The sequence below is a fragment of the Schistocerca americana genome, chromosome 2 (assembly GCF_021461395.2).
Source record: "Schistocerca americana isolate TAMUIC-IGC-003095 chromosome 2, iqSchAmer2.1, whole genome shotgun sequence".
Taxonomy (NCBI): Eukaryota; Metazoa; Arthropoda; class Insecta; order Orthoptera; family Acrididae; genus Schistocerca; species Schistocerca americana.
Window position 1 is genome coordinate 181,981,541 of NC_060120.1, and position 144,179 is coordinate 182,125,719.

The following is a 144,179-nucleotide window of genomic DNA, read 5'->3' on the forward strand; positions in this document are numbered from 1 at the left end:
CAAGAACGGAACGAATCTGTGAGACGTGATAGGCAAACGCCGTAGAAAGAAAAACAATCTAGAAAAATCGTCACACAGTGAATATACGTATGCACTAAGATCTGCTTTGTAAACTACTGACTGCTTTGGAAAGAGACACGTGTTGTATACGCGCTAGGGGCAGAAGGCGATCACAGCAAAATAAAATAGTCATCTGTAAACGATGTTGGAGTATCTTCGCGCTCTTTCTGTCTTTGAGCTCGCTGTTGTAAGAGTTGAACGGCAGATTTTGGCAGATATTGCGTGATTATGAGGGTGATTGGTAGTGGTTGTTTGCTTCCTAATTGAATCACCTGTGACGAATCGATTTGAGCAAGCTACTTAATCGTTTGGTAGTCATATTTGTGCCGGTTTGGTTCATGTTGTGACATCAACCATGTCTGAGTTGGAAAATAAAGTTAACCTACTGCATAACGCCCTTCATCGGGCTTTGAGTATGCTTGTTAAGCCAGCGGATGAAAGTAAGTGGAATTTCACAGTTCTGAAGTTGTCACTTCTTTAGCTGCTGTAATCTGCAGCCAAGCGGTGAAAAAGAGACTCCATGAAGTAATGCCCGCATAGTTGATGTACGCGAAATAAAGATCAAGTAACGTGTTGCAAATTAGAGCGACGCGATTTCTGTACATTTCACTGGTGCTGCGCAGGCACTGTTTGCGTGATAGATAATTTCGTTCCCTTCACCCCTCTACTTCCTATTGCCTCTTTACCGCCGTTTGCTTAGGAAATGGAAAAGGGTATATACTACACATGCACACAATAAATTCATTCAGGGTAGCAGTTATTGATTAAAGAACTGAATATGTGTCAAATAGGATTTGCTGTTATGTAAATGAAGAAATAAAGAACCATAATGACAGTTTTCCCTTCCTCCTTAAAGTCATAGTCTTGCCACACAGCATTAGACCCCAGCGTTTTTAAATATTTGCTGTATTTTGCAACTGATTCATCACTTTATGTATGTCATTCTGGGTTGCTTCTGTATGGTTTCTCTCACCTTATGAACATATACTGAAATGGCAATAAATTTGTAGTAGTTAGTAATTCCAAAATTGTAACTACTATATTCTTTATTTAGGCGCTAACTTATAATTGGTAGCTCAATCCTTGCATTACCACTACCAGGTCTTGTCAGCAACTTGGGTCCAACATCTGTTTACTCATATGCTGCAAACATATTTGGCAGTGTTTTAGAAACCTTCAAAAGGGCAGTTGTATGACTAAAAATACTTACTAATCACTGTATCTGTGCTACAGCAGATAATTTATAGCCAAAGTCTGTGAGAGAATGACAATTCAGTGCTGCATATTAGTGTCCAGGAATAAACAGATCATTCTAAAGAGTGAGAATAGATACAATAGAAACATTATTGTAATGAGCTGCTGATATTTTAAAATTAAATTTTATGGTGTCAGTGCTTTTTTTGTGTGTGTGTGTGTGTGTGTGTGTGTGTGTGTGTGTGTGTGTGTGTGTGTGAGAGAGAGAGAGAGAGAGAGAGAGAGAGAGAGAGAGAGAGAGAGAGAGAGAGAGAGAGAGATATATGCAAGCAATTTGCTGTTTTGATCTTGTGTGTGTTGTACACGTTTTGGGTGAGAGCTGCAGTAGGTTGTCCTGTCTTTTGGAACATTTTTTGTAGAATAGGTCTGTTACTTAAAAAATTTGAGTGCGTGTAGAACCTGTATCTTCTTTAGAGCTTCTTGGAGTTCAGTGTATACTTACATACTGCAATGTAAGATTTACTAGCCAAAGAATGTTGCAGTACGAGGCATAATGGGAGTGAAACAACTGTCAAAAATGGTAGAAGTTGCTCCTTCTCAGGGAAGTTGTGTAGCTCCTTCAATTTTAGTTGACAAACCAGTGTATTATTATATGGAGGACCGGCTAAGGCTCTTACACAGTTGTTGAAATATACAGACAGTTGTCAAAGCTATTGGTAGACAAAATAAAAAGCCATCAGTACTGCAAAAAATTTTTCTGATATGCCGCAATACTAATCAGATTTTGATAGGCGGGAAAATCTAATGTTAGATGTCGAAACTAGTAGTGTATATGGAGCACAAAAATAATTTATATCCGGACTGAACTGTTTTTAGTAAAAGATCAAACTGATTGCTAATTCCTACACAAACTTTTGTGAAATAATTTAATACAGTTATAAAATATCCACATAATTACGAGCACATTAAAGATCACCAAAACAGTTTCATAGATGACAGGCTAAGAATGACCACCAAAAACTGTTTGCAGAGTACATGAGAAGACCATTATGAGAAGTTCACATGGCTAAATAAATCATATTGGAGTGACCATGCAGAAAGTTTACAAAATATTTGATTGTTCAACTTACACCTGTAAAATACAGCAAGTAAAACAAATGACTATGACATAAATGAGAATAATTATACTCCACCTGGAGCACTCCTGAGACGATTTTATGGGGCTGTATTTTGAGTTGACATTAAGATTAGGTTATGACAAGCTAGATTATCAATATACCCACATTAGAACAATAGATTCTGAGGAAGTAGAGTTTGAGCACAAAAAACTGAGTAACATAAGTGCAGAGCTATCACTTGACCTGCTAATATATGGTATTGCACCTTATAAGTCTCATTCAAAGAAAGAAATTCAATGTAAAATGTGAAGCAGAGTTGGGTGAAATATGATTACAAAAAAGGGGGGAGGGGGGGAAGCCTTCAAGGTAAACAAATTTGCAAAGCAGTTTGTACTGTTCTTTCTCACAGCATCCAACTAATTTAAAGAATTACTGAACAATTAATCTCATTTATTGAAAAAGAAATCAGCAACAGCATGGAATACAGAAATAACAAAATAACTAGAAAGAAATGTCATCAAATAATGAGAAATCATACATTTCTTTTTAAGAATATTAAATTTAGAAGGCTTTTGAGGCCAAGAAAGTAAGAAATGGGTAACAAAGTGGACAGAAAAAAGAAAAAAATGACCCTGGGAATGTGGTATACCGAAGAAAGAGAGAGAGAGAGAGAGAGAGAGAAACAACAACAACAAAGGTAGAAGAATTGGAATTCTTGTCTCATCATTGTTGGTCAACAGGGAGGAAAATACTTACAAAAATTCAATTTGTTTATGCTGGAACTAACATTACAACATACCATGTGAGACTGTAATTAGTGGTAATCATTGGATTCAGGTGAAAGTAACTTCTGCAAGGTGATGCAAATCATTAAAATCATTTGGTATCAGATCTAAAGACAGAAGCAAGCTGGTTATGAAATTAGATTGGAACTGTGTGTGTCAGATGACAGGAAACCATTTTCAGTCACACTCTATGAAGATGGAATAAGTGTTAATAGAAGTTAAGTCTGACTTGTGATATCAAACTTAATTAGGGACATAAAGAAAATAAGGTATTTGATTATTGACATATATGATAGAACTAATCTGTAACCTCTCCCTCCTAACATGTCCTTCCATTGGCTAAGTTTTATGTGACTGACATTCAAGATTGTTAGTGAATCAGATGATTTTCTGTTCTCTACTAGAGAAGTACCTGTATTGTGTACTGTCTTTGTTAAACAGGTAACAAGGGAGAACTTCATGAAATACTTGAGCTTAACATTCAAAATGCCATGAAGGAGTTAAAACTGGATGATTTCAGTGATATGCAACCTCTTCATGGGATAAAATGTACTGTCAATGCAAACAGCAGTGTGAGGTAAGTTTGTTATGATTGCATTTTATGTTTGCTTTTCCTATGTATGCAACAAGTACCATTTCCTTCTCCAACACCTTGCTTTCTGTATCCTTGTTTTCATTATCAAGGAACCCTTAACTGTGTCCTTGCATGGTAGGCCCTATTCTGATGTGGGTCAGTGAGAATTACACCAACTGAAGCAGAACAGTTAAAAGCACTTCAGAATGCCCATACATAAGAAGATGTATTTGGAGTAAAGAAGGCTGCTCACCAAATAGCAGTTAGTAAGCAGCTGCACACACAGAGAACTTGCTGGCTTTGGGAATCAATTCTTTCTTGGGCTACAGAACAAATACACACACAAGATGCACACTGTCATGTGCCTGTGTCCCTCCATAGTGCCAGCTGGACGCACAGTGGCCCTAGTGCAGTTTGGCAAGTGCATTGGGTGGAAGGCAGGAAGAGGGGTTAGGGGTGGGTAGGTAGCAACTTGCTGGTTTGCTGGCTAGGAATTGGGGAGAGAGAGGTGACAGATGTATGGGCTCGGCATATGATGCATGAATACTGGAGTCGCTGGGGGGAGGGGTAGTGCATGATGGTGATGTAGAGACATGAATTGGGAAGACAAAGAAGAAACTGAGGGGCAGAAGCTGTGAGACAATGGGTTAATAGAGACTGGGGCAAGAAGAGTTACGGGAGCGAAGAATGTTTTACAATGATATCTACCATCTGTGTAGTTAAGGAAAGCTGCTAATGGAGGGCAGGATCCAGATGGCCTGATTGTGAAGCAGTTATTGAAATCAAGCATGTAGTTCTAGCTGCATGTAACACTACAGGGTTGTCAACTTCATTTTTGGCCACAGTTTGGCAGTGGCCATTCAGTTTGGTGGACAGCTGGTTTGTTGTCATACCAACATAAAAAGCTGTTCAGTGATTGCAGTAGAGTTGATATGGCTGCTTTCATAGATGGCCCGGCTCTAATGGGTTAGGATAAGCCTGTGACAAGACTTGAGTAGGAAGTGCTGGGTGGGTGGATTGAGCAGGTCTGGCACCTGGGTCTTCTACAGGAATATAATCCCTGTGGCAAGGGGTTGGATTTGGGAGTGAAGGAGGGATGGACTAGGATGGCATATAGGTTGGATGGGCTATGGAATACCACTTTAGGAGGGGTGGGAAGATCTTTGGTTGGATGTCACTCTTTTCATGGCATGATGATAGATAATCAAAGCCCTGGTGAAGCATGTAGTTCAGTGGTTCCAGTTCACCTGTCCTAAAATGATATTCCGTTGCCCACCCAACCTACAAAGGTTTTGTAGTCCAGCTGTATGCTACTTGTAATCCCTTGCCACACGATTCATATTCATGTCGGAGACCCAGGTACAAGATCTGCCAAATGTACCCACCCAGCACTCCCAACTACAGTCTGCACACACAACTATGCTACTCCACAGAGGCTGAGACACCTGTGAAGGCAGCCATGCCACAAACCAATTCTGCTGCAATCACCGCACACTGTTTTATGTTGGTATATGACAACCAACCAGCTGTCCACCAGAATGAATGGCCACTACCAAACAGTATGGCCAAAAATAAAGTTGACCACCCCGTGGCACAAAATGCAGCTGGGCACAAGATGCTTGTTTTCAGTGTTGGCTTCCCAAACTGGGCCACTTGTATTCTTGCCTCCACCACCACCTTTTCTGAACTGTGCAGGTGGACATTTTCCTTGTAACATGTCATTTGTTCCCGTAACCCTCATGGCCTCAATCTCTGTTAATCCACTGTCCCCACACCTGCCGCTCAACAGTTTGCTCTTCCTGTGTTATCACCCCTTACCAGTTCACATGTCCATGTCACCTTCATCGTACACTGCTCCCCACCAGCTGTGAAAACTGCGCATCACATGCCTAGCCCATACATTTACCACCCCACACTCTTGCATTCCTTTTCTGAGCCACTGGCTACCTAACTCCTTTCTATATATGAGATTATTTTACATTTTATTTTGAAATAAAGTACAATATTTTCCTTAATGTGCTTAATTATGTTAAAGCTGCATCACCTAAAAATTATTGCTTTGTTAAATAATTTCAGTAATTTGCAGTGCAGGACAGCCCCTTGATTTCTGCAAGTAGTACTTTGCATCATTCTGCTAGAGTCACCTTAGACATACCCTGTTTCTCTGTTTAGCCATGCATTCTGTAATTAAAAATTTATGAGCTCAGTACTAAAGAAGTGTGGTTGGACATTTGTGTCACTAGTAGTGTTTGTCGATGAACTGCTTTCACTGTTAGCGTTGCCACTTTTTTGGAGGGACAGGTGATATGGAATTTTTACATCAAATTTGACTTTAAAGTACAGGGTTGGAGCAGTGGACATACGTAGAGGCTGCCACAGTCAAGTCCCAAGCCCTAAATTATAATGTTATTGTGTTGAACTGTGTTCTGAATGCTGTGGCAGATTAGTTGGTTTGGGAACATGCACATGAAGATTTGCATGCGCAAACCATCAAGATAAGCTTTATCAAGCAGTAGCAGTGGTGTTCATAAGATTTTTGTACAAACAGGGGAAACATTATACACAAAGACTTTAATACTGACTTTTTGGAGGAAAAAACTGATCATGTGTACATAGTTACTGATGTCCATCTTTGTATTACTTTCCACAGAAGTGTCTGCAAACTGACAAGGATAAGGCAGTGATTGAAATTTTCATTTTTATTGCATGCTGTAAGGTAAAAATTGCTCTGCCAAACTGGTTTTGAACTGAAACACCCGCCTTTCATGTACGCTGAGCTCCCAGTTATGCTGGATTGCTTATAGGTGGCAAATTAAAACTCTGCTCAGAGCAATGTAATTCAGTCTGAATGGAAACCTGTGGCTATTGATAAATGGAACTCTTCTTTATACCATTTCACTTAGAAGTGCTTGTCTTCGGCACTGTGGGAGTGTCCCTGTGGAATCTCGAAGGAAAGAGAGGTAGTTCATGACAAGCTGGACATTTGTAGGTTTAAAAACAGTGCTCATGTAGTATCATTATTTATTTACCATCTGTGAATATTGGGAACTAAAAACTAGTCCAGCACACAGTTTTAATTTATAACATGCAATCATTTCAGCGTGTACTTTATACAAAGGAAGTGATTTCAGTCTTTACTTTCAGTTCAACAGAGTTTAATGAATTGTTTATAAACATGTTATAAATACTTTGAGCTACTTATTGTGTTGTATATTTGCAGGATCTGGACCTAGTTTTGTTACAAAGACAGATTAGGATAAATTTAAACAAAAGTGGATGGAAATTGAAGTTCTAGATATTTAGTTCAAATGGTTTAATTTAACTGACAGCAGTTTCATTATGAACAGTACTATAAAGTTCTTCATTGCTCCACCAAAAGGCAAAAAGTTCACACCTGGCAAATTAAATAAACTGATGAAATTAAAGTGATTTAATTGGAAAGTGATGTAAAAATTGACACACACAGAATATAGGTCTCTGACCTCTGATTTTGGACAGATAATAGTGAAATCCTTGGGCTATGAATTCACTTAATTAAAGAAATAAATAGTTTAGCACCAAAAGTGTATACCCTGGTAAGTTTTATTGATACCATTTAGGCACCAATATCAATCTTATAATGAGGAAAAATTTTACAAAAGTCACTGTCATTGAAAAACAATCGTTCTTTTGATCATGACCATTTGTTCAGCATGGTAATGAAACACTTTGCAACCACTCAATGCCTTACCACTAGACCAAGCAATGGTGTCCCCCACTTATACACTTACATTACTACTCTGTAATTCACTCAAAAATGTGTGGCAGAGTGTTCGCAGAACTACTTTCAGGCTCTGTCTGCCATTCCGCTCTTGAGTATCACATGAGAAAAATGAACAACTAACTCCTTGTGTAGGAGATTTGATTTCTCTTATTTTATCATGATGGTCATTTCCCTGCATTCTGAAAATAAAGTTGGTGATTGTAATTTCATGAAAAGATCCTGCCGCTATGAAAAGTGCCTTTGTTTCAGTGTTTATTCTTAGTGGATTTAGATGTTATGGCATTCAGTCTTGCTTTAACAATTTTGCGGTGTTTATTTCTTATTTCTTTCGTGGCATTCTCTATTTGGTAAGGACTGTTTGTCACTTAGACGTACATTATGCTGTCATAACCGTTCACACTTAAGGGATCCTGAACTAATTGCTTGAAATAATTGTAGGAGAAAGCATTCAATAAAATTTTTGATGTTACTTTATGCCTTCTTTCAAATCTATTTTTGCCACCATCTTGAGATTAGACTATAGACTTGACTGACTACTGACATATACTGATGTTAACATGATAGCAATCTGTGCTAGGCTTCTGTAAATGACACCGACTGACATGATAAATTTTTCTCTGTTGAATGTGTTAAGTATGATAACCAATAAAAGTATCCTTTTGGCATTTTCTACTACCTTGCCAATGTCATAAAATTTTACTTAAAAAAAAGGTGGTATCATTTGTACAGCACTTGGTCAACTGTAGTCATAGCTTCATAACATGAGCTAGAGGGTCACCCTAGCAGACAACACAAAAGATACAAAACAAATCTGAGTTTGGGAAAGCCAAAAGTTGCATCTCACAAGATTTTGTACTTAGTCCAATCCTATTCATATGTTGTATATGAGTGATATTTCAAACCGTGAATTGTGTTAATGTAAGTGTACTATTTGCTATTGTCATAAGTTAAGGAGCATTTCACTTGGATGGATATTTGGAAGGAACATTAGTGTATCTGTCCATTTGTAAGTATGTGTTATATATTTTGGCTTTTATGGCCTGTCCTACAGCCTTGATCTTCTGCCCATGAATTTTGAAAACAAAATCTGTCCCATTATACAGTAATAACAATTGATATAGAACCAAGGCAACAAGTGAGTTTGATTTGACTGTGTTATAGAAAACATCTTAACCCTTTAACATCACAAAACCCAGCTTGGGCAATTCTCAGTGACAGGATTGACTTACTAGTCCCAAAAATAGATATTGTATGTCACCTAAGAGACAAAACCTATTGTACAGATTTGCTAGTGCCCAGATTGTTAACAAATTAAAATTGAATATCATGTCAATTGATCAAAAACCTTCATTCCATTTTGAGGTTAAAGTTAAGAATAGGGGCAATGCGACCTGATGTTTTTTCGACTTATTTTATAGAATTCTCGGATGTACGACCAGGTCATGTCATAATTCCTCCACGGTATTTCAGCAGACAGACACATTGACATTCATCAGGGATCACCTGAAGAAGGCAACAGGTCTGTTTGCTGAAATATTGTGGAGGAGTTACAGCTTGACCCAGCAGGACACTCAAGAATTCTATACAATAGGGAGAATGTTGGCCAGGCCTTGTTCCCTGTAATATATTTATGTTGGTGAGGCACCAATTTTGGATAGCCAATGGCAGGATGCTTTTCGGTAATTAGAACTCTTATCTTTCATACTGATTTGTATTTAAAAGTACATATATGTTATTGTAAGTACTTAAGAATTAAAGATCACTCACCAAAAAAGTATAAGTGTTGAGTTGTCAGTAGGAAAACTTGCTAGTTTTTTGAGTTATCCTTTGATGAGCTTGATTAAAGTTCAAAGTTAGCTAGTTTTCCTTCTTTTGTGTGTACCTATTGACAGCTCAATGCTTCTTCTTTTTGATGAGTGGTCTCCTTCAGTCCTAAAGTACTTACCACAACATTTATGTGTGGTAATGTGTTATTTTGAGACAAGGCTGTAGCGTACTATCAGAAGATATTTTTTTCCCAAATCAGTGGACCCAATGTCAAAAAAAGTAGCATTGCTAACAGCATTATGTAGAATTGATAGTGTAATATCTGGCAAAGATCTGAAAAATCTCGGGGTCTTGCCTTATTTGTCAATACATTACATTTACCATTTAATAATAGTCACTATAGATAAAAAGTCATCACTTAAGGTATCAGTTTGCAGTCATTAAGTACTGTAGTATTGGGAGCTCAGAAAGTGCCCCTGACATGCAATAATTCCTATCATTAATGATAGTTATTAATATACTCCTCAGAAACGGGTTATAGTTGCTGTATCTTTTTGGTAATGGATACATTAAGGATTCTTTATGTTTGTGGATGCAGGCAATGTTCAGCTTTTTATGTCAACATGATCATTATGAAATTCTTTAAACCAAATGGTGCAGGTATCATAAACTAGTAACACAGTATATATATCTAAAAACAAAGATGATGTGACTTACCAAACGAAAGTGCTGGCAGGTCGATAGACACACAACAAACACAAACATACACACAAAATTCAAGCTTTTGCAACCAACGGTTGCTTCATCAGGAAAGAGGGAAGGAGAGGGAAAGATGAAAGGATGTGGGTTTTAAGGGAAAGGGTAAGGAGTCATTCCAATACCGGGAGCGGAAAGACTTACCTTAGGGGGGAAAAAGGACAGGTATACACTCGCGTGCACACACACACACACACACACACACACACACACACACACACACACACACACACACACACACACACACATCCATCCCCACATACACAGGCACAAGCAGACATTTGTAAAGATCTCTGCCCAAACTCTTTGCCTTTATAAATGTCTACTTGTGTCTGTGTATTTGCGGATGGATATATATCTGCGTGCGTGCGTGCGAGTGTATACCTGTCCTTTTTTCCCCCCTAAGGTAAGACTTTCCGCTCCCGGGATTGGAATGACTCCTTACCCTCTCCCTTAAAACCCACATCCTTTCGTCTTTCCCTCTCCTTCCCTCTTTCCTGATGAAGCAACCGTTGGTTGCGAAAGCTTGAATTTTGTGTGTATGTTTGTTTTTGTTGTGTGTCTATCGAACTGCCAGCACTTTCGTTTGGTAAGTCACATCATCTTTGTTTTTAGATATATTTTTCCCACGTGGAATGTTTCCCTCTATTATATTAACACAGTGTATAGTTTGATGACTGATGAGGATCTTGCACACTCACCACCACGTCACCTCCCCGTCTCCCCCACACGTGGAAATAAGCATGTTCAATATAGTGTAATTTTGGATTGATTTTGGTGCCAATAGTATTAAGTGTTGAATCCCTAACACTTCAGAGTCTTATTGGTGGCATCATGTAAATATCCTTATCCATCACTCCTCTGCCAGTCTTCTGCTGTTGGGTTGTTTGGGGAAGGACACCAGACAGCGAGATCATCGGTCTCATCAGATTAGGGAAGGAAGTTGGCCGTGCCCTTTCAAAGGAACCATCCCAGCATTTGCCTGGAGCAATTTGGGGAAATTGTGGAAAACCTAAATCAGGATGGCGGGATGCGGGATTGAACTGTCGTCCTCCTGAATGCGTGTCCAGTGTGCTAGGCACTGCGCCACCTTGCTCGGTCCCTCTGCTGTTATATGCATTAGTGCCCCATTTTATGTGACTCGCCCACCCCCTACCCCCAACATCTCTCCCCATTATAAGTATAAACCCTTTCTTCAGATACCTGCCTTCCCATTCTTGCCCTTACAGTGCTATAGGAGTTCAAATTGTGATTTAATTTTCCCAGGGTTTTCAAAATCACTTAAAGGAAATATCAGGGTGTACCCATTTCCAAGACTTAAGTGTCTTTCTCCTGCTGAGCTTGTTTAATTTCTTTGTATTTTTTCACTCATATTATATTACCTACTAGTTTATACAAAATGGTAGGCAGTTATTAGTACCAGAATTACTTGTTTTGTTGTTTGTATTAACATGCTAACTCCTTACTGATACAACTAATCACTTCTTTGCAAAGCTTTATTTATACCTTGCAAATGTTCTTTCATGCTGTGGCATGTTTCTATTTCTATTTTCTGAACACTCTGTGTTTGTCTAAATATTTAGTATTTTGGAAAAATTTAAATGAAATGTAATTTAATAGTTCCATGTCCATCTTTGTAGAGTTAAGTGAACACTAAATACTAAAAGGAAATGTTTACATAGTGTGGGTAGCAGTCACAACACAAAATAGTGACCTGCCTCTCTAGGACACCATATCAGTTTTATATGAAATAAAATATTAGTTCAGTACACTTGATTAGCCAGTTATCAAAAGTAATCTCCAGATGTAAAAAACAGTCTCTTATGGGACAGTTTTTGCACTGATTAATTATGGGATAGATATATGGGGCTATGCTGCTCACATACATACAAACAGAATATTAACCTGGGAGAAAAGAGCAGTCAGGATTATCCATGGACTAGGGTATAAAGACTTCTGCAGGGAAATATTTGTACATCATTAATACTTCAGTCTACTCATTGTATCTTTACAAATTAATGAAATTCTGTGTGACACATCAGAACAAAGCAACAAAAGTGTTCCAGTGTGTGTGCAATACAAGAAAGAGAGAGTGCTGCTATCACCAATTTTGTAGCCTTATAAAGTACACTAATATTTTTAGCATGGATAAGTAATCACTTACCCATATGTAAAATGTATCTACTCTCTGTTTGAACAAAACTTGTAAAAAAAAAAGTGCTATGAAGGTTGCAAAAGTCATCATTTGGTGGGTCCATGTGAAACATGCAGTATAATAGATAAATAAACTATGCAAACAAGTTTTAGAATTTCCCCCGATACTGCAGTTATACAGTCATTGTAAGAAAAGAAAACAAAAACAAATACCTAAGTAAATATTGCACAAGGTATTATTTTTAGTATGTGGACTGAGACGTGCTCACAGCCCATGTGCCACCAAAAAGATAAATATGAGCCATGAAAGCCAACAATGTGTGATGAAAATACTGCCTTCTGGTATATTTTGTGGCCTCTTTTTGGCTTTTTTTTTTCATTTTAACTGTAGAAGAGATTTTAATTTCTTTCAATGCAGTTGTTATTACTATTAGATTATTTTAATAAAGAGGCAAAAAGTTATCCATGCTATTTACTGTACTAGCAGTGTCTTGGAAATTACGATTTATTTTTGGTAATTGAGGTTTTATTTTCTTGTGTTAAATTGACTTAAAATTGTAGATTTTTGCAATATGTGACTGCTTATTTCACAAAACATTTCATTAACAAATATCTGTATTAGATACTCCTTTCATTCTTGTGATTTTACTAACACTAACCCGTGTACTTTTCCATAGGTGGAAGTTTGTATGTGTAACTCTTCACATCCTGCTATCAATGAAGGTGACACTGAAGCTGCTAAGTGCAATGCCAGCAGAAGGCAGGAATAAGGGACCGAAAGACTTGCTGAGTGTTGCACAACAGAAGACCATTCGCACCTGCCTCCAGTTTGTTGTGTCCATGGGGCTGCTGCCCAGCCTTCTGCCTGGAGTTGGTGTTGCCTTGGCTGCACGCTGCTCCAGTGCTGCCAATCTTAAGGATGAGGAGCTTCTGTTGCTGGAAGTAAGTCACTATGCTGTATGTGTTGCCTTCTGCTGATAGTGAGGCCAGACGTAGCAGACCTTGTTGCTCTTGCTCTGGCACTGCCTCTCCTCTGTTGAGGTCCAGGTAGCTGTAGACAGGAGCTTTTAGTTGTAGGAGACTTGCAGAGTCACTTTGGATGGCTCAGGTGTGCGCTATATGCTGAAAATGGCCACTTGGGTGTCAGAGTGCACATGCAATCCAAATGTGACTGAAAGCTGAAGTAGAAAGTAAAATTTTCCACGATATATGGAACATACACTATCTGATCAAAAGTATCCAGACACTCTTTGTAGTGCAGAAGTAGTCACGAGAGGCAGATCCACCAGTATAAAAGGAGGTGGGCAGTATTCTATTGTCTGTATAGAAGCAGTAACAGCAGACTGGCTTGGTCAGGAGCACACAGTGACTTCAAATGTGAACTAGTTATTGGACATCAGTGAACTAAAAAATCCTTAAGGGACATTTAAACTCTTCGGAAGCTGTCCAAGTTCTGTCAGTGCTGTGATAGGGAAGTGGAAACATGAAGGAACAACCACAGCTAAACTGAGACCAGGCAGACCTCATGTACTGATGGGTGAGGACCAGTGAGCATTATGGAGGGTGGCTGTAAACAATTACATGAAATCAGCAGGAGGAACCACTCAGGAGTTCCAAAGTGCTACCAGCAGTCCTACTAGCACAATGACTTGCGTAGGGAGTTAGAAAGGATGGACTACAGTGTTCGAGCAGCTTCTTGTCACACAGTCCTGTAGTAAGTGCTAAGTGACCTTTGAGTTGGTGTAAAAAACAATGCCACCAGACAGTGGATGACTGGAAACGAGGATTAATCATGCTATACCCTGTGGCAAGCTGGTGGAAGGATTTGCATTTGTCAAATTCCTGGGAAATGTTGTGTGTGGTGTGGTCTCCTTGTTAGAAAATGCTAAAATGCAGAAGGATATGAAGACATTCTGCACCATTATGTACTGTGAACAGTTGAGGAACAATTTGAAGACTGTATTAGCAAGCCACTGCACCCTGTCATAAAGCAGCATCTTTGAAACCGAGGTTTGTGGACAAATATATTGCTGAAATAGACTGGCCTGCCCAGAATCCTAATCTGAACCCAATGGTACAATTTCAGGCTGAGTAAGAATGTCAACTTTGTTCTAGGCCCCAGCTTCCAACTTCACTACCCCCACTCTGGATTTTGCTCTTAAGGAAGAATTGCTGGCACTCCCCCCGTCATTGAAAATGTCCCAGACACTGTCAAGTGTCTCAAAATCGAAGAATGGACACACCTATATTAATTTCCACTAAGAGGTGTCTAGATACTTTTGATCAGATAATGTATATAGGAAAGACTGACATGCCCCCCTCCTCCTCCTCCTCCTCCTCCTCCTCCTCCAGGACATGTAGTGTTTAAAGTTACAGATAGAAACAGTAGATCTAGCAAAACACCAAAGTAATATGACAGTGAAGTCAAGTAAACATCTGTCATGTTGATCATAAAGTCATTCAAATGTAGCTTGAATATGATAACAAGAAAATATTGAAACAATATGGTGATACTGGGTTACTGTTATTTACCTAGTACTAACTGAAAAAACTGCACATACAATATTATACTGAGAACAGGCAGTCTTGTGAAGTAATACTGAATGCATTACCAGGCAGTAGCTTTGAACAACTAGCATTACAGCCCACTTGAGAAGAAGTATTTTAGGCCTGCAGCTGCTATAGTTGGAGTCACGAATGATGGGAGTTGAGCTTAAGCGTGTTCTGCGTCCCTATGTCACGTGTTCTCCGACAGCCAATGGGCATTCAGTAGTGTTCTGAGTGCTCTGTTGCGAATGCTGTAGCTAGTGTGAGCATTAAATGTGATCGTAGCGAGTTGTTTACATAATTTCTATTCCATTTGTTGCGGGTTGTCATTGATGGTGGTAACAAGCGACAAATTCTGCTTAAGGAAACAAGAGACATAATTTGCAGGCTTATACGCTTTCTTCAAGTGCAAAGCACATGCATGCACATACTGCAGCTGTTGCTTGGAATTGGCAACAACGCAATCCCTGTCCGTAGCTTGATATGCACAAATTGCCATCATTCGTGGATCGGGCTATACCATACCCACATTTTGTCACCAAATACACATGGATGTGACCATGGTGCTATTACTATGGCAATGATCAGAAAATGTGTAAAGGTATAGAGAGAGAGAGAGAGAGAGAGAGAGAGAGAGTGTGTGTGTGTGTGTGTGTGTGTGTGTTAGTTGCTAACTTCCTATGTGCAATAAAAGTGTTGTGGTTAGAAGTTCAAACACAGCCAATCATGCTCCAAATAAATGCATACCAAGTAAAATAATAAGAGGGCAAATACACGCCTTGGTATAATGATAACATCTACATGTATACACTGCAGACCACTATGAAGTGCATGGCAAGAGGGTATGTGCTGCTCTACCAATTAGTAGGGTTTCTTCACATTCCATTCATGTATAGAGAGTGGGAAGAATGATTACTTAAATGCCTGTGCAGTAATTAATCTAATTTTATCGTCATGATCCCTATGTGAGTGATACATGAGGGTTTGTAGTATATTCCTAGAGTCATCCCTTAAAGCCAGTTCTTGAAACTTTTAGTAGACTTTCTTGTGATAGTTTACATTTATCTTCAAGAGTGTGAGAGTTTACTTCCTTCAGCATCGCTCTGATTCTCTCCCATGGGTCAAACAAACCTGTGACGAATTGTGGTGCCCTTCTTTATGCATTTTGTATCCCCTGGTAGTTCTATTTGATATGGGTCCCACACATTTGAGCAATATTCTAGAACTGGTCGCATGAGTGATTTGTATGCAATTTCCTTTGTAGGCTGATTGCATTTCCCCCAGCAGTCTACCAATAAACTGAATTCTACCCCCTGCTTTACCCACAACTGAGCCTTTGCGATCATTCAGTTTCATATGCCTACAATATGTCACACCTAAGTATCTGTGCTAGTTGACCAATTCCAACTGTGAGTCATTGATATTATAGTCATAGGATACTACACTTCTTCGTTTTGTGAAGTGCACAGTTTTACATTTCTGAACATTTAAAACAAGTTGTCAGTCTTCGAACCACTTTGAAATCTTATCAAGATCTGACTGAATATTTATGCAGCTTCTTTCAGATAGTGCTGCATTATAGATAACTGCATCCTCTACAAAAAGTCTGAGGTTATTATCAATATTGTCTGTAAAGTTGTTACTATACAACATGTACAGCAAGGGTCCCAAGACACCTTCCCTGGGGCATACCCGAAGTTACTTCTACATCTGACAATGACTCTCCATCCAAGATAACGTGCTGCATCCTTCCCACCAAAAAATTCTCAGGCCAGTCACAAGGTTTACTTGATACTCCATATGATTGTACTTTTGACAATAAGCGTAGGTGTGGTACTGGGTCAAATACTTTTCGGAAATCAAGAAATACTGCATCGACCTTATTGCCTTGATCCAAAGCTTTAAGTGTGTTGTTTGAGAAAAGTGGGAGTTCAGTTTCGCTTCATCGATGTTCCTGGACTCTATGCTGGTTGGCATTGAGGAGGTCATTCTGTTAGAGATACCTCATATTCTTAAGATTCTACAACAAATGGATGTCAAAGATATTAGACAGTAGTTTTGTGGATCACTTCTACTAATCTTCTTATAGACAAGTGCGACTTGTGCTTTCTTCCAACTTTGGGCACTGCTTTTTTTGATCAAAGGATGTACAATAGATTATAATTGGAAGCGAGGCTAACTCATCTGTAAATTCAGTATAGAATCTGAAAGGGATTCCTGTACCTTTCAACTACTGAGCACGGTTTTGTGTTTAAGTGATTTACAACAGATTATAGTTGGAATAGGGGATAACTCAGCTGCAAATTCAGTATAGATTCTGATATGTTTCCATCAAGCCCTGGAGCTTTTTTCAGTTTCAACAATTTCAGCTGTTTCTCAACCGCCACTGACACTAACCTTTACTTCGCTCATCTCTTCACCTTTACTTCGCTCATCTCTTCAGTGGTACAAGGATTAAATTAGGGCAATCCTCCTGGGGTTTCCTTTGTAAAGGAAGATTTGAGTTAAGCATTTCAGCTTTTGTTTTGCTAATCACAGTTTCAGTTCCTATCTCATACGTGATTGGACACTAACTTCGGTGCCACTAACAGCCTTTAAGTATGATCAGAATTTCTTTGGCTTTTGTGAAAGATCATTTGAAAATATTCTGCTATTGTAGTCATTGAAGGCTTCGTGCATTGGTCTCTTGACAGCCAAACACATTCCATTCAGCAACCCTCTCTCTATAGTCCTGTGTTTTGTTTTACACCTATTATGCAGCAGTCCCTGTTTCTTTAGAAGTTTCTTTACAGTGCCTGTATGCCATGGACGGTCCCTGCCATTATGAACTGTTCTACTGTGCACACCTCTACAGATTGCATGGTCAATTATTCTTTTAACTTGAGCCATAGTTCCTCTACATGCTCCTGCCCTGTGCTGAAAGTTTCTAGCTCTGAATTGAGATATGACACTACTGAATTTTCATCTAGTTTGCTGAACATATATAAGATATAATCTTTTGGCTTGTTTTGGTTGCCCTTTGTACTTTGCTAATAACTGTTGCCACATCTGTATCATGGTCACTGATACCATTTTCGGTGTGGACACCCTCAAAGACATTATGCCTTCTTGTTGCCATTAGATCCAATATATTTCCATCATGAGTGGCGGCTCTAAATTATCTGTTCCTAGCAGTTTTTAGAGAAGGCATTTAGTAATGTTGCACGGGATGTCATACCCACAACTAACGAAACTGTAATTTTCCCAATTGATTATTGATGATTATAGTATGATGGGGGAACTTGTGTATGAGGTTTTTCTCTAAAGTTTTCAGTTACATCAGGAGATGAGTCTGGTGGCCAATAGAAGGATCCATGTACTGGTGGGCAATAGAAGGATCCATGTACCATTTTATGCCCACCCCTGATACTGAGTCGTGCACAATCAATCTCTCAAGCAGTTGCAATCTCTATCTTGGTGTATTCGAGTTTCATGTGTAATGTGACAGATAACCACCCTCATTACCCATTTGCCTATTCTGTCGATATACACTTAAATTTTCCCCAAAAGTCTCACTGCTATCAATTTGTTTTCAACTTTCGTAGCGTGTTGGAAAAATCAATATTGTAAGATGATTGTTTCAAATAAGTAAACTCATAGAAAATAATGTATATAAATATATGATTAGGACTGTGCAAGGAACATGCAACAATTAGCATAGCCAGATTTTGGCAAAAGATTTATCAGAAAGTGCTAGATAGGTTTGATCCAATCTCTTATTGATCTGTGACATATTGGAGGTGAATACAAGAGGCAGAAAACAGAAATGCTAAATCCTACATTTTAAATATGTTCATGCATGAGGATCCTATTATTGTACTATTGTTTGCCCATGGCTCACTTGTAGTAAATAAATGACACTGAAACAATCAATCTTGGTACTGAGAATGATTAAAACGTGTGGAAAGGCATTAGGTGATGGAATTTCTTTTAGATTTGATGCTAAATGCACTGTGAAAGCAGGCTGCTTCCTGGCACATATTTATCAAAAATGTCTTGTTTTTCATGTCATCTGCTGTGATTGGCAAATAAAGTGGATCACTTCAGTTTATAGAAAGAGTAAAAGAAAGAGTATATTGTAAGCTTCAAGTTCCGACAATGAGGATGAGGATGCTAGATCTCCAAAAAGCCTTCAGTATTTTACCAAAATGCTGACTGAAGATAAAGATACCCTCATATTGAGTATCTTAACATAAGAGGGCATGCTGAAAAATAAATTTCCGATTTTTTAATGTGAAAACTCTTAGAACTTTTTAAATAAAACAAACTTTGTTAACATTTTGTTAATCAACTATTGCATCTGGGAGCAAAGGCATGTCGGTCAGCTTACTGTGAGTTTTTATCATGATATTTCGTGAGGACAAGCTAAACCACTTGGTAATATCTGCACAACTGCCTTAAAGTCTTTCATAGTGTGATGTGTTTTCCTTATTCACCACTTTGTCTATTGCAGTGTCAGCATATGTTTCCAGTAACAACCACGAGAGGCCAAGTGCAGTAATATCATGAAGGGTAGCACATCTTTATTCTTCACATCTACATATTTATTTCTCAACATAGCCACCCTGGCAATGAACACATTTCTTCCAACGAGAGACCAGTTTGTGTTGATATTGTCACTGTGGAATGTCTGACTTTGTTGACGGAGCCACAATCTCACCTCTGCTTGCATCGCTTGATCACTATCAAAGTGAAGTTCTGAAAGGTATTCTTTAAGTTCTGGAAACAGATGAAAATCGGGCTCAGGACAGCTTGCTGGATGGTTGTTGGCAGTGAACCCAAGGCATCAGATTCTTGGGGGTGTTGCAGTGCTCATGTGGTGTCTGACGTTTTCATGCTGAAGGAGAGGGTGCTCCATGTGTGGATGAAATCCTCAAATTCCAAACTCATTTACAGCATGCTATTTCTCACACACAGACAGTGTTACCTAACATGTCCACGTATTGCATGCTAAAATTTGGAGCCCTCTGGTGGTAGAAGGCTGCAGATATGTAGACATAAATATGTAGGATGTTAATAATGTTTAAAAAATTTTAAAAGTTTTCATATTAAAATTCGGATGCATTACTTTTCAGCACACACTCGTTCTTGTGATTTGTTTAATAACTTTTAACTGATAATAGGTAGGGTAGATAGGACAATAAACGATAAATAGAAATGAGTTTAACTTTCGGTGGGCCAGAGTAGTGTAAGAGGATCTATTCTGTTCTAAGTACGTATAAACAATTCTTTTGTGGGGAGCAAATTCTGATATTTGCTTAGAAAGTGTTTGCATTTTTTAAATATAGGGCATTCTAGGAGGAATGGTCAATATTCAGGGATATGACAGGACACTCATTTGAAGCAAAAATGTCTAATAAACATGGACTCAAAAATACATACCTTAAAAGTTATGAGCACTTTTTAAGTAAGAGAGATGTTTCACAGTACCAAAAATGAGAAGGTGATTATAGCTCATAAGATATGCATTTTTAAAGCCCATGTTTAGTGGATGTTCTAGTTTCTAATGATCATTCCTGTCATATCCCTGAATATTGACCATTCCTACTGGGACACACTATAAACAAAAGCAAGGTATGTCCAGAAATAAGAAGTCTTTGATTATTTCCAATAACAGTTCCAAAGTGGTAAACTCATAGACTGTCACACCATTTAAATTTTTCAACAGTAATATTACAAAAGAAATAAAATAGTATGAACTCTCAAAATTAGTAGTAGGTAAGAGGGATGGAAGACTTAAATTTCTTTAGAGGGTTCTGGGTGTGGTGGATCTTGTAGCGGTTTGCCTTCTTTCTTTCATCATTTGTTGTCCTCGGTGTTGGTGTACTGCGTTGCTACACTGGCTGAAAAATGGGATTTGTAATTTGGACACTGACTATGGTAAATAATGTAGCACAGTGCACAGTTGCATTTCACAGATGTTTACTTTTACTTTTCAGAACCCCCCCCCCCCCCATACACGCATTTAGTATGGCCAGTGCACTATTGTTTAACTTTCCATAAGCCTCATTAATAGTTGGCAGGCGAACATCCACAAACTGCTACAATAATTTACTGTTGTAAATTTATGAGCAATAAAAAACTTAACCATAAAGTTCACAGTTCTTGGAGAATAGAAAGGTACTTATGGAGCAGACACTGTCATTGTTTTTACACATGGCCTAATTGTTTAACACTTATTCCACAGTTAAGTTGAAGCATTGTTGTTGTTCTAACCAACATAGGTTTCTCGTCTGAAACTCGACCGTGGACTGACTGTCTCATGACCAAAAATCGGGTCCTTATATATCATCACAATAATAGGTGCTGAAACTACACATTGTTTGAAGTTTAATGTACAGTTAAAACTTAACTCTTTAAATTAGCTGAATACATAAAAAATTGGTTCTTTTTAACAGTTTCTTCAGTTACAAGGGTTAAGCCGAATTATTTGTTTAAATGATGAAATTAACAGATATCATTACACAAACAATACTTTTGACAAAACTGTTAATTACTTTGGAATTAATTAAGGGCTAGTTTAGCTAACATGTTTCTGACTAGAGCCATATAGATAATTTAAGAATATTAGCATTTTGTCTTCCAAATGTTTACAATTATTACGGAATTTATATATGTTTATACGTCAACAACAGGATTTAAGTTACAAAACAGTTGCTGATTTCACCCTATAATGAAAGATGCGAACTAGGAATAGTCAGAATAAATTAATAGTCAGAATAAATTATAAATTCAATTACATACATAAAACTAGACATTAGATCTAGTGCTATATTCCTTAAAACTTAGGGCCAACCTTCCTCTTTTATGAAAATGCAGATTATAATAATGTATGTTAATCATAATTAGTTACAAGTGAAAAAACGTATTTTAAGGAGGCAGATGGCAAAACATGAGGGGAAGTAAAAATATCCCAGCTTGCCGTGTTACAACCTGAAACAGAAACTAAATACAATGTGCTACACTATTTGGAAGTGAAATTGCCATCTGGAGGAGAATGTATGGAAAGGACCCCCCCCCCCCCTCTTTCCTGTATGTTTCAACTGGTGTTCTCACCATAGACCACAGTGGCAGAAATTAGGAGCCTTCAGGTCTACATCCATGCATGTCATGCCAGACTCCACAAATAAAATCAACAAACCAGCCACCACACTCAGTGTATTCCCAGTCACTGTTCTGTCATGTTTTGAAAAATTGTTGGTAGGAGGAAAGAAAGGGTAAGAAGACAGAATGGAATGGAATGAGGTAACAGTGTTTATAAGTCCGAGGCAAGAGAAAGTACAAGAAACAGGTAATCTATTTTCTTATTGTCCTATTCTGAGGAGGTAAGTGTTTCCGAAAGTTCATTGTCCATGTTGTCATTTTAAGCAATGAAAGCATGGTTTTTTGCTGTGTTCCCTGCGATTGTCAGTAGTAGTAGAACAATCAGAATTTTTTTTTTTTTTTTAGTTGTCATGTGACTCTACAGTGGCATACTGTTTCCAGTGTAACACATTTGTACACTGTGGTTAAGTACATTGTGGGGGTCCGCTGTATGACTGTTCCCCTTTTCCACTAATAAGAGATATACTATGTACACTACTTTATAAAGAATGTATATTGTGATTTTGATCAAAGTTGCTACTTCTAAAGCTCTTGCCTTTCCTATATCTCATGTTTTCACATGCGTTATGAAAAAACTCATTTGTATGACACATTGTTCCAGGGCTGTCTTCTTCCAGTAATGAAATCAGACTTTTTCACTCTGATACTATTCTGTGTATGCTGTGCCACTCTAATGCTATAGTGTTGACACTTTCATAGATATCTGAAAATAGTATTTGGTGGTTCAGTGTCCTATTTCATCACCAGTAGAAGTTGTTGAATTTCTTCTAGTGTGTGACTAATGTAATATACTCCATCTTCCATGTGGTGTTTAACTGTAGCAATGACTGAGTGGAAGCAAGCATTCTATCACTACTTTCTCTCGTACATTTCTCGAGACTCATTTCCGAATAGACTCAAGTTGACTTAAGAAATTGTAGCGATATTCCTTTCTCAAAACAGTGAGGTGGCACATTCGTTAAAACAAAGGTTATTACCTTTCAGAGGCTGGCGGTTTCAAACCCTCCTCCAAATTTACATTTTTCAGTATTTCCCCAAATTACTGTAGACAAATGCTGGAATTCTTCCTTTCAGAATAACATGGCCAATTTACTTCCCCATTTTGAACTTGTGCTCCATGTCTAATGATATCATTATTGTGATCTAAAACTGTAAATTTGGTTTGTTTTCTTCCTTCCTTATTAGAGGATAAGTGGAGTCTTAGCTCCCTGATAAACCTGATCAGTCTATAAATGAAATTTTTTCAATTTTCTGTTGGCTGTATGTTGTATATCCAGTATGCATGCACCTCTGCTTTTTTGTTGTTGATACGTGATTATTTATGAGGTTAACAAACATTTTGACAGTGCACAATCATGATATCTTCTTGAGTTCATTTCATTACTTAAAAAAGATACGTAGAATGCATGTAGGCTGTTTGTGATAATCCTTCAGCGATGTTGAAATATGTTATCAGTTGTATGTTCTGTGTATATTTACAGTGTGTTTGCTGTATATTTACTGTGTGTTGTCTGTCTGTGTATGTTAACTAGAGCCCTCCTATGCCATTCTCTTTACAGACCATCTGGAGGATACCTTTGTACCCACCCAAAATCCCAAACCCCCTGTCTGGTTCAGGCTTATTGATATCATCAGAATCTGGATCCAGGACCAAGCACTCTATCGTCATTCCACCACAGCCTCAATACCTTTCCCATCTCCTTCACACTTACCCAGTATTCTGTCTTATTGAACATTGACTTCAACCCCTCTGTTAGCTCCATTCAAACCTCTGTCCGTGTGAAGCCCTTATGAAGGCCCCTTCGCAGTGCGTGTACGCACACGCGGTCATGCGCGCACACACACACACACACACACACACACACACACACGCACACACGCACGCACGCACGCACGCACCTCTAATCCTCCAAACATCGCCTGTAACCAGCTGCAGTGGAGCACCCCTACCATCACCTAGTATCATCCGAGAGTGCAACAACTATACCACATCATCCTCTCGGGCTTCAACTATTTATCACTGTGTCTGGAAACGAGGAACATCCTTCCCGAAGTAGGATTCAGCTGCCCACCCATGAACACAATGTCCTAGGCCACCCTTATGCCACACATATTTACAAGCCTGTTGAAAAACCAGGTGCAAGGCCACCCAGCACGTCCTACTCTAGTCACATCACAGGCTTATCTTAGATTGTATTGGAGACAAGGTCGCCTGTGAAACCAGTTGCAGTGTATACCAACTCCATTGTAATTTTTGCACAGCATTTTATTTGGGCTTGATCACCAACCAGCTACCCATCCTGTCCAACTCCCAAACTGCGGCCATGAGAAGAGTTGACTACCTGGTGGCAGAACACATTGCTGGACACAAAATGCTAAATTTCTGTGGCTGCTTCACAATCCATGCTATTTGGATTGTAGTAGTACAAGTAGTAGTATTCAGCCATAGATCACTTTTACAAGGATACTGCACAGGTCGTGGTATTACAATTTAAGAACAAAAAAAAAAGTTTTAATGCATATATACAGGCATTTACATTCATTTAGGTGTAGTTTGACAAGGATGGGACAGACAAGGTTTAGTTCAGTTGTTGAAACACTGTGTTTGCATGAAGTGATTTAGGGAAACTACAGAAAAACGAAGTCAAGATAGCTGTATGAAGATTGGAACTTCCACTGTGCCAAATACAAGGCTGAGCTGTTTAAAACAGTGCTGCCTCATTTGGTTTGTCTATAGTGTTCAGTACTGTTTTGCAAAGAAGTTACTTAATAATGTAAAAGGCTAGTGCTACACCGTTCCCTCATTTCTGACTCCAGCCACTGCACACACTAAACACACGTTGTTTCAGAAGGTCACTACATGCACTATCAACTGCGTCAGAGCCATAGTGATGACGTTTGTTTTCTATTTTGTGTGCTGCAGCTTCCCATTTGTTAGCCTGAAAAGATGAGTCAGCATCCCTTTATAAACACAGCGTTGAATTCAGAAAGAGGAAAAGGTCTTAGAATTACACATTCTGTAACTCTGGAAGTAAGTTTTCCCAAAAAAGAAAAAGAACAAAGAAGGAAAAAAACATAGTGTGAAAGTGTTATGTGTGATGATGTTTTGTCGTGGTGGTGGTCTTCAGACTGTTTTGATGCAGCTCTCCATGTTGCTCTATCCTGTGCATGCCTCATCATCTCCAAATAACTACGGCAACTTACACTTTCCTGAATGTGCTTACTGTATTCATTTTATGGTCTCCCTGTACAGTTTTTGCCTCCCATACTTCCCTCCAACATTAAATTGATGATCCCTTGATGTCTCAGAATGTGTCCTATCGACCAATCCCTTCTTCTAATCAGGTTCTACCACAAAGTTCTTTTCTCCTCAGTTCCATTCCGTACTTCATTAGTTATGTGGTCTGCCCATATAATCGTCGTCATTCTTCTGTAGCATCACATTTCAAAAACTTTGACTCTCTTCTTTTCTAAATTGTTTATTATCCATGTTTCACAATACTAAACTCCATACAAATACTTCCAGAAAAGACTTCCCAACACTTAAATCAATATTTGATGTTGACAAAATTCTCTTTTTCAGACACTTTTCTTGCTGTTGCCAGTCAACATTTAATAGTGTCACTTACTTTAGTCGTCAGTTATTGTGCTGCCAAAGTAACAAAACTCATCTACTTCTTTGGGTGTCTCGTGTTCTTTACCGGTTCCTTCATCATAATCTGATTTAATTTGACTACATTCCATTATCCTTATTTTGTGTTTGTTGTTGATTATCTTATATCTTCCTTTCAAGACAATGTGTATTCTGTTCAGCAGCTCTTCCAGTCCTTTACTGTCTCTGACATAATTACAATGTCATTGGCAAACCTCAAAGTTTTTTATTTCTTCTTCTTGAAATTTAATTCCTACTCAAAAATTTTCTTTGGTTTCCTTTACAGCTTGCTCAATGTACACATTGAATAACATTGGAAGTAGACTTCAACCCTCCTTTCTCAACCACTAGTGCCCTTTCATACTCCTCAACTCTGATTTCTGTAAAAGTTGTAAATAGACTTTTGCTCCCTGTATGTTACCCCTATTACCTTCAGAATTTCAAAGAAGGTATTCTAGTCAACATTGTCAAAAGCTTTCTGTAAGTCTACAAATGCTGCAAACGTTGGTTTGCCTTTCCTTAACCTGTCTTCTAAGATACGTTGTAGGGTCAATATGGCCCTGCGCATTCCTACATTTCTCCAGAATCCAAAATGATCTTCCCCGATGTCTGGTTCTACCAGTTTTTCCATTCTTCTTCTTCTTCTTCTTCTTCTGTAAATAAATCATGTTAGTAGTTTGCTGTCATGACTTCTCAGACTGATAGTTCAGTGATATTCACACATGTCAGCACCTGCTTTCTTTGGTAGTGAAATTATTACATTCTTCTTTAAATCTGAGGGTACTTAGCATGTCTCATACATCTAGCACGCCTGGTAGAACAGTTTTGTCATTGCTGGCTCTCCCAGGACAAGCAGTAGTTCTGATGGAATATCATCTACTCCCCGAGCCTTGTTTTGACTGAGGTCTTTCAGTGCTCTGTCAGATTCTTCTTGCAGTATCTTACCTCCCATCTAATCTTCTTGCTCTTCCTCTTCCATTTCTGTAACATTGCCTTAAAGTTCATCTCCCCCTCTGTGGGTCCGGGGAATAGAATAGGCCTGAGGTATCCCTGCCTGTCATAAGAGGTGACTACCAGGTGTACCGGTATGAAATGAGCATCAAGATACAAATGTGTCGATAGGGAACATTTGTTGTGAACGAGCCTCAATTTTTTGTTTGTTTGGTTGGTATGACGTCTGTCAAAGATATTTAGTATACGTCAAGTCATGGAACAAACATCAGCATATGTTTTCATTGTGTTAACAATGTTGAATTTTGTACCAGAAAGTGATGATTTGCAGAAAGCATTAATTTTTTGTTTTCATTTGAAAAGAAGTGCTGCAGAGTCACATTGAATGCTTGTTGAGGCATATGGTGATCATGCTCTATCAGAAGCAGCATGCAAAAGATGGTTCCAGTAGTTCAGAAATAATGATTTTGATGTAAGAAATGAAGAACGTGGAAGACCACCAAAAAAGTTCGAAGATGCCGAATTGCAAGCAATATTGTATGAAGATGATTCTTTGAGTCAGAAGCAAATGGCAGCAATGCTAATTGTTGCACAACAAACAATTTCTGACCGTTTAAAAGCTATGGGAAAGATCCAAAAGTTTGGAAAATGGGTGCCACATGAATTTTACTGGCAATGAAAAATGGATTTATTTTAAGAATCCTAAACGGGAAAAGTCATGGGTTAATCCGGGACAACCATCAACATCGACTGCAAAACCAGATCGATTCGGCAAGAAGACAATGCACTATGTTTGGTGGGATCAGAAAGGTGTGGTGTATCATGAGCTTCTAAAACCCGGTGAAACTGTGAGTACTAATCATTACAGACAACAAATGATCAATTTGAATTATGCATTGATCGAAAAAAGACCAGAATGGGCCAGAAGCGTTGGCAAAGTAATTTTTTTACACGACAATGCACCTGCACGCAAAGCAAAACTTGTTCAGGATACAATCAAAACACTTGGCTGGGAGCTGCTACCCCACCCGCCGTTTTCACCAGACTTGGCTCCTTCCAACTACCATTTGTTTTCATCAATGGGACACGCATTGGCTGAGGGACACTTCGATTCCTACAAAGAAGTCGAAAATTGGGTGTCTGATTGGTTTGCTTCAAAAGACGAACATTTTTATTGGCGTGGTGTCCACAAATTGCCAGAAAGGTGGTCAAAATGTATAGAAAGCAATGGTCAGTACTTTGAATAAAATGTTTTTACTTTTCAGTTCAAAATTAGTGTTACATCTTCACAAAAAAAAAAAACGCTCATTTCATACCGGTACACCTGGTAAAAGGAGTCTCTCACTTTTCGGCCCTATAAATTCAGGTCCCATTTTATGGTTTGTCCTGCTACTTTCCAAATTCTACAGAAGTGCAGACCATATGGGGACGGACGCCTAACATGGTGCATGAGTTATCCATAGTGCCTTAGATTCGATCTCCTGAACCTCTTGTCATGGCTTTACATCTCCCCCTGCAATTCAACTATATGGGTGAGGACACTTTCTGGTGTATGTCATCTTCTTCTGTTGTCTCCTGTCCTCTTTTGCCCCCATGACTATTGGATTTCTCTGCACCCAGTATCCAGCACAGTAGCTAGTCTGTTGTGGTGGGGCCGTCATGTACCCACTTGGTGGAAGCCTCCTGACAACACAGGGATCACACTGCTGATGCCTGAGCTGTAAACTCCCCACATATGCCAAGGAGTAAATGCCTGTCTTTGTGGGGCATGAGGACTCCCGGCAACAGCCATCATGCCAGGTGGCCTTCGCTGGGGCTAGGTGGCGTCCGTGGCGAGAGTCCCTGATCGGAGTGGGTGGCATCAGGGTGGATGACCTGCAATGAAGCGGACTAAGTCATCTCTTGCTGGTAACCGTGCGGCACCAGCAGTCTCTAAGCAGGGCAAGATCGAGTACAATGTTGACAGATATGATCCTAAATCATTTCCCTCCCTCGCTACACCATGGCAGGAACATAGGGTTACAGAAAGAAGAGAGCAATATTCGTCTCGCTATTTAGTCTGTAGCAAATGGATGGGGACTCCTTTCTACCTATGAAGCCTCAGTTTTTTGTTGAACATCTTGAGGATAAGTGTAGGGAAGTGACAGCGCTGTCCAAGATGAGAAGCGGTGCAGTCTTGATTCAGACAGCATCCCCAGCCCAATCCCAGGTGTTACTCGCTTGCGACCAGCTGGGTGATATTCCTGTTTCCGTCACTCCCCTTAAAAGCCTCAACATGGTCCAGGGATTTATTTTCCATCGTGACCTCTGCTTGCAGTCTGATAACAAGCTCCGCACCTACCTAGAATGGCGGGGTGTTCATTTCATCCAGTGCATTTACAAGGGACCCAAAGACAAGGCTACTGGTGCCTTCATCTTGGCCTTTGAGGGTGATTCATTGCCTGAAAAGATCAAGGTGATGGTTTACCGCTGTGATGTTAAATCATATGTCCCTCCCCCTACGCAGTGCTTTAAGTGCTGGAAATTAAGGCACATGTCTGCCCGCTGCACTTCCAATGCCACATGTCGAGACTGTGGACGTCCACTGTGTCCAGATACTCCCTGTGCGCCTCCTCTTACTTGTATCAACTGCGGAGAGCAGCACTACCCTGCTCGCCAGACTGCACAGTACTCCAAAAGGAGCGGAAAATCATGGGGTGCAAGACCCTGGACTGGTTGACTTACCAAGAGGCTAAACATAAATTTGAACGATTACACCTTGTTCGGTTGACATCCACATATGCTGCAGCTACATTACCATTACCATTACCATCACCATCACAATCACAAGTGCCAGTCGTACCACACTCTGTGCCATGAACAGTGGGCCCTGTGGGCCACCAGAATACATCTTCCCTCTTTGTGGTAGGGGGAAAATCTCCTTCCATTGCTCCCAAAGTACCTACATCGAGACCAAGTGCCCCCTCGCCCAAATGCAGGGGACAGTGGTCCCCTCCCCCCCAGCTGGAGAAGCAACAGCCTCCTCTGGCTCCTCTCGTGCAGAAGGTGTCCCTTGGGACCCTCTCTCCCAAGGTCTCCACTTACGCCACAGCGGACACTCGCCAGTGGCTAAAGGAGCCAAAAGCTGCTGGACAAAGAGCTTCACGGTCTTCCTCCATGCATGAAGCTACTTCGGATAAGTCCTCCCAGCAAGCCCCTAAAGAGAAGCGAGAGGGCAAGCAAACAAAGAAGTCTGCTAAGAGGAAGGACCCTCCGGTGGCCCGAACACCACCGCTCCCTACCTATTCTGCACCTGCGGATGAGGTGGAGACCGCAGCCTCCCCTGAGGACCTGGATCTCACTGATGCCTCATCCACAATAGGAATGGATACAAATACTCAATCGGTTGCAGCAGGTGATCCTGAGGCATAATCTGCCTCCTTGCATGCTTCATGTCTTCCCAGCCTCATGATAACGTCATCCTCCAGTGGAATTGCTGCGGATTTTTCCACCAACTGGGTGAGCTTTACACCTGCTTTCTGCATTACCCTTCAGGAAACCTGGTTCCCGAAAATGCGGACCCCTGCCCTTCGCAGCTATAGGGGGTATGGCAAGAACCGTAGCGACTGTAAGAGAGTGTCGGGTGGAGTTTGTGTCTATGACCTGAGTTCAGTATGTAGTGAACCTGTGCCCATTCAAACACCTCTTGAAGCTGTGGCTCTCAGGATAAGGATGACGCAGGAAATAACTGTCTGCAACATATAGAGTCAATCCATATGAAGTGGTCCAGTGATGGTTGCTTGACCATTTTTAAATATTTTCATTTTTTATATGTGATTGCCCTATATTTGAGAAGTTCAAAACAGTTTTTAAAATAATTTGTCTTGCACCTTTACTGGATGGTGGCCATTTTATTTGTAGGCATGCGAAGATTTTTCAGTCTGGAGACATAAGCGAAAATTTGAAAATCTATGCACTGGGTTAAGTTACAACATTGCAATTGACATGATTGTTTTTAGAAAAGTGTCCTCTACAGCATTGTCTATTATACAAAATACCCGAAATTAAAAAAAAAAAACCAGTCAAAATGACCTGCAAAGTTTGGTATCCAAATTTTCAAAAATCCACTTTTTAGGCCAAAAAATAACAAACAAGAAGTGATTTATGAGAGTTTATTTTTTTCCTGTAGTTAGATATCATGCATTACTAGCCTCATATAGAGGAAGAACACTTACAAAGGTTTCCTTAATTTTTTATGAATTTTTGAAATTTGAAAATTTCATCTTGTGTAAAGCTTAGGGCTAGTTATCTCAGGGGGACTGAATATAAAAATGATTTTTCACAGACGTACACCTATATGATAGCAACGTACTGTAAAAATTTCAAGATTGGTATCTGACTGTGAACAAAGATATGAATTTTTGGAAATGAGGAAATAATTCACATTACTCTACAGCGGATCTTATGGCTGTTGCCTATTTAAATGGTTTATTGTTTCATTGTAATAAAATTTGTGACGTATATTTATTTAACACTATCACCCAATGTTCATTTAGTTTATTTTTAATAATGCAATTTTAAACAATAGGAGCTTTCATTTTTGTTTTATGGTAATAAAAATTTACGTTTCGGTTTATTGTCAATAAAGAAGTACATTATTGCTGGGTGTGGCATTGTTGTAGTCAGTCTGTTGTGAAACCTCTGTTAGAGTGGATGTACATACTTCATTGAGAGTGTAGAATGTGTTATGTGCTTTGTTCTGTGTGTAATTTGTAATCAATTTTGAGAGATTAACTGGAATGCAATAAGATGGGTGAACAGTGCTATGTTGGACAGATAGCAACTGAAGTGAGTCACAAAACAGTTTACGGTTCAGTTTCAAAAAACTTGAAAAATGGCAATTACTTTGATGAAGTTAGACAAACTTTGTTTAAACTTTGAGTACGTTCTTCTGTAACAGTGTGTGAGTATCGTGAGAAGAAATATGTTCTGAAGTACAACCACATTTTAGGAAGAAAGTGCTGTGATCCACTTAAAGTTCATAAAAAGCCTATTGCTAAAGGTTTGAAGGAAATAAAACTTGAACGTTTGTCCTTGTTATGTGAGAGTGGAACAGCTTCCTGGAAATTCCCTCTGTCCAAATTGTTACTCAAAAATATTTGTTGTGAATCCAGAACCAGAATCATATAACTGTGTTAATGACATTTATATTCCTAATGAGGAAGCTGTTAGCATATTGGATTTTGCTTGTTCTAAGTTAGACGTATCTCCTGCTAAAAAAAATTATAAAATTAAGTAGCAGAAAAAGAAAAGCAGTTACTGAAAATAAGGAACAACAAATTTCAGACAGAATTAGAAAAAACTTGGAATCATGCTTTTTATAATACAGATAACATTATTTCTAATGAAGAAGAAAACCTACCACCAGCGTCATCTGACACTGAATATTTGAGCTTAATAGAGAAATTAAAAATTAAATGTTCAGTGACATCTAAAGAGGAAAAAGCTAAAATCTTAAGTTCGCTCCCTGACTCATGTTGTTAAAGAGAAAAAATAGTTCATGAATTCAGTGTTTCTCATCGTTTGGTTAAACTAACCAGAAAATTAGTGAAAGAGCCAAGGCATTTTTCCAGTTTTAGGAAAGAAGAAAGGAGTAGGTATAAGTGAATAAACAATTTAAAAGCAGTTTTTGAAGATGATGAAAACAGTAGAATGTGCCCAGGTTGCAAAGATAGCAAAAGAGTTGTTACAAATGTAGTTAAAGTAACAAAATAGAAATGACTAGTGCTGTCAAATTTAAATGAACTTTATGTAGCTTTCAAATATTCTCAACCTGAATGCAAAATTGGAAGGTCAACATTTGGTGACCTCCGCCCTAAATGGTGTATTTTGGCTGGATCCTCAGGGACACACTCTGTGTTGCTTTATATCATCAAAATGTCAAAATGATGATTGCGGGTGCAAAACTCAGTTATCTTAACTACAAAGAGTTACTAGATTTAATGGTCTGTGACACTAACAGTTGTCACTGCATGATGAGTTTGTGTAATAAATGCCCTGGTAAGGAAACTGCTATTGAATTGTTTCACGAATATGATGAGGAAATGCCAGACAGTATTACCTTCAAACAGCGGGGTCATAAATGACAGGGCAGAAATGATAACAGTTGTTAAATCTCAGGAAGAGTACTTGAAATCTTTGATAACTTACAAAAACTCATAAGTCACCACTATGTTTCTAAAATCCAAAGTTAGTTTTTGAAGGACAGAAAAGCACAACTTCATGAAACTGAATTCATAGTGCTAGTTGATTTTGCAGAAAATTTTTCATTTGTGATTCAGGATGCAATACAAGGGTATCACTGGGTCAGTGACCAGACAACAGTGCATCCATTTATTCTCTACTTTAAAAATAAGAGAGATGAAGTTTGCAGTTCTTCAATTTGCATTCTAAGCGATTACTTGGAGCACAACACTTCGGCTGTACATGTGTTTCAAAATTATGTAATAAATTACATAAAAGAAAATTTTCCCAAGCTTGAGAAGCTGATATATTTTTCCGATGGAAGTGGTAGTCAGTATAAGAACAAAAAGAATTTTTCAAATCTGTGCAACCACAAAGTAGACTTTTGGTTGGAGGCTGAATGGCACTTTTTTGCATCTTGCCATCGTAAAAATGCATGTGATGGAATAGGAGGTACAACAAAACATGAAGTAAGTAAAACCAGCCTACAAAGACCAACCACAGACCAAATTCTCACAGTACAGGACATGTATGTCTTTTGCAAGGATAATTTTAAAGGCATTACCTATTTTATTATCAAGAAAGAAGTGGTTCTGCATATGAAAACAACACTTCAAACCAGATTTGAAAACTGTATAGCAATAACAGGAACAAGGCATTTCCACAAATTCCTTGGCATTGAAGAAAATTTAGTTCGATGCTATGTAACATCAGAAACCAAAATTTATAATGATCATTGGGTCAATAAAATTACATCTCTGTCTTTAACGTTGAATGACATAGTGGCATGTGTGTATGATGGACAGTGGTGGTTTGCAGAGGTTGAAATAATAAGTTTGGAAAGCAGTTATGTTTTTGTGCATTTTTACCAACCTGCTGGCCCAAGAACATCATTCAAGAAATCTACTAGTGACAAAGTTTGAATACCAATGAAAAATGTTTTAAGAAAACTTTCAGTGCTTGAACTTACCACAGCAACTAGGAGTTCTTATTCTATATCACAGAAGCTGTCTGAAGAAATAAGTGTTCTTAACATTCACCATCAGGTTTAGGAACAGTCGCATCTCTAAGAATGTTAACTGAAAATATTTAAGTATGTCAGAATAATATACATGTTAATTTCGGAGATGTTTCCACTTTTTATATGTAATTCAGTACCCTACGTCGATAATAATTGATTATATCCCACCAATATCACACATGAATAGGCAACAGCCATAAGATCAGTTGTAGAGTAATGTGAATTATCTCCTCATTTTCAAAAATTCATATCTTTGTTCACACTAAGGTATCAGTGTTGAAATTTTTACAGAATGTTGCTATCATATAGCATTATATTGAGTCCCACCTTGAGATAACTAACCCAAACTTTACAAAAATTTAAAATTTTCAAATTTCAAAAATCCATAAAAAATTAAGGAAACATTTGTAAGTGTTCTTCCTCTGTATGAGACTACTAGTTTATGATATCTAAATATTGGAAAAAAATAGCCTCTCATAAATCACTCCTTGTTGGTTATTTTTTGGCCTAAAAAGTGGATTTTTGAAAATTTGGTTACCAAACTTTGGAGGTCATTTTGACTGGCTATTTTTGTATTTAGGGTATTTTGTGTAATAGGCAATGTTGTAGAGGACACTTTTCTAAAAACAATCATGTCAATTGCAATGTTGTAACTTAACCCAGTGCAGAGATATTCATATTTTTGCTAACATCTCTAAACTGAAACATTGTCGCGCGCTTACAAGCAGAAATGGCCGCCGTTCAGGAAAGGTGAAAGGTAAAAAACATTGAACTTCTCAATTAGAGGGTAATCACATATAAAACAATTAAAATATTTAAAAATGGTCAAGCAACCAACTTAATTTTTATTGGACCACTTCATTTGGATTTACCCTATATGTTCCTCTAGATGGTGCAGTACCCCTGAACGCATTGGCTGCACTGATTCATCAACTCCCTAAACCTTTCCTACTTTTGGGAGATTTTAACGACCCTAAACCCTTGTGGGTCACATTTCAGTGTGGTTCATGGCACTTATTCGGCCATTGATTTATCCCTCTGCAGCCCGGGGCTCTCCCATCTGTCCACTGGAGAGCCCAAGATGACTTGTGTGGTAGTGACCACTTTCCCATCTTCCTGCTACTCCCCCAGCACTGTTCCCCTGGACATATACTAAGATGGGCTTTAAACAAGGCAGAGTGGGACACTTTCACTTCTGCTGTCACCGTTGAATCTCCCCCACACGGTACCATCGATGTGGCAGTTGAGCAGGTCACTAGAACAATCTTTTCTGTGGCGGAAAACACGATCCCTTGTTCCTTAGGGTGCCCCCTGCGAAAGTTAGTACCTTGGTGGTCGCCGGAAATCGCTGAGGCCATTAAAGAGTGTTGGTGAGCTCTACAGCGACATAAATGACGCTCTTCCCTAGAGCACATAATATCTTTTAAATGGCTTCGTGCCTGTGTTCACCAACTTATAAAAAGAAGGAAACAGGAGTGTGGGGAGGGGTACCTCTCAACCATTGGGTGCCATACGTCACCTTCCCAAGTCTGAACAGAGATCAGACGTGTTTGTGGGTACCAGATCCCGACAGGTGTTACTGGCATTAACATCAGTGACGTGTTATCTACTGACACAAACACAGTTGCCGAGCACTTTGCTGAGCACTACGCTCGAGCCTCCGCATCAGAGAATCGTTCCCCAGCATTTCGCACCCTCAAACAGTGGATGGAAAGGAAAGCCCTCTCATTCACTGAACGTCACAGTGAACCCTATAATGCTCCGTTTACAGAGTGGGAGCTCCTCAGCGTCCTTGCACATTGCTCCTACGCAGCTCCTGGGCCAGATCGGATCCACAGTCAGATGATCAAACATCTTTCGTCCAACTACAAGCGACATCTCCTCATCATCTTCAACCGGATCTGATGTGATGGCATCTTTCCATCACAGTGGCAGGAAAGCACCATCATTCCAGTGCTCAAACCCAGTAAAAATCCAATTCATGTGGATAGCTACCGGCCCATCAGCCTCACCAACATTCTTTGTAAGCTGTTAGAACGTATGGTAAGTTGGCGGTCATGTTGGCTCTTGGAGTCACATGACCTACTGGCTCCATGCCAGGGTAGTTCCCGACAGGGTCGCTTTACCATTGATAATCTAGTTTCCCTTGAGCCTGCTATCCGAACAGCCTTTTCCAGATGGCAACCAGGTGTTGGTCACATATGACTGTCATCCACATCTTGCTGAACTGCCCACTTTTAGCCACTCTATGGCGGACTTTTAACCTTCCCAGCACCCTACCTTCGGTGTTGGATGACAATGCCTCAGCAGCAGATTTAGTTTTACATTTTATTGGTGTGTGTGTGTGTGGGGGGGGGGGGGGGGGGTAATGTACCATCTAAGGGTGGGCATTTAGCCTTCTCTATGAGGTCACCACCCTGTCTCCATTTTAACTCTGTCACACTTTCTTGGCATTTGTTTGTCTTGGTGGTCATCTTTTCCCTACGTGTGTTCATCTCGCTTTCTCTCTTTGGGGTGGACATTTTAATGTGTTGCAAAGTGGCTGGCTCATCCTCTTTTATTATTTTGATCAGCCAGTCCAGACCATCTGCTCTATGGTTTTAACACCTTTCTCTGCTTTTCCTTGTGGTGTGTGTTTTCCCCATTTTTTGTTCATTCCATTTGTTTTCTTTTTAGCTGTGGTGCTGGGCGTTTTTGTACCTTGAACCTTGCTTGGGTCAGGAAAAAGGGACTGATGACCCTGTAGTTTGGTCCCTTTATACCCCAAACCAACCAACCAACCAACCAACCAACCAAAGTTCATCTCCCTTGTTTAGGACTGATTTTTTCCATCTGAGCTGTTGATGTTCATACAGCTGCTTCTCTTTTTTCCAACAGCCTCTTTAATATTCCTGTAGAAGGTATCTATCTTCACCCTAGGAGTGCACTTTTAAATCCTTACATTTGTCCTCTGGGTATTTTGCACTACCTGTCAATATCATTTTTTAGACATTTGTATTTCCTTTAGCCTGCTTCGTTTGCTGTATTTTTATATTTTCTCCTTTCATCAGTTAAATTTAGCATCTCCTTTGTTATGCAAGGTTTTCTATTAGGCCTTGTATTTTTACCTATTTCATCAATGCCGTATTTCACCTCTCAGAGCTACCCATTTGTTTTCCACGGTATTCCTTTCCCCTAGTCTAGTCAGTGATTGCCTAATGGTCCCTCTGAAACTCTCAGCATGCTCTAGTATCTTCAGGTTATACATATCCCGTCTTCTTAATGGCCTACCTTTTTTTCACTCTCTTTAGTTTTAATCTCTAGTTCATAACCAACAAATTGTTATTGGAGTCCACATCTGCTCCTGGAAATGTCTCACAATTTAAAAGCTGGTTCTGAAATCTCTGTCTTGCCTTTTATATAAATCAGTCTGAAACCTTCCAGTGTCTCGAGGTCTCTTCCATGTGTACAACCTTCTTCCATGGATCTTAAACCAAGTGTTAAAGATGATTAAATTATGCTCTGTACAAAATGCTATCATTTGACTTCCTCTTTCATTCCTTTAACCCAGTCCATATTCACCTACAATTTTTCCTTCTATTCCTTTTTGTGCTGTCGAATTGTGGTCCCCTATCACAATCAAATTTTCATCTCCTGTTACTATCTGAATAATTTCTTTTATCTCATCATACATTTCTTTAATCTCCTCATCTGTGGAGCTAGTGGGCATATAAACTTGTACTATGTGGTGGGTATTGGCTTTGTCTATTTTTGCTATGATAATGCATTCATTGTGCTGTTCATAGTAACCTATTATTGTTAGTATTTATATATGTTAAAAATTTTTATCAAATCTGTACTGCTTTGTATAAGTAATCCTCCATTGCATAGAATATATTGCGTAACGGGTACTTTTTATCTGCCTGTTTAAATAAGTTTTAGCAATTTTTGTAATATCCTTGGGTGATTTGTTGTATAATACTTTGTAGGAAATGCTGTTTTGAGTTTTAAGTTTATTCTTTCTGCGTAAATAGAAGTTCAGTCTAGATATTGTTTCATGGAAATGTGCGAGCCGTTTGACCAGTCCCCCCCCATATCTGATTTACTTAAATAAGGAGTGTCCTTGCAATGTCTTCTTCAGCCCTGTAATTCTTGTGGCCTTAATCTCCACTACCCTTTGCCCCAACATCCCCCCCCCCCCCCCCCCAATCACTGCTCCAGCACCACACACACCGATCCCGCAGCACCATCCTCTTCTCTACATCGTCCCTCTTCCTCCCAACACCCTCTTATGTATGGCCTCCTTCCTTTGTTACATCTCCCCTCCCAATCCACTCTTCCACATTGTGCACAGCATGAAACTCTCCCTGCTTGAGACCAGACAGAGTTCATTGGTGCCACATCCCTATCCCGTGCACCTGCTGGCTCTCCGTCTCAATCATCTTCCCCCTTGAATAAAATCATCTCGATTTTTAAGCCACATCAATTCGAATTAAATTCTTGAGCTTTTGATGGCTATCTCTGAGGCCACCCAAAGACAGTGGTCTTGTGTGTGTGCGCATGTGCGAGTGAGTTGCTTTTGCATGAATGTGCATGTATATGTTGTGTATTTCAGAAGAAGGCCTTCTGGCCGAAAGCTTAGGTGTTCAGCAGTATTTCTGTTGTGCCTGTCTATGACTCAGCATCTCTGCTATATATTGAGTAGCAATCTATCCTTTTCATAATATTGTCTTGATTTATGAGTAATATGTTTCATATTAAATTTTTGTCTTTGGTTTTATTATTCACGGATTGGTACCAGGTATTGAAATATTACTGTGATTAGCCCTCGAGTGGGCGCACCTTTTTTTATAATACAAGCGAACGTGTGGCGTGCTTTGCTTACATGTAAAGAATGACTGTCTTTGTTACCATGGTAAACATGGATGAGCAAACTTGCAGTTTTAGTTTACTTTATATGAGCTAAATCACTGCTTAATTAAACAATAATAAAATATAATTTCATTATATCACTCTGCTGCTGCGTGCAACTGTTACAGTGATGAGCCACTTGAAGCATCAAACAGTTCAGTTGGCAGAAGATAACAGCCAGCCGGTTATTCAATTGCTAATTATCTCATAGACAGCTGCCTCATAGAGGGGGTGTACCACTAGCTTGAAACCTGGGTCGTTTTCTTGCAAGGGTCTTAATTTTTTTTTTTTTTCCTCATGTAGCTCGCTGTTACATATTACTGCTGCTCAATTGGGCATACGACAGCACAACTTACCATTGTGTTGGTTGAGGCAAGAATGAAGGAATAGTAAGTATGGGCTTGCAATTGTAAAACAACAGTGGAATGGTACAGCACAATGTTGTTTGTGGACTGTGCACTTATACACAGGTGCGCCTGCTTGAGGGTCAAGAAATACTTTTGAAGGCAACTTCAGATATACAACTGCTACCTGCTATATCATTTGGTATAATTCTTCACCAGATGTGTTTCTTAGTAAGTTACTTAAAATACTTGTAACTGGCACTCCTATACTTCTAAGAGCCGATATGTTAGATGACGATGATGATGATGATGATGATGATGATGCTGATGATGATGTAGATGTAACCTCTTGGTAAAAATATGGACAGTGTAGGAAAAGACAGATTGCTACTTAGTGTAAAGAAGACATGCAAAGTTGCAGAGAGGCACAATTAAAAGACAATTACATAAAGCTTTCACCCGTGGCCTTAATCAGCAAAAGAGAAACACAGACCATTCGCACTCAGAAGCAAGTATACCTCATGCACACGACTGCCAATTTCAGCATCTCGGTTGATAAGTAACGCTCTGTCTTTTCCTACAGTGTTGATATTCCTACCCTGAGTTTCCATTGTTTGATTTAACCTCTTGGTAAACTATTTTGCATAGTTTCATTAAAGTTTTACAGCATCTGTTTTTGCAGAAGTACGAGCGGCTGGCTGCAGTTACAAGAGGCCTGCTTGTGTGTGCTGAGAACCCATCCTTGCGCCAGATCATTGTTTCGCACCATTTGGGTGATCTAATGGCTGCTCTCTCCCAGCTGAGCTTTGTGCCACTGAAGAAACCTGCAGAGCCACCACCACAAGCATCGACAACTGTAGTGGCAACGACCACAGTGGCAGCAACAGCGGTAGTAGCGTCATCTGGATCGGAAGCAGCTCAACGTGAGACAAATTCAACAAATGGCCAGAGTGAAGAGTTTGTGATGACACCTGAACTATGGGTGCGCCTGCAAAGAGACCGTTCTCAGTTTCGTATATATTATTTGTCTTTCATCTGGGAAATGTACCAACCACTCGTCATCAGGGAACTTCTAATACTGCATGGTGCTGCTGGATTAAAGAGAGTGAGTATGAGACTATACTTCAATACTACACGTTTCTTTTTTATGTGTCATACATTGATTTTAAGAGCATTGTGAAGTGTTGCTTCACCAATATATGTTGTATTCTGCAAGGAAGGACTTGAACAATAAATGTGGTAGCAGGGGAAGATAATACGCAATCCATGACGGAGCTAATGCGGAAATAAACAGGTGGCAGTCTTTGCTGTTACTGCATAATACGTTAGGTGAAGGGAATGATCCAGTGAGCATAAATTAATGAAGTAGGTATGTTCCTCTGCTACTAATATTTTACAGTTGTTTCTAAAAGGTGCGTGTGTGGTGTGTTTCTTGGCAAACACTGCTTACCTGTTGGAAGTACTGAGTCAAATTAAAATAATTTTAATCAAATATAATTGTGTTAGAATACATAAACAACTTTTGCAATTAAGTAAACAATGCAGTTCTACATAATAAAATACAAACTGAGAGTCAGAATATTATAGTTGATTGACTCTTCTAACATTACACTTATCATCAAACTGAAACACAGGTATATAAATAACCTGGTCATTTGTAGCTTCAGGAGATATTACTCCTAGTACTGCCAATAGAAACACAGAAATAAATGACAGTATGCTTGGCATTTGGAACCACAGGTTCCTTTTAGGGAGAAACAAGGGAATCATTGTAGAGTTTGGCCAGAAGAATGGGTGTGGGAGACGGTCCACTTAGAACATAAGGTAAGAGTTAACCGGGAACCAGAAAGTCTGTCTAAAGTTAAATGGTTGCATCTAACACTATTTCAAATGCAGATTTGTATTTCCTAAGTACTAAGAACCTGCATCTGCATTGCTTGTACAACTGCTACATGTATACTTCAAAACCCATTATGCAGTGATTTGTGCATGGTGCTTCATACCAATATTACCAACTCTTTTGTCCTTTTCCCCTTTGCATATGAAGCTAGGTAAAAGTGACTACTCAGTACATGTCCTAATCTGTTATTTTCCTGAACCTACATTATATACACAGTGCAGGAAATAAAACTGCAATATCTACTTCCACTATCGGTTCTTAAAATCTGCTGAGCAGAGTTTCACAAGAACAACATAACTTTCCTCCAACGATTCCTATTAAAGTTTGATGGTTATCTCCATTAGACTTATTTCAGAAATACGAAGAACTATTTTGTTGCCACTGACATTTAATCTTTATTCAAAATGTATCTTCCAAAAAACTCTTGAAAATGTTGAATAATGTATGTTCTTGAATAGAGAGAAGATGGACAATATCCATCATGCTGATGATGCTGTAATATTTGCTGGCAACTTAGTCTTCAACGTCATCTGTCCTTAGTTAACGAAAGTAGTGAGTGTAAAGACCTAGAAACAACAACAATAAAACAAAATTAATGATCACCTGTAAGAAAGACTTATCAAACTGTCATCTAAACATTAACAACAAAAGGTATAACTCACAAATTAAAGTCCATATCAAGAAAGCCAGACCCAAGTTTTGTAAAATGACTACTGTGTAAAAGAGCCATCACCTTTCAATTGAAACAAAATTGATATTTGTATGTTTACCATCCTTTTCTATGCAGCTGATAGGGTCCCCACTGTGGAGATGGGGGAGACATGCTCCACTAGTTCACTGTCAATGTTGCTGTTGGATTCATTCAGGTTTTTTTCTTTTTATGTGTATCATTTATGTCTGTGGACATTGAAAGAGATGTCTAATACACAAAGCAGAAATGCTGTCGAAGTTTTTTTGCATTTCCCTGTAATCTACTAGGGGCTTTGCTTTACTACCTTATAACAATATTATGAAAAGGAAAGTTGCCACTCACCATGTAGTGGAGATGCTGAGTTGCAGAGGGGCACAACAAAAAGACTGTCAAAGGTAAAGCTTTCGGCCCATAAGGCCTTTGTCAAAAATACACACACACACACACACACACACACACACACACACAACTACTACTACTACAGTCTCAGGCAACTTTAGCCACACTGCTTAGGCAATAAGAGAAACACAGGAAAGAAGAGAAAGGAGGACAGACATTTAGCATAGTGATGCATAAGAAAATAGTGGCAGTGTGGCTACAATTCCCTGATACTGCAGTTGTGTGTGTGTGTGTGTGTGTGTGTGTGTGTCTCCGCTATGTGGTGAGTGACAACTTTTTTTTTCATGATATTGTTACATTCCATCCTGGATTTTCCATTGTTAGATTACTATCTGATAAATTATTTCTATACTTTGAGAATGTTAGTGACCTTACTGTGTATCGTTTGGGGGACATCCAGTTTTCTTTTTGATTCTACTGGACATTCACTATGTACTGGGTTGAGTCAGTCATATATTCTTAGAGCCAGTCTCTCAACTGTGAGGATACTCTGTCTGGCCAAATCTTGCATATGTCAACAGTGTGGTACAATGTCAGACCTTTTGAAAATCTGCAGTGATGTTATGTATCTGTTAACATTCATACATATATTGCCTCTGAGGTATTTGTGTCTTCATGAGTTATGCATTAACAAATTTCATTATGTTTTAAGCTTAACTTCTGTGTAAGCGTTGTGATAATTTTTGAATATTTTTAGTTGCAGAATTGTGCACGCACCAACCCTCCAACATGGCTTAAGAAGTCTTGCATCATACTGCTAATCCATTGCATAATGAGGCCAAAAGGCGTCAGTTCTCTTATACGTGCAATTTGTGACGCTGATCCAGATACTGGTACTGATTGGAGTAAACTGGAGACAGTTGTTAATCTTATAACGACTGTTCATACGTCTGATCCAGAAAAGTATAATAAGAATATATGTTCCCAGGTAAGTTTAGTAACTTTCTCAAAAATTCCATTAATAAAAGCATTAACTGCTGTCAGTTCCCCCTCCCTCCCTCTCCCTCTCCCCCACCTGCCCTCCCCCCTTTCTCCTTCTCCCCCTCTCCCCCCCTTATAGACATGAAAAAGTGTAGTCATGCAGCTACAGCTACATCTACATTCTGCTAAGCCCCATGAATTGCATGGCAAAGTGTATTTCTCATTGTACCATTTATTTGGGTTTCTTCCCATTCCATTCACCTATGTAGTGCAGGAGGAATGATCCTCTGAATGCCTCTGCATGTGCTGTAATTATTCTCATCTCGTCCTCACAATTCCTATGTGAGCGATAAGTGTGGGGTTGTACTATATTCCTGGGGTAGTAATTCAAAGCTGGTTTTTTGAAATTTTGTCTGTAGTCTTTCTTGTGATAGTTCACATCTACCTTCAAGTGTCTGCCATTTCACTTTCTCCAGTATCTCTGGGACACTCTCCCATAGGTCAAACAAATCTGTAACCACTTGTGCTGCACTTCTCTATGCGTTTAATATTCCCTCTTAGTTTTATTTGATGTGGGTCCCACACTCTTGATGAATTTTCTAGACTGGGTTGCATGAGTGGCCTGTAAGCAATTTCTTTTGTAGGCTGACTGCGCTTCCCCCAGAGTTCTACAAAGAAACTCAAGTCTGCCATCTGCTTTACCCACAACTGAGCCTATGTATTCATTCTATTGCTTATCACTATGAAGTGTTACACCCAGGTATTTCATAGAATTAACTGATTCCAACAGTGACTGATATAGTAATAGGATACTATGTGTTTTTCATTCTGTGATGTGAACAATTTTATGTTCTGAACACTTAAAACAAGTTTCCATTCTTTGTGCCACTTTCAAATCTTATCAAGATCTGACTGAATATTTGTGCAGCTTCTTTCAGACGGTAATTTATCATAGATAACTGCATCATTTGCAAAAAGTCTGAGGTTACTATTAATATTTTCTGCAAGGTCATTGATATACAGCACGAACAGTAAGGGTCCCAACACACTTCCCTGGGCACACCTGAAGTTACTTTTACATCTGACAGTGACTCTCCATCCAAGGTAATATGCTGCGTCTTTCCTACCAAAAAGTCTCCATTACAGTCACAAATTTCACTTTATTCCCAGTATGACCGTACTTTTGACAATAAGCAAAGGTGTGGTACTGAGTCAAATGCTTTTTGGAAAGAAAAAGACTCAACTCTGCAGAAAGGCTTCCTTCTTGACTGTTGTTTGCTGGTCTGTTCTTATACCAGTTACCTAATGAAGCAGCATTATAGAGTGACAGTTCACTTTGCAGCTTCCATATTTTGTTGCTATTCTGTTACTTACCTGATCATAGGAATAAGTACTGCAACCTTTGCATAATAAAGTAAGTATACATTTTTTCTGAAAGTGCAGTACTGTTGAATGAACTTCAGATAAGGACAGTGACATACTATTATTATTTCACTTCTTACAGTTGGTGGAAATCTTGAAAGGATCTGATAAGCTTCCAGGTTCTGTGGGACAACTCCAGTTAATGATTGCTGTTCGTTGTATTGAGGTAAGTGCTGCTTCGTTTTGTAGTTGCTTCTGAGGATGGGAAATGATAGGAAGTATAAAGTAAGAAACTGTTTATGGTTTTTCAATTGTATGCTGTTACTCACTTTTTATATGAGGAAGCATACTAAATATAATAGCTGATAGTTTGGCTCCAATATCAGTGGCCAATATATTGGCATCAAGTTTTACGAATGTTATGTTGTTTTGAACTAATACTAAAATTCTTCAGTTTTGGTTCTGCCTCAAATACACTAATGAAAATGTGTAAAGAAATTAATAAAATTTTGTAGCCATTGAGTTAGTAATTCGCACAATGTGGTTGTGGAGGAACTTTATACTTAAGAACTTGACTTATTTTGTTTTGTTTATTGGTGTTTTATAATTATTATTGTTAGTGTAGACATGAAACTAAGTTATTCAGTTTATCGTCTCTATCTCCCAAGGAAAAAGCCATGGTGTTAAATGTTTTTCTTATTGATGCAATCTACTCGATTAAAATTTGTGCTTCAATAGACATTAAAAATACAAATGGTGTAGAGCTAACTTGCAGAAGCATAAGCTCAGTTAAGAATAGTGGGGCTGCTGTAGTTGTTCGTTGCCAGAAGTAGGAAATACTGTTAGAATAAACTTCATGCTGCATAAAAGGTTGACATATTTCAGCCTCTGTTTTGTATCTTTTGTTCTTACTTCAGGCACTGTACAAGAAAGATGAAGAACTCATTCGCAGACATGTCCTTGATATCATTCTTAAGCCACTGCTGACGTGTTGCGTTCCACCAAGCAGCATTGCCTGGGAGGATAGTGAAGTAGAGGAAGATGATACCATAGATGAAATGCCAATTATGAATAGTATTGAAGGCATTGGCCTCTTGGATTCCACAGATGATGAGGCAGGGCCATTGTTAAAAATAGAGGAGAAGATGGAAATCTTGGAGGAATCTGAAACAGAACAAGCAGAAGAATCAGAACAATCTACAACAGCAGTGGAGGTAGTTCCCTCACCTGATGCCACTGATGAAACAGATAAAGGTTAGTTACTTGGTGGCCTGATATGTTGTTTCTTGCTTTTGCATGTTATTTATTTTCTGATGATGGGTGCTTAGCAGCCTCTCCTCAGTTATCTTTAAACACACTTCTCCTTTTTATTGCTTTCTCCAGTTTTGAATAACATGTTTTTAACAAGAGAAATGTTCATGTTTAATGTTTGCTTTCATGTTATTCATCTGTACAAACATGATTTGAATATTTAAATATTAATGACATTTATCGTCGGCTGCATTCATTTTTAAAATGGGATATTTTTGAAATGGATGTTTGAAACTTCAAAAAATTAACTGGATGATTCTAGAAGTGTCTTGAGGTTAAATGCAAATCAAAACAGAACTGAAGAACCTGAGAATTTTTAGGAGCAAAGCATATATGTGGATGGAGCAGGATATGTTGGTGGGGAGGTGGTGTGTGATATTGCACAAAGCTTTTTGACAAAATTCAGTTTACAATTTGATAAGTTCTTCCTGCTTCTTAGTAAATAAAATTTCAGCTTTTTCAGGTCTGTTTTTTCTAATCTATGATGTGATAACTTATTTAACATAATTATTCCTGTCTGTGAAAGATATTTTAAATTTTCTTCCTCAGACTTTTCTATACTTTTTCAGTTAATTGCTTCTGTGTGATTTATGGTGTTCCCAGATTCCCCCTACAATAGTAATTGAGTCAGTTCTGCCACTTGATCTTTCTAGCTTTTTGCAGTGCACCTAATCGAAAAACTCTTTATATTAAGAAACCATACAAATTCGTGTGCTGTCCATTACAGCCTTTAACCATGCATTTTGACAGCTATCACTTCTTCCACACAAAAAAAAATGATACTTTCCAACCCGGCCACCAGTGAATGGCGTATCTGCTGTGAGGAGAATTCTCTTTCCCTGTATGCTGAAGATCTCACAAAGACCTACACAGGCAGGCACGACCACCGCCAACCTTGTCCACAAATGGATTTCTGGTGCCATAACCTCATTCATCCCTAATGCCCCCACCACCCCCAAAAATAAACTGCAAAGGAATGCCCCCCTTGTTGCCAAGTATCACTCCTGACAGAAGCAACTGAACCCTGTCCTCCTCCAGAGTTTTGACTATCATCTTGCCCAGAAATAAGGCACATCCTGAGAACAAAGTCATTTGCGATGGCACTGTCGTGTAAAACATTCTCGGACTTCTTTCCATGGCAATTCGGAGTAAAATCTTGAGCTTTTAACAACTTCCAACATCATCTCCATCAGGAGTAACAGTTACTCCTGATGAAGATTGTGGTGAAAATCTTTGAAAGCTCAAGGTTTTACCCTGAATTGAAGTGGCAAGAAGCCCAAGAATGTTTTATACAAGGGACATCCTACTTAATTTCCTTCCTACATTTCATAAAGTGGCATTCTGTCACCCAGCCAACCAACGCAATCCTGGTCAATCCATATGCCCCTCCCACACTCAAGCCCTTGCCACAGGGGTCACATTGCTGTGGAAGACCCAGGTGCAGGATCTGTCTGATTCACCCACCTAGCACATTCTGCTCCATTCCTGTCACAGTTTTAATCCTATTCCATCAGAGACGAGACCACATATCAAAGCAACCATATAATACACCAGCTCCATTGCAGTAACCACACAGAATTTTATGTGGCATGACCACCAATCAGCCGTCCACCAGAACGAATGCCTACTGCCAAACTTTGGTGAGGATTAAAGTTGATCACCCAGTGGCTTAACAAGCTGATGAGCACAATGTGTTGGAGTTCAGTGGTTGCTTCACAACCCATGTCATCTGGGTCCTTCCCTCCAGCTTCAGCTTTTCTGAACTATGTAGATGGTAGTTACCCTTGCAGCAGGTATTTGGATCCCATAATCCTCCTGGCCTTAATCTCCACTAACCCACTGCCCCACACACTGTACCCAACAGTGCTGTCTCCCCCTCCCAATCCACACCTGTACATCATCTTTATGGTGCACCACACCTCACCAGTTCTGATGTCTGTGTGACACATGACAGCTTGTGCACATGCCATCCCCCCTTCAGCATTCCTAGCTAAAGATTAGCTTTAAGCATCAAAGTTTCTTACGTTGTACTGTATGGATTATCAATGGGAGAAAAGACACTAAACATGAACACAGTACGTAGTGTTTCTGTTAGTATTGAGCACTGGTTAATATTTTGATGACTCTTTTACAGTAGAATAAATATGAAAGGTTAGTATTCACTGACTGTTTCACGCAAGAATAAACACAAAACAAGAGCAGTGCATTATGAGACTTTTTTTCTGTTATGAAGTTAAAACAACAATTCTGCTTCTTGTCCATTGCTGTTGGATGTATACACTGGTTCATTCTTAACTTTCTGTACGGTATAACATTGGTAAATTGTTTGCTAATGGATTTGTTAGCTTTCTGTTATGTTTTATGAAACTCATAAGACACTGCTCCTGTTTATGTGTATGTGAAATTGTTAGTGAAAACCAATTGCTGTGGTAATAATGCCCAAAGCTAAAAGAAACAAAATGCCCATTACCCATGCTCAGTGACTTTGCCTCCCCCACTGGTCTACCATTGCAACCTAATCACAGGGAGACAAACAATGGATTTGTTATGAGAGTGAGTCCCTGGCTGGCTGATATTCCCTATAGTATCACAAAGCAAGCTGTAGAGGTTTTGTCACTTTGTGCTTTTCTTAGGGTATTTCTACAATCTTGTGAATGCCCACAAACTAAGTAGCTTCTATTTTTCTTTAATTTATTCCTTCTTTCTTTTTTTCATTTCTGAAATAGTTATTTGGAAAAATAACGAAAACCACGAAATCGCATTGAATGATTGAGTGCTCAAATGAATCTTTTGTAATTTGTGGTCTACAGAGAATCTATATCTAGCCTCAGGCAGCCACTTGGTGGTGCTGGCAGATAGTGCCCACATATAGAGCTGTTTCAGTGGGATGGTTGTATGTGGTGGTTGGTCAGAAGGTTTCTGTATTTCTGATTAATAGTTTTGATGCATTGCTGCCTACCGATAATGAGATGTAGTCAGTTTGTTTTGCCTTTCATGTTCAAGCAGTGGTTTCTTTACCTGTGAAGATAGAGACAACAAGAGGGGAAAGAAGGGGCTGGTAGTTGTAAGCAGTTTGAATGTTAGGCAATACGATTGGCTCCTGTACGGAAGTAGCATCACAAGAGGAGAAAAATTCAGATTTGTATTTGGACTGTATCCCATGAGGAATTGTCAGCCAACTAAAGGTGACCATTCTGTGAGCAATTGACAGCACATATTGCAGTCAGCTGTGGATTGTCAATCATGTCAGCTTCAGTAATATGTTGCATACAATCAGATACTGTTGCCAGCTCTTTCTAGAGACTCGTGCAGCTGGTGAAGGCAGTTAGCATTATTCCTGGGGTCTCTGCATGTTAAGCTGATTGGAATGTACTCTTGTGTGCAGTACGACTTCACTGGATTTTAGCTAACTTATCGTACAGTAGAAAATATTGAATAAACTTACACTGTCAAATATATGGCAAATGATCTGACTTTTCAGAATATAATAGTTAGGAAGTTATTGTAGTAAGATTGCTATAAGTAAACACCATCAATTCGTCAGACTATGTGCAGTGTGCCACAGCAGTATGATTTTCAATATCTACCACTTGATTTTTGAGGACTCAGTGGTTGATTGTCAACAGAAGCACTGCAATACCATGCCAGGCCAAGACTACAGTTAGTGAAAGTTCACATGTGAGCTCGAATAGAAGTGACACTGGCACACAGCAGCAGTTGATACCTGTATACTACTGCGTTGTTGACATAGCAAGCTACTTCCTACACTGTTGATACAAATGAATATCCTCTCTCGTGCTGTAATAAGATGATGAAGATTAAGCTACATATCTCACAGCAGAAAATTTAATTTTTTGAAATAGGTTTTTGATATTAAAAAGTAGAAAATAAAATATTCCACTAAAATAGCAAAAAAGTTAATTTTTTAAAATATTCATGAATATTCATTAGTTAAAACTTCCGGGCTGAATTGCCGTGGTCCTTATATAAAACTGCGTCTCCTTCCTGACGTTTCGTTGCCTACTGCGGGCAACATCTTCTGAGGTGAGTCGGCGACTGGCTGCCAGGCGCTGGAGGTCCCGCTTATATAGAGCGCTTAGATGGCGCCACCAATCACCACGTGCTTTCGACTTTAAAACTACCTCTGGCTAGTGCCATCTGTCTCGATTATAGGTAATCGATAGTCACTTTGTTGGTGCAGAGTCGACCGCCATATCTTGTCTAGTTTTAATCCTTCTTCTTCTTTTTTATTAAAATTATTTTCGTGCTTGTAGATCTGTATAGCTTCTCTATACATGTGGGTATAATAATGTGAGGTCCTAGCTATCGCGTTTGTCTCACTAAATTTTATTTCGTGATCACCGTCTTTGAAAACGTGTTCCTCTACAGCTGATTTATCAATTTGTCCCAATCTACAGTTCCTTTTGTGTTCCGTTAGGTGGGTATTAACACTCCTTTTAGTTGTTCCAATATAAACCATGCCACAGCTACACGAAATTTTATACACACCTAAGGGGTGTCGTGCGTCTTTCACCGATCTTAAACTTTCACTAATTTTCTTGGTGGGTCAAAAGATTGTCTCCACTTGAAACTTGGCCAAAACTTTCCCAATACGGTCCCTGATGTTATGAATAAATGGAAGAAAAACTTTTCCAGCCGACGGGGGTTGTTGTCCTGTATTTTCGGACACTTTTCTTGTAGGGTGGAGTGCTCAATCTATTTCGTTGTCAGTGTACCCATTTCTCTTGAAAGCCGTTTGCAAATGGCTTAATTCATCCTGCAAATAAATTGGCTCACAGATGTTATCAGCCCTGTCCACTAAAGTTTTTATGACTCCTCTCTTCTGCCTAGGATGATGATTCGAATCCTTATGTAGGTAACGATCGGTGTGTTTGTCTTTCCTATATACCTTGTGCCCCAAAGTCCCATCTGCCCGTTTAATAACCAATATATCCAAAAAAATTTAGTTGTCCATTACTCTCTTTCTCCATGGTGAATTGTATATTTGGATTGAAACTGCCTGTGCACCAAAAAATCTCTCAGTTCCTCTTCAGCATGATTCCATATCACAAAGGTGTCATCCACGTATTGATACCATTTCAAAGGGCTTTTTTTTGGCCGACTGCAGCACTTGTTGTTCGGAAAACTCCATAAATAGATTAGCAATTGCAGGGCTCGGAGGGCTACCCATGGCCACCCCATCAGTTTGTTCATAAAACTCGCCGTTATATTGAAAATAAGTCGAGGATAGACAATGTCGAAACAAAGCTGTTATATCAGTAGGAAACATATCAGCTACGTAAGAAAGAGCTTCGTCAACAGTGACCATGGTGAACAGGGATAGTACATCGAAACTGACAAGGATGTCACTTGAACTAACTGTGATCTCCCTCAGTTTTTCAATAAAATGCATGGAATTTTTAATATGAGTGTCAGTTTTACCTGTATACGGTTGCAACAAGAAGCAGGATATCTAGCCAGCTCTTGAGTAGGAGCCCCAATGGCGCTCACTATCAGTCTCAATGGGACATTGGGCTTGGGTATCTTAGGTGACCCATACAGTCTATAGGAGGGTAAGCTTCCGTTTTTCAAAGGTATTTTTTATCTTCTTATCTTGTTGACGCGAATGAATATACTCGAGCATGCTGTAATATGATTAATGAAGTCAAACTACAGATCTTAAATGTTGTTAAACAAAATACTGGTGTAGCTTTATGGTCTTTGTGCACACAAATTCATCCGAGACATATTTGTTGGCTGTGAGGCACGGTGTTCAGAAAAAGCTTGATTACTTTACGTGTATTTAAATATTTGTTGAAAGAATTTACTTTCGCTCTTTCTCTTAAGTTTGTGATCACAAAATGATAGCTGGGCTGTCTATTCCTTAGCTTTAGGAGCTACAGCTCCCAGCACAGCCAATAGACACATCCAGTAATCCCTGAATTTAACTTACGTAAGTCTACCTGCTCCTCCTCTTTCTTTTCCGCAGTTGGTATTTAAGATGGCTTACTTTGGAAGAAAATGTTTGTTGTAATGAGAATTAGTGTCATTTGTACATCACTGTGTCCCTAGCATAGATCTTCCTTTAGTTACTGTCCTTGTGTCTCATGTGCTTGTTAAGTCTGTCTTGAAAGGTTGTCAGTAGCTGTTGAGTGCCCTCTGTAGTGCATGTTTTTGTTACAGAGTCACGCAAGCTTATTGTACCGGAGGAAGAACTAACACTGTGCATAGTGAACATGCACCGGCTGTTTGCAGAACATGTCAGTGGCTCCTCAGAGCCTGCCCTGCCGCCAGTGTCCTATGCCAGCTTTACACCTGTGTTATTTGCCCTCTACAAGAGAGTATACTCCAGTGCATGCCATTACAAATCTAAAGTAAGTAGTGTCATAAACCTTAACAAATACTTTTCATGTGGTATGAAGTCATGATAGTCTGAATATAGTGAAAAAAAATTTAACTGAATTCTGGAGAACGTTTTCAGAAATATTTGATTCACAGATTGTAATTAAAGCTGTCCACATTCTACAATATTCTTGTACTGCCATAAGTTTGGTCTATAATTAATAAGACGAGCAAAACAGTATTGAACCTGCAAACGAGGTGAATGTGCTCTTAGTTCCAGATGTCTTCACATGGGTTTCAACTCACTAGCATAACATGATGATTCACACTGAATTTTCCATGGAACAATTGTTTTGAATGAATTATGAAAGGAGTAGGGACCTGAAAAATTTGCTATTTTGTAATAAATGCAAATGTAGATGCAGGTTCTGACTCAATTTGCAAAAATGTGAAATTGCAGAGTTGCCTAATAATATAGCAAATTATATCTGGAGGGACCATTTTATGAGACAGTTTTAAATACTTTTATATTCTCCAAATAAGTATTGAAAATGGTGTTTCACAATAAGTCATGCCTGTGCATGAATGTGACAACATATCAGTTTGCTCCTAAGTTCTGCTGTGGTCCCACATCAATTGTTGGCAGTGGAATGATCCCTCCAAGATACATACCATGTGTGGTAATGTAGGACTCGGCCGTGGCATCTAGTATCATAGACCCGATAAACATGTATGTTTTTTAGCTAGCTAAAATTTTTATTGTGGTTCACTGTAGCACTTTCAGATGAAAGGTGGGCAGGGATGTTGGTTTGACCTACATTTGCTTAATATACCACTACAGGTCAGGCTTGAACTACCTCCTTCATGACACTGGCCAGCTTGGCAAGCAATTGTGCAGCAGCCATTACCAAATGCTTTGTGTACTCAGCTTTGCTTTGGGTTGTGTGTGTTGCTTGTTGTTTACTTTTCTCATTTTGAAATGAGTGAAGACACATGCTAGCTCCTCGTGGAGCTGGAGTACGACTCCTGTAACACCAGAAGGGATTAGGGATTCGTTTGACTGTGTCAGTTCTGTTTCCACAGAAGCAGAGACCATGGATTTAGATTTGACAGCCCACTGAGAGGGAGATGGGGTCCCATTTCCCAAACTGCCCATCTCCCCTAGGTTGTCTAAGTTATCCTTGTTTATCTCATTGCTGACTGCCATGTTATAGTGTCTTCTTTTATAGCAACTGCAAAACAAAATCAGTCAACAATCAAATGCACGGTCTTCCTGTAAAGTGTGAATAGTTACTCTGCCTTTGGAAGTGTGCAGGTACATGGTGGGGAGAGGATGGGCTACTGGGTGCAGAGTCAGGAGGCTGTGCTGTTGGAGACAAGTAGATTTGTTGGTGGGGTGCAAGGCATGAAGTGTTGGAAGGGGAGCAGAGGAGGAGACAGGTAGGTGGAAGGCAGGCACTAGCATAGGTTCAGGCCAGAGGGGTTACAGGAATGAAGGATATATTGTAGAGAATGTTCCTGCCAGCATGATTCAGAAAAGCTGATGTTAGTAGGAAGAATCCAGATGGTGCAGCCTGTGAAACAGTCATTGGAGTGAAGCACATTGTGTTGGGAAGCATGTTCAGCAACTGGGTGGTCCATCTGTCTCTTGTCCGCTATTTGGCTGTGGCCATTAATGTGGACAGACACTTGAAAGTTGTTCTGTCCATGTAGAAAGCAGCAAACTGAGCAGCTTAGTTTTTAGATAACATGGGTGTTTTCACAGGTAGCCCTACTTTTGATGGAATAGGAGAGGTCTGTGACAGGGCTAAAGTAGGTGGTAGTGGGAGGATGTACGGGACAGATCTTGCATCTAGGTCTATTGCAGAGAAATTACCTTGTAGCACGGGGTTGGGAGCTGGGGTGGAGCAGGGATGGACAAGGATACTCCAATTTCCAGTGAGTTATGAAATGAGTAGGAACCTGAAAATTTTGCTATTCTGTAATAAATGCAAATATAGATGCAGGCCCTGTCTCAGATTGCAAAAATGTGAAATTGCCTAATAATATAGCAAATTATATCCTGATGGACCATTTTGTGAAACAGTTTTAAATACCTTTACATTCTGCAAATAAGTATTGAAAAAGTAATCAGTTTCCAGTTACTGACGTTGCACAACATCCAACGAAGTGTAGTTTGGAAAGAATGTGCATAATAATTTATTTTCAAAATAAAAACCATACCTATATGCTATTTATGGGCTGTAGAATACCACTGTGGTAGGGGAATGGAGGATAGTGGGTAGGTTATTTTACATTTCAGGCCATGATGAGAGGTAGTCGAAACTCTGGCGAAGAATGTGATTTACTTGCTCTGGTCCTAGGTGGTACTGAGTCATGGAGGAGTGCTTCTTCGTGACCACATGGTGAATTTGTGGGAGGTGTTAGGTGACTGGAGAGATAATGCTCGGGGGATCTGTATCTGGACTAGGTTGTGTGGGTAATTTCAGTAGGATCCTTGGTATATTTGGTTTAGGGATTGCTTTTCACTGCAGAAGAGACAACCTCTGGTGTTTTAGGTTGTATGGAAGGAACTTTTGGTATAGAATGGAATTGCTGGTTGTAGATTTGGTGTAGACTGAGGTACTTGTGTACCCATCCTTGAGGTGGAGGTCAACATTGAGGAAGGTGGCTTGCTTGGATGAGAAGCTCCAGATGAAATGAATGAGGGGGGAGGAGTTAAGGCTCTGGAGGAATGTGATATGGTATCCTCACTGTCAGTCCAGGCCATGCAGATGTCATCATTAAATCTGAACCAGGTGATGGGTTTGGGATTGTGGGTGGTTGTGAATGATTCCTGTAGATGGCACATGGTCAGGGAGACCAGGAAGGAGATTGTAGCTTTGGAGTCAGTTGAGCATTGTTAAAGGTGTTGTTCAGTAGCAGCAGTACCATGAGGATTGGGATGATGGTGTACTGGGAGGTAGCATGGACAGTGACAAGCAGGGCGTGAGGTGGTAAAGGAGCAGCAAGTGTGAAGAGTCATAGGAGGAAATGGCTGTTGCCTTCTATGCTGTAAGGTAGGTTACGGGTAGTAGGTTGAAGGTGTTAGTCCATGAGAACAGAGATTCTCTCTATAGGGGCACAGTAACTGGCTACAATAGGGCATCCTTGGTGATTGATTCATTTACAAACTTCAGGAAGCGTGTAGAAAGTAGAGGTGCAAGAAGTGTTTGGGAGTGAAAAGAGACGTAGCCTCAGGCCAGAGATTCTGGGACAGACCTAAGGGCTTGAGGAGGGACTGGAGATGCTGCTGGATTTCAGGAATGGGATCACTGTGCCAGGGTTTGTAGGTGGACATATCTGCCAGCTGGTTGAATCCCATGCTAGGTAATCCCTGTGGTTTATAACCAGTGGTGCAACCTATGTGGGCAGGTAGGATTATAGGTTAGAGACAGTTTTTAGGTGGTGGATTGTGGTTCTTTCTGTGAATGTAAGGGTGGTTTCCATGTTGAAGGATTTGGAGAACGATGGTGAGGCAAGGTTCGAGGTTAAGAAATTATTGAAAGTTAACAGCATTTATTTGAGGGCTGTGGGGTGGATCACAATTTGATGGGTGAGTTAGTGGAGTAAGACAGGGTTCAATATTGATTTTGGGTTAAGTTTGATGGGTGAGGTTGGTGGCAAAAAAACTGTTTCCACTGTAAGGAACAGGTGAAGAAAAGGTCTTTGAATAGTAATTACTCTTTTCTCCTATTAAACCTTTGTCACTTTAAATATCACCTGAGACACTTTTTAACAATAAACTGTTGTTAATAGCATTCAAACAGTAACTATTATTTATTGCTACTGGCTGAATCTAACTGCTTGCAATGGCAGACTGCTTCTGGCTAGCCAGGCTCAAATTGCCCCACCATCGATGTTTGTCACATTACTCTTTTTTCATCATACTATATTCTTAACATTTTATTTTTTAAATTATTTCATCAAAAATTATTAGAGAGATGGAATGCTAGTTTGACTATGGCTTCAATCAAGGTCAGCTTAAGATTTCAGTGTGTAAACATAATTATTAAGATTTAACTTTAAACAATTTGCTGCCAATTTTCATATGGGGTTTTTCAACATGTTTCAAGAGAAGTTTACCTATATCAGTTGATGTAACTCAGTGCCAAAACAAAATGATTATAGCAAAATGGAATGAACATTGAGGGGGTTCAGAGTGGCAAAAGTGCGAAAATTTTGGTACACGTTTAATATTGATATGTTGCTTACGATTACTCTTCAGCTTCTGCCCTTGAAATAACTTCAGCTGTTACAGGTGATGATCAATATTTATTGTATATCCAACTAAAGATACCACATTTGTGTAAGGTCTTAAAACACACTGCGTCTGACTACAACTTTTTTGACGTCAGTATGCTGTTTGTCACCTGGTGACATATGTTGATTTCTATTGTGAAATGACTGGTGGTGTAAAGGGTAAGAAAGTTGAAGCTTCACGTATGTAACACAATGGCTATTTAGAAGAAAAACAGTGCACTGCTGGTAAAGTTATTTTATGAGAATGGCAGCAATAGCAGTGCTGCATTGTGGGAATATTGCCGACAGAAACATCTGCAAAGAGGCCCGTTGTCAATAAATGGGTTAAAGAATGTTGTTGTTGTTGTTGTTGTTGTTGTTGTGGTCTTCAGTCCTGAGACTGGTTTGATGCAGCTCTCCATGCTACTCTATCCTGTGCAAGCTTCTTCATCTCCCAGTACCTACTGCAACCTACATCCTTCTGAATCTGTTTAGTGTATTCATCTCTTCATCTCCCTCTACAATTTTTACCCTCCACGCTGCCCTCCAATACTAAATTGAGATCCCTTGATGCCTAAGAATATGCCCTACCAACCGATCGCTTCCTCTAGTCAAGTTGTGCCACAAATTTCTCTTCTTTCCAATTCTATTCAATACCTCCTCATTAATTATGTGATCTACCCATCTAATTTTCAGCATTCTTCTGTAGCACCATATTTCAAAAGCTTCTATTCTCTTCATGTCCAAACTATTTATCATCCACGTTTCGCTTCCATACATGGCTACACTCCATACAAATACTTTCAGAAACGACTTCCTGACACTTAAATCTATACTCAATGTTAACAAATTTCTCGTCTTCAGAAACACTTTCCTTGCCATTGCCAGTCTACATTTTATATCCTCTCTACTTCGACCATCATCAGTTATTTTGCTCCCCAAATAGCAAAACTCATTTACTGCTTTAAGCCTCTCATTTCCTAATCTAATTCCAGCAGCATCACCCGATTTAATTCGACTACATTGCATTATCCTTGATTTGCTTCTGTTGATGTTCATCTTATACCCTCCTTCAAGACACTGTCCATTCCGTTCAGCTGCTCTTCCAGGTCCTTTGCTGTCTCTGACAGAATTACAATATCATCGGCGAACCTCAAAGTTTTTATTTTTTCTCCATGGATTTTAATTCCTACTCCAAATTTTTCTTTTGTTTCCTTTACTGGTAGCTCAATGTACAGATTGAATAACATTGGGGATAGGCTACAACCCTGTCTCACTCCCTTCCCAACCAATGCTTCCCTTTCATTCCCCTCGACTCTTATAACTGCCATCTGGTTTTTGTATAAATTGTAAATAGCCTTTCGCTCCCTGTATTTTACCCCTGCCACCTTCAGAATTTGAAAGAGAGTATTCCAGTCAACATTGTCAAAAGCTTTCTCTAAGTCTACAAATGCTAGAAATGTAGGTTTGCCTTTCCTTAATCTATTTTCTAAGATAAGTCATAGGGTCAGTATTGCCTCACGTGTTCCAACATTTGTACGGAATCCAAACTGCTCTTCTCAGAGGTCTGCTTCTACCAGTTTTTCCATTCGTCTGTAAAGAATTCGTGTTAGTATTTTTCAGCCGTGGCTTATTAAATTGATAGTTCGGTTATTTTCACATCTAACACCTGCTTTCTTTGGGATTGGAATCATTACATTCTTCTTTAAGTCTGAGAGTATTTTGCGTGTCTCATACATCTTGCTCACTAGATGGTAGAGTTTTGTTAGGCCTGGCCCTCCCAAGGCTGTCATTAGTTCTAATGGGATGTTGTCTACTCCCGGGGCCTTGTTTTGATTTAGGTCTTTCAGTGCTCTGTCAAACTCTTCACGCAGTATCATATCTCCCATTTCATTTTCATCTACATCCTCTTCCATTTCCATAATATTGTCCTCAATGACATTGCCCTTGTATAGACCCCTCTATATACTCCTTCCACCTATCTGCTTTCTCTTCTTTGCTTATTACTGGTTTTCCATCTGAGCTTTTGATATTAATGAAAGTTGTTCTCTTTTCTCTAAAGATCTCTTTAATTTTCCTGTAGGCAGTATCTATCTTACCCCTAGTGATATGCGCCTCTAGATTCTTACATTTGTCCTCTAGCCATCCCTGCTTAGCCATTTTGCACTTCCTGTCGATCTCATTTTTGAGACGTTTGTATTCTTTTTTGCCTGCTTTATTTACTGCATTTTTGTATTTTCTCCTGTCATCAATTAAATTCAATATTTCTTCTGTTACCCAAGGATTTCTATTAGCCCTCATCTTTTTACCTGCTTGATCCTCTGCTACCTTCACTATTTCATTTCTCAAAGCTACCCATTCTTCTTCTACTGTGTTTCTTTCCCCCATTCTTTTCAGTCGTTCCCTAATGCTCTCCCTGAAGCTCTGTACAACCTCTGGTTCTTTCAGTTTATCCAGGTCCCATCTCCTGAATTTACCACCTTTTTGCAGTTTCTTCAGTTTTAATCTACAGTTCATAACCTATAGATTGTGGTCAGAGTCCACGTCTGCCCCTGGAAATGTCTTAAAATTTAAAACCTGGTTCCTGAATCTCTTACCATTATATAATCTATCTGATACCTTCCAGTATATCCAGACTTCTTCCATGTATACAACCTTCTTACATGATTCTTGAACCAAGTGTTAACTATGATTAAGTTACACTCTGTGAAAAATTCTACCAGGCAGCTTCCTCTTTCATTCCTTACTCCCATTCCATATTTTCCTACTATGTTTCCTTCTCTTCCTTTCCCTACTGTCGAGTTCCAGTCACCCATGACTATTAAATTTTCGTCTCCCTTCACTATCTGAATAATTTCTTTTATGTCATTGTACATTTCATCAATCTTTTCGTCATCTGCGTAGCTAGTTGGCATATAAACTTGTACTACTGTGGTAGGCGTGGGCTTCATATCTATTTTGGCCACAATAATGCGTTCACTATGCTGTTTGTAGTAGCTAACCTGCATTCCTATTTTTTTATTCATTATTAAACCTACTCCTGCATTACCCCGATTTGATTTTGTATTTATAACCCTGTATTCAACTGACCAAAAGTCTTGTTCCTCCAGCCACCGAACTTCACTAATTCCCACTATATCTAACTTTAACCTGTCCATTTCCCTTTTTAAATTTTCTAACCTACCTGCCCGATTAAGGGATCTGACAGTCCACACTCCGATCCGTAGAATGTGTTTTCTTTCTCCTGATAACAACGCTATTATTAAAGAATATGATCAAAAAATTGGGAGATGCAGGTGAATTAGGTGGTGCAGCAAGGAGGAGGAGGCAGCCCATTCCCATGGCAGTTGTTGACAAAGTTGCTATAGCTATAGTTGACTGTGCAGCACATGCCTTGGATTCTGTAGTCAGTGCTTGAGATATGTCAAGGAAGTTCTCTCTCCCCCGATCAACACTTCAAAAGCTTTTGTTGCTCATTGTACACTAGTATACCAACACGGTTCAGAATGTGCACCAAATGAAGCCCCAAGATAGACTACAATGTCATGACTTTGCCCTTCATTTTGTGGTACACATGGAAATGAATTATATGTGCCCGGAAAAGTTCTTTGAATGGACGCTGCACCTTACTCTGTGCTGTGTTGTGAATGCGAAGAACTGTCACATACGTGGCTCTACTCTACAATATGTTGTGCAGGAACATCCACTACACTCTGCTTATGTGACTGTGGTGTGGTTCCACAAGATTCTTAACTTTAGTCTGTTTTTCATTGAAGTGATAACACCTTGTGGGCCTGTTACGTGTACAGTGAAATCTGCACATTATAAGGACCTCCTTGTACAACACGATTCCAACATTGCAAGAGTGCATTTGTGTCCACACCATGATTTTTGTGTCAAATAGGGCGACACCACATGTCACTTTCCAGGTGAAAGATTTGCTTCGAGAAACCTTCGGTGATGACTGTATCACCTCTAGGCAATTTTGAGATGTGTAGCTTTCTAGAGCCTCTGACCTAAATCCATGTGACTTCTGGTTGTGAGGCTATGTGAAAGATAGTGTCTGTCAGGGACATATCCAAACTCTTCCTGATCTGTCGAATAGCATACAATGACATACTGTTCTGATTACACCTGATATGCTGCAACTGTCAACCATGCCATGTTAGGGTTGCAGCCTGTTTGGAAAGTGTAGTTTTAAAGAATGTGCATAATAATTTATTTGCAAAATAAAAACCTTACCTGTGTGTTATTGGTGGGCAGTGGAATACCACTCTGGAAGGGGTGGGAAGGGTAGTGGATAGGATATTCTACATCTCAGGTCACGATGAGAGGTGGTCGAGACCCTGGCAGAGAACGCGATATAATGTGTGACCATATCCTAATAAACATGCCAGAACCACTGTTATCATGTATTTATCATTCCTTCCCTTTCCCTACACCCACCAACACATTCTGATTGCTTACAGCACCATGTTTTCCACTGGTGTTAGAAAGTGGAACTGTTATTTTTTCACTTTGCAAGTGCACCAGTTAATGAACATACCTACGAAGTTTTAGTGTCCTGTGAGGTACACAGCCTTCACTGTAGCACTTGGGAACACCGTCAGTTTAATTATAACCACCTGTAACTTTATGTATATAAAAGTGATCTATTCACTGGAGTGTGCTGCTGTTTCTTAAGAGAAACATTTATTGAAAGAGCTAACAGAGGAAAATAAAAAGTTTTTGTTGGTGCTCAGCCATAGTCAAACAGTATTTTTTGAAAGGATTTACCACCATTTGACTGTATATTTCTGTATTTTTCTTGTGTACAATCTAGATTGTGGTTTTCATGCCATTATCGAGTACAATGTTCTTAGACCATTAACATTATTTTTCTGTGTACTGTGCGGGATGACAAATACACAGTTCAACATATTTGCTTAGCATTGATATCAATGGTACAAAATTAACATCTTGTAGGAATGCAAGACATTATCGTGAAAGTGTATTGTATCTTGGAAAGATAGCCCAATGCCAGTAAACTCAAGACTTGTGAAATGTTTGAATCAGTTCTTTGTTTCTTGCTGTTACCAGTTGAAATCTGTCAGGAGACGGCTGCACAATGTTTGTGAGAGGCAAATCTAATAATCTGTTACATGTGCAATTACACACAATTGAATCTGAGAGAAAACTAGTTCTTTTTTTAATTCTGAATAATAATAATAATGTCAAAATATTTTAACAGTGTGATTGTTAGTCCAGCAGGACTAGTTCTGTACACACTGAGCAGCAGAGTATGTAAAAACATAGCAATCTTCCCCCCCCCCCCCTCCCCCCTCCCCTTAAAGGTCAACATATTTTGAATGGCAAACTCTTTGCACTGAACTAATGTGAATACTACAGTGTAAGTATGTGGTAGCATGTAGGTACTTCTCAATGAAAATGGAAACATGTTGCCTCACAGTTGCTTAAGTTCACAGAGCAGTGCTGTTGCTGTGCTTGAATATGACACAAACATTAACCACACATAACAGTGTAATCCGGCAGCAAAACTTACTGTTAAAAAAGTGACAATTAGTTAACTGTGCTTGCATTGTCAGTAATACACTAGGTGATCAAAAGTATCCGGACACCTGGCTGAAAATTAAAAGTTCATGGCGCCCTCCATCGGTAATGCTGGAATTCAGTATGATGTTGTAATGCTGGAATTCAGTATGATGTTGGCCCATTCTTAGCTTTGATGACAGCTTCCACTCTCGCATGCATATGTCAGGTGGTGGAAGGTTTCTTGAGGAATGGCAGCCCATTCTTCATGGGGTGCTGCACTGAGGAGAGGTATCAATGTCGGTCGGTGAGGCCTGTCACGAAGTCGGCATTCCAAATCATCCTAAAGATGTTCTGTAGGATTCAGGTCAGGACTCTGTGCAGGCCAGTCCATTACAGGGGTGTTATTGTCGTGTAACCATTGCGCCACAGGCTGTGCATTATGAACAGGTGCTTGATTGTGTTGGAAGATGCAGTCACCATCCTCGAATTGCTCTTCAACAGTGGGAAGCAAGAAGGTGCTTAAAACATCAATTTAGGCCTGTGCTTTGATAGTGCCATGCAAAACAGCTAGGGGTGCAAGCCCCCTCCATGAAAAGCAAGACCACACCATAACACCACTGCCTCCAAAATTGTACTGTTGACGCTACACACGCTGGCAGATGAAGTTCACCAGGCATTCGCCATACCCACACCCTGCCATCGTATCGCCACATTGTGTACCATGATTCGTCTCTCTACACATAGTTTTTACACTGTTCAATCGTTCAATGTTCATGCTTCTTACACCAAGCGAGGCATCATTTGGCATATACCGGTGTGATGTGTGGCTTATGAGCAGCCGCTTGACTATGAATCCAAGTTTTATCACGTCCTGCCTAACTTTCATAGTACTTGCAGAGGATCCTGATGCAATTTGGAATTCCTGTGTGATGATCTGGATAGATGTCTGCCTATTACACATTACAGCTCTCTTCAAATGTCGGCGGTCTCTGACAGTCAACAGACGAGATCGGCCTGTACGCTTTTGTACTGTATATGTCCCTTGATGTTTCCACTTGACTATCATGTTGGAAACAGTGGACCTGGGGATGTTTGGGGGAGTGGAAATCTCGCATACAGACAGATGACACAAGTAACATCCAGTCACCTGACCACATTCGAAGTCCGTGAGTTCCGCGGAGCACCCCATGCAGCTCTCACAATGATGTCTAATGACTACCGAGTTTGCTGATATGGAGCACCTGGCAGTAGTTGGTACCACAATGCACCTAATATGAAAAACATATGTTTTTGGGGATGTTTGGATACTTCTGATCACATAGTGTATATACTGAATCGATTACTAATCAAGCAAAGACCACTGTTCTTATGATAGAACAAAATGATTAATTTTTTTTTTTTCTCTAAGATCAACCAGAAGTGTTTCTAAGTTACATTAAATGATGATATAATTTTCTTCAAAAGTAAGAAAATTCGTCAACAACACTCAGATAGCATTAGAGGACTCTTGGCAAAATAACAATGATGTACTTTAGGGATAAGATCAAGAATTAAGTTTAGACAGTACTATTATTACTCCAAAGTTTAGTACTGAAATACTCAGCAGTTGTTCTACATTTTGTGTGCGTACAGTGTTCTGGCTGTGGAAGCACCAGACCAGAGATGTTGGGAGATGACAAAATATTATGAGACACAATGTTGGCCACTATTTACTTTAAATAGTGAAATTTTTGGTATGCCAGTACACACACATAATATTACCCAAAACTATTATAGCTTTTGGAACTATTGGTTTCCTTTCTGGGTGGAATGAGGGCTGTGTTGGGGAGGTGGAAATATTAAGGGCAGGTATTGCAAACCCCGTGAGGGAAGTGCCCACCATATGAGGACATAGCACAGATAGTAACATAGGCACTACCAGGTTGTAGACTGTATATGCAACATCTTTGAAAGCAGTCAGCAGTGGAAGTGTGAGAGAGCTGATGAGTCATTTCAGAAAAGCAACAACTATCTTGCTTCCACACCAGATTGGTTCTTTCCAAAGATATCCCCATATGCAGCCTACTCTTAGACAGTCTTCATTACTAACTGTGCTATGTTCTTGACATTGCTCACTATTTGCAGAAGAGCATATGCATTTTTTCATAATACACTAAATTATAATGCTTGTTTACAAATGCTTAAATAAAGTGTATTGAATGGTTGAGGTATATTTTGCTGTTGAAACTGAGAAAGATAAAAGGTGATTAGTTATAAATTATACATTGCTAAGTTAGAAGATATTTGCATCTTTCCAATCAGGATATACATTGGGGCACAAGATTCCAACATGCTATTGCCAGTGATTTGACTAGTTTTTTGTCTGGACATTTTCCTTCATATTTTGTAATATTTCATAACATGAAGTGAATAATAGATATTGTTGGAATTGTGCATAACTTAAATACATAAATTGTTGAATGTGAGAAATCAAACATTGGAAAATCCAGGATGGAATAATGACAGTATTATGAAAAGGATAGATTGCTGCTTACAATATAGTGGAGATGTTCAATTGCAGACAGGCACAACAGAAAGACTGCTAAACAAGTAAGTTTTCAGCCAAAAGATCTATGAAGCAGACAGCATGCGCGCGCGCGCGCACACACACACACACACACACACACACACACACACACACACACACACAGTCTCTGGCTGTCAAGACCAGACTGCGAGCAACTGTACGTGATGGGAGAAGCAATCTGGTTGGTTATGGAAAGGTGGAGGGTGGGGAGGGGGAGGGATAGGAAGACAGGGCTGGGGGACAGCAGAGTGCTGCTTGTGGGAGCATATAGTGACATGGTGGAGAGAGTGTAGGGCAACTAGGCTCAGTCATCAGATATAGACAGAGAGCAGAGAGGGGTGGGAGAACGGAGTGTAAGAGGAGAGAAGTAAAAATACTGTGGGTGTGTCAAAGGAATAGAAGGCCATGTAGTACTGGAGTGGGAACAGGGAAGGGACCCCATCCCTTCCAATCTTTCTCTTCTCTGATTCCAGTTTGCTCACACTGACCTCACATGCTCAGTCACACTCCATCCGTAAAATTCTCCTGCAGTGCAATCCCAAACTCTTGTATCCCATTTCTTGCAAGGAAGCTATAGCCCTCCAGGAACTAGAGCACCATGCACACCACCACCTCAAGAAACCCCCCCAACCTCTTCGCCTCCTGCTCCTGTCTTGGACTACAACCATCCACCAACTCTACATGTAGAACCTTGCCTCGTCGTCATTCCTCAAATCTCTCAATATACAAGCTAACCTTACATCCACAGAGAAAACCTCAATCCACCACCCAAAATCTGATCCTGGCATTATTATCCTACCAGTTGACAAAGGCTCCACCAATGTGATTTTCAGCTGCAAGGATTACTTAGTGGAAGGACTCCAACAGCTGTCAGTCATCCACCTACAATTCTGCCACAGTGATTCCATTCCAGAAATGCAACAGGATTTCCAGTCTCTCCTCAAATCCTTAAACCCATCCCAGCACATCTCCCCAGAGTCTCTCTCTCTCTCTCTCTCTCTCTCTCTCTCTCTCTCTCTCTCTCTGCTCTTGTAGACCTTCAGCCTATTACATGCATCCTATCCTCCTCCACTGGCTCTCTGCACATCCTATTCCTGTACCACACAGTGCCCTTCTCATCATAATTGCTGCCACCTCCCTTTATATTACTGAGTGAGGTGGCGCAGTGGTTAGCACACTGGACTCGCATTTGGGAGGACAACGGTTCAACCCCGCTTCCAGCCATCCTGATTTAGGTTTCCATGTTTTCCCCAAATCACTTCAGGCAAATGCATGGATGGTTCCTTTGAAAGGGCTTGGTGAACTTCCTTCCCCATCCTTCCCTAATCTGATTGGACCGATGACCTCATTGTTTAGTCCTCTCCCACAATTCAGCCAACCGACCATCCCTTAATACTAACATCCCAGATGCCCATGACCTTGGCACTATTGAACACTACCTTTCTCCAACACCTGATGGATTCCAAACCTAAAACCTGCTTCCTGGTCACCATTACCAACCTCACCCACAGTTACTTCACCTTTGAAGGGAGCACCTACAAACAAATTTGTGGTACAGCAATAAGCACACACTTGGTACCATCCTATGTCAAGCTACACCAGTACCTCCGTCTATGAGGGTAAGTCAATTATTATCCACAATTTAGTTAGATTTTTGTTTATTTTGGTAGTACTGTCGTTTCACGTTGATGATGCATGATGCATGCTTTGTTTATTTGCTGTTATATCTTTGCAATTTTCAAGCTGCTAGGTTAATTTCGTTCTCTCTGCCGTGCTGTTAATCATAACTGCTCCACTGTCTATTTGCACAAAAGAAAGGCAGCTTTCAGTGATCCGTTTTTTGTGGTCGGAAGGTATATTGGGCCTAAATTCATCAAAGACTTTCGCTACAGTACGGGAACAGTGTTATGCCACAATGGAGTGTCTACGAATGGACTGAAAAATTCCGAAATGGTCGCACAAGTGTTACGCACAATGAAGGAGCCAGATGACTGTTTACCGCCACAAATGAAGAAACCATTGAGCATTCAAGTGAAATGATTCTCTTAGACGATTAACTATTGACAAAGTGGCACATCGTCTGCAAATTAGTCACGGTATCCACAACAGACTTGGGTTTCATAAAGTTTGTGCAAGATGGATCCCAAAACAACTATAACAGTTGCATAAACAAATGCGCTAGGACATCTGCAAAAACCATTTGGATTGCTATGGTAACGAAGGGGGTAACTTCTTAGACAGGATCATTACTCGTGACGAAACATGGATCAATCATTACGAGCCGTAGAGTAAACGGCAGAGTATGGAATGGAAACATTCAAGTTTGCAGTGCAAGAAAAAGTTAAAGACCCAACAGTCCACAGGAAAACTGATGCTTACGGTTTTTTGGGATGCACAAGTCCAGTACTGGAACATTATGGGGAAAGGGGCACAACAATAAACAGTGTACGTTACAATGAGATGCTTACTGCCAGGCTAAAGCCTGCATTTCGAAGCTAATGCCGAGGATTGCTGTCAAACGGTGTTGTGGTGTTGCACAACAATGCCCGTCTGCATACTGCTGCCCACACTGCTGAAATTGTCCAGAAACTCAAATTTGAAGTACTGGATCATCCTCCATATAGTCCCAATCTTGCCCCCTTCTGACTATCACTTGTTTGGTCCACTCAAACAGGCATTAAGGGGCCATTGATTGGCCTCAGACAAAGCAGTGAAAGGAGCGGTGCATTCCTGGCTCGCAACTCAACCGAGAACCTTCTTTTATGAGGACATCAGGGAGCTTGTGCAATGATGGATCAAGTACATTGAAATGCAAGGAGACTATGTCAAAAAATTATGTTTTTGTAAGTTTCCTATTTGATTACAATAAAATTTTATAACTACTTTGACTTACCCTCATACATCAAACCTACAGCCAATAACAACGCATCCACTTTGACAATTGCCACCCATTCCATACAAAGAAGTCCCTTCCACACAGCCTAACCACTCGAGGTCATCTCATCTGTAGTGATGCATAGTCCCGCTCCAAATATACCAAGGATCTCACTGAGGCCTTCACAGACCAAAATTACCCTCCCAACCTTGTCCAGAGACAGATCTCCCAAGCCTTGTCTCTCCAGTAACCTACCACCTCCCACATACCCACTGTGCGATAACAAAGAAGCACTCCTCTCATGGTTCAGTACCACCCAGGACTGGAGAAAGTGAATCAGATTCTCCAACAGGGTTTTGGCTGCCTCTCATTGCGACCTGAAATGTACATTGTCCTACCCACTAACCTTCCTACCCCTCCCAGAGTGATGTTCTACTGCCCACTACACCTGCACAATATCCTCGTCCATCTCTCCTCGCAACCCTTCGCCACGTAATTAATTTCTCTGTAGTAGACCTAGATGCAAGACCAGTACCATACATCCTCCCACCGCCGCCACCACCACCACCACCACCACCTCCTACTCCAGTCCTGTCACAAGTATGACCTATACCTGTAAAAGAAGTCGTGTATATCACACCACTGCAACCACTTTGGTGCATTCTACATTGGCATGACGGCCAACAAGCTGTCTGTCCACATGAATGGCCATCGAAAAACTGTGACCAAGAAACATCACCACCCGGTTGCTGAGCACACTGCCCAAAAAAACGTTCTTCATGTCACTGACTGCTTCACAGCCTGTACCATCTGGATCCTTCCTACCAACACCAGCTTTTCTGAATCGCACAGGTGGGAACTCTCCCTGCAATATATCCTATGTTCCCATAACCTCGTGGTTCTCAACCATCATTAGTCACTGTCCTTCCCCCGCTCATCCTTCTCTGTACCCATTCCAGCACTAGCCTTCTATTCCACCAAAGCACCCACTGTCTTTTTACTCTTCTCTTTTTCCACTCTCTTCTCCCACCCCTCCCCTTCCTCCTCCTAATCTACTGACTACCCTACCCTCTCTCCATAATGTCTCTATACGCTCCCACAAGTAGCACTTTGCCATCCCCCACCCCCTTTCCTCCCATCCCTCCCCCTCCCCACCCCAGCCTCCTCCTTTCCATCACCAACCAGATTGCTTCGCAATCTGGCCTCAGAGGCGAGAGACAGTGGTCGTGTGTGCAAATTGTGTTTGTGTGAATATATATCTGTGTGTGTGTGTGTGTGTGTGTGTGTGTGTGTGTGTGTGTGTGTGTTTTACATACTCAAGAAGGCCTTTTGACTGAAAGCTTACTTGTTTAGCAGTCTTTTTAAAAGCTTACGTGTTTAGCAGTCTTTTTAAAAGCTTACGTGTTTAGCAGTCTTTTTAAAAGCTTACGTGTTTAGCAGTCTTTTTAAAAGCTTACGTGTTTAGCAGTCTTTTTAAAAGCTTACGTGTTTAGCAGTCTTTTTAAAAGCTTACGTGTTTAGCAGTCTTTTTAAAAGCTTACGTGTTTAGCAGTCTTTTTAAAAGCTTACGTGTTTAGCAGTCTTTTTAAAAGCTTACGTGTTTAGCAGTCTTTTTAAAAGCTTACGTGTTTAGCAGTCTTTTTAAAAGCTTACGTGTTTAGCAGTCTTTTTAAAAGCTTACGTGTTCAGCAGTCCTTTTGTTGGGCCTGTTTGTGACTCTACATCTACACTATACGGTGAGTAGCAATCTATCCTTTTTATAATATTGTCATTAAATATGAGAAATTATTTTAAATTTAAATTCAGCATCCACCAACACTTAAAGATTTTTAGGATAATAGTGTTCTGCACATAGGAAGTTTAAAAAACTGAAAAATTTTATGGAACAAAACAAGAAAACTGCTCCAAATCTCTAGAAAGACACAATTAAAAAGTCTTCAGTAATAGCTACTACAGTATGTCTAATAAGTGTATGCTGATCTGGTTATGTTTTTCTTGCTGTACCAGGTGGAAGACTTGCTGTCAAGAATCTTGTGCAACTTCAGATCTGAGGTGTTCGGGGATGTGTTCAGATCATTCATCTTTGGTGACGAAAGTGGGAGTGATGGACTGCTACAGATGAATCCACTGTATGAGTTCTGTTTTGCTTCTGGTGGTGGCGTGGAAGTGCGTGAAAGGGATGGTATTGTTAGTGCAAAAGGAGGCAAGATGCGTGTTCCCTCACCACCATCTGGCCGAGAGGCATTTGAGAACACGGCTGATTGTGTCTTTGAGCTCCTCAACAATGCTGACAAGACAGGAGAGATAACAACTAACTTGTTCCTTGCCTTGCTTCATGTCTTCTTTGAGCCTCTGGACAATGCACAAGATGATGGTTTGTTCTCTTTATGTTTGAATTTCACAGTAATACTCTTGTTATTTAGTGTGTTGTGTGAAAAGAAGTTTATGCTAGTATACAGGTAAGGTTACATTAGAGTAGTCTTCGTATTTGGAATATAAAGTTTACTGTATATTAGCCCTAAAGTAACACACTTTTGAATGTGATAATTCTGAGCCAAGTTGTTTTGGGCATGAGAGCTCTTACTTGAATTCTTGCTGTCATTGCCTTGACCATAATATGACACACTTGCAGGCTGATTTAGTGGAGTGAAATATAAGCTGATTTAGCTGTATTTTGTAGTAGTTGTAATCAATGAGTTGGCACAATTACAGAACTTCTCTTCAGTGAAAGTAAACATGGAAAAAGATAGATCAGGCAAATCATTTTGCACTGAATTTCTCTTTAAATGCACTTTGGATTTCTCAGGAAAGCTGGAGTGTTCTCCAAATTTAATTTGTAGTTAGAACATTGATGCAAAGAATTGTCAAAATTTCAAAACATTAATTTCATTTTCACGAGTAGTTTCTTGCAAACATCAAAGTTTGTTACATTACAGAGCATCCACATGCAATAACTTCATAAATGAAAACTTGTTCGTGTGTGTGGTCAAGTTGACATCATAGGCATGATAAAGAAACCAGTGAATGAAAATGTTGTAGTTGTTTATTCACATTTTTAAGATAAAACACATTTAAGTAATGTGAGTACAATGGAAATATTAATTCTCACTTTATATCACAGGAGGTGCAACATCTTTCCCGAACCCTGCCACATGCCGCATCAAGGTTCCAACAGAATGTGACAGTGAAAGAACTATTATAGCAGCACAGTTGCTCACTGCACTGTCAGAGAGTGACTATGTGAAGCAGAAAATTTTTAGCGATCCAAATTACTTGGTGCGGTATATTTTCTTTATATTGGAAAAAGATGCACGCCAGCTAGCAGAGCGGACAACGGTTGAGAATGGTGACGCTGCCAGTACCGTTTCTTCAGACTGTGATGACAGCCTGGATGAACACCTGTTCATTGTTCTCATGATCTTGAGTGTGGCTGTCAACAGTTCAGCCAACACTCCACTTGAAGGTGCTCTTTTTGAGAGCATTGTGGAACCACTGAAAATGATCTGTGACACGGTGGGTACAGCTATTGTAATGATTAGTGGTTTTTGTTTGAACACTAACTAAAATCATGAAAAATTGAAAAATAAAACTTCCAATTTAGAAGCATGTGAATATACAATGTGATCAAAAGTATCTAGCCACCTGGCTGAAAAAGACTTAAAAGTTCGTGGCGCCCTCCATCGGTAATGCTGAAATTCAGTATTGTGTTGGCCCACCCTTTGCCTTGATGACAGCTTCTGCTCTGACAGCTTCCGCTCTCATAGGCATACATTCCATCAGGTGCTGGAAGGTTTCTTGGGGAGTGGTAGACCGGTCTTTACGGAGTGCTGCACTGAGGAGAGGTATCGATGAGGCCTGCCATGAAGTTGGCATTCCAAAACATCCCAGAGATGTTCTGTAGGATTCAGGTCAGGGCTCTATGCAGGACAGTCCATTACAGGGGTGTTATTGTCATGTAACCAATCCGCCACAGGCCTTGCATTATGGACAGGTACTCGATTGTGTTGAAAGATGCAGTCAGCATCCCCCAAATGCTCTTCAACAGTGGGAAGCAAGAAGATACTTAAAACATCAGTGTAGGCCTGTGCTGTGATAGTGCCATACAAAACAACAAGGGGTGCAAGTACCCTCCATGAAAAACAAGACCACACCATAACATGACTGTCTCCGAATTTTACTGTTGACACTGCACACGCTGGCAGATGATGATCACCAGGCAATCGCCATACCCACACCCTGCCATCGGATTGCCACATTGTGTATCGTGATTTGTCACTCCACACAATGTTTTTCTGCTGTTCAGTTGTCCAATGTTTATGCTCCTTACACCAAGTGAGGTGTCATTTGCATATACCAGTGTGATGTGTGGCTTATGAGCAGCTGCTCGTCTATGAATCCAAGTTTTCTCACGTCCTGCCTAACTGTCATAGCACTTGCAGAGGATCCTGATGCAATTTGGAATTCCTGTGTGATGGTCTGGATAGATGTCTGCTTATTGCACATTACGACCCTCTTCAACTGTCGGCGGTCTGTCAGTCAACAGATGAGCTCGTCCTGTACGCTTTTGTGCTGTACATGTCCCTTCACATTTCCACTTGACTATCACATTGGAAACAGTGCACCTAGGGATGTTTAGAAGTGTGGAAATCTCGTGTTCGGACATACGGCACAAGTAACATCCAATCACCTGACCACATTTGAAGACCCTGAGTTCCGTGGAGCATTCATTCTGCTCCCTCACAATGTGTAATGACTACTCAGGTCACTGATATGGTGTACCTAATGCACCCAATATGAAAAACGTATGTTTTTGGGGGTGTCCGGATACTTTTGATCGCATAGTGTATGTGAGAAATATTGCCGAGAAGGGATTTGTCTTTCTGCCTCAGATTTATATTTCGTTTTGTCTGTGTAACAATAATAAAATCTTCCTTTTGAGTGATTCCAGAAATTAATAGTGTCTCATCAGCTTCCCTGCCCTGAGCTGTCAGTTTCTTTCACTCACTGTAATCAGGTTTGTTCATAATAGTTTTATCCCTCAGAATACCCTGCATCAGACAGTTAATTTCATATATGTCACCAATTAAAAATATTTGTAAACTTTGCCTCTATTTCTGGAAGGATTTGGGAGATTAGTCACTGTACTGACTGACACCTTCTTTTCTTATTCCACATCTTTGTTTCCAACAGTTTTCTTCATGGAAGTGCTCATGCTATTTATTCCTGTACTCCAGCATTATAACCACTTTTTGTGAGTTCTCATTCGGGGCAAATGGAAACAGGAAAGATAATGTGGTGGATGGGAGGGAGGGAATGCCCACATGGGTGGGGGGGGGGGGGGGGGGTTAGGTGAGAGAAGTCATTACACGATCTGGACTGGGAAGGAATAGTGTGGGCGATGAGAGTAGGGAAACGTTAAGTTGAAGCAGTAGGAAACAGGTTAGCAGGGGGGATTACTAGAGCGGAATGCACGCAGGATGTGTTACAGAGAGAATTCCATACTTGCATAGTTAATAAAACAATCGTGCCAGAGAGAGGTATCCAAATGGCCTGCATAGCGAAGCAACTGTATGGTCAAGTTTGCTGTTTGCCATAGTTTGGCTGTGGCCATTCATGGGAGTTGACAGTTGGTTACCTAACATGCCCACAAACAGTGCTACACAGTAATTGCAGCATAACTGATATACAACAGGGCAGCTTTCACATGTAGCCCTACCTTTTATTGGGCTGGAGATTTCTATGTCTGAACTGCGGTAGTGCAGGTGTGTGGATGTGTGGGACAGATCTTGCATTTGGGCAGAGTGCAAGGGAATGATCCTTGGGTGCAGAACAGGATTGGAATAGAAATGGACAAAGATATTCTGTAGGTTGAGTGGGTGGTGGAACTCCACTTTGGGGGTGTTGGTAATATGTTGCATAGGATATCCCATATCTCAAAGCACGACGATAGGTAGCCGAAGCCCAGATGAAGGATGTGGTTGAGGTTTTCAGGGCCAGGGTGATACTGGGTGATCAGAAGAGTGCTGCCTGGTGCCTGTGTAACAGGTTTATTGGCATCAGAGGATGGGGTTGCACAGGAGGTTTGTTTATGAATGGGCTGGATAGGATATTGTCTGTCAATACAGACTCCAATAATCATGTCACTATATTTAGACAACTCCTGTTTTCAACTGCAGATACAGTGTCCATGAGTGATGAGGTTGTAAGGAAGACATGTTTTGATGTGAAACATGTGACCACTGTCAGAGTGGAGACCCTGTGTTGGTGTTTGGTGTGCTTGATATGAACAGGTGTATTTATGAAGCCATTGAGAGGTGGGGATCAACATATGGGAAGGTGATGGGTTGAGATGAGAACCAGACGAAGTGGATTTGGGAGCACATGTTGAGGTTATTGACGAAAGAACAAAGGTTGCCCTTCTCATGAGACCAGATCATGAAAATGTCATCAGTGAATCTGAACCTGGTAAGGGGTTTTATAAGTTGACTGGATAGGAAGGATTTCTCCAGATGAACCATAAATAAGTTGGCATAGGAAGGTGACATGCGAGTACTTATGGCAGTACCATGGGTTTCGTGTATAGATTTTGGCTTTGTAAGTGAAATAATTGTGATTCAGGATATGGTTGATTAGGAGAGAGGTGGTTGGTTTGGTATCAGGACAATGTTGGAGAAGATAGGGGGTTGTTGGCGTATGAGGATGTCAGATCCACAGTGACCAACAAGGAGTATGGTGGTTAATGGGACAGTAACTGTGGTTAGGCAGTGAAAGATATGAGCAGTCTCTTGAATGTAGGATTTGAGGCTAGGGACAGTAGTTTGGAGGTGCTGCACAAAAACAACAGAGTCAGAGGTTTGTTCTGTAGGAGCATTATACCCAGACACATTAGGGATACCTGTAGGGTTGGGTCATTGGAGTTTGGGGAGTAAGTAAAGGTAGGAGAACTTGGGGGTTCCTGGTGTAAGAAAAGGAACTCAAGTTTTGGGGTGCACCTGATGCCTTATGGAATTACTGGAGTTCATGTTGGACTTCTGGGAATGGATCATGGTCATAAGGTTTGTATGCAGAGATATCAGAAAGTTGGTGGAGAACCTCATCCACATAGTCTCTACAATTCATGACCACTATGGTGGAGCCTTTGTAGCAGTAAGGGTAATAATGTCTGGACTGGTTTTCGAGTTACGGATAGTTGTGTGTTCTGCAGGAATGATGTTGGTCTCACTGGGGAGGAATTCAGGAAAGGGAGGTGAGAACATGTTAAAAGTGAGGAATTCCTGAAAGATTACTGGGAATGAGGGTGTAAGGAGGGGAGGATTACAGTTCAGGGAAGTTCAAACTGTTTTAATAGAGGTTATGTATATGGGGTGTGTGCCAAAGAAATATTTCCACTGCAACAAACAAGTAAAGGAAAGAAGGTTGTTTATGAATCCAGCATGGGTAAACACAGGTTTTGTGCAAAAAGTAAGACCTTTAGAAAATACTGGGACTTTACAGGGATCAGAGTTCTGGCAAGAATTTTGACAACTGTGTTATGGGATTGGTGTTACGAAGCAGTGTGTTTCAAAGAGGCTGGAGATGTACAAGGTAGAGTAAGTTAGCAAGGCATGGTCAGGGAGCCATGAAGGGTTTGTGGGGAGGTTTGGATCAGAATGGTACCCCCCCCCCCCCCACCCTCTCTCTCTCTCTCTCTCTCTCTCTCTCTCTCTCTCTCTCTCTCTCTCTCTCCCCCCCCCTCTCTCCGTCCCTCCCTCCCTCCCCCCCTCCCTCCCTCCCCCTCCCACTCACTACCCCACCCCTTCTGTCTCTCTTCTCTGCTTCCTCCACACCCACATCTGCCATCCCCCCTTGCATCACTTCCTCTACCTCCTTGTCTCACCCCCCCCCCCCCCCCATCTGCACTCCCCCCCCCCCCCAACTCATTAGCCCACTGCCTTCTATGACACCATCCCTCTTGTCCCTTGTCCTGCCACCATCCTACCCACTGGTGTTCATATTAACTCCAAGACACAACCACCTGTGCACTGAACAATGATAGTATGATTCTCAACACTGGCACAAAATGTTTCTCCAAATAACCTTGAAACATACATTGGTGTGCAAACATTAAGAATGAAAATAACTTTCAATGAAGTTCAATGTCAAGTACAAGTCACACAGCTGGATGAAAGTTGGACCGTACTTAGAAAGAACTGCTACAGCATAGTTAAGAACTTAACTGAAAGAAATACATGATGAGCTGAAGAAAAATGACACTTTAACTCACAAACATTAATTATCCTGAAGTTACCATGATTCATTATGGTCCTCTGGACATTACATAGGGCGAGACATGATTCTTAATAGGATGTGTGAGCAGTGGAGAAGGCAATGAATGCTCTGCAGTGTGCTCCCATGCTGGCCCCGAGGTTGGCAAGTAGTTTTTGTGGCAGTGTGCTACATTCCTCCATCAGTGCAGTTGACAAATGATGGATTGTTGTTGGTGCATGTGGACATGCTGCAATATGTCTCTCCAACACATGCCACATGCGCTAGATGATATTTAAGTTGGAGGAGGGGGCAGCCCATTCCATTTATTCCATGTCCTCTCATTACAAGAGTTGCTCCACCTGTGCAGTTTGATGCGTTCGCACATTGTCATCCATAAAAATGAAGCCAGGGCTGAATGCATTCCTGTAAAGACACCCATGAGGAAGGATTAGTTTCACAATAATTTTGACTGGTGAGTGTATCATGTTCAAAGATTTGGAGGTCAGTAAACCAATGCAACATTATGCCTCCCACATTGTAACATGTAGACCACCAAAGCAATAATGTTTAAGTTCTGGGCGCCTTTTGTACCCTCATATGGCTAGAGGTGGAAACATGTTTTCTAGAATAATACATAAAGAAAGATGAAAGCTTTAATAGTAAGCTTAAAAACCACACTAAATATCTTGAACTATTGAAGTGTCCATTTTATAAAAACTTTGACATTGTATAGTAGAAATCTGTCCATATGTAACATATGAAATATCTTTGTAGGTCTTTTTACATCATTTCTCACATCCTGCAAGTGCATTCACTAGTGTAATATGCAGCAGGTACCTAATGCTTTATCCTATCCTGATAAATGTTTTGTATGTACATCTTTTTTACCCTGGGGAAAGTTTTAATATGAAAAACAGATAGTAGTGATTTACTGTATGAAGAACTAATGTGATTCTGGTTTATATTTCTGCAGGTTGCAAATGAGGAACTACGCCACCTGGCCAGTCAGATCTACAACAAGGTTGTGACACATGGTGTTATTACTGAAAGCACAGTTGAACCGATTGAGGATGTCCCCACTAAAACAGAGAAGCAAGATGATGAGCAGCAGCAACCGCCACCTACCACCAACAAGAACAAGAAGAAAGCTGCTCTGGCAGAGGGTAAGAAGGCAGCTGATCGTATGCTAGCCTTCAGTAACAAGGATGGCCAGAAGAACGGAGAGAAAAAGACGAACAATGCTGGGGAGAAAGATAAAGGCGGAAAACCAAAAGATGGCAAAGCTGCATATCTCAAAGCTGTTGTGGAGACTTATGATCCCTTAATACCTGTGCGTGGTCATGGCCTACTGGAGCTTACGAGGCTCATACTTTCAGGGGACAAGGAGGCTCGCCGCAACAAAGAGGAAATCTTTGTAATATTTCAGGTATCTGGCTAATTTGTTTTACATATGCTTTAAGAAATAGTTTTCTCATCTGTAATAAAATTATACTAATTGCTCACATGGGTCATGAATAGTTTTTATGATACTTAATTCTCACATCTTAGCTTGTCTATACTAATAATAAATCTGTAAAACTGTCATGTCTGTCTGTCTGAAAACTTTTCTCTAAACTATTGGATGATATTTTATGGCATTTCACAGGTAAGTTGAGCATAGATTGGGGCGTTGTATAGGCTTTAGTTCATCAGAGTTGGATCTCAGAAAAAAAATCATAAGTGAAAATTATCCATACTAATATTATAAATGCGGGAGTAACTATCAGTTATGTTTTCAGAACTAACCTGCTGTGTCAATTTTGATGAAATTCGGTATGGGGACAGCTTGAACCCTGAGGAAGAACACAGACTACTTTATAAATTTTGTAGTTCAAAATACTTATCAACTTGAAGAATATCACAGGAGTGGGAAACAATATTTACTCTTTGACTTTTGCCCTTTATCATACTTGTGAAAGCAAGGGGAAACTACAGCCGTAACTTTTCCCAAGGGAATGCAGCTTTACTGTATGGTTAAATGGTGATGGCGTCCCCTTGGGTAAAATATTCCAGAGTTAAAATAGTCCCCCATTCGGATCTCCAGGTGGGGACTACTCAGGAGGATGTCGTTATCAGGAGAAAGAAAACTGGCGTTCTACGGATCGGAGCATGGAATGTCAGATCCCTTAATCGGGCAGGGGCAGATATAGTGGGAATTACTGAAGATCGGTGACAGGAGGAACAAAACTTGTGGTCAGGTGAATACAGGGTTATAAATACAAAATCGAATAGGGGTAATGCAGGAGTAGGTTTAATAATGAATAAAAAAATATGAGTGCGGGTAAGCTACTACGAACAGAATAGTGAACGCATTATTGTAGCCAAGATAGATATGACGCCCACGCCTACCATAGTAGTACAAGTTTATATACCAACTAGCTCTGCAGATGACGAAGAGATTGAAGAAATGTACAATGAAATAAAAGAAGTTATTCAGATAGTGAAGGGAGATGAAAATTTAATAGTCATGGGTGACTGGAATTCGATAGTAGGAAAAGGGAGAGAAGGAAATGTAGTAGGTGAATACGGATCGGGGCTAAGAAATGAAAGAGGAAGCCGCCTGGTATAATTTTGCACAGAGCATAACTTAATCATAGCTAAAACACTTGGTTCAAGAATCATGAAAGGAGGTTGTATATGTGGAAGAGGCCTGGCGACACTGGAAGGTTTCAAATAGATTATATAATAGTAAGACAGAGATTTAGGAACCAGGTTTTAAATTGTAAGACGTTTCCAGGGGCAGATGTGGATTCTGACCACAATCTATTGGTTATGAAATATAGATTAAAATTGAAGATACAGCAAAAAGGTTGGAATTTAAGGAGATGGGACCTGGATAAACAGAAAGAACCAGAGCATTGGGAAACGCTTGACAAGAACGGGGAAAGAAATAGAAAAGGAAAAGAATGGGTAGCTTTGAGTGATGAAATAGTGAAGGCAGCAGAGGATCAAGTAGGTAAAAATGTGAGGGCTAATAGGAATCCTTGGGTAACAGAAGAGATATTGAATTTAATTGATGAAAGGAGAAATGACAAAAATGCAGTAAATGAAGCAGGCAGAAAGGAATGCAAATGTCTCAAAAATAAGATCGACAGGAAGTGCAAATGGCTAAGCAGGGATGGCTAGAGGACAAATATAAGAATATAGAGGCGTATATCACTAGGGGTAAGATAGATACTGGCTACAGGAAAATTAGAGAGACCTTTGGAGAAAAGAGAACCACTGGTATGAATATCAAGAGCTCAGATGGAAACCCAGTTCTAAGCATAGAAGGGAAAGTAGAAAGGTGGAAGGAGTATATAGAGGGTCTATACAAGGACGATGTCCTTGAGGACAATATTATGGAAATGGAAGAAGATGTAGATGAAAATGAAATGGGAGACATGATACTGCGTGAAGAGTTTGACAGAGCACTGAACGACCTAAGTCGAAACAAGGCCATGGGATTAGACAACATTCCATTAGAACTGCTGGTAGCCTTGGGAGAGCCAGCCCTGACGAAGCTCTACCATCTGGTGAGCAAGATGTATGAGCCAAGCAAAATACCCTCAGTCTTCAAGAAGAATATAATAATTTCAATCCTAAAGAAAGCAGGTGTTGACAGGTGTGATAAATTGCCGAACTATGACTTTAATAAGTCACGGGTGCAAAATACTAACACGAATTCTTTACAGACGAATGGAAAAACTAGTAGAAGCTGACCTTGGGGAAGTTCCGTAGAAATGTTGGAACGTATGAGGCAGTATGGACCCTATGACTTACCTTAAGATAGATTAAGGAAAGGCAAACCTACTTTTATACCATTTGTAGACTTAGAGAAAGCTTTTGACAATGTTGACTGGAATACTCTATTTCAAATTCTGAAGGCGGCAGGTGTCAAATATAGGGACGATACCACAGTTCATCAAGAGTAGTGACTGGCGTATTGTTATGAGCCAGTTGCTCGGCCACCATTGACCAGACGTTCTTAATTGGTGAGAGATCTGGAGAATGTGCTGGCCAGGGCAGCAGTCTACATCTACATCTACATTGAACATCTTCTGTATCCAGAAAGACCCGTACAGGACCTGCAACATGCGGTCGTGCATTATCCTGCTGAAACGTAGGGTTTTGCAGGGATCGAATGAAGGGTTGAGCCACGGGTCGTAACACATCTGAAATGTAACGTCCACTGTTCAAAGTGCTGTCAATGCGAACGAGAGGTGACAGAGACATGTAACCAATGGCACCCCATACCGTCACGCCGGGTGATACACCAGTATGGCGATGACGAATACACGCTTCCAATGTGCATTCACCATGATGTCGCCAAACACGGATGTGACTATCATGATGCTGTAAACAGAACCTGGATTCATCAGAAAAAATGTTTTGCTATTTGTCCACCCAGGTTCGTCGTTGAGTACACCATCGCAGGCGCTCTTGTCTGTGATGCAGCGTCAAGGGTAACCACAGCCATGGTCTCCGAGCTGATAGTCCATGCTACTGCAAACGTCATCAAGCTGTTGGTGCAGATGGTTGTTGTCTTGCAAACGTCCCCATCTGTTGACTCAGGGATCGAGATGTGGCTGCATGATTCGTTACAGCCCTGTGGGCAAGATGCCTGTCATCTCGACTGCTAGTGATACGAGGCCGTTGGGATCCAGCACGGCGTTCCGTATTACCCTCCTGAACCCACCGATTCCATATTCTGCCAACAGTCATTGGATCTTGACCGACGCGAGCAGCAATGTCGCGATACGATAAACAGCAATCGCGATAGGTCACAATCCGACCTGTATCAAAGTCGGAAACGTAATGGTACACATTTCTCCTCCTTACATGAGGCATCACAACGTTTCGCCAGGCAACGCTGGTCAACTGCTGTTTGTGTATCAGAAATCGGTTGAAAACTTCCATCATGCCACCAGTGACAACCTTGTGTGAATGCTCTGAAAAGCTAATCATTTGCATAGCACAGCATCTTCCTCCTGTCGGTTAAATTTCACGTCTGTAGCACGTCATCTTTGTGGTGTAGCAATTTTAATGGCCAGTAGTGTAGTTTAGACAAGAAAAAATAGAATCTTTTGAAATTTGGTGCTACAGAAGAATGCTGAAGATTAGATGGGTAGATCACATATCTAATCAGGAGATACTGAATAGAGTTGAGGAGAAGAGAAATTTGTGGCACAACTTGCCTAGAAGAAGGAATCAGTTGGTAGGACATATTCTGAGGCATCAAGGGATCACCAATTTAGTAACAGAGTGCAGCGTGGAGGGTAAAAATCATAGAGGGAGACCAAAAGATGAATGCACTAAGCAGATTCAGAAGGATGTAGGTTGCAGTAGGTACTGGGAGATGAAGAAGCTTGCACAGGATAGAGTAGCATGGAGAACTGCATCAAACCAGTCTCTGGACTGAAGACAACACATTTGTGAAAATGGTTTTATTGGTTGATATGTGCTACATGATGTAATAGTCATAAATACAATGCTTACAGTCTTCAATGTGTTTAATCCACACTTCCACAGTATTTCTTACATAATGTAGGTTTATGCATAGAAGCACGCTCCTGCCCATGCCCTTCTGTATGCTCTGCTTGGCAGTGATGCTGTGCATGTTGAGACATTGTGCTTTGGGATAGCTCGGGAGAGAGGAGAGTCGTGAGGGCAGCTGATGTTATTGCATGTACAGTAGCTTACTTACTCACTGCCTCTCATTGTAACAAAGCTAGGGATATGAGAGAGCAGCTGCACGAAGTAGCTAGTGCTAAATAATTTCGTTGGTAACAGCTAGTGCTAAATAATTTTCCTCACATGGCTTTCCAGTAAGTTAATGATGGATATCCAACAATAAAGGAAGTCTCTAGATGGAACAATGCACACATATAGCACTGTGTGCAGCATAGCAACACGTAACAGGAAGCACTATTCACACATACTGCTGTGAGATGTTTTAGCTGTTTCGTAAGTTCTTCATTGGTGCATTTATTTTCACAATGATTGTAATTTAAATTGTAACAACCAGAAAAAAGTTTCCTTAGAAACAAAAAGCACATTCACAAAACTTTGTTTATTGGTACTTAGTTGCGTAAACCTCATAACCTAAGGTAAACACATTACAAATGCAGGAGTGACACTGACAAAAAAAGAAAAAATACATTGAATTCAGTATTTCAACATGTAAATAACCAGATTAGATGATTAGTGTAGTGACATAAGAACAGTATTTATGTAAACTTGTAAAATTTGTTGGTGATTACCCTCGTGGGAAATGAGCCAAGAAGAGCAGATGGAAAAAAGGTATTTAACAAGAGGAGCAGGGGAAGAGGTAAGTGAATAACGACAGAAATGAAAGGAAAAAGTGTGGTAAACAGAAAATAGTTGTGAAAGATGAAAGGGCGTACAAAAAATCAAGAGGACGATATAGAAATCACATGGTGCTAGAAGAGACATACCAAAATTTAGGCGTCTTCTGTTTAGTGGGCTACCAAAATTATCCAAGATGAACTTGCACGTGACTCATTTGAATTGATAGAAATTGGGAATGTTACACCTAACTGAGCTATATGCAAGGTTGAAAATCTCAGAATTGTCTTATGAAAGTTTATAATTAGTAAACGTTTTAGAAACAGTATTGCCAGGGATATATCTGTAATGGTCTAAATATTAAAAATCATGCTGAAGATGAAAGTATTGCTGGCATGTTACAACTTAAGAGCATCATTAATTTATAAATTTCTCGGATAATTTTCTGGCTCTTTGGATATATCAAACCAGTCAGTTCGATTGTGCTGTCTTAGAGGGCTCTTTTACCCAAGGCGAATCAATTTTCACAGTTCAGAACATTTAAAGTTGTATTCAGATAGTATATAAATTCTCCAGTTGTATGCTACTTTGAAAGTTTGAGTCACCATCTCGTCTATACGTATTATCAGTTTTTGACCTATGCAGTGACTCAATCATCTACATGTACATCTGCATCTACATATATACTCTGTAATAGATAAAGAATCTACTCACTAAGTAGCGGCAGGAGAACACACATACAAAAGATATTACAGCAGCAAACTTTGTGTGTGTTCTTGTGCCACCCCTTGATGAGTAGATTTTGTATAAATCCAATTACACTATATTTTCAGAAATTGATTATCTTTGCACATGAACATTTATACTCTGCAAGCCATCTTATCATCTATGCTGAAGGGTACTTCATGTGTCATAGTCACTACCCCCCCCCCCCCCCCCCCCCTGTTCTAGTCGCAAATGATTCACATAAGAAAGACTGCTGGTAAGCCTCTGTGTTAGCTCGAATCTCTCTAATTTTATTTTCATGGTATTTTCGCGATATATTTATGACATGTAATCAAAAAAGTAATGAGAACTTTATTTTAATTTTGTGGGCTTTTATACATCAGATTTTCAAAATTTTGTTACATTGTTGATATGTGTGTTCCTGATACATGTTTGCATTTTCAATATTTGTAGTTTATTGTTCACAGTCAAACAGATTGTGTGTGTTTTTAAGTGCTTGGAAAATTTTTACTTTTGAGAAAGAGGGATCAAAGAATTTGCATCAAGTTTTGCTTGAAAAATGAAATAAAGTGCAGCACCACATTTGAAAAGTTGACTTTGGCTTTTGGTGAACTTACTATGTGCAAGCCAAGAGTTTACGAATGGTATAAATGTTCCAAAGGAGGTCGAGAAGATTTTGAAATCAACGACCGCCCTGGACGCCCTAGCACATTGATGATTGATGACAATATGGATGAAGAAGATACTAAAAGGTATCAGATAGATTATATAATGGTAAGACAGAGATTTAGGAACCAGGTTTTAAATTGTAAGACATTTCCAGGGGCAGATGTGGACTCTGACCACAATCTATTGGTTATGACCTGTAGATTAAAACTGAAGAAACTGCAAAAAGGTGGGAATTTAAGGAGATGGGACCTGGATAAACTAAAAGAACCAGAGGTTGTACAGAGATTCAGGGAGAGCATAAGGGAGCAAGTGACAGGAATGGGGGAAATAAATACAGTAGAAGAAGAATGGGTAGCTTTGAGGGATGAAGTAGTGAAGGCAGCAGAGGATCAAGTAGGTAAAAAGACGAGGGCTAGTAGAAATCCTTGGGTAACAGAAGAAATATTGAATTTAATTGATGAAAGGAGAAAATATAAAAATGCAGTAAGTGAAACAGGCAAAAAGGAATACAAACGTCTCAAAAATGAGATCGACAGGAAGTGCAAAATGGCTAAGCAGGGATGGCTAGAGGACAAATGTAAGGATGTAGAGGCCTATCTCACTAGGGGTAAGATAGATACCGCCTACAGGAAAATTAAAGAGACCTTTGGAGATAAGAGAACGACTTGTATGAATATCAAGAGCTCAGATGGAAACCCAGTCCTAAGCAAAGAAGGGAAAGCAGAAAGGTGGAAGGAGTATATAGAGGGTCTATACAAGGGCGATGTACTTGAGGACAATATTATGGAAATGGAAGAGGATGTAGATGAAGGTGAAATGGGAGATATGATACTGCGTGAAGAGTTTGACAGAGCACTGAAAGACCTGAGTCGAAACAAGGCCCCCGGAGTAGACAATATTCCATTGGAACTACTGACGGCCGTGGGAGAGCCAGTCATGACAAAACTCTACCATCTGGTGAGCAAGATGTATGAAACAGGCGAAATACCCTCAGACTTCAAGAAGAATATAATAATTCCAATCCCAAAGAAAGCAGGTGTTGACAGATGTGAAAATTACCGAACTATCAGCTTAATAAGTCACAGCTGCAAAATACTAACACGAATTCTTTACAGACGAATGGAAAAACTAGTAGAAGCCAACCTCGGGGAAGATCAGTTTGGATTCCGTAGAAACACTGGAACACGTGAGGCAATACTGACCTTACGACTTATCTTAGAAGAAAGATTAAGGAAAGGCAAACCTACGTTTCTAGCATTTGTAGACTTAGAGAAAGCTTTTGACAATGTTGACTGGAATACTCTCTTTCAAATTCTAAAGGTGGCAGGGGTAAAATACAGGGAGCGAAAGGCTATTTACAATTTGTACAGAAACCAGATGGCAGTTATAAGAGTCGAGGGACATGAAAGGGAAGCAGTGGTTGGGAAGGGAGTAAGACAGGGTTGTAGCCTCTCCCCGATGTTGTTCAATCTGTATATTGAGCAAGCAGTAAAGGAAACAAAAGAAAAATTCGGAGTAGGTATTAAAATTCATGGAGAAGAAATAAAAACTTTGAGGTTCGCCGATGACATTGTAATTCTGTCAGAGACAGGAAAGGACTTGGAAGAGCAGTTGAATGGAATGGACAGTGTCTTGAAAGGAGGATATAAGATGAACATCAACAAAAGCAAAACAAGGATAATGAAATGTAGTCTAATTAAGTCGGGTGATGCTGAGGGAATTAGATTAGGAAATGAGGCACTTAAAGTAGTAAAGGAGTTTTGCTATTTGGGGAGCAAAATAACTGATGATGGTCGAAGTAGAGAGGATATAAAATGTAGGCTGGCAATGGCAAGGAAAGCGTTTCTGAAGAAGAGAAATTTGTTAACATCCAGTATAGATTTAAGTGTCAGGAAGTCATTTCTGAAAGTATTCGTATGGAGTGTAGCCATGTATGGAAGTGAAACATGGACGATAAATAGTTTGGACAAGAAGAGAATAGAAGCTTTCGAAATGTGGTGCTACAGAAGAATGCTGAAGATTAGATGGGTAGATCACATAACTAATGAGGAAGTATTGAATAGGATTGGGGAGAAGAGAAGTTTGTGGCACAACTTGACCAGAAGAAGGGATCGGTTGGTAGGACATGTTCTGAGGCATCAAGGGATCACCAATTTAGTATTGGAGGGCAGCGTGGAGGGTAAAAATCGTAGAGGGAGACCAAGAGATGAATACACTAAGCAGATTCAGAAGGATGTAGGTTGCAGTAGGTACTGGGAGATGAAAAAGCTTGCACAGGATAGAGTAGCATGGAGAGCTGCATCAAACCAGTCTCAGGACTGAAGACCACAACAACAACAACATGGATGAAGTGAAGAAAACAGTCCTGGAAAATAGCCAAATCACCATCAGACAATGTGCTTGTGATGTTGGCATATCCTTTGCCTCATGCCAAGCCATTTTTCTGATATTTTTTGCATGAAACGTGTAGCAGCATAGTTCGTTCTGAAATTGTTGAATTTCAACCAAAAACAACGTTGCTTAGATATTGCTCAGGAATTGCTCAGTGAAGTAAACAGTGATCCAAAACTTCTAAAGAAGGTTATATAGCAGGTGACACGGCATGGGTATATATGGGTATGATGTAAAAACCAGGGCCCAATTGTCCCAGTGGAAATTGTCTGAAGAGCCAAAAGAACCAAAACTGAAAAGAAAAAAAATTGATAAGTTCAGTCACAAATAAAGGTTCTTTTCACTGTTTTGTTCAATTACAACGGGATAGTGCATCACCAGTTCCTGCCTTGTGCTCGTAAGATCAATAAGGGACAAATAATACCTGGAAATTATGTGCCATTTGCCTGAAGCAACCTGAAGAAAATGACCAGAATTGTTGCAAAACCACTCATGGAAATTGCCCCATGGTAATGCTCTCACTCGCACCCCTATGCTTGTTCGTGATTTTTTGGCAAGAAACAAAACCATTAAGTTGACTTAGCCAACATATTTGCCGGACAAGGTCCCTTCTCTCTATTGCCGAGGCTGAAGAGAACCATGAAAGTTCATTGTTTTGCCACCATTGATGCAATAAAAACAGAATCCCTGAAGGAGCTAAACATCATAATGAAAAGTGTCATAAGTGCTCCCAAGATTTAAAAAAGTTCTGGCTCAAATGTATTATATTTAGGGGGATAACTTTGAAGGAGACAAAGTTTATGATGATCAATAAATAGATTTTCTTTGCTTACTAAATGAACCTGTAGCTAAACGCTTTGCTCTTCTTCGGATCTTTTCTGTTTCCTCAACCAGTCCTGTCTGATACAGATCTCAGTGTGATGAGCAGTATTCAAAAGATGTCAAAACAGAGTTTTGTAAGCTACCTTCTGGGTGAGTGGACTACATTTCCTGAGGATTTTACTAATGAATCTGTCTGGCATTTCCATGACCTGCTAGTAGATTTGTGTGGTTGTCCCACTTTAAATCATCCCATACGTTTACTCCTAGATAGAACTGCTGTTTAATAAGGCCAACTGGAGATTCAATTGTAAATACTAAGGCTAGAGCATTTTGAACTAACTTTTATCCTCTGACGCGTGGCCGAAATACATTTCACTTTTAAAAGAATTTACAAAACAACACAGTGAAATGAGGGCTTTTACTTACTTTGCAGCCCTCTCAAATAATGCACCAAATGATGTCAGATTTTTGTAACCTCACTAAAGCCAATATTTGCATTTCCGTACGTACTTTCTAAATACTGCCACTGCTGATCAGGAAATGATCTGTTGCATTTCTTAAGTTCCAGCATGAAAATTGTTTATGCTCTTTCCTTTATTTCTCTTGACTGACATATTTCCTCACCAAAAATATAATATTCTGCATTCTAATTGATCCCTGAATGTCCAGTACACACAAATTCCAGCAGCATAACTTTTGCTTGAAATTTTAACAGTACATCACCACAGCGGTTAGTTGGTGATATTACATGTGTTGGAAAATCAAAGAGTGATGGGGTAGGATTTGTCCTCAGACAGCCAGACCTCATAAAATAACCTCTTTTTCTTTTTCAAGTGATTTTTCTCCAGAGGCAAGTGTATGGTGTAGGATGAAAGCATTTGAATTTCATGGTAACAACTTGTTTCTGTACCATTGAGGCTGTTGTGCATAAAGAAAACAGTAAATTAATAGGTTGCAAGCAATTTCATATGTAGTATATCTGCAATATTTTAAAAACTGGATGAACTTGGGCTACTTGGGAAGGCGTTCCATGTAATATCCTCTATTAATGTTGCCAGATAGATTGTACCAGTATACTGGCCATTCATTGCATGTCCAAGTATTATCTCAAACCAGACACTGAAATGCAGCTCGCAGTATTCTCTAAATGGCAGTGACTTGGCTGAGAACATTGGGGTCACTTGTGGTGGAGTAATCTAATAATTTTTGTTGCAGCTGAAGGTGTGTCTGTAAGCTGTAAAATCACGAGTGTAGTCATTTAAAATCAAAGTTTTACTAGCTGTCAGAAGTGTTTTCATTCATCATGACAAATTAACAATTGCATGAAACAATTCACTACATATAAAAGTGTCTCCTCATTGTCTTATTATCTGTGGAAAGTTACTTTCCTTATTCCACTGACTTATGCAGATGAAAGAAAAACAGAAAATTACCATTTTCGATGTTCCTTGTCTCTAGAATAAAGGCTGAGCAAAGCTTTCTACCTAATTGCAATTTCCTGAACACCGTGAATAACAGAACTCTGTAGAAGTCTCATACTCAAAGATCAGTGTGCTGTGTCCAGGTTGTATGTAGGTATTTGGTCCACAGATTTAAGAACAAAAGACATTCAGTATTCAGTCAGCTTTCAGTGTCTCAACAAAGTCAATATACAGTCACAAAAATGTTTGCCATTTACTTACTGACACAACATAACTGACAGACAATTTTACATCCAAACTAAAATAGTTCCTATTAAGGAACTTTTAACTTGAAACTTCCTGGCAGATTAAAACTGTGTGCCCGACCGAGACTCGAACTCGGAAACTCATTCTGGAAACTTTTAACTTCAAAACAATATTAGTATATGTAGTACAGAAGAAAAATGTTTGTACTTTTATTTCATATTCGCTGTGTCTTGCAGGCTTTGTAAAGTTTATAAATGATTTTTATTTGAACATAAAGACAAGGCTGCTTGCTTTTTATTTATTTTTTAATTTACTGGATCAGTACTTTCTCATCATGAATGGTTGTATAAAAATAATAGGTAACACATGCTGTAGACTGTATGTTATGGGAGTTGGAAAGTGTTTATGATGTGTATTTTGTATTAGACTGTTTAGTACTCACTAAATTTTAGCTTTGAGCCTTCATAGAAGTTTTTGCAGATGGTCTATTTATTTTATATGTATTGTCCTACAGTTGCATAAATATGCTGTGTGAGAAATTAGACAAAAATATTATCACTCATAAATATTATGTAATAAGCCCATAGTGTCTGTTATCATCAACTATGCATGAATTACCAATATTGTATACATTAGTAAATGTCTCAAACAACTGTTCACTGTAGATAGTATAGTGAAAGGGAAGAAATCGAAATAGTAAGGAATATAACAGACAACTGGAGTCTTGTAGCCATCATCCTACAAAGTTCATGGATTGTGAACCCTCTTGAGGTCTTTTCTTTAAGTTATAAACTTTTTAATCACATCAGTGTTCTTATATTCCGTTTCCTTGAAGGATCTGGAACAGGTGCTGCTTTAGAATGTAGAATATTTGTTACCTTCTGTGGACCTTCATGTTTGCGAGAGAAATTGCTAGTTTCCCTCTGCGTATGTGATATAATAGGCCTTGACCAACTCCATATCGTCTATCTAAAAATTTGGTATTGAAGCATATGGTTATGATCCTTCATTTACTGTGAGATGTTTTCTGTAATTCATTTTCCGTACATCCTTGAGTGCTGCCCTTATATTTGATTGTATCTTCTGGCCATTCAAATGATTTTAATAGCTGTTCACTTCTATTTAATACCTTTACTAATGAAAGACCCATAGGCAAATGAGGCAACTCTTTTAAAATAACTTGAAGCTCCAGAATCATTTGAATCCAAAGTGTGTGTCTATTTGAACAATGCGTTGAATGAAGTCTGTTTGATTCCCTGCAGATGAGTTAGACTGAGAATGGTATTTTGACATGGTAATATTCCCTACCCTTCCAATGCTAAAAATTCTTACTTATAAATTGCATACCATTATCTCTAAGTAATTTTCTCAGTTTTCCCACATCTGCAAATTACGCTCATAGACAGTTAACTACAGTGCCTGTATTTGCTATTTTAATAAGATATAATTTTACATTTTTTCATCAGCTTTCAGTTGTTACAAAGATCTAAGTCACTCCACCTCTACCTTTTGGTAATGGTTGAAAGATATATTTATCAGGCAGAACATTATGACCACCGACCTACTATAAATATTAACTCATCCAGGCAAGTGCAGCATCACCTGGTGATGGATGGCTGCTAGTCACACATGCGCAGAGCATGTAGTGTCACTAGGTGTAGAATGGGGAAGGTGCAAGATCTGAGTTTGACTGAGGGCAGATTGTGATGACTCAGAAGACCAGCACAAGCATTTTGGAAACTGCAAGACTAGTTGAGTGTTAGAGGAGTGTTGCGGCAAGCGTCAACATGTGGCGAAACCTAGGTGAAACCATGTCCAGATGTCATGGGGTTGGGCGGCTACCCCTCATTACTGTTGTTGGACGTCATAGGCTGGCAGACTGATATAACAGGACAGGCGGCGAACTGTGGTGCAGCATCAGAGTACAAATGTGTCTGAAGACACAGTGCAGGGAAGACACCTAACGATGGGCCTCCGCAGTTGACTACCCATGCATGTGCCAATGTTAACACGACAACATGGACAACTATGACTGAGATGGGCACATGACCATCCGCACTGGATGTTGATGCAGTGGCAGTGTGTTGCATGGTCCGATGAATACCCATACCTTCATTATGCCAGTGGGAGGGTGCGAATCTTTCATCTTCCAGGGAACATTTCCTTGACAACTGTACTGTGGGGCAGAGAAAAACCGGTGATGGGTTCATTGTGCTCTGGGAAACATTCACATGAGCATCCATGGGTCCAGTGGAGCTCACGCAGGGCACTATGATTGCCGAGGAGTATCATACACTGGTTGCAGACTGCCTACATCCCTTCAGGGCGATCATATTTCCCAACAGCAGTGACATTTTTCAGCAAGATAGTGTGGCATCTCACAAAGCCAGGAGTGTGATGGAGTGGTTCGAGGAATATAGTGGCAAGTTCCAATTGATGTGTTGCCGCCGCCCCCACCCCAACTCGTCAAATCTGAACCTAATCAGACACATCTGGGATGTGATTGAAAGTGGCATCAGAATTCATCACGTCAACCCTCGAATTTATGGGAATTAGGTGACTTGCTGGAGCAGATGTGATGCCACCTTCCTCCAGCGACCTATCGAGCCACCATTGCTTACACGCCACAATGCCTCGCCACTGTTATCTGTGCCAGAGGTGCTACTAGGTAGGTGGTCATAATGTTCAGGTTGATAAGTTACGTGTAGGTGTTAAATCGTGTAATGCCTTTGGCACTATTGGATGCTTTTAGAAATTGAGGGCATTATTATTGTCTTTAACCCTCGATACAGGTCATGTGTACATAATTTTTTTTTTTACTTTTCTGCTTAAACTTCTAAAATGGGGGAACTTGTGTAAGTGCCTGATGTGCTTAGGTATTCCAGAGTGTCCATATACTTTGTGTACATACCATACTAGGCCATCAACAGTTATAGTCGGTGTGCTCATTTTCCAGTCTTTCATGATCCATAAATTCTCCAAAATAAAGTATTGTACAACAACCTCTTATGTTTATTGCTCTGTTATTGGCCCTTAGTTACAAGACATTACAATACTACCCAAGTACTCATCACATCATAAGCCATCTCTTATTTTTTGTTTTAATGATCTTAAATAGATAATACAATAACTTATTTTAATAAAACTTACTCAAAGTTTGATACCAGGTACACCAGTTCTGTTGTTGTTGTTGTTGTTGTTGTTGTTTTGTCTGCACATAATTGTGTCTAAAAAAGTGTGTTGGGCATTACATATAGTGAGTGACTTAAATTATTATTGTAAAAATAAAACCCATATTGTCAGTCTGCTATGTAACAGTCTGCGTTCCATTAGGGAAAACAAAGCTTGAAGATCTGTTGGTGGTGGTGGTGGTGGTGGTGGTGGTGGTGGTTGTTGTTGTTGTTGTTGTTGTTGTTGTGGTCTTCAGTCCTGAGACTGGTTTGATGCAGCTCTTCATGCTACTCTATCCTGTGCAAGCTTCATCATCTCCCAATATGTACTGCAGCTTACATCCTTCTGAATCTGCTTAGTGTATTCATCTCTTGGTCTCCCTCTATTATTTTTACCCTCCACACTCCCCTCCAATACTAAATTGGTGATCCCTTGATGCCTCAGAACATGTCCTACCAACCGATCCCTTCTTCTTGTCAAGTTGTGCCACAAACTCCTCTTCTTCCCAATCCTATTCAATACTTCCTCATTAGTTATGTGATCTACCCATCTAATCTTCAGCATTCTTCTGTAGCACCACATTTCGAAGGCTTCTATTCTCTTCTTGTCCAAACTATTTATCATCCATGTTTCACTTCCATACATGGCTACACTCCATACAAATACTTTCAGAAACGACTTCCTGACATTTAAATCTATACTCGATGTTAACAAATTTTTCTTCTTTAGAAATGCTTTCTTTGCTATTGCCAGTCTACATTTTATATCCTCTCTACTTCGACCATTATCAGTTACTTTGCTCCCCAAATAGCAAAACTCCTTTACTACTTTAAGATCTGTATACACTATTGTTTTGGAGTCCCATATAGCATCCAGAATTTTTGTAGACTCCAAATGATAGGTAACAATTCTTTCTCAGTAGCTGAATAATTCAGCTGGTGTTTATTAAGACTTTGACTAATGAATGCTATTGTACAATGGCAACCTTTTTCTGGAATCAGATTTCCTTGGAACAGCTCACAGCCCCAGCCTTATGCCAACACTTCTGTGGCCAATGTAAAAACTTGATTTGTTTTAGGGCGATGTAAAATCTTACCTTCCATAAGAGCTCGCTTAATATTATTAAATGTTTCATCTGTAGCATCATCTCAGATCCAAGGAGCTTTTTGTTCTGATAAATTTAATTAACTAGTACCAACAATATAAGGAAAATGTACCACTCAGCCAGCTAAATGTAAAACACTTGCAATTGTTTTAAATTTTTTGGTTGAGGACAGTTTTTTATAGCTTGTATCCTTTCCTTTATCAGGTTGTATGCCCGTTTTTCTTACAATATGATCCAAAAACTTTAATTCTCATGGCCCAAAGTCTAACTTTGAAATTTTTTTTTCTCTAATTGCCTTAGACAGAAGTCAGTAATTTGCTGTGGTCTTCCCAAGTCTTAGAGACTAACAGTGTATCACTTACAATCATTATTATTTCCTGCCTCGTGATTTATATAAAGCGTTGCCACTGCAGTGTTCAAACCAAATGCTGATTCTTTAAAATGGTAAGATTTTCATTTGAATAAGAAGGCCATGTATTATTTTGATTTTCATGTAATTGGACTTGCCATTAAATCAATTTAACTAAAAGATTTGGTTTCCTCAAACCTAGATAATAAATATTACATAATGACAGGTCTATCCTGTTTAGTTTCTGTGTGTTTATAAAGTGTTCGTGCATCCCAAACTTAATGAACACCCATTATCCCAGGTTTATCTGAAAACACGTCTTTATATTTTACTAGAATATCGTCTAATAGAAATTTTTGTTCTTGAAGCAATACAAGTTAGTGTCTCACTTTTGGTTTAAGGGGAAACATTCATGAAAAATGCACACGATTTAAAAGATGGACCAAATCCACAATTTTGAAGATACGGCAATCAAATTTTGTACAATGCTTTACTTGAAATTAACACATTTACTGTTAAGTTCCTTGGATTATATATATGTAACCTTTGGTGGAATTGTTCTTCCTTTTTTTCCAAAAAATAAATTATGTACCTTTCTCTCAGAAACTAATAAATAGGGATTTCTACAAAATTTTCTCTGTTTAACCTCTTTACATATAGCTAGCTTCTCTCATGGGGTTTTCTGAAGATATTGAATAGGAGAATTTTAATAATTTTTAATGATAATTATATAAGTATAATATAAAATTCATGCAAAATTCCCAGTATTTTACCCCCTATCTCAGCTTACACTCAGAACTTCAAAATTTACTCTTGAGGCAACAGTTATTGGGTTTATAGAAATAATTGCACAAAATTTTATAATCCTAACCCTCATAGATTCTGAGAAAAAAGTACATAAATTTTAAAAAACATATTTTTCAGGAAATGCAATTTAAAGTTCAACCTAATATTTTTTCCAATGTCACTTCTTCAAAAGGCCCCAAATTTGTACTCAGGATCCTCTTTCCCTTCAAGACTTCTCGTCTGGTTTCTTGTTTTCTGCCTTCTTGTCCTTTACTAGGTCTTCAACTGTGATTTTCCAGTTGCAGAGAGGCAATGTAAATCTATTTTTCTCAATGTCTTGAGTGAATTCCCATGTTAAAGCCCATTGTCCGCAATGCGTTCATTCTCTCTACACTCTCACCACTAAAGACAAGAACTGCAACATAAGCTGCAATTCTGACAACTGTATCAGATGAAAATTTGGTTTTAGGGCATCATTTTCACACGAGTGAATGTAGAGACTCATTTGGAGTCTGGGTTTGCCATGAACACACTTTTTAGAAGTTCAGAATCTGACAGAAACCTGTAAATGGCTTGACAACATTCAGGATACAATTTATATGCTCCTCTTTGTGAATGTAGAGGTTGTTATCCCTCTGAGCCTGTAGATATTTACACCAGCTAATGTGGCACATATGATGAATGGGATGTTCATCAGTTGACACCTTGTGGAAATATGTAGCCCATACTGCACTTTTCATGTCACTTACACGGGATAGGTTCTGTCTGATAGTCTGCCATAATACACTGCAAAGTATCTGTCAACATCTTTGTAAGTCTGGTGTGTCCAGCAGCAGCTGGTTTGTTATTTCCTGGCAGATTAAAACTGTGTGCCGGACAGAGACTTGAACTCGGGACCTTTGCCTTTCGCGGGCAAGTGCTCTACCAACTGAGCTACCCAAGCACGACTCACGCCCCGTCCTCAGCTTTACTTCTGCCAGTATCTCGTTTCCTACCTTCCAAACTTTACAGAAGCTCTCGAGCCTCGGTCCGGCACACATTTTTAATCTGCCAGGAAGTTTCATATCAGCGCACACTCTGCTGCAGAGTGAAAATCTCATTCTGGAAACATCCCCCAGCCTGTGGCTAAGCCATGTCTCCGCAATATCCTTTCTTTCAGGAGTGCTAGTTCTGCAAGGTTCGCAGGAGAGCTTCTGTAAAGTTTGGAAAGTAGGAGACGAGATACTGACAGAAGTAAAGCTGTGAGGACGGGGCGTGAGTCGTGCTTGGATAGCTCAGTTGGTAGAGCACTTGCCCGCGAAAGGCAAAGGTCCCGAGTTCGAGTCTCGGTCTGGCACACAGTTTTAATCTGTCAGGAAGTTTCATATCAGTGCACACCCCACTGCAGAGTGAAAATCTCATTCTGGTTTGTTATTGTTTCTAAGATACGGAACAGATTCGCAGGCTATCTATAAAACCAAAGAGTACATATCACACAACCTTCTAGATGAATCTTGTGCAAGTTTGCTTGAAAGTAATCCACAGAATCGTTGCTCACTGAGCTAGTATTGCAGTGTTGCTTCAAAAAGTGGGCATGACAGGATGGTTGCATCACACATGTAATTATTCTTCAGGCACTACAGATCCAATTTCATCATTAAAACTTTGGGAACTTACTGTTCATGAGTTCTGCTAATAAATAAAAAATAAATTAGAAAATTCGCATTGTCAGTCAATTTCATGAATGTCCCTCCTTCAAGTTATTTAATAATTCTTCTTTTGCCTTTTCAGTTTTTTCTACCACAAGAAAGTTAGTACAAGGCACTTAATACCTTATTCTCTCTTTTCCATACAGCCCTTCCATGCTTGACATCCAATAATACTGTATTATCAATTAACCTATCCATGCCTAACAAGTCCTCTAGATTTAACCTAGGTACCACAAGCAACATTTGATAAAAGGAAATGTGTTAATTGTATAAGGAGCATTCAAAAAGAAATGAGCCGGAGGCATAATTACAGAAACGAGTACCTATATGTTAGAAGTATTGACCCTGGCTGTTGAGCCACTTGTCCCACTGTGACACAAGATGGTGAATGGCTGTCTTATAAAATTCCTGGGGCTGCGATGTTAACCAGTTCCACACATACAGCTGGACGTCGTCGTCAGAGGTGACTCGTTTGCCTCTCGGAGCCTTTTTAAGGGGACCAAAAATGGAATAATCACAGGGAGAGAGGTCCGGACCGTATGGAGGGTGGCCGAGAACCTTCCATTTGACTTTCTGCAGGAGTGCTATGACTGCGTTGGCTGTATGAGGCTTTGCATTGTCGTGGAGCAGAATGACTCCAAGGGTGAAATTGCGTGGTCATTTTGATTTGATTGTATGGCAAAGGGTGGTCAAGGTTTTCAAGTAATGCTGGGCAGTCACTGTTGTCCTGTGCTGCAGGAAGTGAATCAGAAGAGGGCCATCTTGGTCAAAGAAGAACGTCAGCATAACCTCTTCTGCACTCGTGTGGACGACAACGTCCAGCTGTACGTGCGGAACTGGTTAACATTGGAGCCCCGGGAATTTTATGGAACAGCCATTCACCACCTTGTGTCACTGTGGGACAAGTGTCTCAACAGCCAAGGTCAATACTTCTAACATACAGGTATTGGTTTCTGTAATTATGCCTCCGGCTCGTTTCTTTTTGAACGCCCCTTATTATAGGCTGACCAGTTTCTTCCTTAAGATGCTTTCCCTTCTGATCGATAATTCTGACAACAAACACTCTTGCTACTGGCAGTATGGGGCAAGGATGCTTTTTTTCTGTTTACTGATAGTAATTCTCATGAGATTAATGACGTTTCACTCACAGAAACTAAGGTAGTAACGACTTTCTTTCCAAAAATATCATCCACTACAGTTTTTTTTTTTGCAGATTTTGTTTACTCTTCTTCTATTAACTTGAAGAGTTAGTTCTGTAAGGGCTACTACCACCTCTATATGACAGCCTACTGATCCGTGGTTACATCCTGAAGCCTGGCCACTGCCCCAGAACGTCTGTTGTTTTTTAACTGTTGACTGGTCTGAAAATGACCAGTCAGTTGGCACAGTAGGACAAGAATTATTTATACTATTAGTATGAAATGCCTGTCTGATTACTCACTTCATTAGCTATCCAGCTTTTATTTTGCTTCCTTGCTTTCCAGTATTTACTTTCACTTTCTCTTTGAAATCTTGGCAGATACTGATCCCTTATTGCTATCTGATTGATGATTTTGACTTTGTTTGTAGTCTCCTTGTTTGTTCATTGTATCAAGACCTTCGATAAATAGTAACAAATCATTCACACTCATCCACTCTCAATACCATATTTATTTTTTTCACATGATAACATAACCTATGAACCAATACTTTAATCTAATGACAGTCCTCTGTGTAGGATCGTTGGAAGTATTTGGATCTTGCTAGGTGTCACTGAGTATACATCTTATAACAAGCCTGACTATTATTATAGCATCTTGGGTCGAGTAGATTGAGCGTTAATTTCTACTACTACTACTACTACAAGAAATCTTCTGAAAATCCTTCCTTCTGTTTTTGCGGGTAGCATTTTGAAGTTTTATCTTATAAAGGATGATAAATTTAGTCATGGCACTATGTCTTTGTAACATATAAATAAGTTTTTGTACTTGAAAATGGCCAAAGGCTGAAATCTAGATTGTATAACAGTAAAATAAAAACCATTAAAGTCAAGTAGCAGCAGTATTAAAAAAAGCACTGGCTGCCAATGCAATCTTCCTTCAAAATCAGTTATTTTTTCTTGATATTCTTTTAATATATTCCTCTTTTTCAAATTTAATTGAATTTCCAACTCAGAAATATTCTGAATCATGCACTGCGTTGCCAGAATGAAGTCTAAAATAGTGTGCACATTCAGATTGGAAGTACTGGTTCTCTTAAGCTCTAAACTGCTGCTTCGTGAAAATACTGTTCAGACAAACCATGTCTTTGTTCTTGGTGTGCATTACCTCTCCATTGTAACCGCTTGTGTGCTGGAATATGGAAGCTCTAATTCTCTTCTCTTTCTGCCAAAGTAATAGAAACATCTTCTATTCAGTATATTTAAATTGCACCTTCCGTTGCAGTATCATAAATAAGGTAATAGTTACTGCCCGCCTCCGTAGTGCAGCGGCAGCATTACCACCTACCACGCAAGGGGGCCTGTGTTTGATTTCCGGCGTGGGACTGGGTGTTGTGTGTCCATCATCATTGACATGTAAGTCACTGAAGTGGCATCAGCTAAAAAGACTTTCAATACGGCGGTCGAATCCCGAAGGGGATATCCCGGCCAATAAATGCCATACGATCATTTCATTTCAGTTCATTTACAATTTGTGAGCATACACCAATCTCACATAACTTCTGTGGAATATTCGCCAATGACTGTCCTGTGCAATCTCAACAATAGAATTATTGCACCCCTCCCCTCCCCATGCGTGTGACTTAAGCATGATTGTCATGGCATGCCCATTTTCTCGATGGTGTGTACTACTTCTCTGAGCCAGAAGGCATAGCACAGAACAAATGCCCATCCAGCAAGTGCTGGAATGCATAACAAAACTTCTGTCATCATCTTGCCTTGGAGGTACATGGTGTATCAGGACCGGTGTAAATGCACGAACACTACAACTTCCTAACAGTTTAAAATTGCAAACAAATTAGCTAATAACAAAGACTTCCATTGTAGCAGTCATCATTTTTTCAGCAATGTAGACGACACTTTACCATAAGTTATGTGTTGCACCATAATAGCACTGTCGAAATTATAGTACATGAAAAAGGTCAGCAAGAAAATGATTTAGGTTAGATAAGCTTCCTTTGTACCTCATTGTGTCAGATAGCAGCAGCAGCAGGAGGGGAAATACTTTGGTCACATTGACCTTACATGAGCATTTAAGAGTTAGTGCTATGCTGAATGATCTTAAACATTTATTATGAGTTACCTCTTGTAAAATTTTCAGTTACTTTGCTCTCCAACTATGTGGGGCTCCTTGTGATGAAAGGATTCCTCATCTGTCTAGAGAATAGTTATTATTCCTAGATAAGTCTGTTCCTCCTGGTTTTAAGTCCTAGTCCTGCATAAATTTTCATTTCATCTTTGTTGATTTTATCAGTCTTACTCCATTTCATTTCAGTAAATCAGTTGACAGGAATTCTACCACTCCCGAATGCCAACTCATCTTGGTATATGAAATGTCACTTCAACTCTCACTAATCGGTGTCCATTGATCTTATTACCACCATAAATCTTTGCATCACACAGTTTATTAAGAATTCAGTTTAAAATTAATACACTAAATTTCCTGAACTTCAGTTTCTTTATTGTTTCTATTGGTATCATAGTCTGAATATGGCAGATAACAGAAAAGTTAGAGAAGCAAAACACACACAGTACACGTACACACAGTTAGAATTTTCAGTCCCTTCAGCATCAAATTCTTAAAGATTAAGCTTGTTTACATTCACACTTGTCATATTGAAAGAAATTCATTTTGTGTTCAAAGTCCCACAATAATATATGGCCTGCTTAGCAAGCCTTTGTAGTCGTTAAAACTTAGGTTTCTTGTCAAGCCCTCATATTCTAACCATATGTTCAAATGGCATTTCTTAATCATAATCCCGGTCATTAGAGTACATTTTCTGTCCTCTGAATAGGGTATATCTTCAATAATCTCTGTTAATTAAAATTATATTATTTACAAAATTTTACAATTGACTGGAAACTGAATTTCTCTTAATGGAAAAGCAATAGGCAATAAGATGGTTGCTAACAAAATTTATCGATCCCTTTCTTAAAGCTTGCTTGTAGCAAAATACCACAGAGCTTTTTCTCAGTAAGTTTCTATTACATGCTACCATGTAATTGTTAAACACTAAACATACTTTTTAAATTTGTGTTTAGCATGTAGATGGTCATATTTTTCTGATGTTGTTGAACCATTATTATTATTATTATTATTATTATTATTTTAGGAAAACCTTAACCATGAAGATTCATACATATATTTAGCAGCTGTCAATGGTCTAGCTGCATTAGTAGGAATGAATCCTGAGAATGTTATGACAATTTTGATTGAAGAGTATGTGGGAATGAGAACTAAGCGTTCCAAACAATTGGAGAAATCCCCAGAACTTCGGATGAAAGTTGGCGAGGTCCTCGTCAGAGTGACAAAGGCTCTAGGTAACCTTAAGTTATAATGAAAATCCTTTTACAGGTATTGAAATTCTAGGAATTTACCTATATGATTCATAGGCTTTAGACAGCTCAAAATGACTCTTAATTGATGTGCAGGTGACATGATACCAGTTCATAAAGACCTACTTCTCAATGCTTTCATGGGTGCGACAAAGGATCCAGATGAACTAATAAGAGCATCTAGCCTGTCCAATTTAGGAACTCTGTGTAAGGTTATGAAGTTCAGGGTTGGCCCAATTCTTAATGAGGTTAGTAAGAATAGGTTTCTTTTGCAATTTAATAATTGATTGTTCTGTTTGTAAATATCTTATTGGTTCCTGGGAAAAAATTGTGTAAATTGCTCTGTGTAATTTTTCTTTTCTTTGCGTCCAGATAATGGTCTGTGTCCAGAGTATTGTGAAAACAGATCCTGTGGTGGAAGTGCGGAGAGCAGCTATCCTTGTTCTCACACTTCTCTTGGAAGGTCTCGGTGATGACACAGTTTCAGTATGTATAATTTCTCATTTGTCACACATCTGTTGATAGCTACCTCATTTAATATTACATTGTGATGTAATTCATAACTGAATGTCTTGATATTGGTTTTAGGTTTTGAAAGATATTATATTAGAACTGTATAGAACGCTGAAACATGTCTACTTAACGGAAAATGATGAGGTTGTAAAACTGCAAGTTCAGCTGGCTTGTGAAGCTTTGGGGAAGTCAACTTTGGAGTTTATTACTAGACCGAGAAAATTAGAGAAGAAAATTTGCATACTGGATCGTCCTGAAATATAAATGGACAAAAGTGGAAGATTGCAAGTTTTTACAAACTTTGTATTGTGGAAGATTTAATGTACTATTGTTAATTTCTATTTCAGTTTCCTACAATTGATTACACAGTGATGAAATGCATTTATTCAGACAGACATATATTGTGGTACTTTGTGTAAACCAAAAATAAACAAACAAGTGAGCTACACATGAGATACTTAAATGTCTGTGGAAGATTGTGATATATACTTAACAACAGCCTCTCTTTTGCATGCAATTCTGATGTAAATTGTGTAGATTTAAGAGAGTCTTTAATTGTTGCAGAACAAAGCTTAACTTTTTGTTGCTGTTTGCCTGTAGGTTAGTTGTGTTATAGGGGTCAACATGCAGTCGAAAAAATGCACAAAAAATATCAGTGTTGTTTTTGTCACATTATGATTCTTTTTATATTTTTGGATATGTTGCTTTACAGTGAGACTGCCCCAGATAGTAACTGTTTATGTAATGACTGAAGGGGTGATCGTTAATTGACAAAAAATTTTCAACACTCCAGTTAGAACTTTTGCCAAACTCTGTGCTGTAGTATCATAATGTACAGCTGATTATTTATTTCATTGCACAGTTTGGTTACTTCAGCTGTTATATAGTGTTTCAAGAGGATGATTGTGATCATTACATCAGTTTTGATAGCTTAAAAAGCATTAACTGATTGATTTATTCATTTAAGCATGTAATTTTGAGATAGCTACATTTCTTTTAAATGGTATGATTGTTTTGAACTGTTTTTAGTGGAAACTAAGATGTTCCTTATTTATGGAAGTGTGTTTATTTTATCTTACCTGTGTAGGTAATAGCAATCGTCTGTGGAAGATTTGAAAATGTTGAAACCATGTGAATGACAGAGAAAATTCAGTTGTGGAAGTGAATGTTGCTTCCATTATTTAAAGACTGCCAAGTAGACACAGTTTTGCATTGTTTTGTTGTTGTTATTGTTGTTGTTGTTTGTGTATAGAAAGTGTTAGCTTTAGGTTTTTTCATTCTGTTTTTGGATGGTAGTAAATTTTTCTGTTTCTTATATGGCAGTGTGTTTCCTCTGTAATTAATGATGAATGTGTGGATATGTGAATGTAATTATTAAATAAATGTTTAAATGTGTAATGATACCTTTGGGATGTCACAATCCTTGTAGTAGTTTACATGGAAGAATATTTATTTTCGTATTATCACACATCAGAAGCATTGTGTTAAATGGTAGCCACAGTTAATATAATTGTGGGTTGAAGACAGTATAAATTATCACAGCTGCTTTGACTCTGTGCCCCAGTTGGAATTCTTTTCTATTAATGAACTGATAAAATGTTACAAATGTGTGGATCAGTTCCTTCTCACCATAAATTACAGTTCCCATAGTTCTGGTGTCACACACACAAGCAGAAAAGTTGCTTGGGTGCCTTCTATGTACAGGAATAAAGAAATACAGTGAGTGATCTGTTGCAAACTAGTCCATTGCTGCAGGGGAAAGCAGTTTCCAGTAGTAATGAACTATACGTCCTGTTTTGTATTTTATTCGTATTTCATCCAATTTTGTTTTGTTGGTTCAAGTAGTGCAGGTCTTTTAGAAACTTTAATATTGGGAATTTCCAGAAAAAATAATTTCTGTAATGGGGGAGTGGGGGAGGATCAACCTGTGAAATTTGGAAGGAACACTTTGACATCTTGAAGCAAACTTATATTGGACTTAAAAATTCATAAAAAATTTTAAAATATTCCCTGTCAAAACTCATTTTTTTCCCTTTCTCTGTCAGTTTTTCAGTCATAATGTATGTAAGGCTACATTGTGCACCCAGTAATTTATTATAAATAAGTGGAGCTAACATTCTTTGCTTCTAAAAGTAAAACATAACTGTTAAAACTTAATCATTATTGTTGTAAATGGTGCAGAAATAATGTCCATCACTGGGGATGAAGCTTGCCTTTTCCAATTCCTTTGCTTTTTGATGTTCTGCATTCAGGGACCATGCATGAGTGAATAGTTCTGTTATAAATAACTGCAACCAATTTTTAGTACATCTTGCAATGGCAGTGGTAATAATGGCAACAAATCATGTGACCTTCAATATATGGCATTCTTCAGGAGTTAATTGCAGCAAGTAGAATGTCACTTCTTTATTTTCAGAATTTATCGTAACTGTAAACTATATTTTAATCCAGTACTGAATGTACTGTGGCACCTTAGCTTTATGCAGAATCTCTCAAAAGGTTGTCTTGATGCCTTTGTGTGTAATGAGGAACAATTCTGTGAAACTGCAAATAATTCTGTTCCACACATTCCTGAAGTTTCCTAGTTCACTTAAGGGCTGTACAGCATTCGCACATAACTCATATCAAAAATTTGATCCTTTTCTAAGCTTAGTCTGAACTGTTTGACAGTTCTGAGAGATAATTACTTTTGTGGTACAAGTAGTCCATCAGAGTGGTGTAATGCACTGTCAAACTCAACACACATTTGTTTTCTCACTGTCAGTTCATCATACAACAACCATTATTACTCTAGCAGCTAACTCTTGTGAAGAAATTTTGGAAAATAAAACTACCACGATTGGGGAATGATATAAAGCTGCAACTACATCTGCAGGTGAAAACTAAAACAGCATTATAATTTAACTTCAGTTTAATTGGGAGAGAAGTTAAAAACAGTCCCTAAAGGAACTTCTTTAAATTAGCGAATGGAGAATTTTCAGCTAATTGACAGATAAAATGCTACTGTACATATTTCATATATCATCAGCTACCTCAGAAACTGCTGAATTTCCTGTGCTGCTGGATATTAACTGAAGTAGGTAACTAAATATGTTGACTTGTAAATTTAGACAGTGTTATTGATCAGGTGATTTAGTTACTGTTGTGTACTGTTGCTTTGATTAAATGACTATCTACTGTTTTCCTCCACTAGTTTAATTCATTATCGCTTTTCCATCATTAGGAAAGTATCATAAATTTGAAGAAAGAGTAATGGTTTACATTAACAGAGAGGAGTGCTATGGGAAACTAATTCAGTATGTGTCGTTCTCGCATGATATTTAAACAGCGTGCTGTGCCTCGCTGTTTTCTTCAGGTGTTACCTGAGACTGGTCCTTGGGTCGATCGAGTCGAGTATTTATGCCTGGAAGGAGCTGGGCGTTCCGTTCCGGCTTTGGTTCATGCCGAGTAGAGTGTTTCGTCTGTGGACCGCGCCCGCCAGACTTGGCTTCAATGGACCCCTCCAGTCGCAGATGTTCCGACTGCTGTCCACGCCCATTTTGGCTGACCCCGACGGTTGTGGACATCATCTGAGATGTGTCAGACCCGATCTGAGGTGTTGGGTACTCTGTCTCATGACTGTTACTATGATTTCCACTTCTGTTTCGTGCTGGACGCCTCATAATCGGTCCGCGCTGTGTCGTGTGTTCCGTCTGCGGTCCAAGACCGCCAGACGCAGCTACATTGGCCCTCTCTGGTCGCCGGTGCTCCGACCGCCGTCCGCGCCCGGCCTGGCCATCTTCTGAAGTGGAGTTGATGATCTGGGGTGTGTCAAATCTGGTCTCTAATGTCAGATACCTTGTCTCACGGCTGTTCTCTTGGTCTCCGCTTCTATTTCTTGTAGAATCCTGGAGTGTCCTGCATTGAGTTGTCACAAGCTCAAGTGCTGCATTCCAGGCAGTGCTGTTTTGGTATCCCAAGTCATGGTTGATTAGATTATCTGTGACCTTAATCTCAATGGCTTCTTTAATGACACTGTTCCAAAATCTTGAGGTCTGTGTCACAATCTTGGTGTCATTGTAATCCATTGAGTGACAAAGTTCCAGACAATGCTCTGCTGTGGCCGATTTAGTTGCCTGTCTAAGTCTGGTGTGTCTTTGGTGTTCTTTACACCTGATGTCCACAGTTCTGGTGGTCTGGCCAATGTATGTCATCCCACACTGGCATTTCTACAAGAAATAGAAATGGAGACCAAGAGAACAGCCATGAGACAAGGTGTCGGACATTAGAGACCAGATTTGACACACTGCAGATCATGAACTTGACTTCAGAAGGCGGCAAGGCCGGGTGCGGACTGCAGACGGAACACACGACACAGCGCAGACCGATTCTGGAGCGCCCAACACGAAACGGAAGTGGAAATCATGGAAGTGGAAATCATAGTAACAGTCATGAGACAGAGTACCCAACACCTCAGATCGAGTCTGACACACCTCAGATGACATCCACAACCGTTGCGGTCAGCCAAAATGGGCGTGGACAGCAGCCGGAACATCTACGATTGGAGGGGTCCATTGAAGCGGAGTCTGGCGGGCACGGACCACAGAGGAACACTCGACTCGGTGTGGACCGAAGACAGACGGAACGCCCAGCTCCTTCCAGGCATAAATACTGGACTTGATGACCCAAGGACCAGTCTCGGGTAGCACCTGAAGAAGACAGTGAGGCACACTGTTGAAATATCGTGCAAGAACAACGCGAATATCTGGCAGGGTTCTCGAATATCCTAGAAGTCAACAGATGGCTGGGAAAGCATGAAGAATTACAACAACACTGATGTTCATCAAACAATAACCATCATTTACTTGCTGTAATTACAGAGAACTGCTTTCATAGAACGTTGTTACTTGTCATGTTTCCAACTGGGATTTTCAGTACTTCGGTCTAGGTTTTATGATACTTTGTAGAAGTGGCGAATCGGATTTTTTAAAATTTTATTTGTAATTTGCAGGGATTCCATATTCCTTTTATGACACAATCAAAGGTGACATAAAGTTGGTGTATAAATGAACTAAAAGTGGACAATCAGACAAGTTCCTGTGCTGATCGGTTCCAGATGGAGAACAAAACCCAACTTCTTGTCAGAAATACCTATTTTGAATCATTTCAATGCCTTTTCTTTTTAAAGTATCTTTTTATTCCCAAGGCAAACATTTATGACCCTTGATACACTCCTAATGACATAGAGGTTTTCTTAGTATTTTGTTCTGACAATTTTTAGCTCAGTGAAAGAAGGAAAAAGGAAACACAAAGTGTACTAGAACTTCAGCGAGGTCTTAACTGATAGCTAGTGCAGCCTTCACTTCCAAATATGTGCTTATTTTACTAAATTAATGAGATGCTGCTGTGTAACTTATCCTGCATTTCTGTAATGGTGGCTAATGCTAGGTATTTACAGCGTGAAACTTGAAAGTAGTTATAGCTTATCCATGAAATTTTAGTATTCAGTCTCAAACATTGGAAACTTCGAGGAGGAATATCAACAATGTAGGAAAAGACATCAAAGCCCTGGCAAAGGCTGTGGTTCAGTTGTTGCCTGTGTGCAGTCTAATCCCTGCACACTCCACCAGACAGTGTTCACCTCCCTCCCCACCGGTACACAGCTATCCCTTCTGCTTCCTCTTCCCCACCCCTCCAGATTGCTGCTTACTCCCACCTGATGTTGCATTCTGGCCTGAGATTCTGGAGTTGTGTGTGTGTGTGTGTGTGTGTGTGCGTGTGTGCGCGCGCGCGTGTGTGCGTTAATTTTACTGACTAAGGCATTGGCCGAAAGCTTTGTGTGAGTGTCTTTTTAATTGTGCCTGTCTGCAACTTGATGTGTCCTGAAACTTCCTGGCAGATTAAAACAGTGTGCCGAACCGAGACTCAAACTCGGTCCCGAGTTCGAGTCTCGGTCTGGCACACAGTTTTAATCTGCCAGGAAGTTTCATATCGGCGCACACTCCATTGCAGAGTGAAAATCTCATTCTTGATGTGTCCTCTTTACTGTAAGTATTCAGTATCATGTATTCCTTGAGAATTATTACAAAAAGTTTGAGAATACAAGAAAATATCAGAAAATATCATGTGGATTTAGGTGGATAATTCATTTACACCATGAAATTGGTGAATGATCTCATTTTTTTGTGATGCTGCAAATTTTCAACTTCAGGTGCCAGTGATTAAGTTTTTTCATAGTTGATCTCCAGTTTGATTGGGTGTTGTGTTAAAGAAACTATATTAGCCATCCCTCATATATGCAGTAGGACCAGACACTGACAAGGGTGCCAAAGAGCCAAACAAATAATGTATTAAATGTTCCCTTTTCATGGATAGAACAGGTGGGAGTAATAGTCAACTGCGTGGATGGAACTTACTCCATAAGTTGGTTACAAATGGGGTTATTTATATGGCACTCCTCCACAGCAGCTGTTACAAGTATTTTGGTTTACTCTATCTTATGTATGTTATAAATAAAAATACACCATACACCATTTTTTTCCTTTGTGTGGGTGCACACACCAAATAGAATAAACTCCAAACTGCTGTTTGATGCCAAACTAGTAACAATCTCTTTTAAGGTCTGGGAGATCCATATCATGTTGAGTGGCTACTGAAAGAAATAGGTGAGGAATGGTGCATGGAAAATTTTAGTGCACAATAATGGCAATTTGTATGGTGGGAAAGCTCCAGATGAACTCTTGTACTTCTACAACTACATCTGTACTCTGCAAACCACTGTGAAGTGCATAGCAGTGTGTATGTCCCATTGTACCAGTTATTAAGGTTTCTTCCCATTCCATTCACATATGGAGTGTGTGAAGAATGAAATTTTTTTTTTAATGCCTCTGTGTGTGTGTGTGTGTGTGTGTGTGTGTGTGTGTGTGTGTGTGTGTGTGTGTGCAGTAGTTATTCTAATCTTATCCTCACGTTCCCTATGTGAGTGATACATAGGGGATTGTAGTATATTCCTAGAGTCATCATTGAAAGCCAGTTCTTGAAACTTTGTTAATAGACTTTCTCGGGATAGTTTACATCTATTTTCAAGAGTTTTCCAGTTCAGTTCCTTCAGTATCTCTGTGGGACTCTCCCAAGTATCAGACAAACCTGTAACCATTTGTTCCCCCCTTCTCTGTATATGTTAAATATATCCTTTTTGTCCTATTTGGTTTCGGGTCCCGCACACTAGAGCATTATTCTAGAACAGATCGCACGAATTATTTGTAAGCAATGTCCTTTGTAGACTGATTGCACTCTCCCAGTACTCTATCAGCAAACCTAAGTCTACCACCTGCTTTACCCACGACTGAGCCTGTGTGATCATTCCATTTCATATCCATACAAAGTGTTACACCCAGGTATTTGTACGAGTTGGCCAATTCCACAACTGACTGATATTATAATCATAGGATATTACTTTTTTTTAATTTTTTAGCAGCCAGAGACTGCTGTCGTGTGCATGTTGTATCTCTGATGAAAGCTTTGTTCACCGAAAGCTAGTTTTCTGACAGTTTTTTTTTGTTGTGCCCATTTGTGACTCAGCATCTCTGCTATATGGTGGGTAGCAACTGTCCTTGTCAATATTGTTACATTCCATCCTGAATTTTCCATTGTTGAATAAAGCAAATAAGGATGCCCTTCAGATGGAAAGTTTCAATGTGTACATTGTACAGTTCAAATTTGGTACCAAGTGTTTTTCCCTTCTTTCCAAAGTTGAAGGAATGTCCAAATAAAAGGCTTTTGTGGGTGACATTAATGGTTGAGAAAGAACACAAAAAAATTCTATGATGCTGGAACATCAGTCATATGCAGGCTCACAATGTATATGGACATGATATGCAACACTAAGAGTCTTTTTCTGAGGGGCAGTGAGTGCTTACATAACCTAAAAGTCAGCATGGGACTCTGCCAGAAGATATATCATCAGAAGAGAAGTTGTTTCATTTCCTAATATTTGTTTGGACTACCCATTGTGTGTACAGCAAATAAAACATAAAGCTGGCACATAAATACATACAGAGGCCCAAGTGCTAGGGGTTGACAGCGGACAACATTGGAAATGTGCCACATATTGCGCACTTATGAACGTGGTTTCTTTTCATTAAACACCAGGATCACTGAATCTGAACAGCCTTACAATCTATGATAAAAGTAAAATTGGCCATGACTGGGTGTATGCTGCCTTCCATCTCTCAATTAAGTTCAGCAACACATTTTACTTCCTGTGGAGAAAATTTACCATGCTTGTTTATTCAGAATGTAACAACTTCAACAAGAAAAACAGTGCCTGTCTTTCTCGTTGCAACCAATTTTTGTCAAGACTCTGTGGTACCTACAAACTCTGGCAGACTTAAGTGCAGTATGTCAGCATTAGTGACAAAGCGAACCATTCATACTAGTGAAATGCCAGAGCAAGAATTTCACAACCTCCAACTTACGAACCCAACAAGAACAGCCACAGGCCTAGCAGTTCCAAATAAATGTATGCGCTAAACATACATAAATTTTGGAAAAACACCAATTAACATTTATCTGTGCTTTGTATTCCTACTTTCTTTTGTACTTGTTTCCTGTTTATTGTAAGTTTGTCACTTTCATTGATCATCCAATGATGTTGTAAGCAACACAAATCAAACTGTAGACAGTCTCTGTAATTTGAAACTATTTTCTGAATTGTGAATGTTGTAGAGACATTATGTTAACTACCAGAAAATAGTGATAGTTAGATTTTTCAAACACCGCATTGTGTTTGTGCTTCTGACTTGATTGCAGTGCGTTGTTGGCCCATTTTGTTTATGGCCATCTCGTGTGTAGCAGGCATCATATAAGCAAGCAAACATACAACATTTGTTAATGCTGGAAGTAAGTTCAGTGGATGGGGAATGTAAATAAGAAGGCACAGTAAGCTTTCACCAACATAACAGAAAAATTAAGACAAAATAGATAAATTAGTAATGGACATACACTGAATGAGTATCTCTGAACATCAATTATGTGGCAAAGAAATGCAAAGGCTTCCTTTGGAGGAGTACATGTTATTTCTATGTGAGGAGATCACAGTTTGAGAGAGAGGTAACCATTCCTGTTGCATGCAGTTTCATTCAAGAGAGTTCATGTATCAAGATGATGTAAAGATATCTAAAGATTATGATGGAGAGTTTGAATTTTCAAGGAAAGAACTTGCATTATAGATAGGCCTTTGCTTGTACTCCAGCAGGATTTTCCTCTCGAGACATGACACTGCTAGATTCAATTCTTAAGGAATACATGATCACTTTGTGTGAGACTAAAAACCATCATCAGAAATGGTGTCCACGAACCATTCAAGCAGTTATCACATGGGGAAAGCCTCAAACAGTACATCAGTTTATTTTCCAATTAGAATGCAATACTAATAAGGAATATAGGAATCAATGGCATGGAGGAGGAAATAAGAGATGTCATAATAGGGGCAGTTACAGAATTTCATTATAGACAGTACTGCAAAGTTTGGATTACATTACGTGTATTTCTCATTCCAATACATAATGAGGTGCTCCAGGACATAGAACATGCCTGGAAATGAGAATACACAATACACATTTATGAGGAGAAGTACATATGCTGACGTACCCTCCGCAGCTCTGAAGTGGAATTGTCCCGATGGATATGAGGTAAGTCAAAAAATCTGAAACATATTTTCATTTAAAATGTGATAGTGCGATAGCAAACTTGCCACAAAACGTGTAAATGTTAGAGACGCTGAGGTGCATATGATGATTTTTAGGCTGTTGACATGCCTACTGAAATATAAAAATTATTTTACAACACTTACTTCCGTTGATCACATTACTGCACTCAGTTTGTACAGAAGTCACATTATATACAACATTTGCATTATTATTTAGTAACACACAAGTTAAATCAGTTGGTTCTCCTAAGAAATTCGTCAATCGACCAGTAGTTGGCCATCAATAAATCCTTTACAGCCCTCTGCAGGTTGTTCTTGAGTCCACACAATATAATTTTTATAGCATGTTTTTGGATTAAACTTTAGCTTCGCTTGATGAGTTACCCAAAAAAAATAATCCCATATGACGTTATGGAATGAAAGTATGCTAACTTTATTTTTATATCACCTATGTCTGGCAACATTTGCATTGCAAATAGATTTTTCAGGCACTTCAGTAGTTCTGTGGTATGCCCCTCCCAGTTGAATTTATCAAGAAGCTGTAATCTGAAGTACAAAAGAATGTCATCAGATTGCATGAGAGTAGGAAACTCTCAGGACAACATTAAAACTATTGTCCACTGTGAAAGAGGTTTTAGGGCAGAGTGTGGGATTGCAAAATATGATCCACTAGACTTGTGCAAAATATTTAATAACTTCTTTTCAGTAGTTAAGTTAAACCATAATTCTGTTTGGTGCAGGTAGATATGCGAAACTCTTGAAAGTTTGTGTTCTGAGACAATTATATCACATGCAGCTGCAGGAAAGAAGCAAAACTGAAATTTAATCAGTTATTAAATCATTAAAGAATAATGGCTCACATGGATATGTTGGGATTCCAAGCAGAATTATGAAGATCAGCGCATCATCAGTCAGTTTCTTGACAGACTGAAATGGTCATTAAAGAAACCAACAAAAATAATCAATTTTTGAAAATATAATTTAATTGGATGGATAAAAAATTTACTCACCAAGCAGTGGCAAGAGAACACACATATAAAAGGTATTGGTGTTTGCTGGCTTTCAGAGCCAGTGGCTTCTCCTCCTCCTCCTCCTCCTCCTCCTCCTCCTCCTCCTCCTGGCAAAAGGATTGAAGGGGAAGTAAGAGGGGTGATGAAATAGGTCTGGTGATGTTCAGGGACAGGGCAGTGTTCAGAAAAGTTGCCCAGAACCCTAAGTCAGAGGAGACTTACTGGACGGACTGATAAGGAAAGATTGATTGTTGGAGATTGCACCAGATGAGGTCTGAAAACCTGAAAACTTAATGGTGGAAGATAGGGTAATGTGCAAGACAAAGACTACTGCTAAAACATGGTGCATGGGTTAGAGTGAAAAATTAAGTGCATTGTATGACTGAGGTGGGAGGGGACAGTGAAAAACAGACAGGCCAGAAAATGAAAGATGGAGAAAACGAAAAGGGAATGAAGAAAGGAATAGTTACCTTGAAGAAATGATAAGAATGAGGAAATTAACGTACATGAAGGCCAGGTGCACGTTGGAGTGCTAGTTCCCACCTGCCAAGCTGTAAGAAAATGGTGTCTGAGAAGAATCCATATGGCATGTGTGATGAAACGGGCACTGAGGTCATGACTGTCATGTAAAGCACATTCTGCCGCAGGATATTGTGTGTTGCCAATATACCCTCTGCCTATGCCCATTCATCCTAACTGGTAACTTGATGGTAGTCGTGCTGGTGTAAAAGGCTGAACAGTGTTTACACAACAGCTAATATATGATATGTGTCATTTCATAGGTGGCTCTCTCTTTGACAGTATATGTTTTGCCATTTACGGGGCTGGTACAGTTAGTGGTAGGAGGGTGTATAGGGCAAGTCTTGCAGCGGCGACACTCACAGAGTTAGGAGCCATAGATAGAGAGATAGGTGCAGGGGGTGCATAGGGTTTGACAAGGATATTGCAGAGATTGGGAGGGCAACAAAAAGCTATTCTAGGTGTGGTAGGAAAAGTCTCGGACAGATGGATGTCATTTCAGGGCGTGATTCTAAAGTCAAAGTGTGTAGCTGACCTTTGGTGAGTATGAGATCAAAATCAAGGAAATGGCATGGGATTCAGAATAGGACTGAAATAAATTTAATTGGGAGAATATATGTAGAGGTGCCAGGAATCATAGGTCAATGTCACCATGAGTCAGTATGGAAAAGATGTCATCTATTGCAACTAAACCAAAACAGGGGATGAAGACATGGATCCCAGGAAAGCCTCTCCAAGTGACCCATGAAAATGTTGGCATAGGAAGGAGACATCCTGGTTACTGTGACTGTACCCCAGATTTGTTTGTATGTCTGCCCCTCAAAGGTGAAGTAGTTGTTGGTAAGAAGAAAAATGATTAAGGTGAGCAGGAAAGATGTCATCAGTTTGAAATCAGATGGGTGTTGACTGAGGAAATGCTCAACAGCAGACAGATGTGGGGGATGTTGGTACAGAGGGAGGTGCCACCAGTGGTGATAAGTCAGGTGTGTGGTGGGATATGGAGGGGCACAGATGTCAGATGATTTGGAAATGGTTGGTGTCTTTTATATATGAAGGACATCTTTGTACTGTGGGTTGCAGGTGTTGATCAACTAAGGCAGGTATACATTCAGTGGGTGCTTTGAAGCAACTATGGGATGGCCGGAGTGATTGGGTTTGTAGAGCTTAGGGAGAAGCTAAAAGGTGGTGGGCACGTGGTTTGGGTGGGGTAAGAAGTTCTGTGGACTGAGTTATTAGTCCTTGTGAGGGTCCTGAGGTTTTAAGGAGAGACAGAAGGTTAGTTTGAATCACATGGATGGGATTTTGATGGCATCTGCATACCTTATGACTCCTACCTGTGTGACCATCCCCTTTGCAAGACTTACCTGGTGCACCCTCCTATCCCACCTATGGCAGCCCTGTAACTGGCAAAACACATACTATCAAAGAGAGAGAGCCACCTGTGAAATGACACACATCTTATATCAGCTGTCGTATAAACACTGTTTGGCCTTTTCCATCGGCATGACTACCATCAAGTTATGAGTTAGGATGAAAGGGCATAGGCAGAGGGTGTTCTGGCAACACACAATATCCTGTTGCTGAGTGCCCTCTACAACATGACAGTCATGACCTCAGTACCTGTTTCACCTCACGTCCTGTCTGGACTATTCCTCGACAGCAGTTTCTTAGATCTCTGCAGGTGGAAACTGGCGCTACAACATGTCCTTGGTTCTCGCCATGCACCTGGCCTTAATTTTTGTTAATTTCCTCAGTCTTATCATTTCTTTGCCAGGGGGGGGGGGGGGGTGTAGGCAAGCACCCTTATGCACACACAATTGCCAACTAACTCCAGCAACTTGGGCCGGAATGCCATTCCGGCCAGCACACTTCAGTTTTTGCAAAGTGTCCACTGTGCATTAATTGTGACAATTGCTCCCCATGCAATTCCCTATTTTTGAAGTCCTATGTGTGCTGCGTAATCAAACTGCATATAAATTTGTATATCACAGAAAAGAGTTTTCAGGTTAGGTTCACTTTTAATCTCTGAGGGGGTTTTAACAAAGATCCCAGGAAATATCTGCAAAGATATTTATAATTGCACAAGTTCATTCCCAGTTAAAACATCATGCTATGGAGGAAAAGAAATAAAATATCTGCACCCTGAATTAAATGTGAAGACAATGTACAACCTCTTTTAAATGTCTCATCCCAGAACAACAGTTAAAAATAGTTTTTATATATCATACCTCAACAAAAGTTTTAAATTAAAGTTTATGAGACCACAAAGTGATTGCAGAATGTGTGAAGAGCTTCTAACTAAATTGAAATTGCATCAGCTGGCCGAGTCTGTTATACGGACGGCACAGGGTGGACTGGACATTCACAAATAAAGAAGCGAGAATTTCTTCAAGCAGCTACAGAAGTAGAAAGAACTGCCACAGACAAATCAGTGTGTGGACTTGTGTTCGACTTTATGCAGAACTTGTCCTTGCCATGAATGCCAGGGCAAATAGTGTTTTTCTTGAGACAGTAATCTGTGTTCATTTTTTGTGTAACAAAACTTAAGGACAACATTATTTACTTGTACATTGAAGGAAATGCAAAGAAATGTGCTAATGAAGTGTGTACATTCTTGTGTCATTATAATGAAAACTATGTTTCAGCAAGTGCCAAACTTTACATTTATTCTCTGATTCCTGCCCTGGATGAATCAGGAGTCATATGTTCCTGTTTAGGACTCACTGAATCTGGAAAGTGTGAAGATGTAAATTGTTTTCTTGTCACAGGGCAATCATTTCTTGATTGTGTTAGATAATTTGATATAACAAAACATGCTATAAACAAACATGACAGGGTTTATATCCATAAGGAGCGTGTGTGTCCATAATTTATTCTTCTAGATAAAGACAAGTTGTAATTTAATGTTGGTGCCAAAAATCATGAAGTTCTTGACTGATTTACTTCAAATTTTTACATGATACTCTGATATACTTTTGGATGGGCATGACTACATATTAATTTAATATATGTGGAACAAAAAAGTATATATAATATATAAAGGGAAAAAGTTGTTAGCGAAGAGATCCAAGTTCTTGACCATTTTCCTTCAAATTGTTACTTGATACCCTGCAGCAAAATAACTGATGATGGTCGAAGTAGAGAGGATATAAAATGTAGACCTGCAATGGCAAGGAAAGCGTTTCTGAAGAAGAGAAATTTGTTAACATCGAGTATAGATTTAAGTGTCAGGAAGTCATTTCTGAAAGTATTTGTATGGAGTGTAGCCACGTATGGAAGTGAAACATGGACGATAAATAGTTTGGACAAGAAGAGAATAGAAGCTTTCAAAATGTGGTGCTACAGAAGAATGCTGAAGATTAGATGGGTAGATCACATAACTAATGAGGAAGTATTGAATAGGATTGGGGAGAAGAGAAGTTTGTGGCACAACTTGACTAGAAGAAGGGATCGGTTGGTAGGACATGTTCTGAGGCATCAAGGGATCACCAATTTAGTATTGGAGGGCAGTGTGGAGGGTAAAATCGTAGAGGGAGAACAAAAGATGAATACACTAAGCAGATTCAGAAGGATGTGTGTTGCTGTAGGTACTGGGAGATGAAGTGGCTTGCACAGGATAGAGTAGCATGGAGAGCTGGATCAAACCAGTGTCAGGACTGAAGACCACAACAACCACCCTGCTAACATTCAGATGGGCATAGGTTACATATTTTTATATAACAATGAACAGATTTTCTGTTAAAACTGACTTCGGGAAAGAAAATGCTGTGCTGCGAAAATGTGCAGTTTCATTTCCTTTCTTGTAGTCAGTTTTAACTTAGATGTTAAGGCATTTTAACCATTAGACAAATTATTTCTTCCACATATATTCTTTCTCAACCAAAAGTGTATACACAACAGAATGCTCTTTTGTTTTCTCCATCGCAGTCAGTTTTAAGAGGTTGGTATAAAGAGGTGCAGAATGGAGCAAATTGCTAGGTCATCGGTCCCTTTTAAGAGGAATGTTGTATTTATCACTCACTGACTTGTGAATGGAATACTAAATCTGAATCATCCAAAACTTTGCAGGCCTGCTCTTTCACAGATTAAAACTATGAGAAATACTTTCATCGAAAGTACTATCTTGACAGATGCAGCAACTGGAGGGGTCTTTCCTGTCGCCCACATATTAATAATCCCAAACGATTTATCCATTCATTTTAAGTGACTTCATTTCCCAATTGAGGTCTTGTCTGCAACAAAATTAAACAAGGCTCAAGGTCAGAGAGAGGGGGAGGGGGGGGGGGGGAGGACGAGAAAATGGACAAGGGAGGCGTAAGAAGGAGATGGACAATGAGAGGGGGGAAAACGGAGGAGATGGGCAGAGAGAGAAAGAGAGAAGAAGTTTACGGTATGTATACAATTTCCATACATATTTAGCAGTTACAAAGCATTGCTGGGTTTTCTAGTAGCTAATATAAACAAACAGATGAAGGCAGTAGTTACAGTACAAGGAGATGAACTCCTTGATATCAATTAATGGTGGCTATCTTTATAAAGAAAACAATATCTTACCAATTAATCCTATTCCTCTGATGTAACAGGACACTGACAAACAGTCCTTTGCATTAACATCCTTTAAGGAGTTTTGATACTCAAGGAAACATGAGGAAAGGACTGTATGAGCTTACACATTCAAAAAATGGCTCTGAGCACTATGGGACTTAACATCTGAAGTCATCAGTCCCCTAGAACTACTTAAACCTAACTAACCTAAGGACATCACACACATCCATGCCCGAGGCAGGATTCGAACCTGCGACCATAGCAGTCGCATGGCTCCAGACTGTAGCGCCTAGAACCGCTCAGCCACTCCGGCCGGCCTTACACACTCATAAACAGCTCTTTGCACCACACTTTTTCACTTCCTGAGTCAGAAACTCTGTTTGTCACGCTTCAATAATACTATGAAAGTGGTAAAGTCCCAATTAGTCGTAAGAAGATTGTTGATATTAAAAAAAAAGAAAAAAATGCTCAATACATTCCACCCAAAGATGAAATATGGTACAGACATTTTGTAAAAGACTTTTGAAATGGCCTACCATAAATCCTTGTGATGATGATGATGATGATGATGTGTCATGTGTTTAACATTTTACCAAGGAAGTAGCCAAAAGTGTGGGGAGGAGGGGGGGGGGGTTGACGTGTGAAATTACACAACGCTGTTGGTTATCGCCCATCCCTATTTTAGACAAGACCACGTACTGTACATTACTGGTCTTGCTTGAGTTCAACCATTGTTTAGTTAAACAGTTCAGGTCTTACTAGCAGTTGAGTTTCATGTAAGAGGTGCCGTTTATTGTTTTTGTGCTGTTGTGATATTTCTAATTATCGATAAGTTTGTAACAAGAAAGAAGAGGAACACCGATTCATCCACTAGCGTGCACTTCTATAATATCCTATCTGTATCAGTTTAATGTTAGCACGGAAGTCTTATTTGAATGCCGGTAGAACCTTGGGGTTGAGTAATTCAGCACTTCCCAAGGCAGCGGAACCATTAAAAACTATTAAAACCGGTGCATAAAAATACACTTGGATTTATCTGTTCGGCCCGAAAAGCGCGTTGATAAATAAAACTATCGCCCAACCTGCGATGGTTGCATTTCTTTAAAAAAACTTTGTTCAATATTCTATCATTAGTAGCCCAAATGGCAAAATATCGACCAGCTTGGTAACCCAGGCGATACTCAGTTAAGAAAACCAGTTCCGATATGGAAAGATTGGGAGGGCTTCGCAGAGAGAGCGGAAGGGCTATGTGAAGACGGCATTTTCTGTAGTTCGTTTGTTTCTAAGAGATTTTTTTTTCAGCAGGCTGCTTGAATTCGTCCGAACCGATCCCTCTTTCGTCCAAAATCTATTTACGCTCTTGTAATACTATAAGAACTGAAGCTAGCAATTTCATGCATAGTTAAATCTTAAAATATGCACACATTGAGGAACCCATCATGCACAGTTAAAGGCAAAACATGCATATCACAATTCCATCTTTTGCTGTGATACATTGTATTTTATTTTAAAACACTGTATAACAGCCACTTTTTCCAAACGCTTAATCGACTAGGGTAGCTCTGCGCCTTGAGGCGCTGAGCTAGCAATCCCTGGATTCAGAAGGCGAAGTGGTTCGAATCCATCCGCCGGCAATCTTGCTTGTTTGTGGATTTCCATTTTCAATTTAGGTAAATGTCGCTGTTAGTCCCTTACTGTAGACAATAGCCAATTCCTTCCGAATTCTTTTATTTCCTGACAAATTGCAATTCCCTTAAAGATACAATCTTTTAAGTGTGTAACACGTTAAGTCCATCCTGACAAAGCAAAACTAGTTGAAACTATTAATTCGTTGCAAGAAATTGTGCGCAGATTCTTGGCAATGTGTTAGCTGATAGACGCAAATGTCTTGGAAATGATCATATAAAAATAAAAACCGCCGAGCAGGGTGTAAGTGAATCCGACAGAAACAAAGTGTACACAGCGACCGAAGATTCCGTCGCCATTCCAATTATTCCAACACGTTCTGGGCGTACCGGTAACGCTAAGCATAGCGTGAACATTTCGTCGTCTTTAGTAATAAATTCTCCTGCCGTGCTCCCAAAAACGGTAGGCCTATCTACAGAAGATCAAATCGTGCACCATCTGAAAGAAAAGCAAAATGTGGAACCTCGCCAGCCCAAACCGTCACTCGTAAACAGAAGCAAGCTAAATTCAACATCCAACACGATAGTTAATTTAACTAACACAACAAATGCAGCAAGAAGAATAAATGTATTTTTAATGGGTGATAGTCATCTTAGAGGCCCTGCACACCAAATAAAAAGCGTAATCAGTGAAGTAAATGCTTCAGGTTTTATTAAACCTGGCGCTCGTTTTGACCAAGTGCTTACAACTGTAAACAATATTTCTCGAAAGACAATGAAGGAATACTTCATTGTAATCTGTGGTGGTGCAAATGAGGTTGCACACGACGATGGTTTGCATGCTGTTAATGCCTTAAAATCTGCTCTAAGCCACCTAAATGACTCAAACGTCATTATTCTCGATATTCCACACAGGTATGACTTGCATCAATTCTGGTGTGTTAACAGGGCAGTAGCATATACAAACAGTCAATATCCAGAAATTTGCAAATGTACAAATGGTTAATGTGCAAAATTTTAGTAGAGAACTTTACACCACTCACGGCCTTCACCTTAATCGGCGCGGAAAAAGTCACTTAGCGTCCATTATTTGTGAAATCGTCGTAAATGCTAGGAACAACGTACACTCAAAACACACACATTCGAAGAATGAGTGCTCCACAACACAAGAAGACTGCATGAATGGGTATAGACAGATGACATTGGACAAATGACTGTTGAAAACACCAAGTAAAGCTGATTCTTCCCAGTACATGGAAACTGACCAACTTGAATAAATGGATAGCGAAAAATACCAAACCCACTCTGTCAACTAATATTTCTTTTTTAGGGATAAATGTGTAAGTGGTTCTGGAAATCAAAATCTATTTACCATCAAAACATATGTAGCCTGAGCAGCAAGATTAATGAACTCTTAATTAATAGCCAGGAGCCACAAGGTATAGATTTTGCCCATGTTCTGTGATTTAGTGAGCAACATGTTGTGTCAGATATTGAAAAATTTGCTATAGATAATTACTGCTTAGCAACATCTTACTGTAGAAAATTCATAGAAAAAGGTGGAGTACCGATGTATGTCGGAAACCGTATCACATTTAGTTTAATTAATGTGCAGAATTTTTGTATATATCAACAGTTTGAGGCGTGTGCCATAGAGCTGGCTTTAAATAATTCTTATATAGCAATAGTAGCTTTATACAGGACACCTCCAGGTAACTTTAGCATTTTTTTAAACAGTTAGATGCACTCTTAATATACATATTTAAACTCGGTATAGATGTCATAGTTGTTGGAAACTTTAGAGCAAATTTCCTAACGAACTCCAGAGACAGAATAGATCTTGAGAACTAGATGTCCTCATATAATCTTACTTCTGTTGTAAATTTTCCCACCAGAATAACTTCACGAACAAAATTATTAATTGATGATGTATTTATTGACATAACCAAGATTGATGATATAGCTGTCAGGCAAGTCCTGAATGGTTTCTCTGACCATGATGGACAAAGAATCACCATTAACAAATCAACTATTTGTGAGATTAATAGTGGTTCCAACTGGAAAATTACTAGGAAATCTACTGATGAAACTACTGAGATCTTTAAATTACGTCTCCAGAACGTAGACTGGTGTAACACCATTCATACACACACATAAACATGAAATAATACATCGATCTTTACAAACATATGAACATAAGGTTCATCACTTAAATAATTCATTTCATTGCACTGGACCATGTGGGCTGCGAGACATGGCCCAGTTCGAAGCCTGCTTCTTCTGCTCCAAACCTCTGGCGAAGCTGCTACTGCATCAGATCGTACAAAGCAGCGATTACGATCCAATTGTCGTCGGTTGAGGGTTATCTCCGTTGCGAGGTGGTGATGTCAGTGGTACACTGCACTATAGCTCAGTACAGCCTGCAGCTTGGCTGTCCGCGACACCACAGTCGGAAGTCTGGAACACTTACTTCATGCCTTCTCCTTGCGCACACACACAACACTAATGATTTACTGTTTTCTAACGGCACTTTGTTTTGCCTCTGTCTGACAATGTCATTCAGTAGTTTGAATAGTATCTTGGCATTCTATACTAGTTTCTTTAGTTTATTAATCATAGACTGTTCACACTATCGTCACTTTACCGTTTTGGTTCTGTCACTTAAAATAGTTCTCACTCTCTGGTACCCAAATTGGTTACTTGGTCGCTTTCTATACAGGCTTCGCTTGCTTTTCCCAAAATAAGTAATCTCGCTTTTAAAATTACTCTCCTATCCGAATTAATCCTGATTATAGTTTTCATTGTGCTTGTGTGTACATGTGTGTGGTGCTTCTTTCATCACAGAACATGTGAACAAATATTCTAAACAAACATTTATCATTAATCTATAATAAACACAAACTTAATTAATTAACTAAAATTCCAACACATAATCATCTTTAAGATGGTTCTAGCAATAACTCAATGGAACTTATATCTTGATGCGTAAAATAATTATTCTGAACTAGTTAAAATACCTTTTTAATTCAAGATGAGGATAAACTTTTATTTTTCTATGTTCTTCGTCTTTTAGAAGATAACTCCCAGCATGAGGTATCTGAATAATTCGGTACGGTCCATTGTACAGATTACACCATTTCTTATTCAGTCTCTTTTTTCTTGACGATTTAGGATGGTTTCTTAATAATACAGAATCACGTACTTTATAGCTAATTACAACACCTATTCTCTTGTCAAACTGGTTCTTGCGTATTTTAGCCTTATGTTTTCATCTCAAGTATTCTTTACATATCGTTTCCTGGTGATTTCTTTCCTTCTAATGTATAGATGGGAAAGTACCAAGCCAGTTGTCATTACTCTGCTTATTGAATAAGATTTCATTTGGCGAATAACCAGTCGATAGGTGTGGTAGTTCATTGTACATGGTTTCAAAACTATCTATCAGCTCTACCCATCGATGGTGTTGTTTGTCCAGATACGTCCTTATAAATCTATTTAGCTCTCGAAATATCCTTTCAGTTGGGTTCCCCGACGGGTTGAAGCAGGCTATGAACACATGAGGCACGCCCCATGTCTTCATTGCTTCACGCCACATCTTACTTCTAAAGTAAGAGGCATTATCTGCAATTAACCTCGTCGGTTTACCTAAGTTAATGAAATAGTCATCCTTGATTTTTCTCAACATCGGTTTGACATTAGTGGATCTTAACGGATACAATTTTACATGTTTCGAAAATAAATCATACATAGCAAACACATATTTGAAATTCCCCTCGACTGTTGGAAAAGGTCCACATGTGTCGCATGATACAATGCTCAATGAATGGTTGCTTAGGAACTATGGGATGTAAGACATCTCGAATACCATAATTAACTGGTTTTGCCTTTTGACATACCTTACACACTTTTTTTAGTACTTCTTGAGCTCGGTTTAGTAGGTTCGGATAAAAACACAGTTGCTGTAGTTTCATAACACATTTCTGAGCTCCGAAATGACCCCAACGGACATGAGTAAACCATAAAATAGGATCAACATACTTATAAGGAATACAGATCTTCCACTTATCCCTTTCATTTTTCCGGTAGAATAATACACTTTCTTTTATTCTATAATGATTCTTAATTTTATTACTTTTGCCATTACGTAAATCACTTATAACTTCCTTCCACTTACAATCTATCTTTTGCATCTGCTCTATATACAAACACATCTCACTTACCTCTTTCGTATAAGGAACTGTTTCAGATATCATGATCTTAAAATCTACTATACGATCTTCTTCCATTTCGTCAGACTTAGCTGTTGGCAATCTCGACAATGCGTCTGCTACGACACTGTCGCGACCCTTGACGTGCTGAACTGCCACGTTGTACTCTTGTAACACTAGGACCCAACGTGTAAGTCGGCCATGCAGCATTCGACTTCACATAAGAAATGTTACAGCTTTGTGATCACAATATTTAACTATTTTCTTACCATATACGAAATACCTGAATTTTTTCAACGCCCATATTATCGCTAACACCTCTAATTCAGTCATACAATGTGAACGTTCACAATTAGTGTTCGACTGGCAAAAGCAATCATCTTTATGGTATCCACATTTGTTCCGTCATTCATTTGAAATAACGTAGTCCCCAATCCCGTCTCAGCTGCATCAGTCGCGATGAAAAAATCCTTTTCCATGCGCAGATGGTGCAGCAGTTGACCATTAATTAGAACACTACGTATTTCATCGAAAGCTTTACCACAAGCATTAGTCCAGTGCCATGGTACATTTTTTCGTAACAATTGTAGTAGACGTTCCTTATTCAATAACTGATGGAATAGAAATTTCCTGAAAAGGGACGCTAACCCCAAAAATGATTTTAACTGCTTTCTTTTTATAGGACATGGGCAGTTTATAATGGCATCTAACTTCTTAGGATTTGGCACTATTCCCTCAGGTGTGAGTACGTGACCCAGAAATTTAATTTGATTCCTCCCGAATTTTGATTTTTCCCAAATTAATTGTTACTCCATATTCCAAAAATTTTTCAAACACACGATTTAGTAATACCAGATGTTCTGCCCACCTTTCCGTGGCAATTAACAAATCGTCTACATAAACTGTAACTCGTTCCAAGAGATCCGGACCAACCACTGTGTCCAGTGCGGTTATGAATACACCACCACTAATATTTAGCCCGAATGGCATTACTTTAAATTGATAACTTCTTCCCAAATATATAAAAGCGGTGTATTTTCGTGATTCCTTGGAGATTTTTGTTTGCCAATAAGAGGTTCTCAGGTCTAGGGAGGTCAGAAACTTAACTCCATGAAATTTTTGCACAAGTTCTTCAAGATTTTCCGTTCTGTGGACAAACAATGTATAGCTGTTGTCCATCAAGATAACGTCATGATGATTCGGCTAGCGTCGTTTGCTCGTCGAGGCGTCGACTGTCGTCGTTAGGCGCTGCGTTTTCTCCCAGATGAGACGGCAGCTGGCGTCGTCTGGCCCCACGTGGTAGGCGCCAGAATGATGTGACGTCCCCTCTCCGCCGGGTGCTGGTGTTGACGCCGTGGAGCTGTTACTGCTACAGCTCGGTCGGTGGAGTCGAGACGCGATGCGCGATGGTGGATGTCTCCATCGGTTAACGAGAGACAAGAGCTGAAAAAGCTCTTAAGAAACCGTTCCTTGCATAATGATTAAAGTCTGACTGCGAGTCCGCACGGTTTCCTTATTAATGCGAACTGCGCACTCTGATTGCCTCTTATGGTTTCCAGTTGAATTATTATGTGCCCGGTTAAAACTTTAGTGCAGTAATTGATGAATCTTCCCTCATGTGCATCGTCCACATCACCAAAAGCGATGTCTCCAGAATGTGGATTGAGGTCCTGTATATAATGTAGAAAATGCCAGTTCCAAATACAACTTTTTCATTAATGTAATGGCCCTAATATTTGAAAGTACCTTCCCAAAAAGAATATATAAAACCCATACTAAAAAATCCACCAACAAGCCTTGGATTTCCACTGGAATTAGGATTTCATGCAAAAGAAAGAGAGTTGTACATTGCCTCCAAAAAATCAGATGACCTTGTTGTTGTTGTTGTGGTCTTCAGTCCTGAGACTGGTTTGATGCAGCTCTCCATGCTACTCTATCCTGTGCAAGCTTCTTCATCTCCCAGTACCTACTGCACCCTACATCCTTCTGAATCTGCTTAGTGTATTCATCTCTTGGTCTCCCCCTACGACTTTTACCCTCCACGCTGCCCTCCAATACTAAATTTGTGATCCCTTGATGTCTCAGAACATGTCCTACCAACCGATCCCTTCTTCTGGTCAAGTTGTGCCACAAACTTCTCTTCTCCCCTATCCTATTCAATACTTCCTCATTAGTTATGTGATCTACCCATCTAATCTTCAGCATTCTTCTGTAGCACCAGATTTCGAAAGCTTCAATTCTCTTCTTGTCCAAACTATTTACCGTCCATGTTTCACTTCCATACATGGCTACTCTCCATACAAATACTTTCAGAAATGACTTCCTGACACTTAAATCTATACTCGATGTTAACAAATTTCTCTTCTTCAGAAACGCTTTCCTTGCCATTGCCAGTATACATTTGATATCCTCTCTACTTCGACCATCATCAGTTATTTTGCTCCCCAAATACACTCCTGGAAATTGAAATAAGAACACCGTGAATTCAGTGTCCCAGGAAGGGGAAACTTTATTGACACATTCCTGGGGTCAGATACATCACATGATCACACTGACAGAACCACAGGCACATAGACACAGGCAACAGAGCATGCACAATGTCGGCACTAGTACAGTGTATATCCACCTTTCGCAGCAATGCAGGCTGCTATTCTCCCATGGAGACGATCGTAGATATGCTGGATGTAGTCCTGAGGAACGGCTTGCCATGTCATTTCCACCTGGCGCCTCAGTTGGACCAGCGTTCGTGCTGGACGTGCAGACCGCGTGAGACGACGCTTCATCCAGTCCACCCGGCCTCCCGCATGCCCACTATACGCCCTCGCTCAAAGTCCGTCAACTGCACATACGGTTCACGTCCACGCTGTCGCGGCATGCTACCAGTGTTAAAGACTGCGATGGAGCTCCGTATGCCACGGCAAACTGGCTGACACTGACGGCGGCGGTGCACAAATGCTGCGCAGCTAGCGCCATTCGACGGCCAACACCGCGGTTCCTGGTGTGTCCGCTGTGCCGTGCGTGTGATCATTGCTTGTACAGCCCTCTCGCAGTGTCCGGAGCAAGTATGGTGGGTCTGACACACCGGTGTCAATGTGTTCTTTTTTCCATTTCCAGGAGTGTAGCAAAACTCCTTTACTACTTTAAGTGTCTCATTTCCTAATCTAATATCCTCAACATCACCCGACTTAATTCGACTACATTCCATTATCCTCGTTTTGCTTTTGTTGATGTTGATCTTATATCCTCCCTTCAAGACACCATCCATTCCGTTCAACTGCTCCTCCAAGTCCTTTGCTGTCTCTGACAGAATTACAATGTCATCGGCGAACCTCAATATTTTTATTTCTTCTCCATGGATTTTAATACCTACTCCGAATTTTTCTTTTGTTTCCTATACTGCTTGCTCAATATACAGATTGAATAACATCGGGGAGAGGCTACAACCCTGTCTTACTCCCTTCCCAACCACTGCTTCCCTTTCATGTCCCTCGACTCTTATAACTGCCATCTGGTTTCTGTACAAATTGTAAATAGCCTTTCTCTCCCTGTATTTTACCCCTGCCACCTTTAGAATTTGAGAGAGAGTATTCCAGTCAACATTGTCAAAAGCTTTCTCTAAGTCTACAAATGCTAGAAACGTAGGTTTGCCTTTCCTTAATCTTTCTTCTAAGATAAGTCGTAAGGTCAGTATTGCCTCACGTGTTCCAGTATTTCTACGGAATCCAAACTGATCTTCCCCGAGGTCGGCTTCTACTAGTTTTTCCATTCGTCTGTAAAGAATTCGAGTTAGTATTTTGCAGCTGTGACTTATTAAACTGATTGTTCGGTAATTTTCACATCTGTCAACACCTGCCTTCTTTGGGATTGGAATTATTATATTCTTCTTGAAGTCTGAGGGTATTTCGCCTGTTTCATACATCTTGCTCACCAGATGGCAGAGTTTTGTCAGGACTGGCTCTCCCAAGGCCGTCAGTAGTTCCAATGGAATGTTGTCTACTCCGAGGGCCTTGTTTCGACTCAGGTCTTTCAGTGCTCTGTCAAACTCTTCACGCAGTATCGTATCTCCCATTTCATCTTCATCTACATCCTCTTCCATTTCCATAATATTGTCCTCAAGTGCATCGCCCTTGTATAGACCCTCTATATACTCCTTCCACCTTTCTGCTTTCCCTTCTTTGCTTAGAACTGGGTTTCCATCTGAGCTCTTGATGTTCATACAAGTGGTTCTCTTATCTCCAAAGGTCTCTTTAACTTTCCTGTAGGCAGTATCTATCTTACCCTAGTGAGATAAGCCTCTACATCCTTACATTTGTCCTCTAGCCATCGCTGCTTAGCCATTTTGCACTTCCTGTCGATCTCATTTTTGAGACGTTTGTACTCCTTTTTGCCTGCTTCATTTACTGCATTTTTATATTTTCTCCTTTCATCAATTAAATTCAATATTTCTTCTGTTACCCAAGGATTTCTACTAGCCCTCGTCTTTTTACCTACTTGATCCTCTGCTGCCTTCACTACTTCATCCCTCAAAGCTACCCATTCTTCTTCTACTGTATTTCTTTCCCCCATTCCTGTCAATTGTTCCCTTATGCTCTCCCTGAAACTCTGTACAACCTCTGGTTCTTTCAGTTTATCCAGGTTCCATCTCCTTAAATTCCCACCTTTTTGCAGTTTCTTCAGTTTTAATCTACAGGTCATAACCAATAGATTGTGGTCAGAGTCCACATCTGCCCCTGGAAATGTCTTACAATTTAAAACCTGGTTCCTAAATCTCTGTCTTCTCATTATATAATCTATCTGATACCTTTTAGTATCTCCAGGGTTCTTCCATGTATACAACCTTCTATCATATTCTTAAACCAAATGTTAGCTATGATTAAGTTGTGCTCTGTGCAAAATTCTACCAGGTGGCTTCCTCTTTCATTTCTTAGCCCCAATCCATATTCATCTACTACGTTTCTTTCTCTCCCTTTTCCTACACTCGAATTCCAGTCACCCATGACTATTAAATTTTCGTCTCCCTTCACTATCTGAACAATTTTTTTTATTTCATCATACATTTCTTCAATTTCTTCGTCATCTGCAGAGCTAGTTGGCATATAAACTTGTACTACTGTAGTAGGCATGGGCTTCGTGTCTATCTTGGCCACAATAATGCGTTCACTATGCTGTTTGTAGTAGCTTACCCGCTTTCCTATTTTCCTATTCATTATTAAACCTACTCCTGCATTACCCCCATTTGACTTTGTGTTTATAACCCTGTAGTCACCTGACCAGAAGTCTTGTTCCTCCTGCCACCGAACTTCACTAATTCCCACTATATCTAACTTTAACCTATCCATTTCCCTTTTTAAATTTTCTAACCTACCTGCCCGATTAAGGGATCTGACATTCCATGCTCCGATCCGTAGAACGCCAGTTTTCTTTCTCCTGATACCTTAACCTTTTAAATAACTGTAAAAAATACTGTAAAACTTTGAACAAAATCATTCAGAAATTAAAAGTATGTATCTGTGCTCAAAAATTAATAACTCCACTAATGAAATCAAAACTATATGGGAAGTGATACGAAATGAGACTGGTGCAAATTACCCCAACAAGACCCAAAATATTGCTCTTAACAATGAGGGTAAGCTAGTTCAAAATCAAGATATTGTAGCTAAAATCTTTAATGAGCACTTTTTAACTGTTGATGAGAAAACAGCTCGCAAAGGCTCTTGAGAAAAGGCAACAAAAACTCTGAAATGACTTTTCCCTAACTCTATAGATATGATAGGTATGGCCCCTATAACTGTGCAAGATGTAAGAAAAACCATAGTTTCTCTAAAAAGTAAAAATTCATTGGGTGTGGACAATATTTCACGCAAACTGCTACAAGCCAGCTGTAATCAACTCACTAAAGTTCAAGCTCATATATTCAATGCCTCTCTAAATCAAGGTATCTTATCTGACAGAATGAAGTATGTTACTGTGAAGCCCCTCCACAAAAAAGGTGATCCCACAGATGTTTCCAACTATCGTCTATCTCTCTTGTAACAGCATTTTCTAAAATCTTTGAAAAATTAATATACATCAGGATTGTCAATCACCTTGAAAAATTTGCACTAATTAGTAAACAACAATTTGGTTTCAGATCAGGTATATCTACAAGCAAAGCAATTTACGCACTTACAAATAACGTTTTACAATGCCTTGACAAGAAAAAATTACCTGTTGGCATATTCTGTGACCTGACTAAGGCTTTCGACTGCGTCAATCACAGAATACTTTTAGGAAAAGTAGCCCTATACAGAATCCGTGGACAAATGGGTAACTGGTTCAGATCATATGTAGAAGACAGACAACAAAAAACAATATTAGATGTTAACAGTCTACAAGTAGGAGAGGTAGTGTTTGACTGTGGAACAGTACATAATGGGGTTCCATAAGGGTCAGTCCTTGGTCCCCTCCTATTTATTATATATGTTAATGACCTACCCCTGTCTTCAAACAGTGCTAGCAATATCACAATGTTTAGATGACACAAGTATAGTGACAGCCAGCAAAATCTCCACTGACGGAGAGTTAAATGCCAACCAGCCACTTGAAAATTCTCTGAACTGGTTCACAGGAAATTCTCTAGCAATAAACCTCAGTAAAACAAATTACATGCAGTTCCAATCCAGTTACATAAGCCCAGAAGAGATTAATATCGCACACGAGAGCCAACAGTTACAGAGCGTTCAGTGCACAAAGTTCCTAGGCGTTCACGTAAATAACCGGCTCAACTGGGAATTACACATAGAGCAAACACCAAAAAAGCTTAGCTCAGCAACATTCGCCACCCGAATAATCTCCAAAATTGGAGACATCAACGTATCGAAGTCTACATATTTTGGCTAATTTCATTCAGTGATGTGCTATGGAATAAAATGTTGGGGCAACTATCCACTTTCAAAAAAAAATTTTTGTAAGCCAGAAAAAAATGGTCCGAATTATATGTAGTGCTCCTCCAAGAACCTCACGTCGCAATCTTTTTAAACAGTTGGTATATTAACCACTACCTCACAATATCTCCTCTCACTCATGGCTTTCACACTTCTCAGTTCCTCTGAATATGAAACAAATGGGGCACACCATCATTATAACACAAGACGGAATGATGATATGCACTGTGAACGGAAAAATCTGTCTATGGTATAAGAAGGGGTAAAGTACGCAAGTACAAAAAATCTTTAACATACTCCCGAGTAATATAAAGTGTCTAAAAGAAAATAAAAGGTTATCTAAAAAAGAAGCTAAAGGAATTCCTACTGGAAAAATGTTTCTACCCTTTAGATGAGTTCTTCTGCAGAGATAAATAATTTGAGTAGTAATTCAGATTAATTGTATTATTGTATTATTGTATTGTTTATTATCTCTATTATATTATTGTATTGTACCAGTTTTGAATCATTCATCTACCATGTGTAATATACCATTATGTATTGTATTTTAAGATATCTGTATTGTATCTTCTTTGACTCACTGCACATCCATGCGTAATCACGCCGTACTGGATCTATGGAATATGTAATCCGGGCTCTAGAAGCTATAAGATAAATAACAATCTTAATTATAATTTAGGCTCGCGCATTTGTGTGCCAGGGAATACTTTAATGCAGAAAATAATCTTTCTACATTGCAAGAAGTGACAGATGCATATTTACATGAGGAAATTTGGGGAAGTGTAAGGCTGGATAATTCCAGAGCGTTTGCATATTCCCCACCAATACTTGTTCTGTCTTCTCTGTTGAACGGAGATCTCTTTATCCCAAAAGCGTTGTCGGTAACCACGGTGTCGCAAAAAATTCTCGCTCGTCCATTCCCGATCACTTCCTCATCTAAAATACAGACTGAAAGGAGAAGAGTGTAAAATGATCTTTAAGTGGTTTGCCAAAATACAGCATTCCGAAATAATGAGATCACGTCTCTGGTAAAACTCTGAAAATATTGTCGAATAGAATGGTATGTCGTTCATTACTGAAATATTCAGAATAAATGAAACACATGAGCCTTTTTAAGGTCCTCTTTAAGAAATCCCAGCTACGTCCGTGATTATACCGAGTTATGTTTCAGAAGCTGCATGTTGCAAAAATAACAGTGACATAATACAATATGCCAAGTTTTTTGTCTTATAATCTAGTACAGAATTGAAAAGAACTAATTGCAGTACATTCAAGTTCGGTTCTATGTTAAAATACCCAATAACAAATGTAACTGCAACTGTTACACTCATCGACCGTTTTGTGTTGCTTGGAAAAATAAAATAAAAAAATGCCCAAGAACTGCGGAGGATCTACGTTTGGTTCAGGGATTGGCATTTGACGATGTATGAGTATATGTATGTGAAGAATTATATATACACAGGCGGAACAATCACTGGAAGCAGTCATATCCATTAAATTATCTGCGAGTATGCCAACGAAGCGATCAAAAATGAAACATTCATATAAAACACCAACATCAAGAAATCTTGTGTGAAACTACGTATTTCTAAGCATGTACGGTATCGCGGAGATACACTAAACGTACTGCTAGTTTAACCTTCGTGGAATCTGTGACGTGCAGCTTCTGGAAAGGCTTCTTTCCTGACTGTGGAGGGGGACGTGACTCAAGAACTTCTTGTTTCCGGTTTCCGCGAGTCAGAAGTTTATTGGGCTCAAGACTAACAGGAAAGGCAGTGCGGGAAAGAACCTAGTATGATTCGCCGCAGCTATAGGTTTGGCCGCGATGTCTCATGTAACGGAAAAAGTAGAAAGAAATCTTGTGGTTTACATCAGCCGCAAGGTGCACGCCGTTTTCTCTCTCACCGGGGAAGGATTTCGCAGGTGGCAGAAACCCTCAGAGTCGGAGCGGGAGTTTCTACCACTTCCGTGGCCTATTCCTATTTTCAGGGTATTCACTTAATGGCCTGTTTCTAAGCTCCATTTTGTTACAACTGTACTACCACGGACCAGTGTCGTACCTGTCGCTGCATTGTAAACCGAAGATACACATAAATACTCCGCAAGCCATGTACAGTGAATAACGGAGGGCACATTCTACCACAACTATCGATTTTTGTCCTGTTCCATTCAAGTACTAAGCGAGGGAGAAATGATTGTCTAAATACGTCTGTATTTGCCCTATCTCATCTTTTTCTTATGGCCGCTACGCGATATACAGGGTGGTCCATTGATAATGACCGGGCCAAATATCTCACGAAATAAACATCCTCTCGAAATAAGCATCGAACGAAAAAACTACAAAGAACGAAACTCATCTTGCTTGGAGGTGGCCAGCTAGATGGTTGGCCCGCTAGATGGCGCTGCCATAGGTCAAACGGATATCAACTGCGTTTTTTAAAATAGGAACACCCCACTTTTTATTACATATTCTTGTAGTACGTAAAGAAATATGAATGTTTTAGTTGGACCACTTTTTTCGCTTTGTGATAGATGGCGCTTAATAGTCACAAGCGTGTAAGTACGTGGTATCACGTAACATTCCGCCAGTGCGGACGGTATTTGCTTCGTGATACATGACCCGTGTTAAAATGGACCGTTTACCAATTGCGGAAAAGGTCGATATCGTGCTGATGTATGGCTATTGTGATTAAAATGCCAAACGGGCGTGTGCTGTGTACGCTGCTCGGTATTCTGGACGACATCATCCTAGTGCCCTGACCGTTCGCCGGATAGTTACGTTATTTAAGGAAACAGGAAGTGTTCAGCCACATGTGAAACGTCAACCATGACCTGCAACAAATGATGATGCCCAAGTAGGTGTTTTAGCTGCTGTCGCGGCTAATCCGCACATTAGCAGCAGACAAATTGCTCGAGAATGGGGAATCTCAAAAACGTCGGTGTTAAGAATGCTACATCAACATCGATTGCACCCGTACCATATTTCTATTGCATGGCGACGACTTGGAACGTCGTGTACAGTTCTGCCACTGGGCACAAGAGAAATTACGGGACGATGACAGATTTTTTGCACTCGTTCTATTTAGCGACGGAGCGTCATTCACCAACAGCGGTAACGTAAACTGGCATAATATGCACTATTGGGGAACGGAAAATCCACGATGGCTGCGACAAGTGGGACATCTGAGACCTTTGCGGGTTAATGTATGGTGCGGCATTATGGGAGGAAGGATAATTGGCCCCCATTTTATCGATGGCAATCTAAATGGTGCAATGTATGCTGATTTCCTACTTAATGTTCTACCGATGTTACTACAAGATGTTTCATTCTATGACACAATGGCGATGTACTTCCAACATGATGGACGTCCGGTACATAGCTCGCGTGCGGTTGAAGTGGTATTGAATAGCATATTTCAAGAAAGGTGGATTGGTCGTCGAAGCACTATACCATGGCCCGCACGTTCGCCGGATCTGACGTCCCCGGATTTCTTTCTGTGGGGAAAGTTGAAGGATATTTGCTATCATGATCCACCGACAACGCCTGACAACATGCGCCAGCGCATTGTCAATGCATGTGCGAACATTGCGGAAGGCGAACAACTCGCTGTTGAGAGGAATGTCGTTACACGTATTGCCAAATGCATTGAGGTTGACGGACATGATTTTGAGCATTTATTACATCAATGTGGTATTTACACGTAATCACGCTGTAACAGTATGCGTTCTCAGAAATGATAAGTTCACAATGGTACGTGTATCACATTGGCACAACCGAAATAAAGTGTTCAAACGTACCTATGTTCTGTATTTTAATGCATAAAACATACCTGTTACCAACAGTTCGTCTAAAATTGTGAGCCATAGATAGATTATATAATGGTAAGACAGAGATTTAGGAACCAGGTTTTAAATTGTAAGACATTTCCAGGGGCAGATGTGGACTCTGACCACAATCTATTGGTTATGACCTGTAGATTAAAACTGAAGAAACTGCAAAAAGGTGGGAATTTAAGGAGATGGGACCTGGATAAACTGACTAAACCAGAGGTTGTACAGAGTTTCAGGGAGAGCGTAAGGGAACAAATGGCAGGAATGGGGGAAAGAAATACAGTAGAAGAAGAATGGGTAGCTTTGAGGGATGAAGTAGTGAAGGCAGCAGAGGATCAAGTAGTAGAAATCCTTGGGTAACAGAAGAAATATTGAATTTAATTGATGAAAGGAGAAAATATAAAAATGCAGTAAATGAAGCAGGCAAAAAGGAATACAAACATCTCAAAAATGAGATCGACAGGAAGTGCAAAATGGCTAAGCAGGGATGGCTAGAGGATAAATGTAAGGATATAGAGGCTTATCACACTAGGGGTAAGATAGATACTGCCTACAGGAAAATTAACCTTTGGAGAAAAGAGAACCACTTGTATGAATATTAAGAGCTCTGATGGAAACCCAGTTCTATGCAAAGAAGTGAAAGCAGAAAGGTGGAATGAGTATATAGAGTGTCTATACAAGGGCGATTTACTTGAGGACAATATTATGGAAATGGAAGAGGATGTAGATGAAGATGAAATGGGAGATATTATACTGCGTGAAGAGTTTGACAGAGCACTGAAAGACCTGAGTCGAAACAAGGCCCCCGGAGCAGACAACATTCCATTGGAACTACTGACGGCCTTGGGAGAGCCAGTCCTGACAAAACTCTACCATCTGGTGAGCAAGATGCATGAAACAGGCGAAATACCCTCAGACTTCAAGAAGAATATAATAATCCCAATCCCAAAGAAAGCAGGTGTTGACAGATGTGAAAATTACCGAACAACCAGTTTAATAAGCCACAGCTGCAGAATACTAACACGAATTCTTTACAGACGAATGGAAAAACTAGTAGAAGCCGACCTCGGGGAAGATCAGTTTGGATTCCGTAGAAATACTGGAACACGTGAGGCAATACTGACCTTACGACTTATCTTAGAAGAAAGATTAAGGAAAGGCAAACCTACGTTTCTAGCATTTGTAGACTTAGAGAAAGCTTTTGACAATGTTGACTGGAATACTCTCTTTCAAATTCTAAAGGTGGCAAGGGTAAAATACAGGGAGCGAAAGGCTATTTACAATTTGTACAGAAACTAGATGGCAGTTATAAGAGTCGAGGGACATGAAAGGGAAGCAGTGGTTGGGAAGGGAGTAAGACAGGGTTGTAGCCTCTCCACGATGTTATTCAATCTGTATATTGAGTAAGCATTAAAGGAAACAAAATAAAAATTCGGAGTAGGTATTAAAATCCATGGAGAAGAAATAAAAACTTTGAGGTTCGCCGATGACATTGTAATTCTGTCAGAGACAGCAAAGGACTTGGAAGAGCAGTTGAACAGAATGGATGGTATCTTGAAGGGAGGATATAAGATGAACATCAACAAAAGCAAAACGAGGATAATGGAATGTAGTCGAATTAAGTCGGGTGATGTTGAGGGTATTAGATTAGGAAATGAGACACTTAAAGTAGTAAAGGAGTTTTGCTATTTGGGGGGCAAAATAACTGATGATGGTCGAAGTAGAGAGGATATAAAATGTAGACTGGCAATGGCAAGGAAAGCGTTTCTGAAAAAGAGAAATTTGTTAACATCGAGTATAGATTTAAGTGTCAGGAAGTCATTTCTGAAAGTATTTGTATGGAGTGTAGCCATGTATGGAAGTGAAACATGGACGGTAAATAGTTTGGACAAGAAGAGAATTGAAGCTTTCGAAATCTGGTGCTACAGAAGAATGCTGAAGATTAGATGGGTAGATCATATAACTAATGAGGAAGTATTGAATAGGAATGGGGAGAAGAGAAATTTGTGGCACAACTTGACCAGAAGAAGGGATCGGTTGGTAGGACATGTTCTGAGGCATCCAGGGATCACCAATTTAGTATTGGAGGGTAGCGTGGAGGGTAAAAATCGTAGGGGGAGACCAAGAGATGAATATACTAAGCAGATTCAGAAGGATGTAGGTTGGAGTAGGTACTGGGAGATGAAGAAGCTTGCACAGGATAGAGTAGCATGGAGAGCTGCATCAAACCAGTCTCAGGACTGAAGACCACAACAACAAACAACAACATGTTTGTGACTATTACAGCGCCGTCTATCACAAAGCGAAAACAGTGGTCCAACTAAAACATTCATATTTCTTTACGTACTATACGAGTATGTAATAAAAATGGGGGTTACTATTTTTAAAAAAGCAGGTGATATCCGTTTGACCTATGGCAGCGAAATCTAGCGTGCCAACCATAACGCCATTTGGTTTCCCCCTTCAATATAGACAAGTTTCGTTCTTTGTAGTTTCTTTGTTTGACGCTTATTTCGTGTGATATTTGGCCAGGTCACGATCAATGGACCACCCTGTATACGTTGGTGTCACCATAATGGTCGCAGTCATCTCCGAATACAGGTTCTCTAAACCTGCTCAACAATGTTTCGCGAGAACTACGTCATCTTTCTTCCAAGGATTACCGTTTATGTTCTCCGAATGTATCTGTAACACTTTCGCATGGCCTCTACCGATCTGTTGCGGTACTAGAAGTGCGTCTCTTAATTGGATCGACGTCTGTTGCTGTGCCCGTATGATAATGTCTCGACTTCAAACGCCGGCGCAATAACTTAATTTAGAACTGGGCGCACTAGCGTCTTGTATGCCATTTCCTTTATAGATGCACCGCTCTTTCTCAAAATGTCTGTAACAAATCTCAATCTTCCATTCCCCTTCCCTAATACTGAGGTAATTGTCCAATTTCACATCGCATCTTTTACCCCTAAATACTTGTACGATATGACATGCTCAAGAAGTTCACCATCAATCTTGTAATTAGATACTATACCATACTGTTCTTTCCCTCTGTTATGGGCATTATGTTACATTTATCCACATTTTAGGAGAGTTGCCGTACATTACGACCCCGTAAACCAGCAAGTTTGTTTGTCAAATTTGCCTTCGTCGCAGCGTATTTCTCAAACAAGCCTATACATGTACAAATAAAATTTGTCAGTTTGACCTCACTCAGAATCAGACGCTCTTCGTGTTTGAGAGTATTTTGACGAGAGTGAGAATGGCCACAAATGCATTGGCTTTGACACTATGATTGAAGAAGAAGTAGAAAAGTAGACGATGGACATGACTTAATTTGAGGGAGAGATTTACCCACGAAACCCTGCAAAAGGAAATATTACTCTGAGCCAAATGATTACATCAGCTTTCTTCGAATGTACAATTAAACCTTTGATAGCTTGTGCTCTCGTAAAAGACCAAACTTATTTGTCAAATTCGCATTTATGTAACAACGGATACGTCAAACAAGTCCGTACACGTACCCGTAAAGTTTGTCAGTTTAACCTTACATTTCAAGTAGACGCTTTTCATCTATGCTGTATTTTGATATTAGTGCGAATGGCTACAAATACAGAGAAAGTATTTGTAGCATTGCCTCTGGCACTGTGTTTAATCGAGAAGAAGAAATAAGGCACTGTGTTTAACCAAGAAGAAGAAATAATCCAGGTACACGTCAAGGGGATGGTTTAAAATTAGAGAGGAATATATATGATAACATGTTAAAGCGAAAATATATTCCCTTATACTTGGTGCTCTAATGACAGTTCATTAAAATGCCGCAACATGGAAAAATGTACCACACATCGCCCATGGAGAACTTCGACTTTTTTATTTCATTGCACTCCCACTTGTACGTTATGCATAGAAGGTTGATTTTCTACTTCGCCTATTCCTGCGTAATATTCAGCTGGGAAATATTCGGCACCGCTGCAATTCTGGTAACTGCCAGTGCTATTTTGTTACGTGTTTACGAACCACTGGATGAATGTAAACTGGAAAATTTGCCCTCCATTTTAAGCAAAAGCTAGTTTTCCACGGATGTTACTGATTATGGCGTCGAATCTCCTAAACTACACTTTGTGATCAAAAGTAACCGGACACCTGGCTGAAAATGACTTACAAGTTCGTGACGCCCTCCATCGGTAACGCTGGAATTCACTATGGTGTTGGCCCACCCTTTGCCTTGATGACAGCTTCCACTCGAACGGGCATACCTCCAATCATATGCCGGAAGATTTCTTGGGGAATGGTAGCCAACTCTTCACGAAGTGCTGCGCTGAGGAGAGGTATCGATGTTGGTCAGTGAGACCTGGCACGAAGTTGGCGTTCCAAAACATCCCAAAGGTGTTCTATACAATTCAGGTCAGAACTGTGTGCAGGCTAGTCCATTACAGGGACGTTATTGTCATGTAACCACTGTGCCTCGGGCTGTGCACTATGAACAGGTGAGTATTGGGACAAGGGAGGTATAGAATCACTCTGCATTGTTGCCAGATGTATCCAACATGGAGGCGATGACGTCATCCAACATGGCGGATTTTGGCGGGAAGTTTGAATTTTTGTGGGAAGTAGGTCAATTGGACTACCTCCAATAACCTAACCCTCTTCCCTCCCAGAAAAATGGGGAGAATTTCAAATACAAACAGGAAAATGCACCACATCCCAGTTATCTCTACTACGCAAAGTAAATGGCTGGAAGATAGCTAACTTGTACTAAACTAAGTCACTCGACCTCCACTTCCTCCTACGAACTGGGGCCAATTTTGAATTTTGGCAGTAAGAAAGGTCACTTGTGTTTTCACTACCAATCTAAGAAAATTTCCCGAAGATAGGTCACTTGTACTAACTTAAGTCATCCGACCACCACCTCCTTCGACGAACTGGCGCCAAGTTTGAATTCCAACAGGATAATGCATCACACTGCTGTTATCTCTACTAAGCTAAGAAAATCGCCAGAATATACCTCACTTGGGCTACCTCCACTACCCTAAGGCACCTGACCGCCACTTATTCCTGTGGACTGGCGCCAAGTTTGAATTTTGGAGGTAAACAAAGGACAGTTTCTGTATCCCTACTAAGTGAAGAAAATGGCGCGAAAGAAAGGACACTTGTACTAACCTCAGTCACCCAACCACCACCTCCTCCTAAGTATTCATAGTGAAAGGACTTGCACATAAGTCTTTATTTAATCATTTTCATCCAGTACGGCTATCCAATGTGTTAACCACAAGTTCCAGACTCCAACTGACTTGCACACAGCGCCACCGCCAGAGGGCGCTACCTTGACATCAGCTGATGATGCAAGTACCGTTATCCAAGATGGCGGCAAACAGTGTTTTCACCATGAGGAGGTCTAGTACAAATAGCCACCACCAGAGTGCGTTACAGTGACGTCATCTGATTATGCAAGTACCATTATCCAAGATGGCTATATTTTTTCTCCACTCAGATAACCAGAATTGATGGTGGTGATTCAGTCTTTGCTGAGCTGCTGTCGTCAAACCATCGTCATGTGTTCGATCATCGAGATGAATGTGAAGGATAGAGCAGCTTTCAATAGCTACATTACATTTAGACATTTGATGGAGGACTGTAGTCACAGTTCACTACATGAGATATGGAAGAGTATGATAATGGAGGAGTGTAGGAGAAATAAGTACAAGAATTCTGTTCAGCAGATTTCAGCAGTCCAGAGGGATGGAGTCAGGATGCACCTCATAACCAGCACATGCGCAAAATACCGAGATATTCATCATGAAGCATTCACTCTCCCAAAACAGAAGAGACGTCCAGTTGATGTCATTTCGCTTCGGCGTAAGCATATTCGTATACTCGATATATACCATTGAAGATAAGCTGTTCACCCCCATCCTCGCGGTCATGACGAATGTGTTCTATTGATGAGTTATTGGTGTTTGAGCAGGAAGAGTTTAACAGCTATGTTATTTGTAAGCAAACAGGCGAACACTGACCCCATAGCCTCCTACATGGGGAATGGAAGTGCGCAATAATGCTCAAACATATGAAGACGAAGAATATGGGCCTGCAAATAAATGCTTTGCAGCGAGATGCTTTAAAGATGCATTACCCATCTCATGGATACATCTGCTACTGTTGAAACTGTCTGCCTTTTCTAAAGGCTTCATGTAAGCTCCCAGCCCACAAGAGATGACTGCCTCCGATCCAGCAGACCAAAGAACTGATCTAGTTCACGAGCTCACCGCTAGAGGGCACTTCGATAGGTCACATGATCATGCGATTCAGCCAATATGAACACGACATCATGATGACATAGGTGGATGGCATATAATGAGGACTCAGCAGCTGCTCGATCTCTGCTCAGGTCAGACAGTCAGTCAAGATGAATCGTCAGTTACCACAGCAGCAGTAGAACAGGAGGAGGAATCAGCAGAAAAGTAACTATCTATTTCGCAAACTTATTATTATTTCTGCAGCAGCAGCAGTATATTGTCCTTATGAATATCCTTGTTTTTCTGCTAGCTGCACCCGTGACGTCAGCATCAGCAGGCTCCAACCTGTCAGGATTCGCACACGTGGTGACCTCAGACTCTTCCAGGCAGGCTCCTGTAGTGCAGCTTCTCACTATGTTGGAGCAGGATAGCGAGGTGCTAATGTCAGTACCAGAGGCTCCATTTGAGGGATCTTCACGGTACTGGACTCCTTCGTACACGCCGTCCATTGATCATCGCACAAGAGACATACAACCATCAGTGCAAGAACAGCAGGCTAACCGTGCTGGTGTGGAAGTTGTGGATGAGAAGATACCAACCCCCAGTGCACTGCAGCCTTTACTACTCGCCTCACGCTATGTTTTAACACTTAGTGGTTCAAAACGTCTTCATGTAGGACTTGAAGTTTCGCAAGACGGTAACCTGTCAACTGTGGTAGTGCTCGAAAATGTGCCAAAAAACATTAAAGTGAAGTTTTCTGACTACGAGTGGGATGAACTCTGTCATGTAAAAACATACAGCAAGAAGCATATGACTACCGAATATGTTCTGTCCCACTCCTACCAGGACATGTACTGCAGCATTAACTGGCTTCACAAATGTAGCGTTCACATAGAAGATATAGATCATTGTTTTAGTACCTGTACAACTGCAGAGCCAAAGTTTTGTGCTATTCTTCAAATACGTATTGAAAATGTTGAACTCAAATTTACTCATGGAATACCAGACTACTGCAATGCGCCAATAACATTATGAGATATATGTGCTGAATTTGAGGGATACAAGAAGCAGCTATTTTCCAAATACTGTACTGCTGTTGCACCATTTAAAAAAGAATAAAATGACTTTTTTGCCCATGCTGATGATAATTGTGGGCAACAGCCTTGCAGCAGTATATACACCGGTACCCGTCAGATCACCGAAGTTAAGCACTGTCGGGCGTGGCCGCCATTTGGATAGGTGACCATCTGGGCTGCCATGCGCTGTAGCCATTTTTCGGGGTGCACTCAGCCTCATGATGCCAACTGAGCAGCTACTCGACTGAACAGTAGCGTCTCCGGTCAAAGAAAACCATCATAACGACTGGGAGAGTGGTCTGCTGACCACACACCCCTCCTATCCACATCCTGAGCTGAGGATGATACGGCGGTCGGATGGTCCCGATGGGCCACTTGTGGCCTGAAGACAGAGTACTGATGAGAATTGTAGATGTTGAATAAATAAATATATTTAAAATATTAAACTTGTGTTTATGTTTTTTTTTATTTCTCTAGACAAAAATGTCACATGTGTTAGTACACGTTAGTGCACTTTTATGTACATTAATGTATACGACACTCTTCCCTTGAAATATACCACTTGGAGTTCATTCTATCGTGTAGCTGTTGTAGCTCAGTTGGTAAGGTGGCTGTGCTATAGTAGCTACACACACATTCGTTATCATACAAAAGCCTATTGCACACCAGTACCTAACACAGTAGGTATCATGGCAGGCTGGGTGAAGCACTCTCGCTGCAAGGACTTTGTTGTACGTGAGTGCTCCTGTGTTGATGACGAAGACCAGAAGACCAATAAGAAGAATGGAGTACTCCTTCCTGACAGCAGTATCGTAGGCAATGATCCATTGACAAAGTATTATACTTAGTCCTAGAGGATGAGTGATATGTTCGCATTTGAGCATCAGGTTTATAAATTGTGTGTTTCTGGAACGGAAATGACTATGTCTAGTCGTAAGGAGGGCATGGATTTGACTTGGAGTACTGTTCAAATGGATCAAAAGGCTTTGGGCACTATGGGACTTAACATCTGAGGTCATCAGTCCCCTAGAACTTAGAAATACTTAAACCTAACTAACCTAAAGACATCACACACATTCATGCCCGAGGCAGGATTTGAACCTGCGACCATAGCAATCGAGCGGTTCTAGACTGAAGCGCCTAGAACGGCTCGGCCACCGCGGCCGGCTTTGGAGTACTGTGATAGCAAAGGGAAGAGTATGTCAAGTCATAATAAAGCTACTGATATTTATACTTCCAGAGCCACTGCCAACAGTATGGTGTATTTGCAATACTTGGCTCATTGTCGAATGACATTCAATTGAGACCGCGATCATAAGATGGGCAGCTTTCGTGATCAAGTTGAAATTTGAGAAGATTGTGTATGGGGGTGCGTTTGTGCTGGACCGTTATTCCCTCCCATGTAAATTGTTCAGTTCACTGCTTCTGCATATTTCGCACCTTTATTTAGTTGAGAGAAGATCGAGTGTGGTGTGTGCATCTGGCATGTGGAAGACATGGTTGCCTGTTCTCTAGACATGAGAAAGACCATGTTGTTCTGGCGATCGGTATGATGCTGCCTAGCGCTTGATATAGAGAAGTACCACGGTAATGATATAATATTATGGCAGACGATGCAGAAATACGTATGTTCTTGTAATCCCCAAGTCTGGAGATGTCTATAGAAACGCAAGCAAGCAAGCATGTCTGGACCAGAAACAGCAGCGCATTTGTACCGAGGGGGAAACGAGCCTGTCTTTGCACAATATTTCTGAAATCGACTTCGATTCACTGAGGACATTCTTATGCAGAAGGGGTGATTTTGTATGGTGTAGGATACAAATTGTATGTTTACTACATCGACACGATATGCATTGATATATTGCTGAGTTGGAGATCGGTTTCACGCACTAATGTTCAAGCTCCTGGCCCCAGTGGGAGGAGAGTGTAAATGAGTAGTTATCTTTACATATTTGACTATATGTATGGCACTTTGCGAGGTTTAGTAGTTGGAGCAATATGGCTATCAGTGTAAAATAGTTTACTGCGGCTGAATGTCACATGTGTAGAAAGAGAGAAAAGGTGAATGGTGCTTCCCTAGGACTGAGGAGCATCGTGACAAAGTCGGTGTGAGTGAGGCATACGATAATTTTTTTTCAGGTGCTGTACAGACATAAAAGATAACTGCACTGCGTGTGTAAAATGTGTATATATTGCATTGTAAAGTTACTGTGGCCTATGTGGTGCAAAATGTATATATATTGCATTGTAAAGTTAGTGTGGTTTATGTTGTGGCATGACTAGAGAGGATGACTGTGTGTCCTATAGTGAGGGTCATATAGATTCAGCACATGGATAACGGCGAAAGATTTTTTATGTTGAAAATTATGTGCGCTATAGATAGTGAGATTGGTTCCAGAAGGACAGCCATCAAGAGGAGGTATTAAGTGTACATCGATTGGTGTCAGAGTGTAGCAATAATAGTAATATTTAATTGTAGTTACAGTGGTAGATATGTTCCTGGCTTTCAACATCCCTGTGAATCTGGTACGTATTTGGTGATCTATAGACAAGTTTACTTGTTTAACTGTCAGTGCACTTTAGCGATCTGTGCAAACTAATTTTACCGCTGAAAGTCCCAGAAAGAAGATGTGGATGGTGCCTGGATACCGGCGGCATCAGTAATTCGCCCAGTTAATTCAATAAGAGCGAATCAAAATGGTTGATTCATTCATATCCTTTGTGCTGGGATATAGGAGCCTCTACATAGCTGTGAGAACACTTGCGTATGTTGAGATCAGGAAGGGTAGCATGTGATGGAGTGGATACCACGTTAGGCCCTCGATGAAGACTGCATTCGACGTTATTGTGAGTTATTTTCGTAAACAGGTTCTGTTAGGGCAGGAATTTTCGTGCATACAAGCCGAGACAACACGAAAACTCCTACGAAAGCGCATGTTAAGTACACTACTGGCCATTAAAATTGCTACACCACGAAGATGACATGGTACAGACGCGAAATTTAACGGACAGGAAGAAGATGCTGTGATATGCAAATGATTAGCTTTTCAGAGCATTCACACAAGGTTGGCGCCGGTGGCGACACATACAATGTGCTGACATGAGGAAAGTTTCCAACCGATTTCTCACACACAAACAGCAGTTGACTGGCGTTGCCTGGTGAAACGTTGTTGTGATACCTCGTGTAAGGAGGAGAAATACGTACCGTCACGTTTCCGACTTAGATAAAGGTCAGATTGTAGCCTATCGAGATTGCGGTTTATCGTATCGCGACATTGCTGCTCGCGTTGGTCGAGATCCAATGACTGTTAGCAGAATTTGGAATCGGTGGGTTCAGGAGGGTAATACGGACCGCCGTGCTGGATCCCAATGGCCTCGTTTCACTAGCAGTCGAGATGACAGGCATCTTATCCGCATGGCTGTAACGGATCGTGCAGCCACGTCTCGATCCCTGAGTCAACAGATGGGGACGTTTGCAAGACAACAACCATCTGCACGAACAGTTCGACGACGTTTGAGGCAGCATGGACTATCAGCTCGGATACCATGGCTGCGGTTACCCTTGACACTGCATCACAGACATGAGCGCCTGCGATGGTGTACTCAACGACGAACCTGGGTGCACGAATGGCAAAACGTCATTATTTCGGATGAATCCAGGTTTTGTTTACAGCATCATGATGGTCGCATCCGTGTTTGGCGATATCGAGTTGAACACACATTGGAAGCGTGTATTCGTCATCGCCATACTGCCTTATCACCTGGCTTGATGGTATGGGGTGCCATTGGTTACACGTCTCGCTCACCTCTTGTTCGCATTGACGGCACTTCGAACAGTGGACGTTACATTTCAGATTTGTTACGACCCTTGGCTCTACCCTTCATTCGATCCCTGCGAAACCCTACATTTCAGCAGGATAAGGCACGATCGCATGATGCAGGTCCTGTACGGGCCTTTCTGGATACAGAAAATGTTCGACTGCTGCCCTGGCCAGCACATTCTCCAGATCTCTCACCAATTGAAACGTCTGGTCAATGGTGGCCGACCAACTGGCTCGTCACAATACGCCAGTCACTACTGTTGATGAATTGTGGTATCGTGTTGAAGCTGCACGGGCAGCTGTACCTGTATACGCCATCCAAGCTCTGTTTGACTCCATGCCCAGGCGTATCAAGGCCGTTATTACGGCCAGAGGTGGTTGTTCTGGGTACTGACTTCTCAGGATCTCTGCACTCAAATTTCGTGAAAATGTAATCACACGTCAGTTCTAGTATAATATGTTTGTCCAATGAATACCCGTTTATCATCTGCGTTTCTACTTTGTGTAGCAATTTTAATGGCCAGAAGTGTATTTCTTGGGGACTAAGCAATTTACTGGAGTTCGATTTGGTTATTATTTTACATAGCAAT

General features: G+C 39.9%; 1 protein-coding gene and 1 non-coding gene across 3 annotated transcripts; both read left to right on the forward strand.

The window, feature by feature from the left end:
• Positions 1 to 237: 237 nt before the first annotated feature.
• LOC124595107 (transport and Golgi organization protein 6 homolog) lies at positions 238 to 100,385 on the forward strand. Of its 2 annotated transcripts, none has more exons than XM_047133704.1 (15): positions 238 to 500; positions 3,599 to 3,734; positions 12,849 to 13,113; positions 39,609 to 40,046; positions 42,629 to 42,859; positions 44,357 to 44,440; positions 45,132 to 45,468; positions 51,709 to 51,899; positions 69,129 to 69,495; positions 70,243 to 70,634; positions 76,342 to 76,794; positions 99,381 to 99,588; positions 99,700 to 99,851; positions 99,976 to 100,089; positions 100,192 to 100,385. In XM_047133704.1, exons 1-15 carry the CDS (start codon positions 416 to 418, stop codon positions 100,378 to 100,380), a joined length of 3,642 nt encoding a protein of 1,213 aa, XP_046989660.1. In that variant the 5' UTR covers positions 238 to 415; the 3' UTR covers positions 100,381 to 100,385. The 2 variants fall into 2 exon arrangements, with proteins under 2 accessions (XP_046989660.1, XP_046989661.1); XM_047133705.1 differs by having other exon boundaries at positions 39,624 to 40,046.
• On the forward strand, positions 94,644 to 94,718 carry Trnas-cga. The gene has a single exon. It is a non-coding gene; the product is annotated as a tRNA-Ser (tRNA).
• Positions 100,386 to 144,179: the final 43,794 nt, after the last annotated feature.

Bases quoted from the DNA above. Each gene is read 5' to 3' on its own strand.
- LOC124595107 (XM_047133704.1), top strand. From the start codon at position 416: ATGTCTGAGTTGGAAAATAAAGTTAACCTACTGCATAACGCCCTTCAT. The intron at 70,635-76,341 runs GTGGGTACAGCT...ATATTTCTGCAG, and splicing joins TGAAAATGATCTGTGACACG to GTTGCAAATGAGGAACTACG. The intron at 99,589-99,699 runs GTAACCTTAAGT...ATTGATGTGCAG, and splicing joins CAGAGTGACAAAGGCTCTAG to GTGACATGATACCAGTTCAT.